The 144,179-nt window shown below is 39.1% G+C and overlaps 1 protein-coding gene across 1 annotated transcript; it reads left to right on the forward strand.

Annotated features, from left to right (window-relative positions):
• The first annotated feature begins 19,750 nt into the window (after positions 1–19,750).
• On the forward strand, positions 19,751–115,911 carry FSHR (follicle stimulating hormone receptor). The gene is made up of 10 exons (XM_058164984.1): positions 19,751–19,905; positions 69,125–69,196; positions 82,214–82,288; positions 83,213–83,287; positions 92,359–92,430; positions 94,523–94,600; positions 100,163–100,231; positions 101,537–101,611; positions 107,570–107,755; positions 112,608–115,911. The coding sequence occupies exons 1-10, from the start codon at positions 19,751–19,753 to the stop codon at positions 113,773–113,775; spliced, it is 2,025 nt and encodes a 674-aa protein (XP_058020967.1). The 3' UTR covers positions 113,776–115,911.
• Positions 115,912–144,179: the final 28,268 nt, after the last annotated feature.

Below are 144,179 nucleotides of genomic sequence, written 5' to 3' on the forward strand. Positions count from 1 at the left end.
GCCTAGGTGGGATAAGAACTGAGATATCTTTGCAAGATATATCAAATTGCTACCAACCTGCCTTCCATTGAGGACCTGTATACTGCACAAGTCAAAAAGAGGGCTGTGAAAATATTTACAGATCCCTCACATCCTGGACATAAACTGTTTCAACTCCTACCCTCAAAACGACGCTACAGAGCACTGCACACCAGAACAACTAGACACAAGAACAGTTTCTTCCCGAACACCATCACTCTGCTAAACAAATAATTCCCTCAACACTGTCAAACTATTTAATAAATCTGCACTACTATTAATCTCATCATTCCCACCACCCATCTCCTTCCACTTATGACTGTATGACTGTAACTTTGTTGCTTGTATCCTTACAATTATATTGATATTGACTGTTTCCTGATTGCTTATTTGTACCCTATGACTATCATTAAGTATGTACCTAAGAATTCTTGATGAACATATCTTTTCTTTTATGTAGACTGAGAGCATATGCACCAAGAAAAATTCTTTGTGTGTCCAATCACACTTGGCCAATAAAAAAAAAATCTATTCTAAGTGATATTGCTTTTCTCCTCTAGTTTCTCTTTTTTTTCTAATCATTATTCAGGAACAATAACTTAAGATAAAGCAAGATGCTCAAAAACAATAGATTTCCTAAATTTTCAGCTTTGCATTCTGTAAAATATGTTCCCATTCAACCTGCAGGAATAGAAGGTCAAATAGTCCACTGGTGATAGACTTGATAATGACATTGACAATGAGCGACCTTGGTGCATTTGCACAGACTAGTTACTAAAATATAAAGGGTATTTAAAAAGTCAGGAAAAGGAGAAACATTTGCCGTTATAAAGAGAAATGCAAAACTGACTAGTAGCCACTAAATTAGTGGAGGAAGCTGGCTTTTTCGATTTTGCTCCCATTATTGACAATTTTTCATTGCATGGCTGTTGGTGAGGAGGACAAATTCAATACCTTTGAGTCATTGTTGACTCCTGAAGACTACCATGACATTCCCTGCAGTTTTCTTGGCAAGGTTTTTCAGAAGTGTTTGCCATTGCCTGCTACACAGGGCTAAGAAAGAGGGACTGGTCCAAGGTCTCCCAAGTGGGACTAGAACTCACAGTGTCCCAGTTTCTAGCTTGATGCCTGAACCTCTACTCCAAACTGGCTCTCATTATATGTACCTGATATCAAATAATAATAACAATGAATTATATTGGGGATCATCTGAATTCGTATCATTTGTACATTCTGTATGGATATCTAGGGAGGGTGGCCTATTGAAAAACTGCTTCCAGCAAGAGGAAAAAAAGACATTGGTCTTCTGTGTGATGATTTCCACTTTTACAGAATATGAGGCTCCCTGAAGGACTCAGGGGCTCTAAATTGACATTCGACATGGTTTTTTAAAAATTAGCTTTATACAGCAATTAATGCCTATTAATGTTTTCAATTAATTTTTTATTATTTACTTTTACAATTCAGAGAAACAATTTTAACTGTTTTACAGATGGCTACTGCTCTGGGTCTTATGAATAGGCTATATAAAAATCTTGCTAATAAAACAACAGAAACAATTATGGCATAGAATTCTGGCTTTCAGACTTCTTTCCTTCAGGACATCTTACCCATAGGGATCTTTAAACTGGGAAACATGACAGGGATAATCACAGTAGATGATTACATTCTGACCCACACATTAGGCCAAGAAGGGTAGATGAGGCCAATTCATATTGGAATTCGTGAAGATTGATTTCTCAAGAGCTCTAAGACTAATTGGGCTTTTTTCTCATTTTAAATTCTGTGTAAAATGTCCTAGAAAAGAAATGTTGGATGTGGATCCTAATCTGATTAGCAAAACTGTGAATTTTTTTTTAAAGAAATAAAGATGGGCAATATTTAGAGTTTCCAGTGAAACTATATAATGTTATGAAAAACAAGAAGATAAACATCAATCAATACCACTTCCATTCTTTTTTGTTTTACCTCCAGTCATGTAAACAAGACCCGATTATAACCAGGCCAATTAAAAGATCATTTGAAGAAGCCAAGCTGCAGTAAGAAATAGTTTCCTATATAATCTAAATCAGGGGTCTTCAAATTTAGCAACTTTAAGACCTGTGGACTTCAACTCCCAGAATTCCTCAGCCAGCTTTTCTGGCTGAGGAATTCTGGGAGTTAATCCTGAATCTTAAAGTTGCCAAGGTTGAAGACCCCTGATCTAAATTATGTTTTGCATCAGGTTAAACTAAATTAAACCACAAATCCAAATCAAATGTCGGTTCAAGAAGATTCCTATGCTCTGTTGGAAAATTACGATGGATAATTTCCAGTTTAGTTTGCACCTAGCACACTCCCAGCCAATCTCTGTATCCAGAATAAAGAAAGCTACCACACTACTCAATTAAACCAGCAAAAATGTATAGCTTAATGTTTATCAATTAAACATCAACAAACATCAAAAATAAATATTTGGCAAAAATGAGATAAAAGGCAGCCAAAAGCAAAGAGAGTGAGAGAGATTCTACAGGCAAGGATTTTTTCTACATATCTATATATTTATAGGCCAAATAGCAAAGAACTTTCCAGAGCCACATGAAACAATTTTCTGGATAATTAGTATGGGAAGTCCCGAAAGGAATGGCCTTTGGTTATTCCAGCCTCAACCTTTTAATTCTGCTGCTGTTATGCAGCAGAAAAGACATGGAAAGTAAGACACCAGGTGATCTCTTCTCTATTCTGCACCACGAAAGAGGCAATTGACTGGATGGGGAGAATGTATCCAATAAATTGGCAACAATTTTTGGAATAACACTAACGATAAAAACCTGAACAAGAAAACAAAACTGAAACTGAAAAACAATAACCAAAATCAAGTAACAAATCAAGTCCCTAGATGGCAGAAGTTCATGGCACAAAAGCTCTTTGGAAAAGCCACGTCTCCAATGCCTTTCTAATATGGACACTCCCAGAGGGGATTGTTCTGAACTCAGCTGAGAGGCTGTTCCAAAGAGTAGATGCTGCCAATGAAAAGAAGAGACTTTGTACCTCAATAGCCCTCAATTTGTGAATGTGGACTACCAACAACAGCTACTATTGGTATGTTCAAGTCAGCTAGATTGATTCTGGGAATATAGTCTGGAGTTATCTAATCCTAAACCATAAAGGACTAAATAAACCAAAAACAACACTTTGAATTGCACTCAGATATCCACTGGAAACCTAGGGAGAGTCTGCAACATAGGTGATATGAACTAATTAATAAGTGAGCCACTGAAATTTGAACAACCTGCAACTTCTTGATGGTCTTCAGTGGCAGCCCTTATATTGCAGTAATCCAAACAGATGGTGATGACAGGATGAATTACTGTGACTGAATTGTTTTGCTTCTTTTAGGACCACAATGTTGTGACCCAGACCCGAGCAGGTAGCAACAAATGCAGTCCTTTATTCAAACAGCTGGGAATTGATTCATTCCCAGCGCCGGGTAACTCAAAACAAAACAAAAGCTTCACCAACAAACAAACATTCTTCAGTTATCACAAACCTGAGTTCAGTTTGGATAACTGCCAAGGTCCTTTCTGATAAATGTCCAGAGCAGAGAACAGAGCAAACTGAGACATCGGTGCTGGTCTCCTTTTAAACCTTATGGGAGGGGCCAATCATCTCTTGGCCCTACTCCTGAGGTGACCTCTCTGCTTGAGCTGCTCCTGCCTCCTGGCAGCTCTTCTCCTGTGGGCATTAGGAACAGGCTCATCGCAGTCCAACTCCATCGACAGCGCCGTAGGCTGCTGATGGATCACAACACTATCTCCACTGCAGGTCCCTTCCCCCGGAGCTGACGATCCGGATGTGGCCAGGACGGGAATTGGTCATGGAAGGCGTTCACTACGGCAGGTGCATGCACGGACGTTGCATCCTCCCAGGTGATATTTTCATGCCCAAATCCCTTCCATGTCACGAGATGCTGGAACTGTCCTTTGAGCCTCTGGAAGTCCCGAATGCTGGCAACCTCATACACGGGTGGTTCATCTCCATCATGTGGTGCCAGTTGGGGATGGTCAGGTTGGCGGAGTGGACAGGCGGGCTGCTGTGCTTCCCATGTCAGAGCCTGTAAATCCACTGGTTCCTGACCCGCGGAGACAGGTTCTATGGGCAACACTGTCCGGAGCAGAAGCAGGTCTTTGATGTGGGGGTACCCCGGTTTACTCAAGAGTGCATCCGCCCTTTGATTGCGACCACTGGGGCAGTTGTATGGCCGGTGCAGGGGCAATTGGTCTGCTTCCTTCTCGCCGGAAACATCTGCACAATCCTCGAAGTCGGAATGCAAGGACACCCTGGTTGGATCCTGCAGCTGGTCGGCACAGACTTGGTAGATGTGGTCTACACATTGCAGGCTCAGAAAAGCAAGGAAGTTCTGGGTCCATCAGATCTGCGGGTCATGTGTCCAGAGCCAAGCAAAGCCCAAAACCACTGGAAAATGCAGGCCGGAGGTAATGTAAAACTGAATAGCCTCCTCATGAGATCTGATGGTCATGCGCAAGGGTTGCGTGGTTGCCGTAATAGTGCCCAGCCATCAATGGTTTCCACGAGGATGGGTGGGTCCACCGGACACTGAGGGATTAAATACTTGGCTGCAAACACCGCGTCCATAAAGTTAGTGTTAGCTCTGGAATCCACCAAGACGTGAGCCAGAATCCCCTGCTGATTATTAGGCAAGAAGACCTTTGCCACCAAAATCAGGTGTGAGGGGGGTCCGGCCTCCACGTCTGCTGGGCGTTCCTTGGTCTTGGTACACGCCCGGTCCAGAGTCTCCCCTAGATTGGTCTTAGGGCGTTTTCTCGACAAAGTTTTCTGTGACTTTGGGGCAGGCACCAGAACTGGCTCCCCTCATTGCTTCTGTGGGCAATAGGCGGTCATGTGCCCAGGTTCCTCACAATACAAGCACAACCCTCCTGAACGTCACCTAGTTTTCTCAGCCACTGACAGACGGTGTCTGGCTGTGCCTAATTCCATGGGCTTCACCCGTGGAGCCAGGGACTCCCGCCTGACTGGAACTACATGGGTCTCCTGGCGGGCACATCAACTGGTCCGTCTCTGCAATCAGGCGTCGATCCAGAGGGACAAATTTACCAGCGCATTGAGGGTTGGAGGGATATCTGCCGGAGACAGCTCATCCTGCAACTCCTCCAATAAGCCATCCTTGAATGCATCCATAAGGGCTGCCTCATTCCAAGCTGAATCCTGGCTAAGCAGCCGGAACTCATTGATATACTCCTGCAGCGGGTTCCGGCCCTGCTTCAGGGTCTTCAGTCATCTGGTGGCAGTCTGCATGTGGATGGGTCCTCGTAAATCAGCCGGAGATGATCACAAAACCCCCTGTAATCATCCAACAGAGGACTGTCCTGCACTATCAGGGGCGTGGCCCAGTGAGCTGCAGAGCCTGAACAAAGAATTCATACTGATCAATCTGGTTTTATAAAAGGGAGGCAGATGAGGAATAATGTTAGACAGATTATTAATATATTGGAATATTTGGAAAAGAAGAATACTTCAGCGGCACTTATTTTTGGATGCAGAGAAAGCCTTTGATCGATTGCATTGGGATTTTTTATTTAAATTAATAGAGAAAATGCAATTTGGAGACTGTTTTATTAGAATAATTAAAGCGATTTATGGAGAGCAAACAGCACAGATTATAGTAAATGGTAGTTTGACAGAAGTTATTAAGATTGCGAAAGGAACAAGACAGGGATGTCCCTTATCACCATTATTGTTTGTTTTGACTCTGGAACCATTATTAGATAAAATACGAGAATTAATGAAAATAGAGGGAATTAAGATTAGACAATATGAGTACAAAGTTAGAGCTTTTGCAGATGATGTAGTGGTTACGTTAATGAATCCTATAAATTCAAGTAGATTTTTGTTGGAAGTAATTGATAAATATGGAAAGGTATCAGGATTTAAAATAAATCAGAAAAAAACAAAAGTGATAATTAAAAATATGTCTATACAACAGAAACAAAAACTAGAGGAAATGACAGGATTTGAGGTAGTAAAAAAGGTTAAATATTTAGGGGTCTATATTAGCTCATCGAACAAGAAACTTTATAAGAATGGAGACGACTTCCGGTATCCGGCGGCAACGGACATCTGGAGGTGCCTCTCCTGCCTCCAGTGTCCGAATCCGGCCGCCTCCGAGGCCCTTAGGGGCCAGGTGTTCCGAAAAGGACACCTGCCGCACGGACGGCTCGCCAGGGGTCTCCCAGCCGACATACAGGACTGGGGGGACCGATGCTGGCGCGTCCTAGGCTCGGAGGGGTTCGGAGGCCTCAGGCCGCGGCCATTATTTTGGTCGTCGCCTGGGCCGCTGTGCCCGGTGACACCGGGGCTTTGGATTTATAATTGCAGCAGCCTGGTGGCGAACAGGGAACGGAGAAGAATTGAGGAAGGGAGAAGGGAAGGAGATATCGGCAAATGTGAGTGGAGTGCTCCGGAGTGCGGGGGGGTTTCTCTCCCCTGCGACTGGAAGGAGCACGAATCACTTTGGAGAGAGGAGAACTTAAAATAACAAGATTACCGGTTTTGTGGAGCTCTGGAGAGAAGAGGTGATGGAGAAATTTAGGAGGGAGGGTTTGAGGCCCCCCCTCCCTCTGGGGAACAATGGTGGCGTCCAGCTTCCGCCTTCACTATGAGAATCTTGATGACATCACTTCCCTTCGGCTTCCTGGTTGACTAACTGTACTCTGGACTCGTTGCTCCTGTGAGTGCCCCCTGGTGGATCCGGAGGAAATTACAAGGATACTGTGCTTGCCTGAGGATTTTAAAAAATTTTTTTAAATGGCAAAAGGTCAGAGACCAACTGCTGGAGAAATGGAGAATTTTGGAAAAGTTATCTAATATGGACAAGAAACTGGATGAAATAAGAGCAGAAATTGTGACTATCCAAAAGGATTTAAAGGACACTCAACAAGTCTCAGCAGAAAACAAGCAGAAAGTGGAAGGTCTGGAGGAGAGATGCGGGCAGTGCAGAAAAGAGAGGAGTCGACAGGCAATGCTGTGCTTGGACTACAGATGGATAAAATGTCTTATTTCCTTAGGTTTCAAAATCTGGAAGAAGTGGACCAAGAAGACTTGAGAGATGTTGTGACTAAACTGTTGGGAGAATTTCTTGGGAGAGGTGTTGACTTTATGAATTGGGATGTGGATCGAGCTTATAGAGTTAATTCAAAATATGCACGCACGCATGCAGTTCCTAGAGAGGTTCATGTCAAATTTGTGAGAAGAGAGACGAGAGATGAAATTCTTAGAAAACATAGGAGTGGGGCACTGACTTATAGGGGCAGGAGATAGCCATTCTGAGGCAGATTCCCAGACAGGTACGTGAAATGAGAAAGAAATATTACTTTTGTCAAGCAAATTGTACCAGAAGGAGTAGGCTTCAGATGGCTGATGCCAGAGGGATTGATGATTTTCCGGGAGGGCATTACGAAAAAATTAGTACAATTGAGGCTGCGCCTCGTGGAGGAACACAAAGCCCTCCTGGAATTAGATGACCCAGGAGTTGAAGAAGGAGGTTATAGACCATGGGGAGGAGGCGGCTGCCGCTGTTGCGGCCCTGGAGTTGGGTCAGGCTGAACCCAGAGTTCTGAGATCCAAAACTAGGAAGTGACAATGATATTTGGTATTGTGTTGGTTTTCCTTATTCTCCTTTGTATGATATTCTGATTATTCTTGACCCTTCTTTATTGCGTATGTAAGATTGATAAACTTAGCTACTTCGTATCACCTGCTTGCCATATGGCTGTTGTATGTGTTTAAAATTTTGAGTAAAATTCTTATCTTGTATAAGAAAAATGAAAATTTACCATACCTGATATGTATTTGTATAAACCTTTTTTGACCAATAAAAACTTTTTGGATAAAAAAAAAAAAAAAAAAAAAAAAGAAACTTTATAAGAATAATTATGACTTGCTATGGCAAAAAGTTCAGAATGATATGAATGGCTGGAAGAAATTGCAGTTATCCCTATTGGGAAGGATTGCGGCTATTAAAATGAATGTGTTACCTAGATTTTTGTTTCTGTTCCAGATGATACCTATAATTAAAAAGGATAAAAATTTGGAAGATTGGCAGAGTGGGATTAATAAATTTATATGGCAGGGTAAAAAGGCGAGGGTTAAAATGAAAATAATACAGGATTCACGGGAAAGAGGTGGTTTAAGAATGCCTAATTTTAAACTATATTATGAAGCAGTAACCCTCTCAGTAATAAGTGACTGGTTTAACTTAACAGAGGAAAGAATTTTGAATATAGAAGGTTATGACTTGTTATATGGATGGCATGCGTACTTATTTTATGGAAAAAGTGGATAGGGCTTTTAAGAATCATGTGTTGAGAAGTGCTCTTTTGGTCTGGAATAAATATTCCTATAAATTAGATTATAAGATTCCTATATGGGCGAGCCCTAGACATGCAATAGAGAATATAAATATAGAACAGAAACAGGAAATGATTACATATAAAGAACTTTTGTATGCTGAAGGAGGTAGATTGCAATTAAAATCATTACAGGTATTAAATGAAGAAGGGAGGAATTATACTTGGTTTCAATATGGGCAAATAAGTGCTAGATGGAAAGAAGATCAAAAAATTGGTATAATGCAAAGGGAGGAAAATTTAATAAAGCAAATTAGAAATCAGACCCAGGAGCATATAAAGAGATTGTATAATGTGTTGCTTGAAATAGATTCGGAAAAGGATTTGGTAAAGGATTGTATGATAAAATGGGCACAGAATATTCAGGAACCAATAATGTTGGAAACATGGGAGAAAATTTGGGTTAGAAATGTTAAGTTTACACAAGCACAGAATTTAAGGGAAAATTTTTATAAGATGTTTTATAGATGGCATTTAGATCCCAAAAAATTATCATGTATGTATCCTAATATCCAAGCGAAATGTTGGAGGTGTGATTGTGATGATGCTACATATTTTCATATTTGGTGGACTTGCAAGAAAATTAAGGTCTTTTGGATAAGAATTTGGTGGATTATTCAAAATGTACTGAAGAAGAAGATAAAGTTCCTGCCACAATTTTTCCTTTTGGGAATTATAATGGATTGTACAGGGATTGAGACTAAACTGATTTTGAACTTAATAACAGCAGCAAGACTGTTGATTGGACAATACTGGAAGAAAGAAGAGATACCTACAATAGAAGAATGGATATTGAAAGTTATTAACTTGGCTGAGATGGCTAAAATCTCAGCGTTTTAAAAGACAATACGCAGGAAAGATATTTAATTGAATGGAAAAAATGGATTGATTATCTACAAAACAGATATCAGATTAAGAAATATCAGATTGCCTTTGAATAATTAGAAAGTTATTTTATGTAATGGGGAGGGGGTTGGGAGACGAAAAGCTTTGGATGTGGTTATTTGGATTGGACTTTACCTTGTGATTGACCCGGGAAGCCGGGGGTGGGGGAGGGAGGGGGATGTTTTTTTTTTTTTTTTTTTTGGGAGGGGGGGGGAAAAAAGGGGGAAAATGTTTTTGTTTTTTTTAAAACTCTTTCAATAAAAAAAAAAAAAAAAAAAAAAAAAAAAAGAAATGTTGGATGTGGATCCTAATCTGATTAGCAAAACTGTGAATTTTTTTTTAAAGAAATAAAGATGGGCAATATTTAGAGTTTCCAGTGAAACTATATAATGTTATGAAAAACAAGAAGATAAACATCAATCAATACCACTTCCATTCTTTTTTGTTTTACCTCCAGTCATGTAAACAAGACCCGATTATAACCAGGCCAATTAAAAGATCATTTGAAGAAGCCAAGCTGCAGTAAGAAATAGTTTCCTATATAATCTAAATCAGGGGTCTTCAAATTTAGCAACTTTAAGACCTGTGGACTTCAACTCCCAGAATTCCTCAGCCAGCTTTTCTGGCTGAGGAATTCTGGGAGTTGAAGTCCACAGATCTTAAAGTTGCCAAGGTTGAAGACCCCTGATCTAAATTATGTTTTGCATCAGGTTAAACTAAATTAAACCACAAATCCAAATCAAATGTCGGTTCAAGAAGATTCCTATGCTCTGTTGGAAAATTACGATGGATAATTTCCAGTTTAGTTTGCACCTAGCACACTCCCAGCTAAGCTCATGTTTGCATAATGACTCTTGCATTCCTTCTTCAAGGCCATCTCAAGTGGTCTAAGTCCCTCAGTTGCTGTTCTTGTTTGAATTTTCCTATCAAACTAATTATCAGATGATTGGTGGCACAAACTTGAAGCTCCACTACTAAATTTAAAAGATGCCTACACAAAGATACCTTGGCTCTTAAACTATCCAAGAGATAATACTATCTTCGTTTTCTAGGACATCACTCTGTTGGCTAAAAACATTAGGTTTACAGTTATATGGGGTTAGTATAAAGTTAGTTAGTTTGTAGTCAATGCAATCTTCCTTACTGGATTAGTCTATGGACCAATCCAGTCTGGCATTTTCCATTATACAGTGGGCACCTGGATAACTTGGGAAATTCAGAAGCGTGCACAGAAGATTGAATATATTCTTATCACATTTAATTCAAGATTTATCTTACTCATCTGACATTTTCTCTCACAGATGTTTAGAAAAAAAAATGCAATGCCCATCTTAAATGTATAAATACTCAAAATAAAAACAAAAAAAAATCCCAAATAACATAGCCTACATCTTAATGACCATCAACTGATATTTCCATTTTTCCATTAAGCTTCCATAAGCCAAGTATTTTCTCACAATGGGTAGCATCTGATTGTGGGTCTAAGTTTTGTTGTTGTTGTTTTATTTCCCATTTCAGCCAACAATGAAGCATGCTACTTCAATTGCCCTCACTAACATTTTCCCATACTTGCCAAATAATTATGCTTCTTTCACTGCCTTCTGTCAATAGAAATAGTCTTCAATAATGCCGCAACACTTTCATTGTTCTTTTTCAGCAACCAGCAACTGGGATTCCTAATTTACATAGTTTTGAGGAGAATGTAACAAATTTTAATTTGCCATTTCTTTTATTAAGCTTCAAAGGAAGATATAATTGAGGGGAATCTGTCTGGGTCTCCTTCACTATCAGATTTTCCCTGTCTTTAATAAACAGTATATATTTAAAGTTCAAAATATGATACAAACTGGAGAAAGATCAGGTATGGCAAAGAATTTTACAAGTCATAGTGAAGAGGTAGGTGAGTGATTAGCCTGATTTTTTCCCTCCCCATAAATAGGTAGAGATGGCATGTTTTGATCATATCACATTCAGAAAAGCCCTATTAGATCAAAAGCCTAACTACTAAATGGATTTCTCAATAAACAGCTAGACATCTCAAAGAACTAGACATGAGAGCAATAATCTTCCCTGTTCTTGATCCATGTCAGAAACAGGCATTCATTCTATGGTCGAAGGACAGCAAGTGACCCTTACTAAAGATTACAAAGATTCATTCTTTCCAAGAAAGAAAATATGTAGCATTATCAAATAGAATAACAATACATTTAGAATACATGAGGTAACTGGGATATGTTGGGGTGGGGGGGTAGGTTCAGGGATGGTATTCACTTACCTTTGCTAGCGGTTTGCAAATGTGAGCGTGCATGCCTCCACGCATGCGCAGGGCCTTCCGCGCATGCACAGATCATAAAAAATGGGACATGATGATGTCTGGACGGGTGGGTGGAGCCTCCCACAGCCACCATTACCGGTTTGCCCGAGCCAGGTAGAACCAGCTGAACACCACCACTGTGTAGGTTGCTTATACTAACACTGGATTCTTTGAGAATAAGAAGCTATATGAATGGTCATATAGTATCTCAGGAAGTTCTGAGGAAGAAAAACTCTAACCTTTTTTTAAATACATTTTAATTAGGTTATAAAGTATTATAAAATGCAAAATGCAAAAGCAAATAAGAGGACAGGGAGAGGGAAGGGGAAAGGGCAAAGAAAAGTGAGGAAGGATAGGGAAGGAAAAAGAAGCATTGACTTCTGGCTCTATCTGTTACAGTAGAATAAGGCATTAACAACAAATCACAACTTTTTGTTTTACCATAATAATATGAACCAGTCATTTCTACAAAAGTCTATCAGTATAATCTGTAAAAACCAGAATCAAAGTTTCATTCTTTTCCACCATCAGAAGCATTTTCCATGTGGAAACAAAAGTACTTATGTTCTTTTCTTTGAGCAGAGTAGTCAATTTTGCCATTTCAGCCAACTCCATCAGCTTCTGCAACCATTCTTCTATAGTAAGAATCGAAGTGTCCTTCCATTTTTGTGCATACAATAATCTTGCTGCTGTCAACATATATAGTAACAAAGTTCCAAACTTTTTCTCCAGTTTTTTTTCCATTAGACCCAAGAGGAAAAGTTCTGGTTTCATGTTTATCTCCATTTTCTGTATTAAGATATGGATCATAGTCCAAAAAAATTTGCTTTGTCACATGTCCACTATAGATGGTAAAAAATTCCTTCTTTGTTTTTACATTTCCAACATACATTTGACATCCCTTTTCACATCTTAGATAACTTCTCTGGTGTTAAATACCAATGGTGCTAAATCTCTAATCTTGAAGGAGTCCCATGTTGTTGTGAGCATGTCAAACTTTTTAACATTTAGGCAGTGATAGAGGAAACAAATGTGCCACCCAGGTCTTGAGTTAGGTTGGATGGAGCCCCACTTTCTCCTGTATTGCATTTTTACTGCTTCTTATATTGTGACCTATCAATTCAGTCTGGAGGCAGGTGGCACCTAAACTGAATGAAATAAATAAACTAAATAAGTGTTAAGTTCTGGAAGTAACGAGGCTGGAGACCAGGGTAGTGACAACAGCTCTTTAATATAGGGTGAACCCAGCAACAGGCTGGGGGAAAAACCTCTCCTTTTATACAGTTCTGCTGGAGGCTTCGTCCAATCAGCAACGTGCTGATTTCCCGCTCAAATATTTAAAGGTACAAACAAGAATACATAACACTCCTCCCCTCCCAGAAAACACTTTGCCTCTATTTACATATTTATTTACATGTTATTTTTCGACGTAGTCACGCAAATAACCTGGGCGTCTCCTAGTTCTTTCTGACCTGCGCGGTTCAGTTCTGGGTGGTGTATTGAGCTGGTCGGAGGGGCTGTTTTCTCCTCCCAGCTCTTTCTCTGAGCCAACGGGCTCTGGATTATGGGCTGACTCTTTTTCTTGGCCATCCGGCCTTGGATTACTTCTGAAACTTTCCCAGCTGTTTCCCTCGGGAACCTGATGGCGTCGCTGGAACTCTGGGACCTCAGCTAAGTCTTGCGCCTCCCCCGGGTCATTGTCAGCTGTGAATTCAAATTGGTATTGGTCATGATTTGTTTCATTTGGTTCGGTTTGATCAGTTATTCGTTTCCTTAACTGATCTATGTGGCGCCTCCACACTCGGTTGTCTGGTAGCTCTACCACGTACGATTTTGGCCCGGTTATCTTTATTATTTGTCCTGCGAACCAACTAGGGCCGTCCCCATAGTTTCGGGCCCACACCCGGTCGCCTATGCTCATTTCCCTTGTCTTTTCTAGTTCCCCCTTGTAACCCTCTGGTGTGTAATGGGGATTCAAACGGTCAAGTGGGCACCGGAGTTTCCGTCCCATTAGTAATTCGGCTGGGCTTTTCCCGGTGGCCGTGCTTGGGGTTCTGTGCTGGACGGCTAGGAAAAAGTCTATCTTTGTTTGCCAGTCACCTGGCTTGAGCCTGGACAATGCCTCCTTAGCGCCCCGGACGGAACGCCCTGCAAGGCCATTCGACGCAGGGTGGAAAGGCGCAGAGAGGGCATGTCGGATGCCCTCCTCTGCCAGGTATTCTTCAAACTGGGCTGCCGTGAATTGAGGCCCATTGTCGGACACCAGAGTGCCCGGCAACCCGTGAGTTGCGAATAGGTGGCGCAGGGTTGCGATTACTGCTTCGGCCGTAGTGGATTTCATGAGTATGATCTCCAACCATTTAGAGAATGCATCAACCACCACTAGGAACGTTTGGCCGTGGAAAGGGCCAGCAAAATCAATGTGGATTCTTGACCAGGGCCCTTGGGGCTTTTCCCATTCCCTGACTGGGGCCGTTGGGGGTAGAGGTCTGGACTCTTGGCAAGCCTGGCATTTCCCTACCCTCTCAGCAATCTCTGCGTCCATGAGTGGCCACCACACATAGCTTCTAGCTAACCCCTTCATCCTTACGATCCCTGGGTGACCTTCGTGGAGGAGGTCCAATACCTTTCCCCTTAATTTATCAGGAATTATTACACGATCACCCCATAACAGGCACCCCCCTTGAGCCGAGAGCTCATCTCGTTTTTTAACAAATTCTTTGAACCGTTCGCCGCGCAGCGGCCACCCTCTCTGTACCCAACCGAGTACAGTCCTTAACACAATGTCCCGCATGATGCCCGAGCCACTTCCTTAGATGTGACTGGGCCAGAGTCCAAAGAGTCAATAAGTAGGATGGGCGCCCCGGAGTGGGGTCTTCGGTCGCCCCTGGTAGTGGGCATCGGCTTAACGCGCCTGCATGCCCCACTTCTTTCCTGGTCGATGCTGCAGCTTGTACGAGTAAGCTGCCAAGAATATAGTCCATCGGGTCAAGCGTGGCGAAAGTGCCACAGGCGTTGGCGGTCGCCAGCCAGTATCCCTAGTAGCGGTCTGTGGTCAGTCACGATTTCAAAATTCCGCCCAAAGACATACTCGTGGAATTTTTAACCCCTGACACAATGGCTAGTGCTTCTTTGTCTAATTGGCTGTAGTTCCTCTCTGGGAGGACATCGTTCTAGAGTAAAAAGCTATAGGGGCTTCTGTGCCGTTTGGAAGTCTATGGCTGAGTACAGCCCCACCCCATAAGGGAGGCATCGCAAACCAGCACTAGGGGTAATGAGTTGTGATATTGGATGAGCAGGCTATCACTTGAGAGCAGGTTCTTTACTGCTTCAAAAGCCCTATTTTCTGACTTTCCCAAGACCAAACAGTATTTTTCCTAAGAGCCTATGCAGCGGTTCCAACGGTTGCTTTGTTCTTTAAAAGACCGCGTAAAATTCAACCAATCCCAGGAATGCCTGCAGCTCTGCTTTGTTTTTGGGCGCTGGAGCCTTCCTAATTGCCTTGACCTTGCTCTCAGTAGGGTGAATTCCTTTCTTGTCTATCCGTAGCCCAAGAAATCGACGGATTCGACCCCTATCTGGCATTTGTTTGTCTTGACTTTAATCCGCTGTCCGGAAAATGCCCAAAACCTTTCTTAAACGCCTCCCAATTCCTCCATGTTTTCCCTGAAATTAGGACATCATCAAGTAGGGAACTACCCTGGGAGCCCTGCAGTAGTCGTTCCATTAGGTTTTGGAACAACCCTGGTGCCACACTGACCCCAAATTGCAATCGGTGCACTTGAATGCCCCCTGTGCGTTACAATCGTTTGGGCTTGGCTGTGCGGGCGTCTACGGGCAGTTGTTGGTAGGCTTGGGCCAAGTCTAACTTTGCAAAGACTTGCCCTTGCCCCAAAGAGTGCAATAAGTGTTGCACCACGGAACCGGTAAGCGCTTTTCTGTAAGGCTTTGTTAAGCCGCCTTGTAGTCAGCGCAAATTCTAATTGACCCGTCCGACTTTATTGGGTGACGATTGGCGCCTCCCACTTTGCGTGATCGACTGGCACCAAAATCCCTGATTTATGAGCTTGTCCAGCTCCTTATCGATTTTTGGTTTTAGGGCAAAAGGGACTCTCCTCGCCTTAAGCCTAATGGGGCTACCTGGGGTCTAAGTTGAAGGAAATAGGGGTCCCTTGTACTTGCCCAGGCAGTCCTTGAAGACATCTTCAACTCGTTAAAGAGAATGTCTTTCAGGTTACAGTCACTTCTGTAGATGCCAGTCACTCCCATGCCCAGGGCACGAAACCAGTCTAGTCCCAACAGACTGGGCAGAGTTCCTTCGACGATCGTGATGGGCAGGGTCTTCTTGTGTGGACCGTACTCGACTCGGACGGAGGTGGTCCTCGAACAGGGATGCGATTCCCTGGTAGTCGTGGACTCGTAGCCGTTGTGCTTGCAGGTGGCGCTCGCGACGGACGGCAGCGACTTCGCCAAAGTGTCCCAGGACATGATGGTGATCGCTGATCCCGTGTCTACTTCAAGCCGGCACCGCACTCTATTTTTGGCTTGGTGAAGATCTTCTTCTCCACTTTGGTCGAGGCGCGCCTATGACCACAGTTGTTTGGTTGAATCCGCCTTTTTGTTTGAGCCAATCGCGGGTCGCCTTGCCGATTCCGCTCTGATTGGCCGATTTGAATTTTCGGCGGAAGGTTGGGCCGCTCGACAAACTTGAGCTAGGTGCCCTTTCTTCCCACACCGACATGTCGCGTCTTTAAACTTGCAGCGTTGGCGCTGGTGTTGACCCCGCAGCTTCCGCATTCGCCTCGGTCCCCTTTGTCGCGTTTCTCGGTGCGGCAGACCCTTCCTCATCTTCACCGCCGGATTCGGTCTGAACCTCCTCCTGGTGCACCGGAGTTGCCTTCGCGCCGCCTTTTGTGGGACCGGCTTCTGCAGTGTCTCTGCCGCTTGGGATGACATTTCATGTGCTCTGGCTTCGCCCAGAGCGTTGGCTAGCGTTAGGTTGCTCTTTGCTAGCAGCCGCCGCCGCAAACGGATGTCTTTGACCTCGGATGAGTTGCTCGAGGAGCACCTCGCCCAGGTCACGGTATCCGCAGTCCTTGGACGCCTTCTTAGGGCGGCCATGTAGTCACCGATGGACTCGCCTCCATCTGCCTTCGCCTCCGAATTCAAACCGCCGCACGTATTTGGACGGCGTTGGTGCGGTGGTTTTTAATAAAGTCTGTAAAGTTGGCCACGACACCGACTGCAACGGCGTTGGCTCTGCCAGGGCTTCCGCGATGTCGATGACCTCCGGACCGCAGTGGCTTAAGAAATAAGCCCTTTTCGGTTGTCTGAACTCCGTGCAGTTCGTTGGCTTTAGAAGCTTTCAAACGGGTCATATACGCCCCATTTCTCCTTAGCCGGGTCAACGGTGCGGGCGGAGTGTAACTGGCCATCTCCGCTTTTCTGCCCTGGATTTGCTGGGTTCGGCCCATCGTGCTTCAGCTCGGTTCTGGTTCTCCTCAGCCTCGAGATCCCACCTTCGTCGCCAATGTTAAGTTCTGGAAGTAACGAGGCTGGAGACCAGGGTAGTGACAACAGCTCTTTAATATAGGGTGAACCCAGCAACAGGCTGGGGGAAAAACCTCTCCTTTTATACAGTTCTGCTGGAGGCTTCGTCCAATCAGCAACGTGCTGATTTCCCGCTCAAATATTTAAAGGTACAAACAAGAATACATAACAATAAGCATATATTTTAAAAGTAAATGCGACTTTCATCTGACATCCCACACACACAGAGAGACACAATTTGATCTCATAACCTTTCACAGCTTTTAATTTAAACTTTGCAATTATTATTATTTGTTTGTTTGTTTAAATTATATCCCACCCATCTCAGTTTTCAAAGTGAGTCTTAAATCAATGGCTCAAAAACCTGTTTTTGATTTAAAAAGAGTGTACCTTCCCTGTTCCATTACCCCAGCTTCTAATATATGCCTATAGCCTATCTATCATTCAACCTCCAAGTGATTTAACTAGAAACATTGCAGAATCTAAATTGCTCCCTGTCTGAATAAAAAATAAGAATCTTAAAGGTCCAAGATGACCTTCAAACTTATGACCATGATTACATTTCAACCCTGAAAAAATATTTCCTGATTTAATATCTGTTAGTCACAGTTGCATCATAACTCCACTCTCTCTCTCTCTCTTCAGCCTCAAGTTTCTTTGAATACCACTATGGATTAAATCTTAACTAAACAATCCTTCTTAGCATTTAAGCAACATGAAAGTACTTTTGCCAAGAGTGTACTTTCTTTGTCTAAAAGCAACTAGACCACTTTCAGGTCAGAGAGAAAGAAGGAGTTTATTATGTGCTTACAAATTGTATGTTTATACACATTATCAAAATACTTGGCAAACTTTGAAATGAATGGCAAACCACATTGTGTCAAAGAATATTTATGGAGCATTTTTCAATAAGTATGATCTGAAAGCTTCTGAACCTCAACAAGGGACTTCCCACAAATGAAGCATGAGATGATAAACTAGTATGATTTGGACTGAATGAATTAGATATAAGGGCAGGTGATAAAGAGATGCTTCACATATTTCAGTGTTAACTTATCATAATTTTTAAAAGAATAGATTCCAAGGTGATGAGTTTCAACCTAGCCCTCTCCTTAACATACTAGTTTTCTACTCCAGTGAATGTTTATTTAATTTCCTTGTTTGGCTCAGGAAAAAAAAACATTCAGTCACAACAGCTCCAAAGTGGAACAATCACTAAACTAATTCCCTATCTTAGCAGGTTTATCAGAGGTCTAAAGAAATAAGGCCCTCTGGTTTAGATATTTACAGAATAACAGAGTTGGAAGGGACCTTGGAGGTCTTGTAGTCCAACATCCTGCCCAAGCCCACCGGCTATACCAAGCTATACCATTTTGCACAAACGGCTGTCCAATCTCTTAAAAATCTCCAGTAATGGAGCACCCTCAATTTCTGAAGGCAAGCTGCTCCTTGGTTTAAAAAAAAATCTGTCTCCTGATAAAAAGTTTTTTTTAAAATGGTGACAAGAAAAAATTCTGCATTGGAGGTGGGAGCTTCTACAAATTATAAAATATTGAATAAATCAGCCTCCCTCAACCTTCCAGATGAATTGGATTACAACTTGCATGATTCCTAGATGGATAGGACTAAATATGTGTAAGGAAGCTTAATAAATTTATATGAAAATTGGTTGTTCTTTGTTATTTTCCTTCTTCTGTGGTTTTGCTTTGCTTTCTCTTTCACTGTGCTTCTGAGTCCATCGTCTGTGTTATTGTGACCATAAAAAAATTTTAGGCTCTCTTTTATTTTCTCTCCTGACATTCATTTTCTTTTGTAGATTTTAAAAACATGAGAAAAACAGAGCTGCTTCCATATTCCTTTACAGGACAGAAATCTGACAGCTCACAATAACCTGGTCAGGAAATATGGTGCTCCCATAAAGCAGAAGAGTTCATGCTGGGATCCTAGGGCAACATGTGGCCCCCATGATGGCTTGGATGCTCCAAACTATGAGCATCATCAAAGGTTCCTACTGAATTTTAATTGGTAATGTGACAGCAGGATTCTATATTTAACTCCATGGGGAATAATCAAATGTACTGCAATTAATTATTTGTGGATTTAAATTTAATCAAATTTAATTTTTAGAAAGACCCTACTGACCTTGGAGAGTGTACTTATGGCAATTCACTTGGCTTAAAAATTGTTTCCTAGTCCTGCCATAAAGAAAGTCAGTCTATACTGGATTATAGGGAACAAGTACAAATGAATGTCAGCAAACAAAACAACTCTGAATATTGCAGTGTGCTAAGTTCTCTCACTGATGCCAAACACCCAGATCTAGAGTGCAAAAAGTACATGATGAGCCCATGAAGCACAGGCAGACACATCGTAACTCCACCTTTCCTGAAACCCTGATAGACTGGAAACCCTGATACACAGAGATGTTCTTCCTTGAGCATCACATGACTCACCACAAAACTTGAAGGCGGATCCTCAGGGAAGAGAGTGATGGTGGGAGGCAGGAGGAGCTTATTTTCCAGTTGCTGAGGGAGGCATGGGCAACGTAGAAGCAAGCATGGCTCTGTCTTTCCTCAGCCTGTGGCTCCTTTTGGGGGCTTGCTTTGGGTGCCAGCATCCCCTCTGTCAGTGCTCGGACAGAATGGCATTCATCTGTCAGGAGAGTGAGGTGACCTATGTACCACGGGACATCCCCAGGAATTCCACTGAACTGTGAGTAAAAAAAGAGAAGCAGGCAAAAAACAGCCAAGTCAACAGCAGCTTTTGTTCTTGTCTTTCTGGGTCAGCTTCTCGTTTGATAGATCCGGTGAACATTTTCAATGTGTTTGTGTGGGGTGGAAGTTTTTGGGGATTGATGATTCTTCCAGAGCACTGCAGCCCTTGAAGTTCATTCCCATGGTATTTGCAGCTGCAGAGCAAAGATAAGCTACCTCAGACAGAAGTTTAAAACAAAGTTTCTTTTGATAGTAGTGGATGCTTTCAAAATAATTTATATTAAAACACCCAGTACTTCCTCTCTAAGGTTGAATTTTAGCGCATTTGAAACTGAACAGACCATATCTGCTTGCTAAAAAGCTAGAAATCTGGCAATGGTCATTTCTTCAGAAAGAAGGTATGGGTTTCTTGGCATAAACTTGGTGGTTTGTGTTAGGATCACACAGTACTTTGCTGAGTTTTGTAAAGAGGCAGGGTGACTCTTAAGAAAGTCAGTGGAGCAAATGGTCCTTGTGAAGAACAGCTAATGAGAATAAATGAGACAGTTTCTCCAGCAGAAGAGTTTCTTAAAGTTTTCATTCATTTTCTACAGACCTGAAGCAATTTACAAATTGCTCCCACCCTCTCCTGGAGCACCAATGCTGTGTTGTTACTACATTAAAAACAATGGTATTTTTTCTATCTCAAAAATAAAACAGTTTCTCTGTCTGCCCGCTAAAGATGCAAAGTACAAAAATGTGCCCATATCTGTGAAGATACAAAAAGCGTTCATAGCATTAAATCTTGCTTGATACAGTTGAAGCCTTTAGATGTCTCAAAGTTCAGTGGAGTTTAGTGTCCCAATAAAGTGGGTCTAATGTGACAGTCTTAACGAACCTCATGACATAGCTGTAACTGCAGAAGAGCTGCCTTATATCAGTAAAGTTTTACAGGATTATTGGGATCTTTACAAAGAAGAGACTTTGTAAGTGAAATTGCAGTTTCTTTTTCTGGGCAAAGATCGATGCAACCATGTATCAAAAGCGAGAATGTACAAAATTTAGATATGAAGATTTATTCTCTAAATAAAGATGTAATTTAAAAAATATTATATTTCCATGCAAGTAATAGCAAAAAAGTAAATAGCCTGAGAGAGAACTGAAGGTGATTGGGTAGTGAGTTCATCTACTAGTAAATTTGTGTCTGGCTGCACTACTTTAGTGTGTATGTTGGACTCACCCCTCAAAATGAAAATCCATTTTTATAAAAGTAGTATATCAAGGCAAAGGGTGCTATCTGTCATATACATATATATATCTTTCTATGTAATGAAATAGCATTAATGTGATACTGGGCAGCTCAAATACACTTTCAGGGTCTTTCCTCACTTCTTCATAACCATGGCACAAACACTTCCCAGCAACTTTTGTTTCTATTGCGTCCTCATAATATTGCCTTTATCTTATCCCACTCTCCATTCTTCATAACTGACACAGCTCAGAGTCGAACATTTATTTTTTTTAATTGTCAAATTTATATGGCTGCCCATCTCACACAAAAGTAGCAAAGAATAAAATCACCAGTTAAAACATTCTACAAAAGCAGTTAGAAATAATAAACACATATAAGATCAGGTGAGGGAATGCATCATTGGAGACCCTCCATAGTTAAGCAGAGTCCAAAACAAACCCATCAGGCAGCTAATATGGACAAGCTCTCCTTTAAAGCAGCATTGACTTTTGTAGGGACTGTGAAAAAAAGCAAAAGAGTGGTTAGACTATCCTGAGGAAAGGGCAGGGCTCATGAGTTGATTAACAAAAGTTCCCCAGATTTCAGTGTTTCGTTTCAGACCATTTGTATCCATTAACATTTATTTTCTTTTTATGTCACTCTCTCAGAGAGTTAGGCAGGAACATTGAAAAAATATCATGGAGGAAGGCACTGCCAAATTCCTTGCACTACTGCCAAACTGCATAGTTGTGTTCATGTAAACACTAGGATTCAAACTTGACTCAAGAGCATCTTTAATATAATAATATAATATAACAACAGAGTTGGAAGGGACCTTGGAGGCCTTCTAGTCCAACCCCTGCCCAGGAAGGAAACCCTACACCATCTCAGTCAGATGGTTATCCAACATTTTCTTAAAAATTTCCAGTGTTGGAGCATTCACAACTTCTGCAGGCAAGTCGTTCCACTTATTAATTGTTCTAACTGTCAGGAAATTTCTCCTTAGTTCTAAGTTGCTTCTTTCCTTGATCAGTTTCCACCCATTGCTTCTTGTTCTACCCTCAAGTGCTTTGGAGAACAGCCCGACTCCCTCTTCTTTGTGGCAACCCCTGAGATATTGGAACACTGCTATCATGTCTCCCCTAGTCCTTCTTTTTATTAAACTAGACATACCCAGTTCCTGCAACCATTCTTCATATGTTTTAGCCTCCAGTCCCCTAATCATCTTTGTTGCTCTTCTCTGCACTCTTTCTAGAGTCTCAACATCTTTTTTACATCGTGGCGACCAAAACTGGATGCAATATTCCAAGTGTGGCCTTTTACCTTTTTACCTTTTCATTTTTTGGCAGTAAACCAATGTTCTGGTTCTATCTCTTAAAAAGTATGTATGTATGTATGCATGCAAAAATTCATATTCTGCTTGATAGAAAATCTTAGTCATATTGTAGAAATGGGCAAAAAAACTACCCATTTCTATCCTTGTAGAAATTATGCTATCAATTCCATTTTTAGTCTTCCTGCATCTTTTTACCTGAGGAATAATCACAACTCTGCTTTAGATTTTGTTTGAGGCTAAATTTCAACAGCAGTGTGCAGTCTGTCTCTTTTGTAACATTTATTCTTCTCAGCTGTTCCTCTCAGCTGTTCTTATGCGAAAGTATTCACTCAACAATCCAAATTTGGAAGAAAAGCAGATGGATGAAAGAAAAAGATAAAAAGTGTCCATTAATCAAACACTTAATAGGTGTTGGACCAAATATTGATTCAATGTTATCTTTTGAGAGTTTAAGAACATTGTGAAAAGTCATACCGGCAATGCCTAGATGAGCATGTTAGGCCCTAGGGATTTAATAGAAAGATAGGCCATATTCAATATAAAATCAAGAGGCTCAACAGAATTATTTAATTCAATCAATCCCCACTCAGTGCAGGAATCAAATAATCATGCAGGGAGGTAGTAGGATTTCTTTCTCTCTTTTCTCTTGAATCACAGAAAATGTTCCCCATAAACATTTTCTAGTTGGGCTCTTTAGGTTCTTGAGCCGAGTCAGATAGTCAGGATGGGCTACAGGAGGCCCCTTTTCTATTTTCAATAATTGTTCCTTTTGTGCATGAATATCGAAGAAAGCAATTCTTTCCCTGGATTTGTATGATGTGATTAATTATACCATTGAAAGATCTAGCTGGTCCTTTTGTACAACATACTAAGCTTGGTTAGTTGCAATTGAGGTTTTGGTATTGTGTGTGTGTGTGTGTGTGTGTGTGTGTATGTGTGTGCTTTATAAAATGGGTTCATTTACTAAACAACTGCATTAACCAAATTAAGCAAGTCCAATCATTATATATAGGCCTGCACAGATTTACCTTGGAAAAAATCCCACTAAAGGCAACATTTAAATTAGAATTCACACACTGCCTTACTCTTCCAAGTGTTTAGGTATTCACAGAATAATGTGGAAATGTAGCAAAAATCTCCAATCCCCCATTTTACTCTGATTATTAAATAAGACTTTACTTCTATTAAAGATCAATATGGAGATACTGCTCAAAATATGTATTTCACAAATGCTATAAATAAAGCAGTTTGTGCAGTAACTTTGTGCAGAGAATAACAGAAAAGGGGAGTAGATTATTATAAAATGAGTAGATTAATTTATAGAATACTACCATCTCTTTTAGTGACTTGAGTTTATACATTTGCTAAAATGTAATATGGTCTCATTTTGGCTTACAGTTCTGCAATATTCAGATACATCTATGCTCTGATGTGCTTTTATAGATCTCATAACTTGGGGATTCAGATAAAGGAATAATTTCTAATACCAGTACAGAAACAAGCTCATTTGAAATCATTGCAGCTCGCTGCTATCTAGCATGCTATAAAGTAAAATTTAGATGACCTAGCATTATTATTGCAAAGATATTGCTTGAGAATATCCACAAGTACAGTATGCTGTAAATATGATAGTGTATGCATACAAGAGAGAGAATATAGTCAATATAATAGAGTAATATAATGATAGCATGCCAGATGTTGAATATTAGATATTCAGAAATGCCTTCCGAGCCAAGGAGCTTCCTAGATAATCTAAATGAGGCACTATTCCTACTATAGTGAGGATAAAATGAAAACGGAGATCAAAAGAACATGGGAATATCTCAGGGTTTCCTTGCAAGAAAAAATGGGTGAAAAATAAGTAGTGAGAGAAAATAAATAATATAGTAAATCTCCCCAACAAACTGTCCTACAAAGGTTCAAGGGTGTAGAATTCCCCAGCCAGCAAATTTTAGTCTTTCATGCAGTCCCCAGAAATGTTTCGTACCTTTCTGGCTGCTCCCCCACACCTCCAATATCATTAGCTTGTTTTCATTGCTAATAACAAGCACATATGTTAGAACCTTGCTTTTTGACTAAGATTTACATGACAGCCTGAGCTAAGTACATTGTTTTCACACTGGAAACAATAACGATAGAGATTACAGAAGTTTCCTGCCCTCACTAGTTTGAAATATTCCTATGAATTTTGTAAGCAATCAAGGTTGCAGAAGATTGTTGATGCTCTTTGTCTGCTAACTATTGAGTCTAGACAGGGATGATGAGGAGCCTAAACAAAAAGTTGGAATATAGACATCCAACGCTGATTTGCTCACTCAGTTTTACCTTTGAGAAACAATTCTTTTAAAAATTACTGTCTTTCTGATGTCACGTCCTTAAAGTAGATTGCACACTGAAAGATCTGAATTTATCTGCCAGGAATTTTCAATCATTTCTGCTGTCTGCTCTATGAAATATAAAAACAGGGCTGTGGTATATTTAATGTAATTACATTCATCAATAGACTTCTCTACCAACCAAAGGCTTGTAATGCATTGCAGATATCAATAGAAAAACCTTCAGATTAAACAAATGCATGTAGTTTTGAACCCGGAACATTCTATAAATACATTTACTTAAGAGGTCAGCTCCCAAGTCTGCTCCTTGAAATAGCAGTGTTTGGAAGTCATTTATAAGGAGATTTATTCCTGGAAAGTTGTACCAACTGTCTCTATTAAGTTCAGGTTGGTACATTTTCTTCCAAAAGACTGAACCTATGAGGAACCCAGCACTTCTTTGGTGACAGGTGGAAGACTGTCTCGAGTTCTGCTTCAAAAAACACCATGTCCTGATTTTTTTTCCCTCCACACTGGTGGCCATTGATAATTATGCTTGGTCTTACAACATCTGCATTGCATTATTTCTAAAATTCACCCTTTATCTTTACTTAATGGTAGAGGATAATTTATGGAGAAAACTAGTTTGCCACTCATTTAGCACCTGCTTTCTATTATTCACTTCAAAACAGAGCAACATATCTGCTAAAATGCATTGCCTAAGGCAGGGGTGTCAAACTCACATTGTCATGTCATCACTAAACCGGGGTGGGCGTGGCTTGTGAGCGACACATCCGGCACACAGGCCACATATTTGACACCCGTGGTCTAAGCCAACTGCCTCTCTGTCCAGCTTCTTAATCAGAACTAGTCCATTAGCACTAGGTCAGTCATTCCAGATTATCAGGTATTTTTTTATTATTGAATTTATAAGCCACTTCTCTGTGTATTCCAACATCCAAGTGAGTTTGCAATAGTAAAAAAACTGAAGTTTCTTTCTCACATACCTAATAGTCTAACTTCTAAGAGCCAAATCTTTAGAAAGATCTTTTCTGTTGACTGATAGTGGGCAGGATTATAGCAGGTGAAGTAACCCTGCAGATTACCAGAGTCTAAGACATTGGGGGCTTTAAACTGTGCGGGCAGCTATTATAACTTAGTGGTTGCAGCTTTTTTGCTTAGGTAAAGATAGTGAAAATAAGGTGCAACTAACTGTTGGTAACTTTAGCCAGCTCAGGTAGTCACTTTTGGCACAATAGCAATAGTATTTTGGGAAAATGCAACCCAAACCTGAGCAAATTTCACCTCAGCCCCAAAATTCATTTTTCCCTAACTCATAGAGCCTCTATTTTATCTGTATTGGGTTTCAGCTTGTTCTCCCTCTCCCAGCTCATGTTCAAGTAGGCAACATTCAAGTTTACTAAAAAGCTGGGTATCATCAGCATTCTGACTGTATCCAAAACCAAACTCCAAATGACTCCTGGTTTTTTATATATGTTAAACAGCATAAGAAATAACACAGAGCTTTGTGGAAGGGCATGAAATCTTGAGTGATTCTGGATTAGTTAGCCTCAGAATGGACTTTAAACTCCTCCAAAAAGTCTAAGACTTAATACTATGGAAAAGAAGAATAGTACACTAAATAGTATTCCTATATTTTTTTTTTGTTTACATTTATATCCCGCCCTTCTCCGAAGACTCAGGGCGGCTTACAGTGTATAAGGCAATAGTCTCATTCTATTTGTATATTTACAAAGTCAACTTATTGCCCCCCCAACAATCTGGGTCCTCATTTTACCTACCTTATAAAGGATGGAAGGCTGAGTCAACCTTGGACCTGGTGGTACTAGAACCTGCAGTAATTGCAGGCAGCTGTGTTTTAATAACAGGCTTCTTACAGCCTGAGCCACACCGCGGCCCTGATCACCCAAATGCAGCAGCATTCAAATTTGGCCAGCTAATGGATGGCAATCCTGTATAGTCTTACCACCTCTCTAGGTATAGAGAGGTGGTAAGACTATACAATCCTGTATAATCTTACCACCTTTCATATGCATTTTCTCTGACATATTTTTGGCATCACCTGGCAGGACAAAGTTCCAAATAGCGCAGTCTTAGAATGTGCTGGAATTTCTAGCATGTATACACTACTGAAACAGTGCCATCTATGCTGGCTTGGGCATGTCATGAGAATGGCTGATGGTTGGATTCTGAAAGATCTCCTGTAGGGAGAATTAGTGCAGGGAAAGTGCCTCAGAGGGAGACCACAGCTGCGATATAAGGATATCTGCAAAAGGGACCTAAAGGCCCTGGGAATAACAACTGGGAAAACTTGACCTCCAATCGTTCAGCTTGGAGGCTAAAGATGCAGCTGGCCTTCTCCAATTTAAAGAGACATTTGTTTGGCAGGCTGAGGCAAAGAGGCAGTCCCAGAAGCAGTGAAATCTGGGGGCTGGGCAGGGGACAGAATGCATCTGCCCTCAGTGTGGAAGGGATTGCCACTCTCGAATTGGCCTTTTCAGTCACACTAGATGCTGTTTTAGGATCTCTTTCCAGAGCATGATACCATAGTCTTTTGAGATTGAAGGATGCCAATGAGGTTAAAGTTGCAGTATACCCAAGGAAGCTAGATGAAAGATAAGTTAGACCGCCGATTTTAATTTCTGCTTTTTAATGCTACATCAGTTGTTTTAACCATTCAGCCATTTCTGACTCTTAGTTCCTAGTCAAGCACAGCTTCTTTCAATTGTTGGATGTTCATCTTTGTATCAGTTTTGATGTTATCAGGTCAACATGTACTGTGCTTGCCCCTTCTTGTTCCCCTAACCATTCCTAGCATCACTGACTTCTCCAATGAAGTTGCATGCGTGACATGGCCAAAGTAAATCAGACATAGTCTTGTGATTTTGGCTTCAAATTTTGTGTCTGGTTTTATATGATTCAGCATTTCTGTTTGTTGCTCTGGCAGTCCATGGCATGCATAATAATTTATGCCAGCACCACAGTTCAAAGGCGTCAATTCTTCTTCGATCAGCCATTCTTAGTGTCCAATTCTCATACCCATACATCATTGTAGGGAAGACTATTCTCTAACTAACCTGCTTTTTATATTTATATCAATATCTCTGCTTTTCCAGACCTTATACATATTAACCATTGCAGTGCAGCCTTAGGTTAGCCTGCATTTGACTTCAGGAGCAGAAGTACCATTGTGAACAATTTTTGATCCAAGGAAAATAAATTCTTGAACTAATTCAATTTCTTCTTCATTGATTTTAAACATCACATGTCTATGTGCACCTGTTGTCATTATCTTTGTTTTCCTTATGTTAAAACACAAACATTTAAATCTTAAATCTTAAATAATCAAATATTTCTATTATCAAGCATTTAATCCTAAATGAAATTGCTAATCTAGTAACTATCACAGGGAAAGAAAGAACCAGCTTCTTCCAGTTCTTCTACCAGGATATTCTGTAATACATCAGGCTAGGGACTGAGAATGAAGAAGTAGCCAAATTGCAGCTTCCCATTATATTCCCATTTTGACTTGCTATTTTAATCTTTGACCTCTAGCATTTAATATTCCTGGCCTTGGCTGCAATAAATATAATGATGCATGTTTGTTCATTCAACTGCTTTTCCCACCATTTCCCCAATACATTTAATAATGCCAAACAAAAATCAAATAACAAAAAAAGCAGCTCCTCCTGTATTAGAATCTCAAGACACTAGATATGTAGATGAACATGTTGATTCCACTCAGGGAGCTCTTATCCCCTTTGATGATGACACCATCAGCAGGGAGTGAGGTCTTGTTTAGCCTAAGGAGCAAGCTGACAAAATCTTTAGGCAGGAAAGGTCCTTATCAGGAGTTCTTCAACACCATAATTCTTCAAAGAAAACTGAAATCAGGAAATAGCTGTTCCCTTCTGCAGAGTCTCCCCCAGTGTCTGCTGGAGTGGGACTTCCCAAGGAAAGAAAGTTACCTGCTATTAGTGGTTCTTAACCTTGCTGCCTAAGGTAGCTTTTCACTACGTTGGTCCTTTGGTAAATTAGTCCTTTGCTAAAGGTTGCCAGGAGACAAACCTCAAAACATTTTTTGTGGCTTGAATGGTCAGAATGGTCAAAGGAGGAGAACAGTTTATGGGAAGAGGAAGATTTCAAGTGAAGTCCATAAAACCTGAGAACACATTGAATGCAAGAATCTCACTGCAGTCACCCCATTCTCATTTTTCTCATCTCTCCTTATCATCTTTTTCATATGAAAGGCCACAGAATGATTCAAAGTCTATTATTGAACATTAGAAATGAGATCTACTTCCCAAGGCAGTTGTTAGGTAAAGGTAAAGGAAAAGGTTCCCCTCACATATACATGCTAGTCGTTGCCAACTCTAGGGGGCGGTGCTCATCTCCGTTTCAAAGCCGAAGAGCCAGCACTGTCCAAAGACATCTCCGTGGTCATGTGGCCGGCATGACTCAACGCCAAAGGTGCACGGAACGCTGTTACCTTCCCACCAAAGGTGGACCCTATTTTTTCTACTTGCATTTTTATGTGCTTTCGAAACTGCTAGGTTGGCAAAAGCTGGGACTAGTAATGGGAGCTCACCGTGTTACATGGCAGCACTAGGGTTTCGAACCGCTGAACTGCCGACCTTTTGATCAACAAGCTCAGCTGTCTTAGCCCCTGAGCCACTGTGTCCCTTTACAGGCAGTTGTTATCACTGGGTAAAGCCATCAAAAAGGTTTTACTGCCAGCATATCCCTGAGGAATATAGAAGATTTACTGCTATTCCTAGAGAAATTTGGTAAGATGTTTTGCCAGGTAAATAACTTGCCAGAGAAATAATTTCAAGAGGTCATTTGTGCACAGCTTTAATAAACCTTATATAAGCTAGAAGTCATTACCACTATGCAGATGATTTATTGCTTATATCCCATTCTCTGATAGGCTTGTACAGACAGTTAAGAGCTTTAGATAGCTATTGCTCCTTAAATTATCTAACTGAATGCAGAAAAATCAAAGGAGTTTCTTCCCCTCCATCCCCCTCCATCCCTCCCCATCTGGAAAAAAGGAAAAGATACAAATGGAGAATTGGGAAACATAAAAGTAAAGCAAGTTTTCACTTGCGTTAGCACTGTCCACAAGAGTTATTATCACTTGCATTAGTGGCAATCATAATACTTACACATTAAGGGGGGGGGATTTTTTTTGTTTATTGTGAGTCTATAATTTTACTTGTAAGGCAGGTTTAATGTGAAAGTGTATTCCAATACAGTGAATTATACTATTCAACTTTAGCAACTCCTGAAATAGCACAATTCCATTCTACAATTGCTCTTATCACAATGAAACACAGGGCTTCTTGAGTTAGTGTCTCTCATGGGTAAGCAAACAAGGACTCTGTGTACTTCTTGAAATTCCTTGAAAGAAATACTTAAGACAAATGGCAAAAGTGGGGAACAAATTGTTATTAAAACACTGATAAAAATGCCTCTACAAACAAAAGTCTGCTTTCATTCTCAGGAATGAAGGGCTATGTTTATTTATTTACACAGTTCACATGAACATTGTTATTTAACATCTTTGCTAAATAATTAAAACCAGGGATCTGGAGATTCGAAAATGTTTTGGCACTTGGTTGTTGGTTCAGTAAGTCAGCCATGTTTTCCTTCATTATAAGCTGGACTATGCCTCTCCAGTCATTTTCAGAACTCTCCCATAAAAATATTTCTTGGATTTCTCCACTGATTTTATTGATTTATTCAAAGCATTTTATGACCACGCAAATCAGACAACTTGGTAATGGATTTTGATAGGCAATAAATTATTTCAACTTCATTGATTCATTCTATGAATCAAGAATTTACACATCCAGACGATAAGTGGCTCTTTGTTTACTTTAAACATGTCACATAATAAGCAAACTTATTATATGATCAAAAAATTGTTCTCTTTCTAGAGAGAGAGAAAAAAAGATATTGTCTGCGCATGCGCAGATATGGCGGAAGTGGGGGCTCGGATCGTGTTAAGGGGGTGCGCGCTCGATGCTTGCAGGCGATCGTGCGCCCCGAGCCCTAAGACTCTTCCCGTTCCCCGGATGGTCAAGACCCTCAGAGCCCGGGCCTTCGGCTGATGTTGTGCAATGCACAGTCCGTGGCCAATAAGGCCCCCCTAATCTATGATCTTATTCAGGGGGGTGCCGCGGACTTTATAGGCATTACGGAGACCTGGTTGGGCGCAGAAGGGGGCGTGCCCCTGGTGCAAATGTGCCCACCGGGTTTCTGAGCATTCCATCAACCGAGGGCCCAGGGTAGGGGTGGAGGGGTGGCGGTTGTGATTAGAGAGAGTCTAGAGCCGAGGGAGACCACTGTACCTCAGATTGCCGGGTGTGAATCCCTCTTTGTGAGATGGGGTCATAGATGTCAGATGGGCTTGCTGGTCGCGTACCTGGCTCCTTGCTGCATGACAGCTGCCCTGCCCGAGCTCCTGGAGGTGCTTGCTGGGGTGGCGGTTGAGACCCCCAGACTCTTAGTCATGGGGGACTTTAACTTGCCATCTTCCGGCTCGTCGTCGACAGCAGCTCGGGAGTTCACGGCTTCCATGACGGCCTTGGACCTGACTCAAGTAGTTGATGGCCCTACTCACACTGGGGGTGGCACACTGGACTTGATTTTTATCTCTGGTCAGTGGTCGAGAGATCTGGACTTGAAGGAAATAGTCATTGAACCTTTGTCATGGTCAGATCACTCTCTCCTTCGCCTGGACTTTCTGACCGCCATCCAACACCGCAGGGAGACGGAACCAATGCGTTGGTTCCGTCCCAGGCACCTGATGGACCCGGAGAGGGTCCGGACGGAGTTTGGGCCACTTCCTGAGGGTCTGGCTCACGGCACGTCTGAGGAACTTGTTGCAGCCTGGGAACGGGCCGCAGCGGGGGCCTTAGACCGTGTCGTGCCTTTGCGGCCTCTGACCCGGCGCAGGTCCCAACCGGCTCCTTGGTTTTCCGAGGAGTTGAGGGGGATGAAGCGCCGGAGAAGACGCCTAGAGAGTTCCTGGAGGTCTAGCCGTTCAGAGGCTGATCGGACACTAGTGAAGTCCTATAATAGAGCTTACCTAGTGGCATTGAGGGAAGCAAGGCGTTGCTACGCCTCCTCCCTCATTGCGTCGGCAGATAACCGCCCAGCCGCCCTGTTTCGGGTGACTCGTTCCCTCCTTCACCAGGGGGAGCGGGATGACCCATTGCAGGGATGTGCTGAGGAGTTTAACGGTTATCTATACGATAAAATCATTCAGCTTCGGGACGGTTTGGACCAAAATTGCGGTGACTCAGGTGAGACGTCTGAGGGTGGTCTTGGTGATATTGTTTGGATGAGTTTGACCCTGTGGCTCCTGAGGACATGGACAGGTTGTTGGGTAGGTTGAATGCCACCACGTGTTTACTGGACCCGTGCCCCTCCTGGCTGGTGCTGGCCACTCAGGAGGTGACACGAGGCTGGCTCCAGGTGATTACGAGTGCTTCTTTGGTGGAGGGTGTCTTTCCGGCCGCCTTGAAAGAGGCGGTGGTGAGGCCCCTCCTCAAGAAGCCTTCCTGACCCGCTGTTTTAGGTAATTATCGTCAGTCTCCAACCCGCCGGCGAAGGTTGTAGAGAGTATGGTGGCATATCAGTTTCCCTTACACCTGGATGAAACTCTATCTAGACCCGTTCCAGTCCGGTTTCCGGCCCGGTTACAGCACCGAGACGGCTTTGGTCGCGTTGGTGGATGATCTCTGGAGGGCCAGGGATAGGGGTTGTTCCTCTGCCCTGGTCCTATTAGACCTCTCAGCGGCTTTCGATACCATCGACCATGGTATCCTGCTGTGCCGGTTGGAGGGATTGGGAGTGGGAGGCACTGTTTATCGGTGGTTCTCCTCCTATCTCTCCGATCGATCGCAGACGGTGTTGACAGGGGGGCAGAGGTCGGCTCCGAGGCGCCTCACTTGTGGGGTGCCGCAGGGGTCGATTCTCTCGCCCCTTCTGTTCAACATCTATATGAAGCCGCTGGGTGAGATCATCAGTGGCTTCGGTGTGAGGTACCAGCTGTACGCGGATGACACCCAGCTGTACTTTTCCACACCGGGCCACCCCAACGAAGCTATCGAAGTGCTGTCCCGGTGTCTGGAAGCCGTACGGGTCTGGATGGGGAGAAACAGGCTCAAGCTCAATCCCTCCAAGACAGAGTGGCTGTGGATGCCGACATCCCGGTACAGTCAGCTGAGTCCACGGCTGACTGTTGGAGGCGAGTCATTGGCCCCGATGGAGAGGGTGCGCAACTTGGGCGTCCTCCTGGACGAACGGCTGTCTCTGGAAGATCATTTGATGGCCGTCTCCAGGAGAGCGTTCTAGCAGGTTCGCCTGGTGCGCCAGTTGCGCCCCTTTCTAGACCGGGATGCCCTATGCACGGTCACTCACGCCCTCGTGACGTCTCGCCTGGATTACTGCAATGCTCTCTACATGGGGCTCCCCTTGAAGGGCATCCGGAGGCTGCAGTTAGTCCAGAATGCGGCTGCGCGGGTGATAGAGGGAGCCCCTCGTGGCTCCCGTATGACACCTATCCTGCGCAGACTGCACTGGCTACCTGTGGCCTTCCGGGTGCGCTTCAAGGTCTTGGTAACCACCTTCAAAGCGCTCCATGGCATAGGGCCGGGTTATTTACGGGACCGCCTACTGCTACCGAATACCTCTCACCGACCCGTGCGCTCTCACAGAGAGGGACTCCTCAGGGTACCGTCAGTGAGGCAGTGTCGTCTGGCGACGCCCAGGGGAAGGGCCTTCTCTGTGGGGGCTCCCACCCTCTGGAACGAACTACCCCCAGGACTTCATCAACTTCCGGACCTCCGAACCTTCCGTCGCGAGCTTAAAACACACTTATTCATCTGCGCAGGACTGGATTAGATTTTAAATTTATTGGTTTTAAATGGGTTTTATTTTTTTTATATTGTTTTTAAACATTCGGCCTTTTAGAATAAGTTTTTTAATTGTTATTTTAATCTGTATTTATGTGTTTTTATTTGCCTGTGAACCGCCCTGAGTCCTTCGGGAGATAGGGCGGTATATAAATACGATTAATAAATAAATAAATAAATAAATTGAGAAAGAGACTGATACATATTCCTATATATTTCTTTGCCTCTCCTTCATCAATTCCCTGCTCCATCTTTCTGTAATTGTTTGGGTCTCCCTAGAACCTTTCATTTTTCTATTTTCTATTCCATTTTTTATTGTGGCTCTCAGCATTCTTCTCCATTTGTCAGGGCATAGATGATATGAATGTTGCTGATTTGGCAATTTAAACCCAGAGACTGAAGATCAGAAATAGAATACAAAGAAAAGTTCCCATTTTATATCCCCTCAGAATGCTGTGAATTATCTCTGCCCCTCATTCCATTTTGGGTTTAATTAGAAAAAATCTGGAATTAGCTTCAGGATTAAAATTAATCCCATCCTGAATTTATTATGCTTCCATTGAAACATGAAAATGTTTACTTTTGTGTAGCCTGTATATGATTTTGCTGGTAATTTGTAGCAGCTTTTAGAGACTTCATTATGTATGTATGTATGTATGTATGTATGTATGTATGTATGTATGTATACGACCCAAGGTGAAGACCAGAGGCAAAGAGGCTTCAGAAGCACATGTGTAACACAGGCAGGAGCAACAGACACTGAATGGCACAATAAAATATCTGACATTGTGTAAAGGAACATCTGTACAGTATTTATTTATTTATTTATTTATTTATTTATTTATTAATCGAACTTATATACCGCACCATCTCCCGTAGGACTCAGGGCGGTTCACAGGCATATTAAAACAGTACAATAAATAAACATTAAAACCCAATTAAAACTAGATAATATCATGGCCTGATCACTAAAAAATAAAAAACCTATAAAAACCCCATTAAGATATGCTAAAACCTTTTATCTTAGGCTAGTCCTGCACGCTGAAACAATAGCGTCTTCAGTTCCCGTCTGAAGGTCCGGAGGTCGGGTAGTTGTCGTAATCCTGGAGGGAGCTCGTTCCACAGGGCTGGTGCCGCCACAGAGAAGGCCCTCCCCCTGGGGGCCGCCAACCTACACTGTTTGGTCGACGGCACCCTGAGGAGGCCCACTCTGTGGGAGCGCACAGGTCGTTGGGAGGCAATCGGCGGCAGAAGGCGGTCTCGAAGGTATCCCGGTCCTAAGCCATGGAGCGCTTTAAAGGTGGTCACCAAAACCTTGAATTGCACCCGAAAGACTACCGGTAGCCAGTGCAGGCCGCGCAGGATAGGTGTTCCTAGTATGGTTAGTATGGTTAGTATGGTTCCTAGACCTTCCCAAGTCCAGATGAGGGATCCTAAGAACATCAGGGGTTATAAGAGGGCTAAGATATTATGGGACTTTCAGATCCAGGCAGGAAGGCAATTACTTGCCAAGTAACCAGTTATTGTAATAGTAGACAAGGATCAGAGGACAGCAGTGGTGATAGATGTAGTAGTGCCAAGTGATAGCAACATCAAGAAGGAGTATGAGAAGTTAGAGAAATATCAGAGCGAGAAGGAGAGGATATGGAAAGTAAAGGCCAAAGTGGCCTTAGTGGTGGTAGGAGCACTGGGGGCTGTGGCTCCAGTTGATCCCAGAAAGAACATTAGACCTCCCTGTCCAAAAGAGTGCAGTGTTAGGAACTGCTAAGATACAGTGCAAAACCCTCAAATTCTCAGGCCTTTAATAAAAGAACTGAGATTAAGAAAAACACACACCACCCATAGCGGTAAGAAGGTTTGTTGTTGTTGTTGTTGCAAAAGAGCAACTTTCCTTCATATAATCACACTGAGTTTCTTCATATTATATGCATAACCACATCAAGATAATACAAGATAATGCTCATATACATCGGGAATATATATAGTGACAAAGCATAAGATGTTCCTGGTATCTTGGTCTATAATTGATCATATCAATTATAGTGCAGTGTCATTCACTTACACAAAACCATATGCATATCAATAAAACATAGGAGAAGGAAATCTTAATGAAGCATTGTATCTGATTTCATAAAACTGTGATCAAGAGGATCCTTTGTGAAAAGGAAAATGCAAATGAGTGAAGAACTCTCTGCACAACATTTAGATATAAAAGAAAAAATATGAGGGGCTTTCTAATGCATTATGTGATTATTCTTCAAAAATAAAATCAAGTAATTTGGAACATAAAATGTGAATTATTAATTATAGGATAAGAGCATTCATTGGGATAGCTTCCAGAAACAAAGGGGGAAGCTAAGTTGTATTCTTTTTCATTTCTTTAATACCAGAATCAGGGCACTGTTTAATTTCCTTCCCAGACCAAGCTCACATTAACATCAGCTCTTTGGCTTTGAAACAGAGATGAGTACTGCCTCCTAGAGTCGGCAACGACTAGCATGTATATGCAAGGGGAACCTTTACCTTTACCTTTTAGATCAGAGGTAAGCACTGTTTGAAGAAGTGAGAGAGAGTTGCAACATAAACTTCTAATCTTCTGGAAGGCTATAGCACAGGGCTGTCAAACTCCCGACCAGCAGGCCAGATGTGTCACACGTTGGCCATGCCCATACCCAGTTTACCAAAGGGGGAAAAAGTCCCGATACGTCACGTGATGACACCATGATGATGTGACTTTGACACCCCTGCTACAGGACATCACCAGCAAGAACATGAACTATTGGGAGGGGGATTTTAAAAAAAATTATTAGAAGAATTAAGAGTAGTTAGAAATAGGAAGCCCACCAATATTAAATCACTTGCCTTCTCAACTATCCAGAGAACAGGAAGAAGCAACAATTTTGAAATTTGGCCATTTTCTACCAGATGTCAATAGTATAATCTTGAATTGCTAGGGATGCTGTTTACTTTCTACTATTTGCTATCTTTGAGCTCCACCAACTGTAAATTAGATCCATAGTAGAAAGGAAAACAATATATAAGCAATTATACGAAACAAAACAGCAGTTTGAAAGTATAATCATAGTTGGATAGAAATGAATAGCATCTAATTCCAACAAACAAAAGTCCTTTACTGAATTCATAATCTGCGAATTAAATTCTACTGCTATGTGAGGGAATGATAGTCACTGGTTTAGATGGCTTTAAAAAGGAATAAATGGAGGTCTACAAAAAGCTATTAGCTAGCTAAATAAATGGTTCACCTCCTGAATGCAATTACATATTAATTGATGCAGGGCAAAAAGGCATTTGCTTGGTCACAATTAGACCCAGGAATAAAGAATTAAATAAGGACAGGATTATATCCCATGGATAGAAATTGCAAGACGGTATATTTCAGGTAACCTTTTGGGGAAACTTCTTAATGATAAGAATGGAAATAGGGTTTCTTGAGAAATGATAGTAATATTTCATTTATATATGAGTATAAACCCAACTTGTTATTCTCTTTTGGGATAAGCAATGTTGCACAAAATCAAAAGTACTGACAAATAAAAAATATAGTTAAATGTGGTTACAGCAACACCAGTCTTCATAACACTCCATATTTTTCTACTCTTCTTTTAAAAACTTCTCCCTTCTATCTTTTTTGAGGATCCCATTAACTTCATCCAATCTTGACTTTCTTGCGCACTCCCTTCTTCTGGAGCTATACATCCTTCATATATGTATGACTATTAAATAATATTTGAATATTTTTGTTATGTGGTCCTCATTCATAATCTCTGTAGGAGAAAACCAACTCAATGTGCTGATTTTTATACTGGATATATATACTGGATATATTTATACTGGATTTTTATACTGAATATATATATTCAGTCCATATATATTCATTCAGCACTGAGTTATTCTTTATTTTATTGCTTTTTATTTTACCATACACAACATTTCCTTCATTCAAGCTATTTTTATGTTTCTCCTGAAATACCCATCTTTCGTTTCCATACAGTATAACAAAATGGGTAAAAGCCCTCTCTTATTCACAGCCATTTTTGCTTCTCTCAGGAAACATTCATTAGTCCCAAAACAGTACATACAGTAACTGCCCAGTACCACTCTACTGGTATTTGCATGTCCTAAAATTTGTCCTTCCATTTCTCATCTTTAATGAACATAATATGAAGGTACACAAATATATCTATGTCTTCAGGTTTTTTTTTTACTATTTAACTTGCAATTATTCATTCCATGTTCATTGTCAAACATAGCTGTTTTGGACTTTGGTACATTTCTTTTCAGATCTGTACTTCTTATTACGTCACACATTCAATCTAACATTTCACTGTAAAGCAGTTGCATATTCAGCCAACAATACATACATACTGTGTTTTCCCCCCAAATAAGACACCCCCTGATAATAAGTCCAATCGGGCTTTTGAGCACATGGCAATAAGGCCAAGTGCTTATTTCAGGATTCGAAAAAATGTAAGACAGGTCTTATTTTCAGGAAAACATGGTACATACATACACACACACACATACATACACATGCTTTACTTTCATTATATAGCATTATTATTGCATTCATGAACCGTCAATTCCATTTTCCATATTCCCTTCTGCTAGGGATATCTATCACTTATTAGCCAAATCTGCCCCTATCCAGATAGTGCCAACTTTAATGTTTCCTGATCACATTATACAGTGACAAGAAATTCTGGACTCAATAAATCAATAAGCTTTAATCTCCATTATTTAACTAAGGTCCCTTTCACCCTTTTACCCCACATTGAAGCCTTTCCTCCATTTTCTATCCTTTAACCTAAATTATCTAAAACTTCTAATTTTCTGTTCTGTCTCTTTCTACATACCTTTCGTCTACTAGCTCTTGGTGCTCTGTTAAGAGAATTTCACATCCATACCACCAACAGCAAATTCAAAGATGGGTGAGGACATTTGTTTTTGTTTGCTTGCTTTGGTTTTGTATACCTGAATTTGTGTTAAATTTACTGCAGTCTGTGGGGACTGCGCAAACTGCATACTCATTTTAAACTTACAGCAGCAGATGGGAGACGCTTCATGTACTAGTATTTCTTGTCCCTCCTTTGCTGTTTCAAAGCAAAATGGGCCTCTACAAATGTATTTCCAGATTTCAATCTCACAAAAGGGAGTGAACTGGAATTCTACAATGATTTGTACCAAGTGCTTTTCTTCTTCTTCTTCTCTGAAGAAATGTAATTAATTTCCTAAAGCCAGAAGCAAGATTTTCTTTTCCATAATGTCTCTAAAGTGCTAGAGAAGCTGGGGTCCTTTTTTATTATTATTCAATTGTTACTAACATTTCCATGCCACTATGGCTAGAACAGTGCATTTGAAAAAAAACCCAGAGGATTAAAAGCAACAGGACATTAATAAATAATATACATTCCACTGATGTTGACCAACAGGGCGGAACATTGAACATTCCCAAAATCATCTCTCCCAGACTCATGAATTTATTTTTTGTAGAAATTCATTAGGAAGAAAGTAGTCTTTAAATATGGAAACCATCTATTCTGTAAAAAGGATATCACCATTGAGCAGGTCCTGCTATGAAGTACCTGTAGATGGAATTCTTTCAGAAATGGACTCCCAGCATCCCCCCCTCACTCTCCCCCTCTCCCTCTCCCTCTCCCTCCCTTCCCCTCTCCCTCCCTCTCTTTCTTTCTCTCTCAGATCTTATTGGATGAGGAGTTTCACTTCAGAGTCTTGGAGATAAATCTTATGGATGCCGAGCATCTTTTCTTTTGGGAAGGATCTTTTGCCTCTCCTCTCTTCCCCTTTTTTATTCTTCATTATATAACAAATACCGAAATGTGGTGATTAGATGAGGGGCAGTGAATGAATTTTTGTCACTGTGTTGAGCTTTGCACTTTGGTCTCCTAGACACAAACCAAACATTCTAACTAACGCATCACAGTGATTTTCCCCTTCCTGGATCCACCACTGGCCTGTGGAGGAGGAATTTCTTTCTCAATGCTGCTAATCAGTGGCTTAGGGCAAGGCATGGGTTGGATTTTGTTTTTGCTTTTCTCACTAAATTGCTAAGTTTGATGCTTTTCAGAGAGTCTCTGTGAAACGAGGGTACTTGGATTTGAATAAAAATATGCTTTCTGTTGATAACATTTTAAGAATAGTTTTGGATAATGAGACTGGAAGCTTTTTTTATTTTTTTTATTTTTGTTTTAACATAAAGAATCAGTAAACAAAATTTACAGCAAAGAAATGAATTTCAGAGAACTGGGGTTGTTGATTCCTGTCTTTTTCCTGTAAAATCATATACTCTCATTTACAAACCTGGTTTCCCAACAAGAACTATATGAATGAAAGTGATCTATTTTTCCTTCTTTGAAGGAAAAGCTTGGAAAAGCTTAAGGTTAAAAAAAAAAGGAAATGCTTTATGAACCTTACATGCTGTGTCTCCTTCCCTCCCTGCTTTTAAACACACACATTTGCTAATTATATACAATTTGAAATAAAATATATTTGTATTTGCTTTTCTTTGTGAAATATTCAGAGTATCTAGATGGAGAAAAATAAGAATGCCGAATTTAAAATAAACTTCTCCAAATAGGAAGACTGATCTTTTTGTCCCTCTAAAAATTTGTGCAAACTCTTTGCAGGATTTGAAATAAACCCTGGCTTGATTCCTTATTTTTGCTGATAGTGATAACCCAGGTGGCTGAATTCTTCCAGCCTGGAGGACATCAAGCAGCCAAATCTCTCCCTCAAATGAAGGCTGAAGGAATGGCATCATCCTGCAGCTGGAGAAAGGGGGATGGAAAGAAGTCAAGGGGAGAGAGCTCCCAAAACCTTGAACTAAGTCTGCAAAGAAACAACTATTCATCTAGAGATATAATTGATCCAATCATTTAAGAAAGAACAGATTTGAAAAGCATGCTCCCCTCCCTTCACTTGGTTTTGCCAAACATTAAAAAACTGGCAGGCCTTGGGATCTGCCCTTGAATAAAGCTTGTACTTCCTATGCAGAGACAGAGCAGAGGCATTGCTAGTATAAACACCTCCATTTGGTGTTTATTAATATGGTTGCACAAAGTCTTTTCTGTTGCTAGCATCAGGGCTTATCCAGGGTGGTGGTGGTGGTGGTGGTGCTTCTGCTTCTGCCTCTGCTCTGGTTGTTCTAGTGTTGTCCAACATGCTTATCTGATGTTCAAGAAAGTTATGTAAACTTTGTAAATATTAATATTCATTTTCATTAATTGTAGCTTACTCTGGAACTATTTTTAATTATAAAAATAGGATAGAAATTTGATAAATAAATTTGTGCTTTTGAGAAAAATATTACTAACAATAAAGTAATTAACCACAGACAATTGGTTTGCATGATATGGAACATTACAGCTCTGTGTGACTTTATATACAGGCATTCATCCATCCACCTGTTTTAATATTTTTCTTTCTTTAGAAATGTATTGAATAATACTGCACTCCTTGAATGAAATGTTTGAGGAACAACCCACCCACTGTGTAAAAGGGTACAGTTTCTATCCAGATGATTCAGTTCTTATCTACCATAATGATAGCCCTCTCTGGCAAATGCACATTTTCTTTAATAATGGCAACTACCTGGTTTACATTTGTCTCCATTCAAAAAACATCTGAAAAAGTTGGAAGGATTGGCAGTTCTATTTACTATTCTCCCCTTCTCCGGCACAAAGAATTCCCTTTTATGCCTGAAATAGAAGCCAACCCACCCCTTCAATTTCAAATTGGTGATCCTTGTAAAGGTAGAGAAATTTGGGGCTTTGATTTATTTCTAAATCAGAACCTGTAAAAGCACATAGAAGATCAGAAACTGAAAATTAATGTATAATAATCTATTAATGTTATTTAAAAAGCTACTTCAGCTACTGATTGGTTGATTGATTGACTGTGATTATGACTATTGACTATTGATTATGTGCCATCAAGTTGTTGTTGACTTCTAATGACCACATAAATAGATTTGTTCCATGATCAGTCTTCGAGTATAATTGGAAAAAACAGAACATACAAACCACGAGAAGTGTTAGTTCTATCCTATTCTATATTTGTCAAGTTGCACCTGTACTTTTTGTTTCTATTAAGTTCAACACTCCGGAAGGAAGAAAAGCCAGAACGACTGATTCAAATAACCTTCCGTTTATTGTTAACTGCGAACGAACAGCAAAACTATAACTGCTCTCCAACTGAGCTGAACTCAAAAACTGTTCCCTGACAGATCTTCTCCAACACATGTGTAGCTGTCAGGGCGCAAAACCAATAGGAGCTCTTCCGGCTTCCTGCTCTTGCTGGTGCGGCACTTCAGCCACTCAGATTGGTTGATAGTCACCCTAGCTGTGGCCGGTTGTAAAGGCGAGGACACAACAGTTTCGAAGGCGCTCCCTTCGATATCGGAGAGGAGGAGGACGTTTTGGCCGCCTTTTTGGCCTGGTTTGGCCTGGCTCCCTAATAGCGGCGATGTCGGACGCGCCCCCCGCTTCCCCCGTTTGTTGGGGGCTTTGGGACGTATAACATCTTTTGGGCACCTTGTGATCTCTTTGGGAGCTGTTGTTGGGCTATATTAGAGTCAGACTGGAGTTCTGGGAGCTGCTGGGAGCTGTTGGGAGTTCCATCTGGAGACAGCGATGGACTCGGAAGGCGGCTTGGATGGCAGCTATGGAGCGCCTTTCCCTCCCCCCCCTCTTTTTGGGACCCGGATGTTTTTCTGGACAGATTGTGCTACCTAAGTCCTGGACTATTAGCTTTGGATTATGGACTTACCAGGACTGTACCATGGGTCTGATGGTTAGAATATATTTTACATCTTATATGTCATATGCTACATCTTATATCACATTTGTACCATGGAGATTGACTGTCCATTTTTACATCTTACGTCACCTTATATCTGGATCCTAATTAGAGAGCTATCTCAGGAGAACATCTCTGTTAACATCTCTGTTAGTCTGGGACGATCTATTTTCTGCTGACTTTTATTGTTTATTGCATGTGCTATTCTAGATCCGAACTCTTGCGCCTGCGAGGTGCCCCCGCCTCGTGGGAACGGCCTGTTACCTTACCGAAGGCCAGCCTCAATGACGGGTCTTGGGACCCACAGAGGTGGCATGCGAAGAAGAAGAGCCTTTGGGGGTTTTTAGATAGGGCATTTTTAAGGGGTGGGAGGGTAAGGGCGGGCGTTGGGGGAAACCCATCAGGAGGGGGTCCAGTTCCTGTGTGTGCTCGCGGCGGTAAGTTAATAGGTTCGAAGGTCACGGGGGGGTTTTGTGTTCCGCCTGTTGAGGGTGGTTTTATTTGTACGGTAAGTGGGAGGGGCAGATATGGCGGAAGTGGGGGCTCATATCGTTCTATGGGGGCGCGCACTCGATCTTTGCAGGTGGTCGCGCGCCCCGAGCCCTCAGACTTCCCCCGTTCCCCGGATGGTCAAGACCCTCAGGGCTCGGGCCTTCGGCTGATGTTTTGCAACGCACGGTCCATGGCCAATAAGGCCCCCCTAATTTATGATCTTATCCAGGGGGGTGCCGTGGACCTTATGGGCGTTACGGAGACCTGGTTGGGCGCAGAAGGGGGCGTGCCCCTTGTCCAAATGTGCCCGACGGTCTGGACCAAAATTGGGTAGATCCGGGTGAGATGTCTGAGAGCCGTCTTGTTGAGGTTGTTTGGGATGAGTTTGACCCTGTGGCTCCCGAGGACATGGATAGGTTGCTGGGTAGGCTGAATGCCACCACATGTTTACTGGACCCGTGTCCCTCCTGGTTGGTGCTGGCCGCACAGGATGTGACACGAGGCTGGCTCCAGGGGCTTACAAATGCTTCTTTGTTGGAGGGGGTCTTTCCGGCCACCTTGAAAGAGGCGGTGGTGAGGCCTCTCCTCAAGAAGCCTTCCCTGGACCCAGCTGTGTTAGGTAATTATCGTCCGGTCTCCAACCTTCGCTTTGCGGCAAAGGTTGTAGAGAGTGTGGTGGCATGTCAGCTCCCCCGGTACCTGGAGGAAACCGTCTATCTGGACCCGTTCCAGTCCGGTTTCCGGCCCGGTTACAGCACCGAGACGGCTTTGGTCGCATTGGTGGATGATCTCTGGAGGGCCAGGGATAGGGGTTATTCCTCTGCCTTGGTCCTATTAGACCTCTCAGCGGCTTTTGATACCATCGACCATGGTATCCTGCTGCACCGGTTGGAGGGAGTGGGAGTGGGAGGCACCGTTTATCGGTGGTTCTCCTCCTATCTCTCCGATCGGTCGTAGACGGTGTTGACGGGGGGGCAGAGGTCGGCCCCGAGACGCCTCACTTGTGGGGTGCCTCAGGGGTCGATTCTCTCGCCCCTTCTGTTCAACATCTATATGAAGCCGCTGGGTGAGATCATCAGTGGTTTCGGTGTGAGGTACCAGCTGTACGCTGACGACACTCAGCTGTACTTTTCCACACCGGACCACCCCAATGAAGCTATCGAGGTGTTGTCCCAGTGTCTGGAAGCCGTACGGGTCTGGATGGGGAGAAACAGGCTCAAGCTCAATCCCTCCAAGACGGAGTGGCTGTGGATGCCGGCATCCCGGTACAGTCAGCTGCAGCCTCGGCTGACTGTTGGGGGCGAGTCATTGGCCCCAATGGAGAGGGTACGCAACTAGGGCGTTCTCCTGGATGGACGGCTGTCTTTTGAAGATCACTTGATGGCCGTCTCCAGGAGAGCCTTTCACCAGGTCCGCCTGGTCCGCCAGTTGCGTCCCTTTCTGGACCGGGATGCCTTATGCACGGTCACTCATGCTCTCGTGACATCTCGCCTGGACTACTGCAATTCTCTCTACATGGGGCTCCCCTTGAGGAGCACCCGGAGACTCCAGGTAGTCCAGAATGCGGCTGCGCGGGTGATAGAGGGGGCCCCTCGTGGCTCCCATGTAACACCCTCCGCGCAGACGGCACTGGCCCCCTGTGGTTTTCCGGGTGCGCTTCAAGGTTTTGGTAATTATCTTCAAAGCGCTCCATGGCATAGGTCCGGGTTACTTACGGGACCGTCTACTGCCACCGAATGCCTCCCACCGGCCCGTGCGCTCTCACAGGGAGGGACTCCTCAGGGTGCCGTCGGCCAGGCAGTGCCGACTGGCGACGCCCAGGGGAAGGGCCTTTTCTGTGGGGGCTCCCACCCTCTGGAACGAGCTTCCCCCAGGACTTCGTCAACTTCCTGACCTTCGGACCTTCCGCCGCGAGCTCAAGACACATCTATTTATTTGCGCAGGACTGGACTAGATTTTTTAAAATTTTTAAAAAATTTTAAATGTCTAAATTTTAGATTTGGTTTTAAATTGGGTTTTATTGTTTATATGTCTATTTTAAATTTTGGCCTATATAATAAGTTTTTTAAATGAATGTTTTACTTTGTATATTTATATGTTTTTATATGGCTGTACACCGCCCTGAGTCCCTAGGGAGATAGGGCGGTATAAAAGTACGAATAAATAAATAAATAAATAAATAAATTTCTAGTTGTCACATTTTAAGGATATTGACAAAAGTCCACTTTTCTGAATCTTGTGATATAGTTTGCAGCTCAAAATAAAAATGTGCATTGATTATTTAATATGGAAAATAAGAGAGTGGGGGGGGAGGGATCAGTGCTAATCATAATTCCCCATTTCAGGAAAAAGTAATTTTCAACATTATTTCAACTGCAGCCCTCCATCCTCCACTGGCAATAGTTTAAACATTTGTAGCTAGGCTGGACTTGCTATGCATTTCAAACTCTGTACTATTATTATAACACTTTGGGGAAATTTTAAAAGCCTCTATCCATTTAAGATTCTGTGATCTATTTTCATTTGTCCTGCTCTTTTAATAAGGGTGGAATGTTTTGTAATTCAGTTCTTCATGTTGTTATGAACATTGTCCAAGTCAAGGGGGCAAAGGCTTCACGTCCTCTGTTTTTTATCTTTTTTTTTCAAAATCTTGCTTTGGAAGATAACTGTCAAGATAAACTGCTGATATGCATTCCAACTAATTAACCTTTATTTGTTGCATTTTATGAAGTTCTCCAAATAATTTGAAATTTTAATATAGCTTATATAATCATGTCATATGTGGACATCTTTGTGTCCTCAAGATTTTTAGAATGTCTACTAATTTGTATGGAATTCATATGAATTGGAACCAGAAATGTGGAGAAGGAGCAGTTCATGTGCTAAAACATGGACTGAAAAAAAAATGCTGCATAAAACATGGACTGAAAAAAAAATGCTGCATAAAACATGGACTGAAAACAAATGCTGCATTGTCTAGTTCTAGCAAGGATATAAGGATGGGAGAGAATCTGGTACTCTTTGTAAAGGGAACTGATCTCCTAGATCAAAATTTGGATTAAATGTTAAATATCTTTCGGTCAATTCACTTTGAATTTTGTAGTGTGATTTCCAAATAGTTTGAAATCATACACAAACATGTATAATGAAAACGATGTGGAAAAGGCACATTTTAGGGGAATAAATGAAAATAAATGTATCTTCATGTTTGTGTGTGTGTGTGTTTGTGTGTGTGTGTGTGTGTGTGTGTGTGTGTGTGTGTGTGTGTGTGTGTGTAAATGGGTGCATGCATGCATATGTGTACATCTATTTGACTAGTGCAGAGAATGAAACTTATCCGTGTGTTCAGTTTAAATGAATTATACTTGCCTGCTACTGAGCCAATCAGCTCTTCTGGGCTGAAATTAAATTCCCTTTTTATGTTCTGTGTGAATTATTGAATTGATATTTTAACCAAGATACCGTATGAGATTTCTATCAATGGAAACTGTTGCATTTCTATTGATTGGGATATTAGCTTTCCCTTGGGACATTAAAGGACATACTCCAAAATCCATGAAGTGAACAAAAATTTCTGTTAGAGTAATCTCTGTCTCTCAAAGGTTCAATGCTGTGTTCTTGAAATTAAGCCCAGGGCAGGGAGGCAGGAGAGCAACGCTTGCTAGAAACAAAAAGATAAAGACAATCTGTTGAAATGAAGGCTGTTCTCTCCCCCTTACCTTGCCTGTTTATCTATTTTTCAGCCACAACACTGATAATAACACTTGTGTACTATAAGCAATACGGGCCAGTAATTTCTAAGCTCTATTTGACAAGCATTTACCGAGAGAAATCCATTGATTTAATAATAAGTGGCTCCAGTGAGTCCAGGTTATGCAAATGTGTATATGTAGACTAAATGTCCCATACCGCAGGATTTCTTATATAACCTGTCTTCAATATGCACTGGGCTAACCTACTCTTAAGACTAGTGTTGTTCAAACTTTGCAGCTTTATGATGTGTGGTCTCAGAATTCCCCAGCCACCACGCATTAAAAAAAATCAGGAAGTGGGTTTAGACCACGGCTGTCAAACTCAAGGCCTGTAGGCTGGCTGTGTCATGTACTAGCCTCGCCCACGCCCGGTTTCGCAAAGGGGAAAAAAGTGAATTTGATACCCCTAGTTTAGACTATTCTTTAATAACAGCAAATGAATAGGTATTTGTTTTATTGTAATTAAATATTACTGATATATTTATATCAGCAAAAATATTTTTATACTTTTTCTTCATAGGGAGAAACCCTGGCTTGATTTTCTTCTATCAGTTAACAAAAATAAAAGGGCCAATATTGATTACTATGTATTTGGATTTCAGGACTAATATAAATGGTCTACACCAGAGGTTCTTGGCCCGATGTAATTTTCCAATGGCTTTAAGGACTATTCTACTTAAATATTATCACATGATGTTTTGTGCAGCCTTCGAAATTTAAAGATGATTTATACAATTGGCGCAATCATTTCTAGAGGCTTCTTTTAGTTTATTGGAAAATTTGTAGCTCTAAAGCAGTGGGAACATAGAGGTAATATCAGGGGATGATTTGTTACAAAGTCAGCTAGTGGGAATTCCAGGAGTTGTAATTCAACACACATAACTTGAGGAAACATAGTTGGGGATGTCAATTGTAGAGAGGAAGGTGGGGCTTTGCTTCCCAATGATGGCCAAAGTACTTAATTGAGTTTGACCATTTGCTAATGGTACGAGACTGATCAAGGGTTATAACACAAGCTGATTAATCTTTAATAGCCAGAAAAACTATAGTTCTGAGCATGCTTCACTATTGGTCATGATAACTAGAGTTAGGAGTTATAGAAAAGCAAGCAGGTGTCCCATTATTGCCCTAAAAGGATAGTACAATGTGGCAGAATTGTTCAGATTGTTTGTTTGATTATGTGCCACCAAGTAGTGGTGTAGTACTGACCATCAATTGTGTTGTAAATGTTGTACCTTGATGAACGTATCCTTTCTTTTATGTACACTGAGAGCATATGCACCAAGACAAATTCCTTGTGTGTCCAATCACACTTGGCCAATAAAATTCTATTCTATTCTATTCTATTCTATTCTATTCTATTCTATTCTATTCTATTCTATTCTATTCTAGTTTTCAACTCCTAGTGACCACATAGATACATTTTCTCCATGACAATTTATTTCTAACCTGTTTTCTCAGAACTCCCAATGGTGCACCCATCATCACTGTAACTCAGACCATCCATCAGGTGTTGATCATCCTCTTCTTTACTTTTCTTCTACCTTCCCAACATTAGAGCCTTGTTCAGAGAACTAGGTATTTACATTATGTGTCTAAAGAAGAATCATTTGAGCCTGGTCCTGTGGGCTTTAGGTGAGAACTCTGGATGGATTTGTTGAATGATCCATTGTTTTGTGTGTGTCTGCTACAATATTTTCACTAATCTTCTTTCCAACACCAAAGTTCAAGGCATCAATACTGTTCTTATTTTGCTTCTTCAAAGTCCACCATTTGCTTCCATAGAGTGTCACGTGGCCTGAACAATTCTGGGTTTTGTGGTAGAGACACACCACAGCATTTGACTATCTTTTCCAAGGCCTTCACTGCTACTTGGAGTGAAGTGCAATGCTATGGCATATAGTATTTCCTGATTCCTTTACTGTCGATGGTTGATCCTAAAATGCAAAAACTATCCGTATTTCAAAACTTTCATTGTCAAATCTCTGGCTGAGTCTTCTACCTATTCTCATTAGTTTGTTCTTTATATTTAATTTTACTCCCATTTTTTCACTGTGCTTCTTAACTTTTAGTATTAGGGAGGGTTTCAAATTCTTTGAATTTTTAGCTATCAGGGTAGTGTCAGCACAGCACAGATTATTGATGTTTCTTCCTCCAATTTTAAAAACACATTCATCTTCTTCCAATATAACTTTCCTTAAATGTATTTGGCATATAGACTGAATAAATAAGAAGAGAGTATACATACCCTTGTTGCATTACTTCATTAATCCAAAGCATCCTGAATTCAAGAGGACCAGTGAGTTAAAGGCCAACTGGTTGTCAGTTTTGAAAGATACACGGGAAAGTAAAAGACTGATAATCTGCCTGACAAGTGAGTGTGTCTAGTGAGGAATAGCTAACTTGAATATGAGGACATGATAGATGTAAAGCCATAGGTATCCCTATTAAGTATGAGGACAGATCAGTACTAAAATTGGAAGCTGGGAGACTTAAACAGGACGATTAAAAAAAGAACCTTATAAAACCAACAGTCCATCTAGTCTTCATTAAACTGTAAGTTATACATTAATTTATCTGACATCTCACACAGAAATGAAATGGCCATATCTTACAAGAAACGTTGGGAAGATAACCTCCAGCTCAATGCTGGGGTTCTACTAACTGGAAATATGACAACAACAACAACAACAACAACAACAACAACAACAACAACAACAACAACAACAACAATAATAATAATAATAATAATAATAATAATAATAATATTTTAATTTGTATACTGCCCTTCTCCCGAAGGACTCATGATTTATCAACAATTGGAGGATCCCTGCTATAAATACTGAAGAGTGATGAAACTGAACAGATAATTTTTGAAGAATGATAGACTGAAGGGAGGGTGTATAAAACCATTAAGTTGCTGAAAAAGTTTTTTTAGGGTAGATTTTTCTAACTGTGCAGTGTAGCATTTCCTGGCAATATTTTCTGCTCCTCATTGTTAGAAAATAAGCTTCGATATTGAAAACATATAATTAATCTCCAGTTCTAATTCTTAATATAATGAAGCTAAGCTCCTAGAAATATTGTATTTGAGGAGAAGCAGATTATTAACTTTTCTAGTAATCATTTGTCCTGAGGTGTTTTTTGTTTTGTTTTGTTTTGTTTTTGCTAATATTCTACATCTTGGAAAAAAAGACAGAATGTAAGTATTTCATTGGGACAGGAAAAATCTGGTTTCAACTACAATGCACTTCTTCCGAGTTTGGGAAAAGTGAAGATTTTTCAACCACCTAAAAAGAAGGCTGCTGAGCTGGAAATACTGATATTCTCATTAATGGTATTTTCCTTGATAGGCTCAGCAAGGGATATTGAAAAGAAACTCAGTATAAAAATACCCCACTGAAATAAAACCAAATCTACTAGTAGTTTTTAGAACCTCCTTTTCTCAGCATGGAATGGATTTGTTTTGTTATCTCATTACATCACTGGGATCATGGAGTGACAGCAGATGGATCTCAAGAAGATGAAAGATCACTTGCCAAGGTCAATTATCAAGAAAAAAATTCTAGCCTCAAACACCCTGAATCTCTAAAATACAGCCAAGAAGGAGGTTTTATTGCTTGTTGCTTGTTAATAAAGAGGTGTACTGGATATCAGGTTTAATGTACCAATCAGTGTATGGCTATGGGTCTAGGAGGTCTGCCACAGGTTTGAGTACCTAGATGACCTTAGCATGTATTAAAAAACTAAGCAGGCTCAAATGCAGTTAGTACTTGATAGATTACTTTAAAAAACCCTCTAAGCTAAGTTAGAGATTGAAAATAAAATCTTGCAAAATGACAAACATCAAGGAAACTAAGTTAAACTACTCTGGAAAAAGCTGGGAGTATTTTATCCTATCCAAGAGGAACTTGTGTGTGTGTTTGTGTGTGTGTGTTGTTTGTTTATCAAATTTATATAACTGCGCCTATCTCACCAAAGCAATCTTTTGTTGTCGTTGTCATTATCCTCAGCCTGAATAAATCCATTGCAGAATGAAGGCCTTTTCACAAGAAATTGTGGACAGTATTCCACAGTGCTGGCCCAATGTAGGTTGGTAGAGCAGTGGTGCCGCAGTACCTATAATGAGGAGTTCAATTCTGAACAGCTCAAGGTTGACTCAGCCTTCCATTCTTCCAAGGTCCCTTTTCAAGGCTGGCCCTATCCTGGCTGTCACCAGAGGTGAAATCCAGCAGGTTCTAACAAGTTCTAGAGAACCGGTAGCGGAAATTTTGAGTAGTTCAGAGAACTGGCAAATGCCACCTCTGGCTGACCCCAGAATGAAGTGGGAATGGAGATTATGCCCTGGAATGGGGAGGGAATTGAGATTTTGCAGTATCCTTCCCCTTCCATGCCCACCAAGCCAGACCCACCAAGCCACACCATACCAACCAAGCCACGCCCACAGAACTGGTAGTAAAAAAAATTGAATTTCATCACTGCCTGTCACTACATAGTAATACAGCGGAACAACAAGACATTCAGTGCCACTGTTGTTAAAGGACATTGTGCTAAAGCTGGGAAAGTGCAAAATCTCAATAGGTACATTTTCAAGAGTTTCAAAAAAAATTTTTCCAGATATGACGATCCAATAGCTTAAGAATTATTTAAAATTAGTCTATGTATTAGCCCTTAATTTTTTTCAGTCTCCTTTCTTTTCCTTGAGGGAGATTGAAAACAAATTATTTATTGCAGAAGTTAAATTGTGATTGTGGTGCATGAAAAAGTATTTCCATCTTCATTTTTAATGGCTTGCAATTGCAGCCTTGAGCACAGAGTTGCATAGATGAAATAGTTCTGCATGGTGAATGATTAAAACAAACATTGAATTCTTTGTCCTGATAACTCTTTTTTAGGGTATCAGTGTTGAGACTGAGAGCATCATGTTTTCATGACTAAATCTACTTGCTGAAGGGCAAGTTTCTGAATTATTTTGTGATGTCCCAGATTTTAGCAGAAGTACCAATACAATATTCTGTTTTTATCTGGTTTCCTCTTTCTTTCACATTAATTAATTATTTAACAAATTTTAGTGATGAATAGAATGTATATGAAAAGCGATTTTGTACATTAGAGTGCATATATACTTTTGTGCAGGCAATCTGTAGACAGAGAAACTCTCTGTACTGTCCCTGTTCCCAAGATCCTTTTTTTAAAATCAGACTTGATAACCCAGAATAGATTTCTATACTCACTGCAAGAAGCATTTTTCTTTTCCCATTCTTGTTTTTGAAGGAAAAGTAAAATGGGGCACTTGAGTAATATGTTTACTGTAGCCTAGGTAGATTCTTTTGGTGGAAGCTGTAATTGGTCCTATATATTTAATATAGGAATTGATTTTGAATCCTCCCATTTGTTCACCATTTATATACCATTTTATTTCCACCATGTGTGTAAAACTATAAAACTCTTAAACTTGTGAAAACTTTTTTCAGTAATGTCTCCCAAATACACACTGGAACAGGTATAATGTGTGTGTGTGTGTGAAAATAAAAATTCCTTTCTCACCTCTATGTTTAGTGTCTTCTTCAATCTCAAATCCTCTACCAGAGATGACTGGAAGTTTGAGGGTTCTGTGCACTATTTTAACTGTTCCTAGCCCTGCACTCTTACAGAGGACTCTGATGTTGTTCCTGGGATCTGCTGGAGCCACTCTCCTAACTTTGGAGTCACAGCCAGATACCACAATGTCTGACTGATTGGCCACTACCTGGCTATCCATCTGGATCTGGAAGTCCCACAGTATCTTAGCCCTGTTATTCTCCATAATCTTCCGATCTGGATTTAGGAGAATCTAGCCTATACGCTGTGCAGATATGCCCATACACAATGCTAGCGACTTGGTTGTCCCATTCAGTATATGCTGTTCCTGCTTGCATCTTGTACCTGGCCACTACGCATTGTCTCTGAGACTTCTATATAGTCTGCACCTCATATCCTGCCTAGTGTGATAGATCCCTGCTTCTACTGAGCTGGTGCTTAGTCCCTCTTCTTGTGCTGTTATGATCAGTGTGTCAGTGCTACAATTAGTCCACCCTTTTCCAGCCACAATATTGGGAAATCCAGCAGGATTTCCCAATATTTGCCACCTCTGCATCTGTCAATTATATTCCATGCAGGGTCTTCTCTTGCCATGGCACATCTTTTGCTTGATCTTTCTCCCATGTCTGCTGCTGCCTCATGCATTCTTTCAGCAACTCATCTTTGGGTGCCATCTTACTAATGTACTTCTAAATCCCCTGAGTCTCAGCCAGGATAGTGGCTTTGAACTCAGTAGACTCCACCAGCCCTTTTGTCTGGTGTACAGTCTCTGGGTGTTGGACCTGGGGTGGAGATGTCTATATATTGTGGGGAGCTTTTGAGTCTTTATATTGGCAGCTTCCATGTCCTTTATTGGCCAGCTCACCATAGGTAAAGGTAAAGGTTCCCCTCGCACATACGTGCTAGCTGTTGCCGACTCTAGGGGGCGGTGCTCATCTCCGTTTCAAAGCCGAAGAGCCAGCGCTGTCCAAAGACATCTCCGTGGTCATGTGGCCAGCATGACTCAATGCCAAAGGCGCACGGGACGCTGTTACCTTCCCACCAAAGGTGGTCCCTATTTTTTCTACTTGCATTTTTACGTGCTTTCGAAACTGCTAGGTTGGCAGAAGCTGGGACTAGTAATGGGAACTCACCCCATTACACGGCAGCACTAGGGATTCGAACCGCCGAACTGCTGACCTTTCGATCGACAAGCTCAGCTGTCTTAGCCCCTGAGCCACCGTGTCCCCTGAGCTCACCATACCAATGGAATATCTGATAACTGGTAAAGCATATATGTTGATGGCATGAATTTGCTCTTCCCGCTGAGTTGGCTCTTCAGAATCTGACTGATCCTTTGGTACTACTTCCAAGTTACTACCTCCTCATTGTGCTTCCCATGTGTCTATGGGATACCAAGGTACTTGTAACTGGTCTGCATGCCTACTATGCAATCCACTGGTAGTTTCACCCCATCAATCTTTACTACTTTTCCTCTCTTGACTACCATTTGGCCTCACTTCTCCAGTCTGAATGACATCTCAAAATCATGCACTCTTTGTAATAAATAAGTGTAAATTAAGTAATAACATTTTTCAGTTTGTATAGAACTCTTGCTGTGAATTACCACAAATGTTATAAAAAGTAACCAGTAATATAAAATATTATTTCTTTCATGGGAAATGAACACTGCATACATATTAAAAATGTGTTTGACGATCAAAAATAGTTTGGGGAATCCCAGTCCTATCAAAAGGTTATAAATTGGACAAAGGGAAAAAAACTCAACCTGGCACTGATCAGAACCTTCCCCTTACATGGATGGATATCTTTTTCTTGGATTAGATTGCTACTCAACATTTGCCACTATATGAAGCAGAACAGCTGGGAGGAAAGATGGGGAAGGTGACAGAAAGCAGTAGGCAGTGGAAAGATTAACTATACACCCATCTGCCTTTCTGGCCAAGTATTTCACTACACGGTATCCTCATGAATAGCTCAGTGCTATTCTATTTATATGAATTAATCTTAGCTTTCTGTCCAAAGGCTGTTCATGATATGTCTGAATCTTTGATTTTAATAGACAAATTGCCCTTTAACCACTACTGATTCAAAATTCAGAACCTTTTTCATTGACTTCAGAGGCAGCCTTCCCATGTTTTAATGAGTATATTTCCATGTCGTGTTGTTATTTCTGTTGTATTAATACTAGGGCAAAGCTCCACATTTCATTTGTATCATACCTAGATGAAGGTACTTTTATTTTGGAATGGCAGATAATGCTGGGGCATGCAAAAGGACTGACTGACTAAGGAAATCTTAGATCTTTTAAAAAATCAATTATGTGTTGGCAGGAATTGTATTTTAGCCCCTTGCTTTCAAAACAACAGTTATTTCTCAGCACACTCCCTGATTGCTCTCTGTATTGGCAGAAAGCAGTAATATACTTCTTTGATCTCAGTGCAACCAGTCTGCCTGAAATCACAGTTTGCTTGGAATCAGTCAAAGGTCCCTGGGCCACTAAGCACACAGAAACAGCTAAGTGACTGATTTTGCAAAACTAAGTAAGATCAGACCTGGGAAGCAGTTGCACAGGAAACCTCTGGGGAATATCAAGCTAAACTAAGATGAAAAAAATATCTTCCCTGAAAAAAGGAAGGGCCAACAGCATTTGTACTGCTGCCAGGAAAATTATGCAGAGATGTTAATGAAGTCTCCAGAAATGAGGGTGGGATCAGAGTACTCTTTACCTAACTAGCGAAGGGATCAAAATTTACCTTCCTCCTGTGAGCCTGTTTTTGGTTTTGTTCTTAAGTGAGGAGATTGGTTTAAATTCCTGCAAAGAACCAAAGAAACTAGTTACCACTGAGTGACAACTTGGGGTTAAACTATCCCACACATTAGGACTAAATCAAAATCTCATCTTTTCCTGCTGATCCAGATTGGGAAGAAAACTCCCGAGATACCTGGCAAGTGTTGGACTTTGCATGCCCAAGCCAGAGCCCCGATTCTTACAGGATGCCCCTCCTCCCCAAGGAAAAATATGAACTGATGTCTTAACTCACACACTGTGATGTGTCACACACTGGCCGTGCCCATGCCTGGTTTAGCGAAGGGGGGGGAACATCCCAATACATCACGTGACACTGCCGTGACGATGTGAGTTTGACACCCTGTTATAGATGAAAAAGACTTCCAATTACTATGTCTATTTAGCTCAGCAGGACATTGAGCACAAAATTGTTATCACACCATTCCATTCCAAGTAGAAATGGGAGCAGTGAATTTAGGCCTGAAACTCATACTTCTTAGTTAATGCCTTTAAAATTGTTTTAATTATCTGTGTTCTACATCAGCAGTATTTTGAATGGCTAACAATTGAAAAGACAGTGGAAAAAATTAAAGGCAAAGAGCTCCTTTTAAGCACCCATATTCTTCCAATATCTACACTCTAGAGCAGGGGTCTCCAACCTTGGCAACTTTAAGCCTGGTGGACTTCAACTCCCAGAATCCCCCAGCCAGCAAAGCTTAGTTTTAGGATTTTTGATTTTCGATTTAGTTTTAGATTCTTTGAGTAAAGCAGCGAGAACCAACTTTTCTATCATTTTATTATCAGCAAATGCTATCCAGCTCAAGGGGAATTCTTTATATGGAAGAATTTTACATTTCAAAATCACTGCATTTTTCAACAGTTCCAAATTAACTTTAGTTAAATCTGATTATTTAGAATAGATGCCTGCATTTATGATCCCATGGTGATAAGAAGGGACATTTATATTAAAATTTATGAGTTATACGCCATTGCAAAGTTTGAGAACCCATTTTGTTGGCATTATTGGGACCTACCTCCCCCAACTTTCGTTTGTCCAGTTAGATGACACTGATGTATATTCAGAGATAGTGAAAAATGATTTTATGTTCTCATCTTCACTTAATTTGCAGATTTTTATATCCCTAACACAGGGACCTACAACCCCACCTACACTAGAAGTACCGCTAGACAAATCTGGAGGTTTTTGTCCAGTGGCTTCTGTGTATATGAGAAGGGAAAATAGCTTAATAAAATCCATTCTTTACGCTTCTCTCTCTTCCTTTTCCCCTTTAGAATTCTCTGTGTCCAGCCTCCTGTCATTTCTTTTCTTTTTCTTAAGAGATATGCATCCTTTTAAGATCCTATTCTTGTCACCACTTGTGAGGGTTCTTTACTTTCCAAGGACTGGACACACCACAGCATAGCAGATTTGTACACAATGCTTCATAGCCTTCCCCAGCAACAGGCTATTGCTCTCTATCCTGCTAGGACTTGCAAAATAATGTCCAAACAAACTCTCAAAGTCTGTAAAGTGACATAGAATCTTTGTCTCATACCAAAAGTTCTTACGCGTTGGGATGAAGTGCTGCCTCAGTGTGGCTATTTCTTTCCTAGTTACTCCCAAGCTCCAAGCAGGAATCCCATCATTGCTTGTGGTCCTGGTAGTCCTCTTGTCAACTTGTAATAGCTGCCAACCTCCAGACATTGCCTCTACTTCCCCCTCTGCTTTTCCCCTCACACCTATACACTCTGTCTTAGCATTTGCTTTTGTAAGCTAAGGGTCTGGAAGCTACCTCTGGACTTTAGTGTCCTTGAAATGCAGCGTGTAGCTCAATTAGCCAGGCAGCTGGAAGGCTGGTGTGGATACTTATGAGTAAATTTGTGAGTGGGTGAGCGAGCAAGTGAGTGAATGAATGAATGCATCAGCCCTCAGATTTCTGGGTTATAAACTTTTACAGCCTATAAAACAAGAGCAGTGCTAGGCTTTAAGAAAGTAGAGTGGGAACTCTTTCTATTGGCTACAGCTGCTTTTCCCAAGCACAGACAACAATACCAATTTCATTTCATCACTGAACCCTCTCTATCTATCTATCTATCTATCTATCTATCTATCTATCTGATTTTTTAAAAAAAATTCAAAAATGAAGTTATACAGCTTTTAACAAACCCATGCTGGCTACTAGTTATAACTTTATTTGTTTCTATATGTTCACAGATCTGTTTTTTTATTATTATTATTTCTTCCAGTATCTTCCCATATATTGATTTTAGGCTGATTGATATGTAGTTTCCTGAGTCTGTTTTTTCCCTTTTCTAAAGATGCTCCAGGATTTTTTAAAGATATGGTACAATGGTTCTGAGATAACATCTGCCAACTCCTTCAGAACTCTGGGATGTAATCCATTAGGTCCTGGTGATTTATATTCAAATTTGACTGTACATTACAAAAAGAACTGGGAGATTTTGTGTCATCTTGAAGGCCTTGTTCTCCTCCTCCCCCAACATACATTTGGCCCAATGTTGCACATTTAGGCCAGTAAGATCTGTCTTGCTCCGCAGGCCTTAGGGTTAGGATGAATAGAGTCCCCATTTTGAGGAGTTAGAATGTACTTCACCCTCAATTAATTTTTTCTTGTTTAATAATTTTCAATGATACATTTTTTTGTATTTGACAGCTTTTTTTTTTTTTACTTTCTTATTTTATGTACCCAAAGTTACATTTTGGTTTACTCACTAAATAGCAAAATCTATTATTACAGAGCTCATTACAGGAAACTTCAAGCTTAACTCAACAGTTTCCTTTTAATAATAAATATTCTTGGGGATATTATTTCATTTAATGTGGATTGCAAAAGCACAAGTATATGACATGTAGATGTACAATCTCCAGTCATCAGGACATGCTTCAGAAGAATATGCCACTGCTGCAGAGCTATGAATTTTGGCTCTGAGGCTGCAGGCATGATCAGTAACATTATGCAGCAGATAGAATCAAGTCAAGAGTCACTCACCCTATCCAGGGCTAAGTGAGAAATGGATGGAGTAGAAAAAGAAAAAAAAATTAAAACAATATTGCAAAGAAAATTTGATTTACAGTTGCTGTTAGAAAAGAAATCTGTGCTCTGAAGAGATAAAAGCGAAGATGCATCTATCAAAGCAAGATTGCTGAGGCAAGAACTGCAGTAATTCAAGAAACAATTAGCTGTCACTCCTAAGGGGAAACAGACTGTGAAAAGTAGTTAGCCGATGATATCATCTTTATATTATGAGTGGCTCCAGAGGAGAATTCTCACTTCTAGGAACAAAAAATGATAGTGAAACCTGAAGAAGTGGTCTAATCACTGGCTATTTACAGTTGTCAGAATCAACTTGTTTAATTTTAAAGCCTGTCTGTTTCATTCAATCTGCCATAATCAATGGCTGGGTTCACTTATTATATTAAGGTATTAGAATATAAGAACAGACGTGTTGGATCAGCGAAAGCCCATCCCAGTTTGGGGTTTTAGTTGTATAGTAACCATGTAGATGCCTCTCGGGTGCTTGTGTAGCAGGAAACAGAGACATATTTCTCACAAAGTTATCTGGAGACACACCACCCCCAACCCCAAGACAACGATCTAGCAGCCCATAATAGATTTGTCCAGCCATGAATTTATCCAATTCTTCTTTAAAGTCATCCAAGGTGGTGTCCAGCACCATATTTTGGACAGGTTAATTATGTGCTATGTGAAGAAAAGCTTGCTTGTGTCTGTACTAAATCTTCTTTCAATCAGTTTGACTGGATGACTGCCAGTCTTAATGTTTGAGAAAGGGAAGGAACTTCTTCCTATCTATCTTCTCCATGTTGTGAATGAGTTCATCCACCTCACTCGTGTCCTTTCTCACACATCTTTTTTTTTCCAAGTTAAAGAATTACAAATATCATAGCTAATTTCTTTACCAGCCAAGTTAATAGAGGCAGATATTCACGGAAGATATATTGCTATTGAACTTACAATAGAAACAAAAAGGACTCTCTTGTTTGGTATATATGCACCCAATCAGCAACAAGAAAAATTTTATAGAATGTTATATGATAAGTTGATTCTATGGGATTATAAATTATATATAATTATATTGGGAGATTGGAATGGAGTAATAGATACACGAAAGGACAAGAGAATTTCTTCCAAGAAGATACCTGCACATGCAAAGCTGCCTAAATCCTTTTTTGATATGATAGAAGATTTCGAGTTAAGAGATGTATGGAGACTGCGGAATTTGGAGGAAAGAGACTATACTTTTTTCTCTGATAGGCATCAATCCTTCTCACGTATTGATTTTATTTTAATTTCTAATGATTTGCTTTTTAGGGTGAAGAAAACTAAGATATTTCCAAGATGTTTGTCTGATCATAGTCCTGTTTGGATGGAATTGCAATATGGAAAAGAGGGTAGAAGAACTTGGAGATTAAATGAAAATTTGTTTAGATATCAGGATAATGTAAATCAATGTAAAAAGCAGATGAAAGAATTTTTTGATTATAATTTGAATAATGAAACATCGATAGAAATGGTTTGGGACGCCAGTAAAGCTTTTATGAGAGGTGTATTAATATATCTTAATAATAGACAGAAATAAGCAACAAAGACAGCGTAGGTATCTAGAAGAGGAAATTTATAAGAAACAACAATTATTAATACATAATCCACATGATCAAAAACTTAAAGATGCAATAAAGTTACTACAGAATCAATTTAATATGATAATGGCTGATCAGGTGGCAACAAATATACAATATGCCAAACATAATACTTTTTGTAACGCAAATAGACCTGGTAGGTGGTTAGCATACACCTTAAGGAAAAGACAAAAACAATGTACTATAGAAAAAATAGAATACAAAGGCAAAGAGAGATATCAACAGGATAAAATTAAAAAAGCTTTTTTAGAATATTATACAAATTTATATCTTAAAGATAATATATTGAATAGGGATATTGATAATTATTTGAAGGAATATAAGGTTAAAAATTTAACTTTAGAACAAACGGATGAACTGAATCGGCCTATAACCTCTGAAGAAATTATTTTGGTAATTAAACAATTAAAAATGGGGAAAACTCCTGGTACGGATGGGCTCACAGTTAGTTATTATAGGAATTTACAGGATGAGATGTTAGGTCCACTTAAGGAATTATTTAATCAGATACAACTAGGAGGGGGAATTCCCCCCTCATGGAGAACCTCTTTTATTTCATTGATACCAAAAGAGGAACAGGATTGTTCTAAACCTGGGAACTATAGGCCAATCTCACTTTTAAATAATGATTATAAGATTTTTGTTAAAATAATAGCTAATAGATTAATGTTGATTCTGCAGCGAAGAATTCATAATGATCAATCTGGATTTATAAAAGGGAGACAGATGAGGAATAATGTTAGGCAGATTGTTAATTTACTGGAGTATTTAGAAAAGAAAATTTTTATTCCAGCAGTATTTATTTTTCTCGATGCAGAGAAAGCTTTTGATCGATTGCATTGGGATTTTTTATTTAAATTAATAGAAAAGATGCAATTTGGAGATGGTTTTTTAAGAATAATTAGGGCAATTTATGGAGAGCAAACAGCACAGATTATAATCAATGGTAGCTTAACAGAACCTTTTAAGATTGCGAAAGGAACAAGACAGGGATGTCCTTTATCACCATTATTGTTTATTTTAACTCTAGAACCATTATTGGATAAAATACGAGAAGTAAAGGAGATAGAGGGAATTAGAGTTAGACAATATGAATATAAACTAAGAGCTTCTGCAGATGATTTGGTGATTACTTTAACAAACCCTATAAATTCTAGTAAATCTTTGTTGGAAATAATTGATCAATATGGGAATGTTTCAGGGTTTAAGGTAAATCAGAAAAAGACAAAAGCGATAATAAAAAATATGGCCAGACAACAGAAAGAAAAACTAGAGGAAATAACAGGATTTGAAATTGTAAAGAAGGTTAAGTACTTAGGGGTTTATATTACATCGTCAAATGTGAAATTGTATAAGAATAACTATGAGGTTTTATGGCAAAAAGTTCAGAAGGAGTTAATTGTTTGGAAAAAATTGCAATTATCTTTGCTGGGGAGAATTGCTGCTATTAAAATGAATGTTTTTTATTTTATTTTATTTTTATTTATTTTATTTATTTGATTTTTATACCGCCCTTCTCCCGAAGGACTCAGGGCGGTGTACAGGCAACAATAAAATACAAAACACCACAATATACAATTTAAAATACGAATTAAAAAACTTATTATAATTAGCCTAGAACCTTAAAATTTATAAAACCAAACCCCATTTAAAATTAGTAGAAAATTTAAAATCAATAAAATTTATGTAATTTAAAATTTAAAATTTAAAATTTAAAATATAAAATTTAAAAATTAGGCCAGCCCCGCGCGAATAAAAAGGTATGTCTTCAGTTCGCGGCGGAAAGTCCGAAGGTCAGGTATTTGACGTAAACCTGGGGGAAGCTCGTTCCAAAGTGTGGGAGCCCCCACAGAGAAGGCCCTTCCTCTGGGGGCCGCCAGCCGACATTGTTTGGCGGACGGCACCCTGAGAAGTCCCTCTCTGTGAGAGCGTACGGGTCGGTGGGAGGCATATGGTAACAGCAGGCGGTCCCGTAAGTACCCAGGCCCTAAGCCATGGAGCGCTTTAAAGGTCGTAACCAACACCTTAAAGTGCACTCGGAAGGCCACAGGTAGCCAGTGCAGTCTGCGCAGGAGCAGTGTTACGTGGGAGCTACACGAAGCTCCCTCTATCACCCGCCCAGCTGCATTCTGGACTAACTGAAGCCTCCGAGTGCACTTCAGGGGAGCCCCATGTAGAGAGCATTACAATAATCCAAGCGAGAGGTAACGAGCGCGTGAGTGACTGTGCACAAGGCATCCCGATCAAGGAAGGGGCGCAACTGCCGAACCAGGCGGACCTGGTGGAAGGCCCTCCTGGAGACGGCCGTCAAATGATCTTCAAACGACAGCCGGTCATCCAGGAGGACACCTAAGTTGCGCACCCTATCCTTTGGGGCCAATAATTCACCTCCAACAGTCAACCGTGGCTGCAGTTGACTGAATCGGGATGCCGGCATCCACAGCCACTCCGTCTTGGAGGGATTAAGCTTGAGCCTGTTTCTCCCCATCCAGACCCGTACGGCTTCCAGACACCGGGACAGCACTTCAACAACTTCATTGGGGTGGCCCGGGGTGGAAAAGTACAGCTGGGTGTCATCAGCGTACTGTTGGTATCTCACCCCGAAGCCACTGATTATCTCACCCAGCGGCTTCATATAGATGTTGAACAGCAGGGGCGAGAGATTCGACCCCTGCGGGACCCCACAAGTGAGGCACCTCGCGGCCGACCTCTGCCCCCCTGTCAACACCGTCTGCGACCGGTCGGAGAGATAGGAGGAGAACCACCGATACACGGTGCCTCCCACTCCCAATCCCCCCAACCGGCGCAGCAAGATACCATGGTCGATGGTATCAAAAGCCGCTGAGAGATCTAATAGGACCAGGGCAGAGGAGTACCCCCTGTCCCTGGCCCGCCAGAGATCGTCCACCAATGCGACCAAAGCTGTTTCCGTGCTGTATCCGGGTCGAAAGCCGGACTGGAACGGGTCTAGATAGACGGCTTCATCCAGGTATTGGGGTAGCTGTCGCGCCACAGCACTCTCTACAACCTTCGCAACAAAGCGAAGGTTGGAGACTGGACGATAGTTACCCAAAATAGCTGGGTCCAGGGAAGGCTTCTTGAGGAGGGGTCTCACCACCGCCTCTTTCAAGGCGGCAGGGAAAACCCCTTCCAACAAAGAAGCGTTGATAATCCTCTGGAGCCAGCCTCGTGTCACCTCCTGAGTGGCCAGTACCAGCCAGGAAGGACACGGGTCCAGTAAACATGTCGTGGTGTGAAGCCTCCCCAACAACCTGTCCACGTCCTCGGGAGCCACAGGGACAAACTCATCCCAAACCGGTTCAACAAGACGTGTTTCCTCCCTCTCGCTTGGATCATCCCAATTTCGGTCCAGACCGTCCTGGAGCTGAGTGATTTTATTGTATAGATAACCACTAAACTCCTCGGCACGTCCCTGCAAAGGGTCATCCCGCACCTCCTGATGAAGGAGGGAGCGGGTCATCCGAAACAGGGCGGCCAGGCGGTTATCTGCCGACGCAATGAGGGTGGAGGCGTAGGAACGCCTCGCCTCCCTCATTGCCACCAGGTAGGTCCTAGAATAGGACCTAACTAGTGTCCGATCAGCTTCGGAACGACTGGACCTCCAAGTGCTTTCTAGGCGTCTTCTCCGGCGTTTCATCTCCCTCAGCCCCTCAGAGAACCAAGGGGCCGGACGAGATCTGCGCCGGGTCAGAGGCCGCAAAGGCCCGACACGGTCCAGGGCCCCAGCCGCGGCCTGTTCCCAGGCCGCGACTAGTTCCTCAGTCGTGCCGCGGGCCAGATCCTCAGGGAATGGCCCAAGCTCCGTCAGGAACCTCTCAGGGTCCATCAGGCGCCTGGGACGGAACCAACGATAGGCTCCGCCTCCCGCGGTGGTGAGTGGCGGTCCGAAGTCTAGGCGAAGGAGAAAATGATCAGACCATGACATAGGTTCTGTCACTAAATCACCTAACTCCAGATCATTTAGCCACTGTCCAGAGATATAAATCAGATCCAGCGTGCCTCCCCCCATGTGTGTAGGGCCATCATTTACTCGAATCAGGTCCAAGGCCGTCATGGAAGCCTGGAACTCCCGAGCTGCAGTCGATAACAAGCCGGCTGATGGTAGGTTGAAATCCCCCATGACTATAAGTCTGGGGGTCTCAACCGCCACCGCGGCAAGTACCTCCAACAGCTTGGGCAGGGCTGTGGTCACGCAGCAAGGAGCCAGGTACGCGATCAACAAGCCCAACTGATTCCTATGGCCCCACCTCACATAGAGGGATTCACAGCCGGCAATCTGAGGAACAGTGACCTCCCTCGGCTCTAGATCTTCCTTAATGACAACCGCCACCCCCCCCACCCCTACCTTGGACCCTCGGCTGATGAAATGCTCGGAAACCTGGAGGGCAAAGCTCAACAAGGAGAACCCCCCCCCTCTGAGCCCAACCAGGTCTCCGTAATGCCCATAAGGTCCACGGACTCCCCCTGAATAAGATCGCAGATCGGGGAGCTTTATTAGCCACGGACCGGGCATTACATAACATCAGCCGAAGATCCAAGCTCTGAGGATCATGGCCACCTGAGGAACGGGTAGGAACTGAGGGGCCGGAGCACGTGATCGCCTTCAGACATCGAGCACGTGCTCCCAACTCTCGATACGGCCCCCCCCTCCGCCATATCTGCCTTTCCCACTAACCACACAGATGGGACCACACTTATCGTCAGGAACTTCACCCTCCCCCGAAACCTTCGGACCTATTAAAACCCCGCCGCAAACACGCGCAGTGACTGGCCCCTCCCTCGGCGGGCTACCCCCAGCACCCGCCCTTACCCTCCCCCCCTTTAAAAATTCCCTATCTAAAAATCCCCACAAGTTCTTTCTACGCGCATGCCACCTCTGTGGATCCCAAGACCCGTCATTGAGGCCGGCCCTTGGTAACGTAGAGGGCCATTCCTGCGAGGCGGGGGCACCTCGCAGGCGCAAGAGTTCAATTGAGGAATATCGCATAATAAAATCGGCGAAAAAACTAGCTCCATTTCGGAATTGGCTAAGATGATGATATAAAATTAGTCCTCAGTTAAGGACGGACTATAATAGTCCGGTCAATGGACAGTCATGATGAACCTCCTGGTCTGTATCCAGGACCCAGATCTTAGTTTGGTCCAATAAATATAAGTTCTTAAATCCAGGATAGGTAGTCCAAAGCCAAAGTCCTAAACATGAGAAAAAAGAGTGGGGTTGGTGTTTCGTGTCCGCTCTCGATGAAATTTGCTGATCCCGGACAAGTCTCCTCTCAGTTCAGTTCCTGATAACCCATAAAGACATGGTATATGGCCATAAGGATCGCAAAAGGCCAGGGAACTGTCGATGATATCCCAGTATCAGGGAGAAGAACAAGCCAGGAAACAGGCCATGATACCTCCATTGTCTCACTCTCTGCCGGCCTCAGGCAATCCTCCAATAACCGGCTCCAGACCCATCCAGTCCATGCCCACCAGGGGTTACTCCATCTCCACCACCAACACCCCTGGGATGTCCAGGTCCGGATCGCTCCAGAAGCCAGGTCTCTCCAGGTCTCTCCAAAATCCCTCCAAGAGGCCTCACAAAAAGGCAATGCCTCCCCCAAGGGGCCGAAGGACGAGGAGGAAACAAGGACGCCCAGATGAAAATAAAGGCCGCAACAGCCCATAGCAGGCCGCAAAAGGCCCCCAGGATGAAAAAAGGCCGCAGAGAAATGAGTCAATAAAGCCTTCATGGCCAAAGCCACGTAGGGAAGCGACAGCAGCGAAGATGGAAAAAAAGGCAGAAGCTATCCAAACGCCAAATAAAAACCGCAGATTACCTAGATTTTTATTCCTCTTTCAGATGATACCAATAATTAAGAAAGATAAGAATCTTGAGGAATGGCAGAAGGGAATTAACAAATTCATATGGGAAGGTAAAAAAGCTAGGGTTAAAATGAAAATAATTCAAGATTCTCGGGAAAGGGGAGGTTTAAAAATGCCTAATTTTAAATTATATTATGAAGCAGCTGCTCTCTCTGCAATAAGTGATTGGTTTAACTTAACAGAGGACAGAATTTTGAATATAGAAGGTTATGATTTGCTATATGGATGGCATGCATATTTAATTTATGACAAAAAAGTGGATAAGGCCTTTAAAAATCATGTGCTAAGAAATGCCCTTCTGTGTGTTTGGAAAAAATACTCTTATAAACTAAATTATAAGGTTCCTATATGGGCAAGTCCTAGACATATAATAGAAAATATAAACATAGAACAGAATCAGGAAATGATTACATATAAAGATCTTTTGTATACTGAAAGAGATAATTTGCAGTTAAAATCTCTGCAAGTATTAAGAGAGGAAGGGAAAAATTATACTTGGTTTCAATATGAGCAACTACGTGCTAGATGGAAGGGAGATCAGAAAATTGGAATAGAGCAGAACGAGGGAAATTTGGTAAAGCAAATTAGAAATCAGTCTCAGGAGCATATAAAGAGATTGTATAATGTGTTACTTGAAATAGATTCTGAAAGGGACTTGGTAAAGGATTGTATGATAAAGTGGGCACAAAATTTTCAGGAGCCAATATTATTGGAAACTTGGGAAAAAATTTGGGTTAGAAATGTTAAATTCACGCAGGCACAGAATCTGAGGGAAAATTTTTATAAAATGTTTTATAGATGGCATCTAGATCCTAAAATTTATCGTGTATGTATCCAGATATGCAAGCAAAATGTTGGAGATGTAATTGTGATGACGCTACATATTTTCACATTTGGTGGACTTGTAAGGACATAAAGGCCTTTTGGATAAAAATTTGGTGGATTTTACAAAATGTTTTCAAAAAGAAGATAAAGTTCCTGCCGCAATTTTTCTTGTTGGGAATTATTACGGATTGTACAGTAATTGAGACTAAATTGATTTTAAACCTAATAACAGCAGCAAGATTACTAATAGGACAATACTGGAAGAAAAAAGAAGTACCTACAATAGAAGAATGGATATTGAAGGTTGCCAATTTGGCTGAGATGGCGAAGATATCAGCCTTTTTGAAAGACAATACGCAAGAAAGATACTTAAAGGAATGGAAAAAATGGATTGACTATATTCAACGAGAGTTATCAGACTAAGAGTTATCAGACTGTTTTTGAATGATTATGATGTATTATTCTTGATTGTTTTTGGGGGAAGTTAGGAATTGATGATTGTAGGGGTATAATTAAGTTGGGATGAAAATTTTTTAGCATATGTTTGTTTTATTTTTAACTATACCTTGTGCCCGTTCCGGGAAGTCGGGGGGGGAGGAGGGTTGTGAAGGGAGGGGAGAGGAGGGGGGGAAAGGGGGAAAAAATTTTGTAAAACTTTTTGAATAAAAAAAAAAAAAAGAATTACAAATATCATAGCTAATTTCTTGCCAAGACAATTTTCAAACTCCCCTAATAATTTTGGTTTTTCTCAGCAGCACTTTTTCCACTTTTATTTTTTTTCCTTTTTCAAGCATAGTGACCTGAAATATAGACCGTTCTTCAGTTTCAGACGTACTATATTGTAAATTTGTATAAGGATATTACAGTGGTAGCATTTTCCATCCCTTTTAACTGTGATCGTCACAATATTCTGATTCATACATATTTGAGCCCTGTTTTTCAACGTTATATAGGTCAGGGTCTCTTTATTTCAATACACCAAAATGAAGCAAAGCACATTACTAATTTAGTAAATCTAGCTGTTGCACTATTAAACATCCTTAAAAACCATAAAATTAGTAAAAAAAATTAGTAAATTTTTAACAAATTTAAAATTAACTAAAGCAAAAAAGAAAATGGTAAAATCTAAGTTTTATGCAAATAAAACTAAACCCATATTTTGAGATGGATAAACTGTGTTTTAAAACATTTCTTTGATCCATATTCTGAAAATTAAGTTAGCGAACAATAAACATGATAGTAGTATATTAGTATCACCTTATGAATGAATTATTTTGATGAATCAGACAAAAATGTCATCTTATTCATCAGTCTATTTCAAGGAATTAAATTAATTCCCCCTGAGAGTGGCTTTGGAAAGGCCATTTAATAGTGTTCCCCTAGATCAGGGATCTCCAACCTTGTCAACTTTAAGACTTGTGGACTTCAACTCCCAGGCTGGCTGAGGGATTCTGGGAGTTGAAGTCCACAAGTCTTAAAGTTGACAAGGTTGGAGACCCCTGCCCTAGATCATGTGATATAAATATAATGTATTTAAAGGATTATGATTTATTATGGCTGGAATCATTAAAAATCCCATCTTCCATTTAGTTGCCTAAAAATGTTTTAGAATTAATCATTAAAATTTAAATTGACCTTGGATGTTTGTTATCTATTTTGGTTTTGGTTTTTTGTTATTGTTCACTTGTTGTTTTATTTATAGAACACCCAAAATCTCTAAACTGAGCAATGTTCATGGTCTCTAATGTGGCCTAGTAGATTTACCTAGGAGACTAAACTCAAAACAAGCAACCGATATGCCTTTTTACAAATAAATATAAGCATCTGGCACAAAGCCAATCAGATTTTTAACTTTTAGTTCTGCATGCTGCTGTTGAATTTTTGGGAATTGTGTATCCTGGTTAACTCTTGCACATCCTTCAGATGATAAGTATATTCCAGCCTGTCTGTTTGCAGTTTCTGCTTCTAAGCCATCACAAAAGCATCTAAAACAATACCCTGTGAATTTTGCTTGCTAATTACTGTATTCATTTTATACAAAATATTTTCTTTTGCTTATGTTTTTTTGTAAAGGACTCTCATAACGTTGCTATATTATTAACTTGCTAAGTATTTCATTTTTATTATGGTTTATTATGTTTCTATCCCGCCTATTCTCTCATCTTCATGGTTGAGCAAAGTCTTTTATTCATGTCTTTGCATTTCTTCTGAATTCTGCATTCTGACAGCTACATCTCACTGGAGCCATGGTCTACTAGCTATATTTCTTCTGCCTATGATTCATTTAACCCACTCTGTTTCTATTACTGAGGTTAAAAAAAAAGGTGCACATTTTTCAGAATCTCACTATCAGATTTAGGAGAAAGCCCAAACTGAATAAATTTTATAGCATCTCAATAACTTAGTATATTTTGGCATGTAATCCTAGTTGCTTTTTAGTCAAAAAGTGAATCAAAATTAAATATTATGCAGTACTTAATAAAATATGCATCTTCTTGTGCTTTTGGGATATTTTATTATGCAGTACTTAATAAATAAAATATGCATCTTCTTGTGCTTTCAGGATATTTTTCCTCACCAAAATAAGAATCATCCCCAAAGGAGCTTTCTCGGGATTTGGAGAAGTGGAAAAAATGTATGTATTTTCAAATATATTCTGTATGTCTAGTTTATATATCTTCGTGCCTTGGTCCCTTGTATGCCTTCTCTCCCCTGACCCACAATGTTTTAATTGAACCAGCCTAGAGCAACTTCATGCCTTCTAGATATGCTCAACATCAGTTCCTATTATTCCCAGCTAATATACAGAGCAGACACGTATAAGAGTGACAATCCAATTATAAGAGCCATCAAATTGGTACAGATTGAATTAAACTGGAATACTGATGTGGATTTAGTGAATGATCTGCAGAGAGCAAAACAGAAGTAGGCTTCCAAAGCAGTGTTATCTAGCAACTCGAGAGATAGAGAGAGAAAGAGAGAGAGAGAGAGAGAGGGAGAGAGAGGGAGAGGGAGGGAGGGAGGAAAGGAGGGAGGGAGGGAGAGGGAGAGAGATACACACACACATATATGGGGTTTGATATTCCTTTGGCCACCAATTGAAAGTTGCTTCTCAGTAAATAACCTTAAATCCTGATTCCTGGAACAACAGCACACATGGGAAATATGTAAATTGCAGTGTGAAGGTCATATCCAGCAAGCAATTTGATAAGAGCCCATATTTATTATTTAATTCTGTAGCAGAGAAAGAAATACCCAGACTCTCTCATGATCCCAACTCAGCAAAGCTCGATCATCTATTTCAGAGAATACACTTATTCAAGGGCTTAATGCTTCTCCTAAGACACCTGTCCACCAGGCTCTTCATTCCAACATGCATTTTCACTACCAGCAGAGACTTTGGAGGGATTGGCCTGAATCCAGTGGAAATTCATTTTCCTTGTGAAACCTCTTCTTACTGGAAAAATTTAGTACATTGAAATTTTCATACTCATTTTCTACAGATAGGGCCTGAGAGAGAGCCTATTTGAAGCCATCCTTTCCTCTGAAAGGATGGATGAATTTTTAATTCATGAAATTTCTGTGGAAAATATATATATTTATTGTGAGATTTATTTATTTATTTAAACAGATCGGCAGGTTGCTAGCATGCCATATGTGTATTGAAGTATCTAATTTGTATACCGCAGACGAACTGAATTTTATCACATAGAAGCATTACATTATTAATAGTTGCTTCCTTCAAACAGCATACTATTCATTTTAATATTGGTGCCCATGTGTGTGCACCTAAACAACCATGATGTTATAGAGGGGGAGGAAGAAGCTCACACAAGGAGTTTCTTGTTCTAGGTGCACATATATCACTTCATTATTTAGTTTGTGTCCAACAATTATTGTGACTACTGCGATAAATGTTTTAAGGCTTATATGTTTGATTTGTGAGCTATTTCATATTTCATTGCTACTTCTCATCTGCAGATGCTGCTGATGCTGATTGCTCTCATTTGCATATTCATTACACACCCCTGTTTTCAGAGCAATTTCCCCACAGAGTTGCCATAGCACATTGGTGTATTTTCAAAAGAAAGTCACTCTTTAGCATTTAGAGTTTTGTCTTTTGATTAACAGTATCTGTCCCTTGTATCACCTCCTCAATCAACTCTCTTTCACATATTATACAAGGTGGGCAGCTCGTTTCCAGGTAATGAAAGATGATATAAACATTTTACAGATATATTCATCTGTTGCCCATACTCTCTAAAGAATCTTGGTAATTTGCATAAACTGCCCACTCCAAGTAAGCTCACATAGAGCCTGCCTTATTTTCTGCCTTAGTTCCCCCTCAAGACTCAGAAGAAACACCAAGTGGGAGAATTGCAATCTCCCAAGAAATCATTATTTAGCCAACTGCAAAACTCTCTACACAGGGTTGCCCAGGAAGAGCATTTGGAAATTTAATCAGTGCAGAACGTGGCTGTGCAGATAGTAAATGGTGCCAGATATATATGGCGCATATGACACCACTTTTGCGTGACCTGCATTGGTTCCATGTGCTTCTGGGTGAAATTCATGGGGCTGGTTGTTAAAGCTCAGGTTGCTTGAAGGATTCCCTTTTTCCAAGAGTTTCTATTCATCTACCCATTCAATGTGATCTAGTAGATCAGCCAAAGAATGTGAGTTGGCAGGGACTAGAAAACATGCTTTTTCTGTAGAGGCCTCTGGTCTATGAAACATTATCTCTTTGGAGATTACAATGGCCCCATTCCAGTCAGTCTTTCATGAGGTCCTATAAACCTGGCTAGGTTTACAAGATGGGGATACTGAATGTGTCAAGGGCCCCATTTGCTGGCTTTATTACTACCTGGTCAGGTAACTCAGGTGCTATGAATATTTATTTTGGATGTTTTTACTGTTTTAAAATGTTTTAGTGTTTTAATTGTAATATACAGTATGTTTTAAACTGTAAGCTACCCAGAATCATTGACTGAAATAAACATCTATAGAAATTGAAAAAATAAATAAGTAAATCAACACACACACACACACACACACACACACACATCTTGATTTTCCAGACTACAAGATACCACTTTATTGACTGTTTAAACTCAAAACATTTCAATAACACATAGAAGTGAACAACTCCAAAGAAACGTTTTGAAGGCTTCAAAACATGTTTTTGCAGCATGGGATTCTCTTAAATCTTACACTTACTTGGAGAAATGGGGAAATCACTTCAAAGACTCTAGCAATTAGAAGTTTTACTTTTTTTAATTTTATTTTAACATAAACATATTCACACTTAACAAAAATTATCAGTCCACAGCACTAGACTATTGTATTATTCCTTACAAATCCAAAATCAAATCTGGAACATACAGCTTGCAAAAAAAATATTTTTAGAACTTAATTACTCTATGAATAATAACAAAAATGAAACAGACCGTAACTTAGAATTAGACAGGCTAGGGAAGCAAATTCTTCATTTCATTCCAAGAGTGAAAGAGTGGACATGTTATGCAAGAGCTACAAGACCACTAAGCAAGTGAGCAGCTGGCTCCATGGCATTATGTGTTTGTCCAGAAGGAAAGAGCCATGAAGTTGCTTTGGTGTTGGGGGGCGGGTGTTGGTATTGGCTGGGAATCAGGAATGGGCAAATCTTGTAATTACAACCTAGGATGTCAGTCTAAAGCAAACCTTGTTTGGTGAAAATTACAATCTTTTCAGATTCTTTGGTAGGTTCCACTGCATGGAACACTAGGCTGTTCGGTTTGCACTTACAAACCTTTTCAGAACTGGGAAAACAGGTTCTAGCCCCATGGCGTCTGTACTTCCATCAGTTGCTATTAAGTATTGCTCTGAACCCATTAACTTTTTTTTATTTTGTCACAACAGTATACGCAAACATCAACATAAAACAACAACACATCATAAAAGATATATATAAGTAAAAGTATGCAATAACTATATTAATTTGATATAATGAAAGGGAACAATAGGACAGGAACGGTAGGCACTTTTGTGCTCTTATGCACGCCCCTTATAGTCCTCTTAGGAATGGGGTGAGGTCAATAGTAGACAGTTTTTGGTTGAAGTTTTTGGGATTTTGAGTAGAGACTATAGAGTCAGGTAGTGAGTTCCAAGCGTTAACAACTCTGTTACAGAAGTCATATTTTCTGCAATCAAGTTTGAAGCAGTTGACATTAAGTTTGAATCTATTGTTTGCTCTTGTATTATTGCGATTGAAGCTGAAGTAGTCTTTTACAGGAAGGATATTGCAATAGATGATTCCGTGTGTTAAACACAGGTCATGTCGGAGTCGGCAGAGTTCTAAGTTTTCTAACTTTAACAGGGTGGGGATCATCTGTAAGGTAATGTCCATCAAGCTTGTACTTATTGTTGGGGTTCTTTTTTCCAATATGTAAGACTGAGCATTTGCTGGTTGAGATTTGGAGTTGCCAAGTTTTAGACCAATCGGATACAAAGTCAAGGTCCTTTTGAACGGTAGAAGTATTGTTAGTGGTGTTAAATAGTTTGACACCGTCAGCAAAGAGAACACAATGACTTGAGATAAGGTCACAGAGATCGTTTATGTATAGTATGAAGAGCGTTGGTCCAAGAATGCTGCCTTGGGGAATGCCACTTTTGACAGGAACATTTGATAGAGCGTTGCCAATTTTGACCACTTGTTGTCTGTTTGACAGGAAGGCATTTATCCAATTTTGAAGAGGTCCTGAAATGCCGTAGAATTTTAGTTCATGTACTACTGAGTCAAAAGCTTTGCAGAAGTCTATGTAGATTGCATCTATTGCTTTTCCTTGATCAGTGTTAGTAGTCCATATGTTTTTGCAGTGGAGAAGTTGTAAGTTACATGATAATTTTTTTCTGAAACCAAATTGTTTATTAGAGAGTAGGTTGTTTGTTTCAAGATAGATTGGTTTATGATAGATTCCATTACTTTGCATGAGACACAACATAGAGAGATAGGTCTGTAATTTTCAACTAGGCTGGGATCTCCTTTTTTGAAGATAGGGATGACTGTGGCTAGAGACGAGTTTGGGAAGGGAACTAGTCGTGAAAGCTTTATTAAAGATTATGCTTAGGGGTTCTGCTATATTAATTGAAAGTTTTTTTAAGAAGTATGCACATAGTCCATCAGGTCCAATAGATAATGATGGTTTCAAGTTGTGAAGAGCTTTTTCAACATTATCTTCTGTGAAGTCTATATGTGTTAAGTCGTTGTTAACATTTTTAGTATGATTGGGGAATGTCGGATATGACCCATCGCTGTTTACAAAGACTGAGCCAAAGAATGTGTTAAAGAGGTTTGCTTCTACCTCTAAGTTACCAGACACTTCAAAAAGTGAGTTTACAGAAGATGTGATAAATGTAAATTAGAAGAAAGGTCCTGTTCTCCACAGATTTATACAATCAAGGGACTTTGGAATAATGGGAAGACAGGCAACAAAAAACGACCTCAATGATAACATTCAAAACCCACCAGGAGAAAATTAAAAGACATTCTCAAGTACTCTGGGGAAAGGATTGCAAAGCTAAAGCCTCCCCTATTTGCCAAATGTGGAGGCAGATTTTTGAAACATTTTTTAACATTATTTCAGCTATTTGGTTGGTTTTAAAAAGATCTTTCAGGTATCTTAATTAAATTACAATTCATAAAATGCTTCCTCTTGAATAGCATCTATATGAGTTAAATATCAAAATGCACAGTGAAGTGCATGTAGATTAGGTGGTCTGTACTCTCCAGGGTACACTCTCAGTGAGCAACAATGTAGCTGTTATGCATAATCTCTACTAATGTAAATTAAGAGTGTTTAACTCCCTCTTTGTCCTAAGGCCAATGTGCACACTGCTGAATTTTCATAATCATATGCATTTCTTCTCAAGCACTGGAGAATAGCCTTTAATAGGCTTTTCTTATTCTTAAAAAATTGGCATGTGGAAAAAAAAACCCGTTTGAATGCCAGAAACGAGATAAAATATGCCACAAATAGTTTGGATGTTCAACCAGTAGTTTGTGGATAATATTTCATCACTGAAGTACTTTTAGTTGAGCCTGAAGGACTTTTATGGTATGTGTTTATTCTATTGCCTACTGAGGATCCAGCAGCAAAACTGCACATACCTCTTCCCGACATAGATTATTGCTTAGAAGAAGGATGTGCGATCCTCTCAACCCAGGGGCCACAACCAAATAGCTGACTATAAAAGATAAAATCAGTTATTTGCCGCTGAATATCTGCAACCTCCAAAACACAGGCTGATCACAATATAGATACTCGGCAGCAAATAACTGATCTTTAGCAATGTGATTTGGGAGTTAAAATAAAGTGGCAATTATCAAATCTATTTTCCATTTCAATCATCCACCTAAAATAGCCCAAAAGGCAAAAAATATGTTGAGTTCCTTACTCTAACAACTCCCTTTTATGCAGTGGTGAAATTCAATTTTTTGTACTACCAGTTCTGTGGACATGGCTTGGTGGGTGTGGTGTGGCTTGGTGGGCGTGGCTTTTTAGGCATGGCAGGGGAAGGATACTGCAAAATCTCCATTCCCGCCCCACTCCTGGGGAAGGATACTGAAAAATCTCCATTCCCACCACACTCTGGGGCCAGCCAGAGGTGGTATTTGTTGGTTCTCTGAACTGCTCAAAATTTCTGCTACCAGTTCTCCAGAACCTGTCAGAACCCTGCTTTTATGACTTGTTTTGCTCTATCCACCTAACTAGGAGAGCACCTGACAGACTGTTATTTACCATCAAAGCCTATCAGTCTGAGTGACCTTGACCACTATGTTATGTTTTCAGTTTCTTGAAGAAGTAGCAAAAAAGAGTTGATCGTTTATATTATTCCTGCTAATAACCTACTACTACTGGCTATCAAAGACCAGGTCTTTTCCTAGATATATTTTTAAATGTTTGGAATCAATGAGCCAAGAGCAATACTGCATAAAACCAGAGTTTATGGGACAATCAGAGTGCTAAATATTTATAAGCTCAGGCTATATACCTAGGTCAACCTTTATATATACATACCTGGTTATACATGAACCATTATATGGGGAAAATGGTGCACAGAGGAAAAGTGATATTTCCTTCTCAGCTGGGTACCAAATTGTAGCTATTGACTTATCTGCAGAACTCAATGGGGCTATTTGCAACCTGCACAATGCTTTCTCAAAAATTCCTGAAGCCTTGCAACAAGGCCACTGCAAAGAGTTGGCTCAAAATGATGGCATTGATTTCAGCAATCCTAATTTAGTTTACAATGCAGAGAAAGAATGATAAAGTTCTGCACTTTTTAAGTGCGTGCAACATATTTTGCCCATTTATGTAGCAATTACATTCTGTTGTACATTATTATGTTTTGCTTTATTTCTCTACAGTAAAAGATGTGTATGCTTTTGCATTTTAATTTGCATTTTAATTTATAGCAACCTCCTGTGCCAAAACTTTAAAACATAGATGAGTTTAGAACTTTGCTTCTTAATTGGCGATCTGCAGCTATTCTGCCATTTCTGTATAATCAGAAAATACAAAAAGAAATATTTAAATGCACTGATTTTAAAGTTGTGGGATAATGTGTAACAGGAGAAGCTCTGGACATTTAAAAAAATCATATTCATGCCTAAGAAGAAAAACAAAATGAAGTCTGTTCCTTAATTCTGTTATTCTTTGTCACCACTTTTTAAGAAAATCCATAGTATTTTATTTGAAGCTGACCTTACTTAATCATACCGATTGTGAGAAGCTGAAGGCTAATTAGAAGACAAGTTGCTACAGTAATTTCTGGGTCATGAACCAAAAGAAAGAATATTTGGTAGTTTTACCCATAATTGTTTATAGAGAGTAGCTGAGGCTTTCAAAATTAAAGATAATTCATTCAAATCAATTCTGGAACACAAGTGAGTTTGTGACCTATCACAAGGAATATTTTGCTGCTGTTTATTTTCTTTTCACAATTTCTAAGTTATATGCCACTTTAAAATCAGTTATTTAAGAAATAATAGTGTCCATGAGTGCACGTACAAGTAGATTCATAGATAGATGGATGAAAGATAGAACTCTGTCTGGATATTAACAATGGAGCCATTTCTAAAACCTGATTTTGATCTTCATAATTAACTTGGATCAGAAAGGACAGCATAAGGAACTTTAAGAGTAACATCTGGGGTCATGGCACTTTACAAAACATAAAATTTGCAGAGCCTTCCCAAAGAGATTTGCAAAATATAAGAGGGGAACACAGAATATGACAAAGTGGAGAAAAAAATATAAACAAGAGATCAACTTGTAACAATTACATTCCTTGGGAGGCATGCTAAATATGGTTGTTTTGGTCAAGACAGCTCTCAGTTGGTTAATTCTACTGGAAATTTCCATTCAAGATAGAATAAGATAGCAAGAAAATCCAGGAATTAAGGAACTGCAGTATTGGAGCCATTTGGAGATGAACTAGTTAAACTGAAGGTTTAGAGAAATAGCCAGGGAAAAAACTACCGTATTTTTCAGTGTATAAGATGCACCTTTTTATCCCCAAAAAGAGGGTGAAAATTTGGGTGCATCTTATATGCCAAATATAGCCCCATCCACACGCCGCCCCCCCACTCTTCGGAGGTTGTCGGCCTAAAATCCCCACTGCTGCGTTTTCCTGAGGACATGCGGCTTTGCGGATTGCATCAGGGAGGAAAACGCGATGCATGGAGGCAATGCTCTTGCGAAGCAGGGACTTCTGCACGAGAGGTGTAAGGCTAGGTGGCTCGCCACCTTGACTGCCCCTTCTCCAGACGACCCAGGCTGAGGGCAGTCAGCTTCTGCTCCTGGCCCAGAAGGCGGATCTGGCCAGGAGGAAAGAGAAAGTGAGACTGTGGAAAAGGAGGAAGAGGAGGGTGCATGGCTCTGCAAATTGTTTCGGGGAATTGAGGAGGAAAATGCCGGAAAATGCAATGCATGGAGGCAACACTCTTTTTCCTCCCTGATTGCCCAAAGAAATTCGCAAAGCCGCATGCCCTCCTCCTCCTTTTCTACAGTCTCACTTTCTCTTTCCTCCTAACCAGATCTGCCTCCTGGGCCAGGAGCAGAAGCCGACTGCAGAAAAGGAGGAGGAGGGCATGTGGCTTTGCAAATTGCTTTGGGCAATTGGGGAGGAAAAAGAGCGTTGCCTCCCTGCATGGTGTCTTCTGGCGTTTTTTTCCTCAATTCTCCGAAGCAATTTGCAAAGCCGTGCGCCCTTCTCCTCTTCCTTTTCCACAGTCTCACTTTCTCTTTCCTCCTGGCTAGATCTGCCTCCTGGGCCAGGAGCAGAAGCTAACTGCCCTCAGACTGGGTCATCTGGAGAAGGGGCAGGCCAGATGGCAAGCTACTTAGCCTTACACCTCTCGCACAGAAGTGCCCACCGCAAGAGGATCACCTCCATGCATCGTGTTTTCCTACCCAATGCAATTTGCACAGCTGCGCATCCTCATGAAAACGGTCTTGCATCTTCAAGGAACTGGTGGCTTGCTGGGTGCTGCGCAGGAGGTGTAAGGCAAGACGCTGCTACCCGAAAACTATTGCCGCAATCTCTGCTGCCTGGAACCGCCCAAAAACGCGATGCTCTTTCTTTGCCTCTGCACACCCCATTTTTGGAACTGGGGAGGCGGTGGAGATCACGGCAACAGTGTTTTGGGTGGCAGCACCTTGCCTTTTGCCCCCTGCGCAGTGCCTGTTTCGCCAAGCAAGTCCCGACCTCCGTGCTTCCCCAGGCCATTCCGGTTATCAAAATCTGAATGGAAGTGAGGACGCCGCTGATCCTGATGCTGCTAGGCAGAGGCAGAATTCTTTTTTTCTTGTTCTCCCCCCCCCCCAAAAAAAAGAATTAAGATGCGTCTTATACTCCGGTGCACCGGAGTATACACCGAAAAATATGGTAGGCAAAGGAGTAGAAGGCTAGCAAGATCTAAATAGAGACCAGATATTAGCATGATTAATTTAGGTCTTCCTGAGACTCAAACCTATCTGACTAATTGTCTGCCAGAACATGAGAGGAGGAAGAGGAAGAGAAGGAAGCGACAGCGAAAAAGCTTAAAATTTAAGCAGCATAAGCCTAACTATTGTTTTTCCTTGGCTCACTTCTGAATTGCTAGACCTGCCAAAATAGTAACTTCCTTTCTGTTCCTTTCTGCATGCATAAATTAGAAGGTAAATATTACAATTATTTTAAGCATAGTATGTTCTCAAATAAAAAACAATCCCTTTGAGAGGGAGCTAGTATTCACGGAGGTAGAAGCTGCATCTAGTTGTTCAGCTTGGCTGAATTGCAAGAGACAGCTCATAAACCTAAAAGACACATTTTTATAGAAGATGGGTTGGTTTGTTTAATTCAGAATTTGATTTTTTTAAGTGAAATATACAGTGTCACTGTAAAGCACCTGCTGTTCCCAGCTTCATCATAATGTGTAATGTAGTGGAATTAGCAATAGAAATGCAATTAATCGCATTTCTCATTATGAGTGGATAATTTATATAAGGGTGGAAATAAATTTTGGTGTTTGCATTTTCTAAGTTGTTTATAAGGTTAATTAAATATATTCTTTCTCTACTGTCTCCCTCCTGGGAGAGAAAAATAACACTTACCAGCCCAATTTATTCTAAGAACTTTGTCAAATGCCCTAAGTGGATGCAAAGAAGGTGTGAAGAAAGGAAGATATTAACATTTATAGTACATATCTCAGCTTCAGCCTCCAAAAGTTCACCTGAAAACCTGAACTGACTCCCCATATTTACATATTGTATTTCTGAACCTGTCCAGTCTGCCTTTAATATACACTGATTGTCAATCAGATCAGTAGAAAATTGGCTTTTCTGTGAAGATTTCATGTTTAATGGAAATCTTTTCTCATGGGAGATATATCTGGAATCATCAATCAACCTTTTAAGCAGACCTTAAAAGGTCATCCATTTTGAATTGTTTTTCACAAACTGGCTAGGGGGGTTTTGTAAAAAAATTCTTCATTCATAAAGCTGATGGTTTTAAATTCTATTAATTGTTCAATATGCTATTTATGAGTGTATTTCTAGTCAATGAAGCCTTCAAATAGCTAAGTCCTGTGTGATATTACAAATTTCCCACTCTCCACTTTTAAGTGCTAGACCCATTAAGGCAGGTCTTTCCTGTTTCTTTCATTGACTATTAAACAATTGTGGGTTCCTGCCTCTTTTGTCTGTTGGTTTTCTAAGCGAGATATTGCTTCTCTCTTTCCTCAGGCATTGTCTATGCATTCCATTACATCATGTTAGACATGCTACATTGAGAATATGGATTAGGTACAAATCCAGGTTGTGCTCAAAAACACCTTTGTGGCTCTCAGCACAAGAAGCATTTTAAAGGCAGAAATAATAGGCAAATACAAAGGGTTAACATTTTGTGAGATACTAGAACTTTGTCACAAGGAATACAAAATAGTCAGGAGAAGAACTGGTAGCAAAAGAACATAGTTGTCAATAACTTCTTTACAGTTATTAGAAAGATTGAAAGGAGACAAAAGAGTTTATGGTTCTGAAGATTGTAAGACTGAGTTTGGAATGAATTTATTTATTGATTTATTTAGTGCATTTATACACTGTCGCTTCACTATTGAAGTGAATCTTGGCTTTCAGATTAAAAAGATCTATAAAACCCAAAAAAATCAAAAGACTACATTAAAAAGATAGAGTTAATGGCCTAAGTCACACTACCCCAGATTGCATATTGCCCTTAGATCCCCATACCAGTTGACAGACCCAAGTTTTAATACTCATGCAGAAGGCCAAAAAGGTGGGGGCCAGCCTCACCTTAGGGGGCAGGATGTTCCATCAGGTAGAGGCAGTAGCAAAGAAGGATCCCTTCCTTGACACTGCCAGTCAAAATTCTCTAGCTGACAAGATCCATGATATGCCTTTTCTCCCTGACCAGATGAGATGGTACCTCAGGTAACAATGCCATGAGCCCACACCAAGAATTAAACATCATTATGTACAAATTAGGAGCATGTAATTCTTAAAATGTGTATTTACTGAAATTTGAAATAGAGGAAGAACCAGGTTAAAGAATATATGATAAATTGGACAAAAATTTGGGGCTATAATATATAGATGAAAAAAAATGAGAAAATAAATGGTTGAAAGGACTGAAATTTACACTGTTATAATCTTCAAAAGAACTTTTTTTAAAAAAAAAGAAATGATGTATTACTCATATATATCTATACCATATAGAGTCACCCCAAATAGCAAGATGGGTGGTATAAATTTAATAATAAATAAAATGTCACCAGAGAAACTATCTAGGATATATAAAGTCATTGGAAATGTAAACAACAAGAAAAGATATATTATCATGCTTAGTGGATATGTTTAAAAGCTAGAAAATTTGGAAAGAATGGAACTCCAAAATAAAATTTTCATGATTGATCTGGAGTCTGTTCAACGGAAGTACAAAAAAACCCCTGGGTTTTACTTTATGTAGATATATACATACATACATACATACATACATACATACATACATACATAGCCATCATTCTGTACCTTTTCAAGGTAAATACATTATGCAGAGCACAGAAAAGAGCAAATAATAGTAATCCAAATAAATTAAAGGCATAACATTCAAGAAAAAACCTTATATATGAGGAAAAGTAGAAGGTTGTAGGTTATCTTTATGTTTAATTAGGTGTTCATTATTTAATCTTATTTCTATTAGTTTATATATATTAAACTGTTTTATGATGTCAGCCTTGAAAATCATGATTACATTTTTGGGAAGAAAAAGAAATGATAAATGATTCCTTATTTTTATTTCCCTTTAACACAGGAAGATCTCTAAAGTTAATCCCACTATTGTCAAACCCACATTGAGTCCAGTTAGACCAACACCTATATGTATGTGGACAGAGTTAATTCATCATATCGATTGAGGAAAATATTTGTAGCTCATGATTAGAAGAAAACAACCAAGCTTAGAGAGCATCAAAAAACCCCTCATTAATACATCATGCTAAGAAATACTGCAGCCTGGTTTGCTTGACAGCAGTTTGTGTATCTATGGCTATATATTTATATTGGATAAACATACCCAACCTATGTTACTCAACCAACCATGATTAAATAAACATGTTTATTGCTGTGATATTGCACATTCTTTCAAGTTGTTACTTATGACATACATAAGTATGTCATAATGAACAAGCGAATATGAACAAGCGAAATTACATGGACAGCAGAATGACCTGTATTATTGTGTTTCTAGGCAATCATGCCAATAAAAGTGATGAAGGTTTAAACAAACTACTGAAAATCAAGAAGAAAGTTTTTAAGCAATTCTCTTGCTGATGGTTGATCACAAGTACAGTACTATATCTGAAAGGAAAACTAGGTTCTTTCTCCTAAACATTAACCTTTTAAATTAAGAAGATTATGTCTCATTATGGAGAACAGTTCGGTGCTAAAAAAAATTCTTAGAGATATGATTTTAAAAGCAATAGCTTGCTTAATGGACTCCAGTTTACAGCTATTTAATTCTTGAAAATTATCAAATTTTTGAATGATTTGTTTTCATACATACAGTATTGGCCCTATTAACATTTCCAGTCATTTTATTTCCACTTCCTTAACAGAGAGATCTCTCAAAATGAGGCACTGGAAACGATAGAATCAGATGTTTTCTCCCACCTACCCAAGCTTTATGAAATGTAAGTAATAAATGGAATTAAAAATAGAAAATTTCATTAAAAATGTAATGAATTAATTGATGAAATTATATAAATGTTAGTTATATTTATCAAAAGAAAAGGGGGCAAAAGTCTATCCCACCATTGGTAACTACCATGATCTCTTTTCCTTGCAGCCTGAAAAAATGTACTATTATTTTTATTTTAAAAAATAGAAATTAGCCCTTGGCTGCCATTTCTTCACTTCTAGACTGAGTAAAATCATTATAAGGCATCATCCACCTACATTCTCATGGAGAGTATTGTGAAGATGTGGTACCATCACTGAAAAGATTGCCTCTTTTTTCCTGCTTGCCTAATATTGAAAATGGTGGCACTTGGGAGAAGCGTCATATAATAATCTAAGACAATAAACATTTCAAAAGGGAAATATTGAAGCACTGACTTACTCAATGAGTTGTAAGGAATGATGTATTTGGAGTAAAGGAAGGAATTGCCAGATGGATTATAATCCTTGGTAAATTTTCAAGATAAACTCTGGCCAAAATCAAATCTATCAAATCAATTTATGATTAACTTATCATGTTATAAGTTAGTCCTTTGTTAAGAACAGATCAATAGAAAGATACTGTGATAATAAACATCTAATAGTTGATTTACAAAAAGCTTGTACTTGGGCTACAGTTATCATATGTTGATGTACACAGTGATTACACTGACATCAGAAAAGTGTTTTCTGTAGGGTAATGGTCCTCAGGAAATGGTGGTGACTTTCCTAGTGTTACTTTCTGTAAACATATAACTTGATATCAAGGTTATAGTGAAATTTTATATTTGACAGCTTGGTAGGTAAATATTGCTTATCCATTCTGTTCACTCTCAAAGAGCAAGATTTGAATCTTTACAATACATATTCTTATGGACATTTTTCTTTTTTCCCTACAGAAGGATTGAAAAAGCAAACAATCTTGTGTATATTGATAGACATGCATTCCAGAATCTTCCCAGCCTCAGATATTTGTAAGTTTATGATTTATGGAACTGTTTCAACTCAAGTTATTTTTACATAAGTATTCTTTTTATTTTGATTTCTCTACACAATAACCATCCATGTAAATTTCTTTCATGTAATTAACCCAACTGCTCCCGTTGTGAAAGCTGTTCATATTCTCAGTTCAAAAAGATCTAAAAGATCTTTTAGATCTTTTAGATCTTTTAGACCTCTAAAAGATCCTGATGGCAATGAATACAATGCTGAAGAATCTAGAGCAAACCTCTTTAATAAATTCTTTGCATCAGTTTTTGTCAACAGTGATGGCACTCATCCAACATTCCAAATTTGTACAATCAATGAGCATGACAACTTAACAATTGTTGATTTTACAGAAGAAAATGTTGGTAAAGCTCTAAGTAAATTGAAGCCATCTCTATCCATTGGACCTGATGGTCTTTGTGCTTACTTTTTAAAAAAACTCTCTAGTAATCTAGCAGAACCCCTAAGTATAATCTTTAATATAGCCTTTAGAACCAGTTCCCTTCCCAGTCTCTGGTCGCTAGCCACAGTCATTCCAGTTTTCAAAAAAGGCGACCCCAGCTTAGTTGATAATTATAGACCTATCTCCCTATGTTGCGTCGCCTGCAAGGTTATGGAATCCATCATCAACCAATCCATTACCTTACACTTAGAAATGCACAACCTTCTCTCAAATAAACAATTTGGCTTCAGGAAAAATTATCATGCAATCTACAACTTCTCTACTGTAAAAACCTATGGACTACTAATCTTGATCTAGGTAAATCAATAGATGCAATATACATAGACTTCTGCAAAGCTTTTGACTCAGTAGTACATGATAAACTTCTCCTAAAATTAAAATCCTATGGCATTTCAGGACCCTTACACCACTGGATATCTGCTTTTTTGTCAAACAGACAACAAATAGTTAAAATTGGTAATGCTCTTTCAAATCCTGTTCCTGTCAAGAGTGGTGTTCCTCAAGGCAGCGTTCTTGGACCTACTCTCTTTATAATATATATAAATGATCTTTGTATTGATATTTCAAGTAACTGTGTTCTCTTTGCTGATGATGTCAAACTTTTCAACACCACTGACAATGCATCCACAATTCAAAAGGACCTTGATCATCTATCTGCCTGGTCTAAAATTTGGCAACTACAAATTTCAACCAGTAAATGCTCAGTCTTGCACATTGGAAGAAAGAACCCAATCACAAAGTACATGCTTGATGGACATTGCCTCGCAGATGACCCCACCCTGTCAAAGACCTTGAGTTTTTACATCTAACGATTTAAGTTCCAAAGCCCACTGCAACTACATAGCTAAGAAGGCTCTAAGAGTTGTCAACTTAATTTTACGTAGCTTCTTTTCAAAAAACACCATGCTACTGACCAGAGCATATAAAACATTTGTTAGGCCAATTCTTGATTACTGCTCTCCTGTCTGGAACCCTTACCATATATCTGACATCAACACAGTTGAGCGTGTCCAAAGGTATTTTACGAGAAGAATTCTCCATTCCTCTGAAACTAATAAAATACCTTATTCCACCAGACTTGATATCTTGGGTCTAGAAAACTTGGAACTTCGGCGCCTTCGACTGGATCTGGGTTTAGCATATAAAATCATCCGTTGTAATGTCCTTCCTTTCAATGACTTTTTTAGTTTCAATAACAATATCACAAGAGCTACAAACAGATTCAAACTCAATGTCAACCGTTCCAGTTTAGATTGCAGAAAACACGATTTCTGTAACAGAATTGTATATACTTGGAATGCATTACCTGACTCTGTGGTTTCTTCTCATAACCCCAAAGGTTTCACTCAAAAACTGTCCACGGTTGACCTCACCACTTTCCTAAGAGGACTCTAAAGGGGCGTGCATAAGAGCACAAACGTGCCTACCGTTCCTGTCCTACTGTTTCTTTCCCTATGTATATACACGTTTTTAGTACCTCATTTCTCCTCATATATACGTTCATATATTTATAACCTTTTATGTAACGCTTGTATATATTGTTATGACAAATAAATAAATAAATAAATAAATAAATAATAAAAATAAATAAAAATGAAAGTTTTGATGATAGTAATATTATTTTATTTCAGGTTCTGTAGCTTATGCATTTACTGCTATATTTTTTAGTGTTTTTAGAATGTAACTGTGGGGATTGTTTCTTGATAAGTGTGGCAGCTTCTTTCTTTTCCCATTTCCATATATGAAACATGTTGTGAGCTCCTAAAGCCTTTTGGGAAAAAGTAAACTGTATAATTCTAAGAACTGCAAGTCACTATCAGAAATATATTTCTAATTCTGTTATGTTTCAGGAGCAAAGGGCAATTCTGCTCTTCCCTTTGCTGCCATAATGATCCACATAATGATCCAGAAGAGCATTCTGGTTCTAAAAGAGTTTGTTTTTAATATACTCCATTGACTTAATTGAAACCATAGTGCTCTTCTGTTTAGGATAGATATTTGCAGTGAAGGGATAGTCAACAGGAAAAAGTCTACTAGCCCCTCCCTTTACTATCTTCTAACCACTCTGTGGTTGCCATCAGATATAGGAATAGGGATTAGCACTTTCCATGTGCATCAAACATTCATTCATGCAGTTCTGCCTACAACAGATGTTCTCTTTTTCCCAAGTAGCTCATATATTCTTTGAATGTATGTATATTGTATTAAAGTTGGAAGCAGGCAAATGTTAATGTTTACATCCTTATGGTTGAAGAAACAAAGTCTACAGTTTAAAAAGTAAGGTTTTACATTTAGGCAAAAAAAAAACAAAATTCACAGGTACCGTATATGTGGTACCTTGCTCAATAGTAGTACCTGTGAAAGGGATCTTGGAGTCCTAGTGGACAACCATTTAGATATGAGCCAGCAGTGTGCAGCAGCTGCTAAAAAAGCCAACACAGTTCTGGGCTGCATAAACAGAGGAATAGAATCAAGATCACGTGAAGTATTAGTGCCATTTTATAATGCCTTGGTAAGGCCACACTTGGAATACTGTATTCAGTTTTGGTTGCCGCAATGTAAAAAAGATGCTGAGACTCTAGAAAGAGAGCAGAGAAGAGCAACAAAGATGATTAGGGGACCGGAGGCTAAAACATATAAAGAATGGTTGCAGGAACTGGGTATGTCTAGTTTAATGAAAAGAAGGACTAGGGGAGACATGATAGCAGTGTTCCAATATCTCAGGGGTTACCACAAAGAAGAGGGAGTCAGGCTGTTCTCCAAAGTACCTGAGGGTAGAAAAAGAAGCAATGGGTGGAAACTGATCAAGGAAAGAAGCAACTTACAACTAAGGAGAAATTTCCTGACAGTTAGAACAATTAATAAGTGGAACGACTTGCCTGCAGAAGTTGTGAATGCTCCAACACTGGAAATTTTAAAGAAAAAGTTGGATAACCATCTGTCTGAGATGGTGTAGGGTTTCCTGCCTGGGCAGGGGGTTGGACTAGAAGGCCTCCAAGGTCTCTTCCAACTCTGTTGTTGTTGTTGTTGTTGTTGTTGTTGTTGTTGTTGTTATATATAAGGATATAATGGCCTTTTTTGCTTTTATTGTTTCACTTTTCACAACCAAAGGCCTTTTTTTTTAACCGCTGCTTTAATTTGTGATGGAGATACAAGAAGTCAGGCTCAGTTTGATTTGGGGAATTGTGACCCATTCAATACTATGCTGTCATTCCTTATTTGAATTCATAAAAACTGTGGTCAACACCTGAGGCGAATTCTACAATTTGTATTGTTGTTGTTGTTTTAATTATTTTTGGCACTGCAATGTATTCACAAATGCTATGCCAGACCAGTTCCTTCCCAGTTTTATTTTACACTGATCAGTTGATGAGATATAATGGAAAGGCAAAAGAACCTCAGCATTTCATCACAGCATTACACACTCCACTGAGAAAACTTGAGTGGCTTTTTAAAAACTTAATGAATAAAGAAAAGGGACAGAGCAGCAGATACCAGTGTACATTTAATTTTCCATTTCTTTCAGGCACCACATTATTTATTATAACTATACCATATCTTCAGACTTTTATGTTAGGAGGAAAGGTGCTAAAAAGGGGGATTATTTGCTTATTATTTCTTGCAGAGTCATACAATAGCCTTCTCTTACAGGACCACAATTGGGATTGGAATTTCAGCTGCTAAGTGATACGGTCATTAAACTGGATCTGATTTTTATGAACATTTTCACTGCAGTCATTAAGCAAATCTCATGGTCATTAAGTGACTCACGTAGTCATAAGCAAACCCGGTTCCCTTACCGGCTTTGCCTTTTGGAATCTTGTGATCATATGACCACAAGACACTGCAGCGGTCGTAAATGCAAGTCATCTGTACAGTGATCTCATAACTGTGGGGGTGGTGAGTCTTAACTTCGAGGTCAGACCGGTAATGGGATTCAGCCAGTTCGCACCACTTCGGGAGAACCGGTTGTTAACTTTCTGAGCAGTTTAGCAAACTGGTTGTTGGAAGAATTCATTAGGGCAGAGAACCGGTTGTTAAATTACTTGAATCCCACCACTGGGTCAGACCATAAGTCATTTTTGCCCATGCCATTGCAACTCTGAATCTTTGTTAATGAAATGGTTGTAATAGTAACATCCTGCCTTCTTGGTACTGATAAATCATAACCAGCTTTATATTCAGGTAGTCCTCAGCTTACCACAATTCATTTGGTGACTGTTCAAAGTTACAACAGCACTAAAAAAAAGTGACTTATATTTATTAGAGTTGATTGGTTTGAAACTAAAGCAGCATATAAACCTGAACAAGCAAGCAAGCAAGCAAGCAAATAAATAAATACAATCTGCCTATATCAAATCATGTTTTTCACACTTATGACCTTTGCAACATCTCCAGGGTCACGTGATTAAAATTCAAACATTTGACATATTTAGGCTCATATTTAGGATGGTTGCAGTGTCCCAGGGTCAACGGATCACCTTTTGTGACCTTCTGATGAGCAAAGTCAGCGGGAAAGCCAGATTCACTTAACAATCGTGTTACTAAATTAACAATTGCACTGATTCACTTAGCAACTGACTCACTTAAGCAATACAAATGTTGGGTTGAATTGTGGTTGTAAGTCAAGGACTACCTGTACTGAGTCATATGCAATTAGGAAACTAGGTTTACCCTGCCAGATGGCATGATTTTGGGGCAAATAATATTATTGACATCTCTCATTTAGAAAAGAAGCCCTGTACTTTTATATACGTCTCTGAACTACAGGAGTAACTTCTGGAGTAAGCATAGACAGAATGTAGCTTCACATTACATTTGATTTCTATTAATATATGTTTCAATCGGGAAAAAGAAATTGCAATTACTTGGTGTCTCTCTTCCACATGTTAATTTTTAAACTTGCTACTTAATTTTAAAATCTTAGTCAGGCATCCATATAGATTAATAAAGTAATTCAAACTAAAATGCTGGTCAATAACTACTTTATGCATTCATTGTTGAGGTGTAAAAGATAATTAACATGATTAGGGCCCAATTAAGTTGGTTAAGGACTCTTTCAGCCATTCTTTCTCCATCTCTCTCCCTTTTTTTTTAAAGAAAGTGTGCCCTTGACTTGCTTCCAAAGATTTTTTCATACAGAGCATAAAATTGTTAATTGCTTCTTTCCAGCAGGCCAAATGGACAATCTGTTTCCAAAATGGTAACTTGTTGCCTTTTTCAATACTATAGATATAAACCTGAACAAGCAAGCAAATAAATAAATAAATACAATCAGCCTATATCAAATCATGTTTTTCACACTTATGACCTTTGCAACATCTCCAGGGTCACGTGATTAAAATTCAAACATTTGACATATTTAGGCTCATATTTAGGACGGTTGCAGTGTCCCAGGGTCAACGGATCACCTTTTGTGACCTTCTGATGAGCAAAGTCAGCGGGAAAGCCAGATTCACTTAACAATCGTGTTACTAAATTAACAATTGCACTGATTCACTTAGCAACTGACTCACTTAAGCAATACAAATGTTGGGTTGAATTGTGGTTGTAAGTCAAGGACTACCTGTACTGAGTCATACGCAATTAGGAAACTAGGTTTATCCTGCCAGATGGCATGATTTTGGGGCAAATAATATTATTGACATCTCTCATTTAGAAAAGAAGCCCTGTACTTTTATATACGTCTCTGAACTACAGGAGTAACTTCTGGAGTAAGCATAGACAGAATGTAGCTTCACATTAAATTTGATTTCTATTAATATATGTTTTAATCGGGAAAAAGAAATTGCAATTACTTGGTGTCTCTCTTCCACATGTTAATTTTTAAACTTGCTACTTAATTTTAAAATCTTAATCAGGCATCCATATAGATTAATAAAGTAATTCAAACTAAAATGCTGGTCAATAACTACTTTATGCATTCATTGTTGAGTTGTAAAAGATAATTAACATGATTAGGGCCCAATTAAGTTGGTTAAGGACTCTTTCAGCCATTCTTTCTCCATCTTTCTCCCTTTTTTTTTAAGGAAAGTGTGCCCTTGACTTGCTTCCAAAGATTTTTTCATACAGAACATAAAATTGTTAATTGCTTCTTTCCAGCAGGCCAAATGGACAATCTGTTTCCAAAATGGTAACTTGTTGCCTTTTTCAATACTATAGATATAAACTTTATTAAAAGGAAAAAGTAAGGGGAATCATTATCTGTATGATAGTGTTTTGGATTTTTAAATTGCACCATTGGGTTCTTTTTGTTGCTTTATATTTATAATCTGGATTCTGGAATACTGTGTCATTTCAAGGGATGGGAAAGAAATCCATCATAAATTCCTTTGTCAGGTCCATGAGACACCAACATGGAATCTTCCAGAACAGATGAAAACACAATGTGTTGAGTTGGCTAGCTTATGTCTGAATGTTTCTTCACTGGAATGAACATTTGGGAAAGCTGCATGAAGAAAAGCATATCTTGGATAGCTTTAAAATGCGTATGAGTGTATGTACAAAAAGTATATATTGTGGAAAGTGGTATACAAAAGTATGTTTACTACGAAAATATTGATGGAAAATTGATGAAACAATTCAGGAGGTGATTTTAAAATATTTACAGGACATATTTTTACAGAGCAGTACTTGAAAATGTCACATTGGACATAGACTGTATTTATGTATTTATTTGCTTGCTTGTTTGTTCAGGCTTATATGCTGCTTTAATTGCAAACCAACCAACTCTGATGACTATAATCCCTTCATACATTTTTACTTTTAACAAATTTGATGGTTCCTCTCCTAACCTACATATAGTTCAAATTTGAAAGGGAATGGGTTTTCCCTGCACTGAGATCCATGTTGGGTTTGGTTTATAACTGTACATCCTTAGGGGCTGAAAAGGTGACAGGGGTTCAAACCTGACAATTCACACTGCAGTAAAAGTGTTTCTTTTGTTCCGCTTCATAAACATCCCCTTGTTGCAACATGGCCATATTTCACAGTGTTACACAAAAATACAGTTACATCTCTGAAACATGTAAACCAGAGAACCATATTCCTGGAGAAAATCTATGTGCTTGCCAAGAATTTTATTTTGAATTGTTTACTTTACAAATAAATATAATCTAGTCACTTTCATAAAACATTACAGGTAGTCCTCAACTTACGATCACAATTGAGCCGAAAATTTAGGTTGCTAAGTGAGAAACTTGTCAAGTGAGTTTTGTCCCATTTTACGACTTTCCTTGCCAGTTTGTTAAGCAAATCACTGCAGTTGTTAAATTAGTAACACCATTGTTAAGTAAATCCGACTTCCCCATTGACTTTGCTTGTCAGAAGGTCACAAAAGGGGAAATATGAACCAGTTGCCATGCATCCAAATTTTGATCACCTGACCATGGAGATGGTGCAATGGTCATAAATGTGAAAAATTCTCATTAGTCATTTTTTTCAGTGTCGTTGTAACTTTGAACAGTCATTACATGAACTGTTGTAAGTTGAGGACTATCTGTAGTCATTCAGTCCAGGGCTCTCCAACCTTGGCAACTTTAAAACTTGTGGTTGCTGGCTGAGGAATTCTGGGAGTTGAAATCCACAAGTCTTAAAGTTGCTAAGGTTGGAGACCGCTGATTCAGTCCATAGATGTAATAACTATATATGAAATAGGGAGAGCTGAAAAACCTAAAAGAAACACAAGCAACTTCACCATTGGATAGATTTTCTCAGGAAGTCATTCAGCCTGGCCACATTCTGGCATACTGGAATAAGGACAAGGACAGATTTGCCACCCCTCCTTCTGAGATGCAAAGAGCAGAATGTCATCAGTATTCATAGGCTCTTGGCTGTAGTGCTTAAAAGCCTTCCTTTGCATGCTGTTTGCTCTCAAGCAAATGCTGTGAGGATGTGAAACAAGTCAGATAATAAACCGTTATTAGACTGTGAATGGCAAGAATGATGGAAACAGTGCAGAACATTATGATACTGATTTGAAGGTTGGCTTTGGAATGGAACTAGTTGTTCCTTATGTTGGATATGTGACTTACTGCCACATACAGTAACAGTAACAGAGATGGATTGGAGGTCATGTAGTCCAACTCCCTGCTCACGCAGGAAACCTATACTAGGGATTCGAACTGCCAATCTTTCTGCCACTGTCTTAGCCACTGAGCCACCTAGGGAGCCGCCTATACTCACTAGTACCTCTACGACACAAGTTCTTTGTTGTTTCTTTTCATATTTCAGAATCCCTTCAGAACCCTCATACGTGTGTGGACAAAACTTGTTTTTCCCTTTTTATTGTCACATATTGTAGCTGAGAACTATGCAGCATATCTGTATAAAGTTGTTTACCGGAGTCAGAAATAATGTCAGTGACAAGATCACAAGAACATCCTGGGACAGCATTCTCCAGTCTAGTATTCTCTGATTCTGTGGGATTATAAATTACATTAACTATTTTGCTATCCTCCAAATATATTGAATCAACAGTGAACATCCTGACTTACAGTAATACACCTAGAGGACATTCATGTTGAGAAGGCATTTCCCATGAGTCCCTCCTTCCTCCCATACCTAATTATGACTATATATTTTCTCTTCTTTTAGGTTAATATCGAACACTGCCATCAGATTTTTGCCTGTTGTTAACCAAGTACACGCTTTGCACAAAGTTGTGTTGTAAGTTTTTCCTGGATAGTTTTCCAGTTTTAATTTTAGGAATATATATTATGTATGTGCATGTGTGTGTGTGTGTGAGAGAGAGAGAGAGAATGGAGGTGGAGAGTAAAGCAAAGAGAAATAGATTTCTAAGGAGATTCTCAGTCATCCTGGTGATAGTTGTCCCAAAAGTGCTTTTTCAAGAGGCAACTGGACTTCCGTGTTTTTCTTTGAAGATGTTTCACTGGAAATATCACTGGAAGCTTTCAATAAGAGACTGGACTGCCATCTGTCAGAAATGGTGTAGGTCTCCTGCTTGGGCGGAGGGTTGGACTAGATGACCTACAAGGTTCCTTCCAACTCTATTATTCTGTCCTGTACTTCTCATCCAAGAAGCTTCTTCAGCTCTGACTGAATGGTGGGTGGGAGGATGGAAGGATTTATACTCCTATTATACTCAAGGAGTATAAATCCTTCCATTTCCCCACCCTCTAGTCAGAGCTGAAGAAGCTTCTTGGATGAAAAGTGAAACGTCTTCAAAGAAAAACAAGAAAGTTCAGTTGCCTCTTGAAAAAGCACCTTTGGGAAAGAGAAATAGGAGACATAAATTAAAATGGATTCCATCCAGATTACAGTTTAGCTCATACAAATCTTCAACAGGGTAAAATCTCAGATTTTAAACTTGCAACACAAAGATGAAAATAGAAATTGATAGGGATAATAAATATTTTATTTCTGGAAACTCTTGAGTGCTGTACATCCATATGGTGGATAATTCCAAAAGTTTAAAAGTGAATATACCTTCAGAATTGAACAATAGATCAAATTGGCCATGTAAAATTCTTTCTAGTAAGATGCAGTTATCAACATCATGTGAACATACTTCCAGTTATGCAGAGACTTCCCCTCCATCTCTTTCACATGTACCTACATGCCTGTTGGGACCCAGACCCAAGTAGGTAGCAACAAACTCAGTCCGTGATAAAATAAACTTTGTTCGAATAGCTGGGAATTACTTCATTCCCAGCATCGTGTAACTCAAAATAAAACAAAGGCCTCACAAACACACATTCTTGGGTTATCACGAACTTGAGTCCAATTAGGCAAACTGCCAAAGGCCCTTCCTGATACATGTCCAGAAGTCAGAGCAGAGAACGGAGCAAAGAACGCAGCTACAACACTGTTTTCCGACAGACTGAAACACTGATCTTGTTGGTGGTCTTGCTGGTCTTGTTTTAAGCCTTATGGGAGAGGCCAATCATCTCTTGGCCCTACTCCTGAGTTGTCCTCTCTGCCTGAGCTGCTCTTGCCTTCTGGCAGCTCTTCTCATGCGTGCATTAGGAACAGGCTCCTCCTGTTCCTCTTCCTCACTAATATCAGACTCTGGGGGCTCTGGAGTCCACACCTCAGTCTCATCGCTGTCCGATTCCGTTGCCAGCTCCATAGGTTGCTGACAGACCACAACAATGCCCTTCCCCAGATCTGCTTCAGAGAGCTCCTAGCCTTCTCCAGAACAAGCACTGGGACAAGATAAAAAGCTGCAGAGAGAAGGAGCAATTCATTCTCCTTATATCTGTTGTAGCAGTGAATACACACCACTGGAATTCATTGGTAAAATACTTCTGAAGACAACAAAGCCATTTTGTAGGAAACCTCCTAACACTGGCATTTACACAAGAATAGGTTCCCAGAAGAAAATAGGATTTGCCTTCAAACTCTCTCTTTAAAAATCAGACTTTGACCTTTTCTTGTGAATTTCAAATTCTGTTATGCTGATAGTGATTCACAGCAGAGAGAGCATTATGTGTGGTGATTGCTGGTTGGAGGTTCAGCCACCATAAAAAAGAACTTTGGTACATACCAGAATTTGGTCCTCAATAAAGTATTATTAGTTCTCATGTAAAGTACTTATTAAATATTTGCATGTTTATATGATTGTAATTATGCATTTTTACTTTGGTATCTACTACTATAAAATCTTACACACACACACCAAAAAAAACCTGCTAAAGTTTAAAGAATGAGAAAAAAAGAGGTGCTGACTTGTATTTCAACAACACAATACAAAAATCCATGTTTGTATCCTTTCCCTTGTCTTTTCTTTTAATCTCAGAGATATTCAAGACAACATAAATATTCGCAGAATTGAAAAAAATTCATTTCTGGGCCTAAGTTCTGATCCTGTTGATATGTAAGTTAACATCTGATTTTATACATATACATATCATTTATTTTTTGCCTATTTGCATGTATGTCAATCTTTCATTATCTCAGAATTTAAAAAATCGAGATTTATGAACCGTTATTCTAATGTATTATACTAAAATAGTGCTGTCTTTTAAAAAAAGGAAACAAGAAAATGCAAATTTCCTTGACAAATAAGGACAGCAATAAAAATCACCTTGGTTTCTATTGTTGCTGATTTATCCAACTCAATCTCTTTTCTCACAGCATTTCCAGTTTCTGCTTACAGCATATCCTATATAGTGCTCCCTTTTCCATGTCCTCATTTTCTCAAGTTTATACTGCTTAACCTACATTTTTTTAAAAATGCAGATGCTATAGTGGGCTTTGAATTTACTACAGCTTTCCAAGTGATTAAATTTCATGGATGTGAAAACAGGTTTCAGTTCTGACAGAATTGAATTGCTTTACTCCTTTTGCATTCAGTGCCCCTCCCCCCCGCTCTTTTTCTCAATATGAAGCACATTTAAAAATTAATGAGGCTCCATTCCTTCCCCCTTTCACATGCCAAGACACTCTCATGTCATTCAAGTGCCACTCAAAGTCAGCGGGATGGCTTTTTATTTCCTGTCAGCTCCCAACATTCCCTTCCTTCATGAAACGATGGGGAGAGCAGCTGATTATTTGATACACTTGTGCATAATGTTAATATATCATTACTGGCTACTTCACGGGACAGTGTCAAGCTGTCTGCTTGGAACCTTTTGCATTGTACAGGAACAATCATATCTTTTAGTAAATCAGCATGCAGCCTTGACACTTCTGTCTGTTGGACATAACTGAAAATAAATAAATACATACATACATACATACATACATACATACATACATACATACATACATACATATATATGATGCCTGCTTTCTCTCACAATCATTATGAAAACGGCCAACATTTGCTTGTGCCACTTCCAGAAGCTTCATTCGGACATGCTTTCTGACCAAGGTCAAGTTAAATAGAGTTCAATCTGGGCAGTTTGGGAACGGCTCTGTCCCTCTTTTCCAACATATTACATGTTCCTATCTCTGTTTTATATCCACTTGCATAAAACAGTGGGTGGGGGGAGGATTCCTTATGGCTGTTCTTTAAGCTACTAAAATAATGGATCCTTCTGAGTTGGTCGGGATGACCTTCTGCAAGATCCTGTCCGGTTCTGTACTACTGAACTCTAAGATTCTGGTAAGGTATTGCTGTGAGCGGTGCTTCTAAAACTAGGCAAAAGGGAGCTGATTGCAGACAAACTTCAAGTGTGTGGTCTAATAAGGTGCACATGATGAGCAGTGATAAATCTTCCATTTTCCTTACTGAAAAGAAGGAAATTCTTTTCAGTAAGATTAAGAAAGGCCCATGTGTGTAGTAAGTTAATTTGCATTGCAACCGGTTCTAAAAACAAGCCTTAACAATTTACCTGGCTCACTGCAAGAAATCCTATGACACCGTAGATTTCTGGAAATCTTGTAAGAGGCGTGAATCAAGTGTTAATGCTGGAACTCAGCTTCCATCTTAATTGGTTCCTTCATGTATTTATTCATTTTATATACTGTCTTCCTGCTCTTTGAACACTCAGTAGATTTAACAATATAGAAACACAAGATGGAAATAATGTAATCGTACGGCAATTAAAACAGCAAGTGCTAAAATCGTTTACATTTGATGGGCTATGCTAAAGAGATATATTTTTATTGCTCTTTTAAAGGTGAAAAATGTGCTTCAAATGCAATTCCTGAAATCCATCACAAGCAGCACCCCAGGCAAAGGTCTTCTCCCATGTGCTCACAATATCTTCCTGGGCACCATCCACCTCTCTGCTCTACCTAAATATTTTTAAAGTTATTTTAATTAAACAAAATTAAATGCATGCCATAAACAGTCTTAGAAAATAAAAATAATGGATGGCTGCAGCTGAGCGTAAGCAGGACCTCTTGTTCAGGAAATGAAAAAAATAAACCAAAAACCTAAGTGAAACATAAAGCAATAAAGAGCATCCTGGGAACTAGAGGGAATGGTTCGTCTTATTTTAGAACCTCATCTTTGAAGATCCCAGACAGCCATCAATATGATCTCAAAATTTCATACTTGCCTACTAACATTGGAAAGGCAGTATAGTGCAATCTAAATCCATGTTCATATTTTTAGCTATCATACTGCAGACTAAATGAGGATCTTCTGTATTCTTTCATCCATATTATTTATAAAGATGTTAAGCAAGAAGGCCCAGGAGAAAACAGATCTTTTTTCCCTGATCTCTAACCTAATGCAGAGCTGCCAATGAGCATTATTCTTGCCTTCCAAGAGCCTCCTGTCAGGAAATAATTATCTGTTGGATGACTTCTCAATCTGAATTTTCCCTCAAAAAACAGGAGTCTGTTGTTTGGAGGTCCACCTCATGATTAGGTCTTCTCTCCACTGCCACAAGAGCTTATGTCAGGGCACCTGACAGTGAAGCTCTTTCTCTCTGGTTTGTCACCTCCAAAGGCATAATGGAAGGTTTTTTTGGTAAGCTGTGATAGGTTCTGACATGTATTGAAGATGTGACACCAAAGGGCGTGTGCCTTTCACTGTCAAAAGGGTAATCTCCCATACCAAGAACATAATTGATTTCCACATCAATCTTCACACTCCCTCTCGGACCTTAGATAAGTATATCGCTTGAATGGGCAGGTTTCGCTCTGGATTAGAAACCAAGTGTGAAGGATTTCTGACAGTTTAATTAAATGATTCATTGTTAACCCATCACTCAGGCCTGCCACTTTGGGTTAAGAGTGAATGAGCCTTTCCAAGTCACAATAAGAGCAGAGTAGAAAGCAAATTATGTGGGAGGAATGATAAATATAGCCAACTGTAGATTATTTGGGTCTAAGCAAGGAGCAAAGAGAGGGAAAGGCATATTAACTTCATTGAATCCTGAGGAACAAATTCTCAGCAGGCTTTGAGATTCCATGGGCAGGCTCCTCAGGTTTTATTATCATTCCATCATTTTACTAGCACATTCAATATTCAAAGAAATTGTATATTCTAACATATTAAATGTTTGGATAGAGGAGTGGTTGCAGAAGGAGAACTGAGATTGTAAAATGGTACGTTCAGATGACCAAGACCTAGCTTGAATAGCAAGGGCTGAGAAGAGGACTCACTAAACTAGCTTAGTTTAATTATCTTTAAATGCCCTTATTGGGGATGGTGTAACTGAAATATAAAGAGAACATATCCCTATTCCAATATGTTTACAATCTAAAATTTGCCCAGGAAAGGGAGATGAAAACAGGAATAAACAGGTGAACAATGCATGTCCATTCATTTATACCTATTCATACTGTATCTGTAATACATATTATGGTCCTAGCTTCCTATTCTACTATAAGGAAGTGCAAGTAGGTATGAATTATTTAAAACATTCTACCTCTATTTATCCCTTTTTCCATTTGTTTCTCCCATCTTTGTGACAATGTGAGGACAGTTCTGGCAAACAACTAACCTTTTTATATTATGTGATACATGTTAGTGGATGGTGATGACTGTGCTAAACAGAACACAGACATTTGATATTTGAAAAAATTGTAAGGTCTATATAATCAAATTTTACTGTAGGATAAATCAGAAAATTTTAAGTTAGTATTCTTAGTGGTGAATTGCAAGTTAATTATTTTTTTTTTATTTGCATTTATATCCCGCCCTTCTCCGAAGACTCAGGGCGTCTTACACTATGTCAAGCAATAGTCTTCATCCATTTGTATATTATATACAAAGTCAACTTATTGCCCCCAACAATCTGGGTCCTCATTTTACCTACCTTATAAAGGATGGAAGGCTGAGTCAACCTTGGGCCTGGTGGGACTTGAACCTGCAGTAATTGCAAGCAGCTGCTGTTAATAACAGACTGTCTTAGCAGTCTGAGCCACTAATTAATTAATAAAACAGGTTACATTGAGAAAACCAAACAAATCCAACAATACAAGCAGAAAAAATTAACTTAAAACATAATTTGAAGTAGGAATAAATAGCAAATAGTTAAGAATCTCTTAAGAATCAACAGACAGAGGAAGCATCCTACATCCTTTTAACCAGAACATGGAGATATCCCACAAAAAGTTTAGACTAGACTAGACTAGACTAGACTAGACTAGACTAGACTAGAATAGAATAGAATAGAATAGAATAGAATAGAATAGAATAGAATAGAATAGAATAGAATAGGATTTTTTATTGGCCAAGTGCGATTGGACACACAAGGAATTTGTCTTGGTGCATATGCTCTCAGTGTACATAAAAGAAAAGATATGTTCATCAAGAATCATAAGGTACAACACTTAATGATAGTCACAGGGTCTAGTCACAATCAGGAAACAATCAATATCTATATCTATATATCTATATCTATCTATCTATCTATCTATATAGATATATAGATATATATAAAAGATACATCCTCATGATTTGCTTTTATTTCATCTTTAATCTGCCACATAGGGTTAAAGTCACATTTAACTGTTTCAGTTTAAACTAGCATTGACATCCTCTTTTGTCATGATTTTTTAATTTTTTATTTATACCCACCTTTATTATTCTTTTATAAAGAACACAAGGCATCAAACAATCTAATACTTCTCCTTCCTCCTATTTTCTTCACAACTACAACACTGTGAGGTGGATTGGGTTGAGAGAGAGAGCACCCATATATAGTTGATGATATGGGTGCTGAAGACATGCCCTCTCCCCTTCATCACTGGGCATTGGTCTCCATGGCCACTTTCCATGAGCTGCTGGAAAAAATTAGATACCTAATTTCTGCAGTAGCATCTGCCATAGCAACCAATTGGTGCTTCAGAAAGTGCCAACTAGACACTTTGTGGACTTCTTGAATTCATGGGTTCGATGTTTGTTTTTAAGAAAGGGGGACCTGTTTTTTTAAAATGTGAGTTTAATGCTCTTTTGAAAGAGCAATAACTTTTGTTTAAAAATAAGGTCTAGAACAGGGCTATAAAACTTGCAGCCCATGGGACGGAAGCGTTATGCGCTGACCACGCCCGTGCCTGGTTTAGCAAGGGTGGGGAAAGCTGCAATATGTCATGTGATGATGTTGTGACAACGCACTGACAACCCTGGTCTAGAGTATAGACATTTAAATTAGAAGAACGCTAGACCTCTGTTCATGAATAGCCTGATTGAAAGACACAAAGAAGTACAAATTTGCCTGTTACTTGACACTCAGGAGACTTTAAGGGCAGCTACATTCTTTGCCCCAGGCATCCATCTGCACTCTTAAGTGCTTTAACACACACTAAAGAGAGTGGTTGATCCTTGTTTTCCAGGTAGCGTTCACTGGGAAAGTCCCAGAATTCCCCCAATCTTTTTCTTGAACTTTTTCCTCATTAAGAACAGGGAGGAAAAGCAGGGGGACTGGAAGAATACATCAAGTTGATGCAAATATGTTTGAAAAAAATGTAGTTTGAACAACCGTTTGTACTAAAAGTCTTTTAGAGATTAAAAAACAACTTTTTTTTCTTGCAGAAGACTGAATAAAAATGGAATATGTGAAATTGAAAACCATGCCTTCAATGGGACTATCTTGTCTGAGTTGTGCGTATATTTGTATTGTATTGTATTGTGTTGTGTTGTGTTGTGTTGTGTTGTGTTGTATTGTATTGTCACGTTATGTTATGTTATGTAATGTTTATATGGAATTATTTAAAGATTTCCTATGAAATAGTTACTGCAGCAAAAACTTTCATTTCACTTTCTCACTGTTTAAAAATATAGTATGTTCTCTAAACTATGGTTACATTAGCACTGTGTGGGGAAATACTTTTGTCCTATGTCAGTGGCATAAGGGAGAGGAAGAATGAATTTTACCAAAGCTTTGTACTTTATATATATATATATATATCTCCTCTCTGCTCAATATCTGGAATAGAACTTATATACTTCCTTAAAGGACTGTCATGTTAATTTGTTGCACCAAAGCTTGTGCCAGGCTTTCTAAATCTAGGGCTCTATCAAAAGGTATTTAGAAGGCACCAATAACTATGAATAAATAAATTACTTAAAAGTAATATTCTTTTGAACAGAGAGTGTTAAGTAAGTTAAATACCAAGGACAAAATCTCAAAGTTCTTAATTTTTGAAATATTCCACAAGAATTCAAATCCCTTCTACATACCTGAATATTGGAATCAATTGGCTATATTCCAAACAGGAAGTCATTCTTGGTTTTCAGAATGGAACTGTAGACTGTAGAATAACCTTTGACTTAAAAGAACATTCTCCAAGAGGGCATCTTCAGTTGTATGGGAACTGCCATACCAGATTTCCCAGTGAACATGACCAAGACAAATCTAAATTATATGAAATCGTTTAAGCAATGCAGTTAGCTGAATGAAGGGATGAAATTAAATCAGAACTTTCCAAACATGTAAACCAGGATTCTCAGACCTTTCTGAAACCATATATTGCTGACATGGAATGGCTCTCATGATGAAACTGTCATGAAATTAAGGTCCTGAAATGGTCAGACCCAAAATAGTCATTTACCAAATGCAACTGGTAAAGATCTGCCCCTTTTTTTCTAGCTTTCCCAGGATACATGCCAGCATAGTTCTCTCTATTATAGGGATTGACGGATACATTTCCAAGTGACACACAGCATTGCAGCAATATTTATTTTCTGAAGAAAGCCTGTGAACTTGCATGAAGCTCATTTTTTTTCTTGGGAAAAAATGTTGTTGGATGGCTTTTTGTTTTTCAGAAGTTTTTCATCATAAAGCAACCTTGTCAAATGTCACAGGGAGTCTATGAGCAATTAGAGAGGTCTCTAAAGATACATGAATATGTAGATACCTTCTTGAAGTACCTAGCTTTAAACAATTGTTTTTTGTGTGTCTAACAGAAATCTGAGTGATAATTATAACCTAGAAAAGTTACCTGATGAAGTTTTCCAAGGGGCCCATGGACCAGGTTATTTGTAAGTAATACTTCTTGTTATATGCTTACCATTGCTGATGCTTATATAATCTCAGATAAGTAGATGTTAAGATACCATCATGGCTCACATTAAAAAAAATGCCTGTGGCTTTATGAAATTTAAGAAGCATTTAAATTTCATCACTGCATGAATCTCTTTGCTCCACACTGTATATTTACTTTTGATTCTTTGCTCCCCTAAAGAGCACAAAATAATTAACACATAATTCCCAATTTATGATTCATTTAAGGAGCTTTGGGTATATAAAAAACTAAGGGATGTATTTCCTCATGAACTGGCAATGGATTCCAATTTAGATAAGCTAAAAGGGAGTGAGGAAAAATTCATAGTCAATCAAGTTACAGATTGTAGGGATTAAAAGGAATCTTAGAAATCATCTAGTCCAAACTCGTACTCATTTCAAGAATCCAGCAGAATCTCCATTGCTGATAGCTATTCAACATCCTTTCAAAAGTATCCACCAAGACAGAGTCCCATTTTTCTAAGCAGACTGTTTCACTACTTAATTCATCCTAATATTCCGCCTGAATTGTCTTCTTTTAGTTTTCAACCATTGATTCTCTCTTGATCTGACAGACTTATAGGCATTTGTTGTATGTTGCTACATCTGCTTTTTTATTTAGTTTTATAAACCTTTATAAACCTTATAAACCAGCGACACTGCCTCGCTGACGGCACCCTGAGGAGTCCCTCTCTGTGAGAGCGCACGGGTCGGTGAGAGGTATTCGGTAGCAGTAGGCGGTCCCGTAAATAACCCGGCCCTATGCCATGGAGTGCTTTAAAGGTAGTAACCAAGACCTTGAAGCGCACCCGGAAGGCCACAGGAAGCCAGTGCAGTCTGCGCAGGAGAGGTGTCACATAGGAGCCACGAGGGGCTCCCTCTATCACCCGCGCAGCCGCATTCTGAACTAACTGAAGCCTCCGGATGCCCCTCAAGGGGAGCCCCATGTAGAGAGCATTGCAGTAATCCAGACGAGACGTCACGAGGGCGTGAGTGACCGTGCATAGGCCATCCCGGTCTAGAAAGGGGCGCCCTTTTAATCTTTCTTCCCAGGCAGGAGGGCCACTTAATCCCTCTATAGTTTTTGTATTTAGTGTATCATTCACTTATGTAGGGGAATAGTAACAGATTCTTCCAATTGGCCAAGCATAAATACACAGGTTTAATATACTGTACAGCCAATTCATATGAAAACCACATAATTAGTTTTAACATTTCTCTATTTACACCATCAGTATCAGCAATTTTACAATGTTTCCATATTCTCATGTATTTATTATTTGCTTTTCATCATTGGGTGGGTGTTAAATTGGATAGCATTTGCTTCAAATTCATTCTTCAACCTATGAATTTTAATTCCCATGCAAATCTCTAAAATACACTTTCTATCATTCCTTCACTTCAATTTCACCCCAAATCATTTCATCATTTTTATTTTTAATTCCTTTCACTCTCCTGCAGGCAACTTTTTATTCATCTCCACCTATTTCCAAAATAATGATATTTCAGTCAAAATTGCTCTACATTTTCTCTGTCTCTTTTAATCTTAACTATGCCTTGTTTTTACTTTTTATAAGCAGTATACAATATTTTTCTCTCATCTTTTTTTGCAGCACTAATTCTTTTACATGCATTTTTATCCACGTGTACATTTCATCATTCTCCAAAAATCCTTCTTAGTTCTTACTTACTTTATATACAGCATTTTAATTGCTATTTGAATGAGAATTCGGAATTCAAGACTTAAGAGAGTCAACCATGCTTAAATAAATAATAAATAATAAAAGATTATTCATTATGCTGGAAAAAAGAACAAGAGCAAAAACATTGATTTATCTGGCAATTCTGTTTTTGCCAAGCAAAAATGTTACTTCAAGCCAATCGCTCTTGTAATTGAAAATATATTTAGTGTAAGGTGACAGATGTCTAGAAGAACACTGTTCCATGAAGTTGGCCAGGATCAAAAAAGGCAATTCATCATCTATGATACAATGGTAATAAAACAAAATAATTCTCATAAAAATAACTCAATGTTTGAATTTAAACAATTGGATGAAACTGAACTGCAGTGAAATCAATTTGATAATCCTTTAGTACATATTTGTATTCGGCTCCTGCTTACAAAGGTATTGCATTAACATTGTCCGAAAGGAAATATATAACCTACTCCACACACGCACGCACGCACACACACACACACACACACTTATCCCATGTCTCATCCCACGTCTCATCCCCAGAGAAAGATTTATTGTTTAAATGGAGCTCTAGTAACTGTATATCCAAAAGTGAAATGCATACTATAAAGTAGAATTGACATACTTTACAGAAAATAGAATAGAATAGAATTCTTTATTGGCCAAGTGTGATTGGACACACAAGGAATTTGTCTTTGGTGTATATGCTCTCAGTGTACATAAGGAGAATAAAATGCATTCATCGAGAATAAAAAGAATAAAAAGAAAATAACATCTAAGGGTTTTCCAAAGAGGTAAATGAGGATACATTTGGAAATTTGAGGATCATATGAGGCTAATAGTGTTATGACAAGCAGACGAGCTTTTACCATGAACAGTAAAAAAAACTCTAACAAAAATAAAACTATTCTTCACTGCATAATTAGATTTAATTGTCCAGGTATAAATAGCATATTTAAACAAGAGGCTGAGAAATCACTTATTTGAATTATTTTCCATATAACAACAAAATGGAACCCTTAATAGATGTGGAATTTCATACAAATTTTATATGGCTAATAGTGTTTTATCAAAAAAGGGTCTAATTTTCCAAAGAAAAAGTGATGCAACACCTACCTTTGGAGTTACAAACCTCCTGATGAACAGAGAAATTATTCAGCTTCATGCTGCACGCAGATAGAGCCTTAAATGCTGGAAACTCTGCAGCTGGCTCTTATCAATTCTGATAAGTCAAGATGTTGTCCCATGCAACTTATTCTTGCCTTCTAGCTTCCGTCTTCCCTCTAGGCATGATATTGAGAAACTGGTGCAGGTTCTAAGTTTGCAGAGGGAGAGTCTGAAGTAAGGGAATTTAATTCTGCCCCAGCACCAGGGCTAGGACCTGCTACCTCAACAGGAAGTTTGTCTGGTGTTGTGTCCTGTTTCTTTGTTCTCTCATCAATGGCTTACATGCCAGGGGCATGATAAAGGATCCTTCCAATGATGGGAATCACAGCAGACCACAAAGCTTTCAATCTGTCAAAATTTGTATCCATTCCAGCATATTTCCTACATTATTATGATATGTTTTCTATTTTCACAAAGCATCTTATTAGACAATTGGAAAAGAATTTCTCTACGGAGAAAATCAAAATGATAAAACTACTATTACTACCTGTGTTAAAAATCCAATGGTACATTTAACTACTATCTTAAAATCTACTTCCACGGTTACTTACCTACAGATAGAATCATCCCTATCAACCAACCAGTTAGACATGGGATCAAATCTCCTCCTTCAAAGATTTAAGATAGATTTCAAAAAAATTGGTTTTAAACAGTCACAGACTGAGTTTAAATTAGAACTGTGTAAAAATAATGAACATGTAATTGCTAAAATGTAAATTTTTACATTTAAATTTTCAATAAAACTTTAATTGAAATTTGAAACAAAAGAAGTATGTGAAAGATTATATCAAAGTGGGATAAAAATTTTGGTCACAATATACATGATACAGTAGGAGAACATATGGTTAAAAGGATTGAAATTTACATTGTATTAAAAACTTAAAGCAACTTTTTAATAAAATGATGCATCTTGTCACCAGAAAAATTGTCTAAAATGCATAAATGTATTTCAAGTTTATGTTAGAAACATGAACAAAATGGAGGGACATTTTATCATGCTTGGTGGAACTTAAAAAGGCAAAAAGTTTTGGATTCAATAATTCAGAAGATTTTAAAGATTAATATACAATTGAAACCAAAGATTTTTCTTTTGGAACTTATCAATAAACAATTAGGGGGAAAGTCATGGAACTTTATTTTTATATATGAAAAGTGCAGCAAGATTATTACACGAACAAAAAAACATAAGATTTATGGATTTAATGATTAAAAAAAAGATTATTAAAAAGTGAGGGAGACATTGTAGCAGATAAATTTATACTTATAACTGCTGTAAAGAAAATCAGAAGTGATTTCTTTATATTTTTTCTTTTCTTTTTTTCTGCATTTTTGGCTTTTTTTTTTCTTCTTGCTGTCTTCTGCCTTAATATTAGTTTCTATTAGTTTTTACCTTTTTTTAATTTTAATAAAATTATGTGGATAAAAACCCTCTTCCTTCGAACCAATTAGTTGAGCTCTTGGCCTTTCAATAAGAGCAACTTCTATCTTTGTTGTTGTTATTGTGAAGTCATGTCTGACCCATCGCGACCCCATGGACAACGTTCCTCTAGACCTACCTGTCCTCTATCATCCTCTGGAGTCCCTTTAAGCTCACGCTTACTGCTTCAGTGATTCCATCCAGCCACCTCATTCTCTGTCATCCCCTTCCTCTTTCGCCCTCAGTCGTTCCCAGCATTAGGCTCTTTTCCTTCTATCTAATTGCCTTCCAATTTGGATGTGTTTGTGCACTCAGAACCATAAACAAATAAAATAATAATGCCAGGATGAAAGCTTCTTTTTCAGCAATAGGTATTGCTGATGACAAACTACGTTTTTCTTAAAAAAAATTTTTAGATAATTAGCACCAACTTGGCCCAACTTCTTCAAAACAACTATGTTGTGAGCCAGAAATGGCTTTCTTGATTCTCGGCAGGACCCCGTAGTCATTTTTTTTTCCTCTTAGTGATCATATTGATTTTGTCCTAATTGTCAATTTTCTGCATGAACACAAAACTATTCCCTCCAATCCCTTTTCAGCCACAGCTTCTCCCTTCAATCAGTTTTTCTCACTTCATCACTTTTCTGTTATCATCCAATCCTCTCTCTTTTGGGTTTCTTTTCTCCTTTAGGCCACTGATGTAAAATGAAAAGAATTCTGCCCCAACTGCTAATCCTGCAGGATATTTTCCTCTCCTAGTGATTTAGATCTACCTATTTTCATCTTTCAACTGTACTGATTCATTCTGAAACATGCACACAGAACTTCTTCATCAATCCCAGATTGCCATTCCTGAAAAAAATTCTCTTTTTCTATGATAGACCTCAAAGAGATTGCTTGCTCTTGGTACCCTTATTTATTTACAAGCTTCTCTTGAAAACTAAAAGTTAACTATTTTATACTTCTGCAGCTAATTTCTACTTCAAATGCTAATCTGTAATAATAAAGGAGGGTCATGAACATTCTAATTTCTCAAGAAAATGTGTCAGCTCAAGCAGAACTTTGGCAAACCCTGTGAATTCTGAGAAGGCAAGAGAAGAAGGAAAAATAAGCCATGATCTAAAATCAAAAGAGGCAAAGTGTCAAAGTATCAGGGGAAAAAATAGCCAATAAGTAAATGGGTTTAAGAGACACTCCATCCTGAGGGTGGGGGGGGGGACGGGGGGGGGGACTGCCAATGACAGTAAGATTATAATTAGAGCAGGCTAAGGAAATTTCAGTGCCTGTTCCTTTAACAACTGTGTGACAAAATTAATTTTGTAATTAAAGTGAAAAAACTGCTCATGATGAAATCCCATCTTCATAAAAAATAATAAAAGTATGAAGTCTTTTGGGTATTTTAGTCCAAAGCTTACACTTTTAAAGAGAAAGTAGGCATTCAGCTCAAGTGCAGTATGTCTACCGCAGGTAAGACCCAGTCATTTCACAGGAAAGTGCTTCCAATTTTTGCATAGGATTATACAACCTATACTATTTCATTTCTTTATCAGAAATAAAATGGCTAACAAAGCTGATGTTGAAGTATTTCCAATATTCCAGAGAAATCATTAATGGAACTGTGTAATATCTGAAATTCTCATGATCTTTTCTTACAGGGATATTTCTGAGACAAAGATCAGTCAACTACCAAACATTGGTCTAGAGCACATTAGCAAGTTGGTAGCAAAATCTACATACAACTTAAAAAAGCTTCCTCCATTGGACAAGTTCCATGCTTTGATTGAGGCAAACCTCACATATCCAAGCCACTGCTGTGCATTTGAAAATCGGACTAAACAAAAGTGAGTAGCTTATTTGTTTTCCATGTAGGGTTTTGATGCATTTGTGACTGCCACAGTCTGCTTTGACTTTCATGACCAGCCTGAGTAACATGCAATTTGTTTAATCTGCCAGGCAGGAGAGAAAAAAAAATCATGCAGTCAGCCCTTAGGTTTCTCAGCCCAGCAAAAAAATATAACTATTATAAACTTTCCTTCTCTCAACAAGTTGGATACTGATTCTAGTGGCTTCCTGACTAACCAGTCACCAGAGATGGATATGTGGCCCTCCAAAATATGGTTACATTCTACTTTTAATAGTCCTAATTAGAGGACAATAACATCTGGAAGAGAATAGACTATTTACTTATACATTAGATCTCGTAAATAAGAGGAAGATGGGGATTAAAAGAAACTCTGCTCCTTTCTGGCTTTTGGGGATGTAACAGGGTGTTCAAATGGTGGCTATATCAACAAGGATTTTTTGTAAGAATTAATTAAGATTGGGATAAATATTTTATTTATGAAACTTATATAGTATCCATCTAATTAAAAAATGATTTTGCATGGTGTACAAGACTATAAAACAGCTAACATATACAAAATGATTAGTATTTGTTTAAAAAAAAACTAACTCTGAGGTTCATTGGGCTAAAATAACATTTCTTCCTTAGAATGAGTTTTTCCTTTCAAATGTGTAGAAAGGACTGGATGGCAAAGGCCAAATATATCTCATGGTATTTAAAACAGATATTTTATTGACTCTAACATTGAATATTTTGTATACAGCTCTAAATAACTCTTAAGCTTATTAAAAATGTAATAAAAAAGCCCTCTAGATTTGAATAAAATTGGTTTCTTGGTCATATTTGTGCCTAATAGCTAGTAGCTCCTCCACATATTCCCATCAGGAGCTCAAAAACATAATTGGACTATTAGAATAGAATTCTTTATTGGCCAAATTCCACACAAGGAATTTGTTTTGGTGCATACGCTCTCGTCAAGAATCATAAGGTACGACACTTAATGATAGACATAGGGAAACAGTCAATATAAATCTTAAGGATACCAGCAACAAGGTTACAGTCATACAGTCATAAGTGGGAAGAGATGGGTGGTAGGAACGATGAGAAGATTAATAGCAATGCAGACTTAGTAACTAGTTTGACAGTGTTGAGAGAATTATTTGTTTAGCAGAGTGATGGCATTTGGAAAAAAAACTGTTCTTTAATTTGACTGTCACCAGGAAAGATCAAAGAGTCTTCCATTTTTGACAGTAGCTTAAAGACAAACAGGAAGCATTTTACATGAAGAGATGAATATAATTTTAAAGCTAACATTCTCTGTTTGTATGCCTACCTGCCCCTCCTGAATTCAGCAGCTATGTAAAGAATTCCCTTTCTACCCAAAGTATCATCAGCTCTAGCCCTCTTCTCAAAAGAATGGATCCTGTAAAAAAATATTTCTGCAACTTTCCCTCATTTAGAAACACAAGAAGAATAAAGCAGGCCTTGGCATTTGGACGGCCTTGGGGCAGAAAAAAAAATGAAAACAGTGAAATAGATATCACCACTGTGTTCATTTTAATAACTTGAGTTTTCAGATATAATCATTAGCACAACCCCCCATGGAGTTTCACTGGTGCTAATCGTCAGGTCTTCTCAGCATCTTAAATCAGACTTCCTTCATGTTGATTTGCCATCCCTGTAAAACTTAGGCCTTCAAGCATCAAGAGACCTCCTCATTTATTTCTGTCTTTTCAAGTATTCTTTGAGATGTGCACAATGACCGGTTTAATTAACCCTTAAGCTCTTTCAGTTGCTTTGCTGATTATGTTTCTAACTCTTCCACAAATGTATGTTTCACATCAGAAGTGGGCTATTCTCAGTCTTTGATATTTTAGCTTTCTTTGAAATAATACCTGTCTTCAGCATTTGATATTTGTTAACCAGTACTCCATACATATGGATGTCTTGAAGACTGCAGCAGGGCTATACAATCTTTTCAAGCCAACATTCATATTTGAATACTATGAGAAAAGTCCACTCCAAAAGTAGGTAGGGACAGATAAATGATTATATTGATTTGATTTGATTTAAATACTTGAATAGTTTATATGATCATAACCTATATATTTAATAATTTTGATAATTTTCACTATAGAATAGAATTATAGGGGTGGAAGGGAGCTTAAAGGTCTTCTAGTTTAATTCTCTGCCCAAGGCAGGAATCCTTATACCGCCTTAGGCAAATGGTTATCCATTTGTTCTTGAAAACATCCAGCAATGGAGCATCCACAACTCCGTGAGGCAAGCTGTTCCATTGATTAATCCTTTTCACTGTTAGAAAATTTCTCCTTGTTTCTAAATTGGGTCTGCTTCCGATGAGCTTCCAGCCCTGCTTCTTGTAAAATATTTTGCAAGACCATGTTTTAATTTAACTTTAAACAATTTTACCATAGTTTTAAAAATTACCATTTGCTGAAAATTTTTGAAAGGCCTTTGTGGGAACTTATAAAAGAGTTTCTGAAAATATATACAACATAAACTACTGATCCTCTCATCATTGGCATGATTATGTTAGAAGCAAAAGTTTATTTTTTCTCAGCAAAAAATAATTATTGCTTTCTCCTACATGTTCATAATCTTTGTGGTACTAAAACTCTTCTCATTCATGCCCCATCCACAACAGCTAGTGAGATGTCACTACATATATGGTTATTTTATCATTTAGGATAAATTAACCTCCAGAATCATGTGAAGGTTACAGAGGTATTATACATAAATAAGACAGCAAGTAATATATTTACAGACTATATGGAAGGTAATCAAGGGCATGTCCACACCAGTGTTTTGCCTTAGATTTCACAGATATAACCACAGTTTGTCTTGGGAAACTGAGTTCAGTTATTGGGGAATTCTGCTATAGTTTGTCTGAAACAGTGGCAATGTTGGTATTTTCGTCTGGATTGCTACCAACCTTGTAGAAGGTTTGTCTTCTCATTGGCAGACCTAAAGCCTCAACCTCCCTTGCATTCCTATCATGAAGTTAGTTATTACTGTTTCCACACCATCACCATAGGAGCTTGGTGTTCTGTCTCTGAAACTTAACTCTTCCAGTACATATTCTTAAGAATTTATTTCCTCTCTCCCCCATTCCAGCCACATGCAATCATGATGGACTTAAATATCAACATTCTCCAAACGTTACATCATTTTTACCATTTGTAAGGGCTTTTAGACAAAACTGAGTAATCAATTGCAAGGCAGCATTTGGGGGATGCTTTTGCTTTTTATTTTTTAAAGTTAAACTTCCTTTGCAATATAACTGGGCTGCAAGGATTCTGGACAACCACTATGTATATGGTAGCAAATAGCATTCTCTGCCACTCTTTACTGTGACCTAGAAGCCATCCAGACTTTTGCAGCCTAGATATATTACTCCTAATCATAACACCACTCAGTTTTGTATTTGTGTGTATGTGTAATTACAAAGTGATGGAACTGTCTTCTTTTTTTAAAGTGCAGACTGAAAACACAAATAAATTTCAGGGGGGGGGGAGGTGGCTTACCATATGACCAGTTATAGCTCAAGCAAGTAGCTGCTGGTATATGGTTTTTTTTCAGCCTGGCATGCAAATAAGTTTTTTAATCCAATCCGTACTGCATGCCCTCCCGACTTCTTTCTTATCAAACTAAACATAACATATCAAACTTTAAAAACAAGGTGGGGATTTTTGTTTTATTTCACTGACTAGCACTACAGAACATTTGAATTCAATCCAAGTTTCCCATTCACCCACTTTAACCTCAAGGGAAAAAAAGAGCAGAGGTCAAGTTTATTCATGATGATGATGATGATAATGCCTCTATATCCTTCTGGTCCTACATGGCCCCAGTAAAAGCCACGATAGAAAAGTGGCATAGAATAAAGGGGAGGGGAGGGAGTATCCGCTGCCACTGCTGCCCCTCCACCTCCTTCCTTTGCTGCCACTCCTGAATTAGCCTCAATCACCAGCAGCACATTCAGCACTCCTTCCACTTATGACTGTAACATTGTTGCTTGTATCCTTATGATTTATACTTATATTGTTTCCTGATCACTTAATTGTAGCCTATGACTATCATTAAGTATTGTATCATTAAGTGTTAAATTTGTACCCTATGACTATCATTAAGTGTTGTAAGTGTTGTACCTTGATGAAGATATCTTTTCTTTTATGTACACCGAGAGCATATGCACCAAGACAAATTCCTTGTGTGTCCAATCACACTTGGCCAATAAAAAATTCTATTCTATTCTATTCTATTCTATTCTATTCTATTCTATTCTATTCTATTCTATTCTATTCTATTCTATTCTATTCTATCAGAGTCCTCTCCCTCCTCCCTTCAGCTGGCAAAGGGATGCTTTGCAATGACAGAGAAGGTGAGTGTGTACTGTAGCCATGTGACTTTTATTTTCCCTTTTCCCCACATATTTTAAATATCTGCAGCCTGAGTAGGCTAGGTATTTCACTCTCACCATTGACAGCCTCTTCTCTGGCCTTGCGGAGCAGAGGACACTTAATGATGCTCCTGGAGACTGCAAATTCCATCTCTGTTTTTCTTACCTCTGTTAGCCATCACTCTTTGTTTTAAATATTGGCTACTGCTGAAGGAATTACCTGCTTAGGCTTCCCCACAACTTAAAGAAAAACATCTGCCAGATGTCCTCCAAACATGGTAGCCAGTTATGATGTCTCCCTGAAGTAATCTACTTTAAAAAAAAATTGTTGACATTGTTAGTATTTTCCCAGATTTCATATATTAGTATTTCTGTTAATATTGGCACTATATATCCCAGGTTCTGACTATACTATTTTCATCTTTTTCAGTTCTGTGGTGCACCCTTTATGCAATAAAACTGCAATTTCAGAAGAGTCTGATGAGTTCAGTTTTGAGCTGGATGACAATGATTACTATCAGGCTCTATGTAGAGAAGAGTTTAAAGTGGCTTGCTTCCCAGAGCCTGATGCCTTCAACCCATGTGAAGACATAATGGGCCATATAGTTCTCCGAGTTCTCATATGGTTCATCAATATCTTGGCCATCGTGGGGAACCTTGTTGTGTTCATCATTTTAGTTAGCAGCCAATACAAGCTCACTGTTCCTCGATTCCTTATGTGTAATCTTGCATTTGCTGATCTTTGCACAGGTATTTATTTACTATTGATTGCCATCAAAGACATGCAGAGTAGAACTCAGTATTATAACTATGCTATAGACTGGCAAACTGGGGCTGGTTGCAATACAGCCGGTTTTTTCACTGTATTTGCAAGTGAACTCTCCGTATACACTTTAACCGTCATCACATTAGAACGATGGCATACCATCACCTACGCCATGGAACTAGATCGCAAAGTCCGCTTCCGGCATGCAGTGATAATTATGTTGGTAGGATGGGTCTTTGCCTTCACAGTGGCCCTCCTTCCCATATTTGAAGTCAGCAGCTACATGAAAGTTAGCATCTGCCTACCTATGGATATTGAAACTGTGCTTGCCCAGACCTACATCATGTTTTTGCTGATATTAAATATTCTGGCGTTTGTTATCATCTGCTCCTGCTACATCAGCATCTACTTCACAGTGAGGAATCCCAATGTTTTCTCATCCAACAGTGACACCAAGATTGCCAAACGCATGGCCATACTGATCTTTACAGATTTCCTTTGCATGGCACCAATCTCTTTTTTTGCCATTTCAGCATCACTCAAGCTCCCTCTGATCACTGTGTCCAATTCAAAGATCCTCCTTGTTTTGTTCTACCCCATTAATTCATGTGCCAATCCATTTCTTTATGCTATCTTCACCAAGACGTTTCGCAGGGATTTCTTCATCCTACTAAGTAAGTTTGGCTGCTGTGAAACTTACGCTCAGATTTATAGAACGGAAACCTCCTCTTCGGTTCATACCTCCCATATGAAGAATGGGCATTGTACACCAGCTTCTAAAACCAGCGATGGAACAATTTATTCATTAGTGCCTCTGAATCATGTGAACTGAAGCAGAATGGCTGTAAATTTATGTCAAAGGTTATCAAACGGTGATCCTTGCTTCCCTGGGAAGTTGAAGGCAATTACAAGAGATGACAAATGTTTTCCATAATCTTAAATTGCTATTTAGCTGTTTAGTTCTCAGGCATACCAAACCATTATAAAATTAACTGATAGGGTTAAATGTTCGGTAGTTACTAACATCTGAATTGCTGAATTGCATCAGATATTGCTGAAATATCTTGATTTAGCCAACTTGATAAAGCACACAGTGTCAGCTGCAAACTTAGCTATATTTAAAATAGATTTATTCAGATCAATGAGAATTATGTTCATCATCAGTAACTTTAAAAAGTTCTCTACTTAGTATGACTAGCTCTGGATCTAAGCTATTTGTGAATATACTCTCCAAACAAAACTGTTTTGTTTTTTTTTCATGATAGAGATCAAAGTAATAATATATTTTTGCTTACTACAGACTTCTTTATTGAGCAGATAAAACAAATTTACACCAAACTGATACTGGTATAATCCAGATCAGAACTATCTGCTACAACTGACATTTCCAAAATCTTGGGCAAGTTCATTTCCCAGTAATTTTCCTATCTGAAATCTCATTAAAAAATCTAAAAGGCCAGAAGCCAAACCTTTATATATAAACCGCATACTGTGTCACTCTTTTAGTAAGGTCTTCCTACATTTATCTTAGTAATAAATGTCAAATGCTCTGAGACTTCATAAAATTAAGTGATCAAAAAGTGTACATTGTTGGAACCATAGATCCTTGCTTCCCAAAAACCATGAAAGCTATCCAATCCATATAATGCAAAGGTCAGGAATCTCCCATTCAAAAGCAGAACTCTCAGTCCAGATCTTTGTGAATTGTCAAAAATATATCCCCTTTATAGTCCACTCTAAATTACTTATTCTGATCTAAATTACTTATTCTTGATTACAAAGCTGATGGAAGAAATTTCTATAAATTATGAAAGGGATTCCTGGCTACAGATGGTTTGTTTGCTGTTGTTGGGTACTAAATAAAAGATTTGTCAAATCCTTGTTTGCCTGCAAGAATAGCAAAGTATATGTTTGCTAAGTATATGTTTCCCCACACGACAGACCAAGGTAGGGAAGAGGAGAGATTACAGTTAGAAAAATGATATAATAAGTTATCTTCCCCCTCCCTTCACAGTTAAATGATGGATTCAGTAAACATGATAATATTACGTATTGCTAGGACAAAATGTTAAATCATTTGTTAATGCTTAACTAAATTACTATAGCTTATAATTTTGCCTTAATGTGATCATAGTTCTCATAATAAATGTAGATAATGGTTGGTAGCTGGAGAAGGCTCCTGCATATTCCTGGGACAGCAAAGATGACTGGCAAGCAAATGCTGGAATGCATAATATCAGACATGTCACTAGAAGGCAAAATCACAAAACTGCATCTTATTTACTTTGGCCATGACATGTGGAGGAATTCATTGGAGAAAGCATTTATGTTTGGAAGTGTTAGCAGTAAAAGGAAACCAGGCCATCAAAGAACAAGGTGGCTGGACACCATCAAAGCTGATACCAAGCAGAGCATAGAAAAACTCAAAGAACTAGTGCAAGATCAGAAGATGTGGAGACACCTGGCCCACAGAATTGCCAAGTGTCAAATTTGACTGAATGGATAACATCATCATTGTCAAGAAAGCAGAACCTCTTAACTCCTATTTTGCACACTTCTTCTCAGAATGGAAATGGATTATAGTTAAGATATTAGAGAAAGAATGGGTGGCCAAGGGCAGTTGTGATAGCATGGACTTTTTTTCTTGCCCCAGACTGAAGGACCAGAACCAGTGAATTAAAGCTACAAGGAAAGAGTAGAAAAGACTTTTGAAGTGATGACCTGTCTTTCTTTGGAGTTGCTTAGACAGAAGTTGGAAAGCTATCTGGCAGAGATGCTATAATGGATACTACAATGGATTGGACTAGATCATTATTTCTCAACCTCAGCAACTTTAAGATGTTCAACAGAATTGTGGGCTAGACAATGTTAAGGTCCCTTACAATCCTATGATTTAGGAAACTAGTTTTTTTTTATTGTGGACAGTCAGCATGGATTCCATATTTTTAAACAGACTGTTTTTGATATTTCCTGCTCACAAGAGTAAGACAGAAATCATTCTTCTTTGCAATAATAATAAAAATTCCAAAAATGTTGTTAAGTCTCCATTTTGTATCATTTTTGAATGATAAAGAACAGGAATTAAATTTATGAAGTAAGAAGCTCTTGCTCAACACCCTTATCCATTTGAACAAAAACGTATTAATCCAACACCATTTGTAGATAATACAAAAAGCATTCAGTAAGATCTGGATAAAATATAGCACAACAAGAACATAGCATAACAAGAAAAATCAAATAACCAAATATAGTCTGAAGACTAATGAAGGAAAAACACTTTCAGTAAAGATTTAGGGGTTATGATAAATAATCGATTGAGTAGAACAGTACAGATTGTTTTTAAATTCTTTCTCCTAAATTATTTTTGCATTTGGAGTTCCAAATTATCTTGTTTCCCTCTTGAACCAACTATATAATTAGGTCTGAGCTAAACTTTCTCAAATCATTTAAGAGGAGGGGGAAAACTTTTCCTTTCTCTTCACTTGATAGATATAAAAATTTTAGTAGGTATTCAGTATACACTGGACTCCCTCGTCCAGTTTTTTCTCTACAATAGTCCAATGAAGTAGGTTGATCTGAATGTAAATGACTAGCCCAAGTCATCCAGTAAATTCCCAAACCTATTTTATCCTATATCAAGAAAAAGAAAACAGGGCCATTGTATTTAAATGTAAAAGAGTGGCTAGCTTACTAACACAGCTGTGGCTGCTAACAGTAACACAGGCAAATAAAGTTAAGGGAATGTGGAAGAAAGAGGGAATGGGGGGGGGAGATGCTATAAATCAGAGGTGTCAAACATCGTCGTGTCATCATCATGTGATGTATCGGGACATTTTTCCCCTTTGCTAAACCGGGGATGGATGTGGCCAGTGCATGACACATCCAGCCCGTGGACCATGAGCTTGATACTCCTGCTATAAATCATTGCTGGAGTTATGCCCTTGCCCTAAGAATCTGTTGGGAAAATTCTCCTTTCTCTGGAGAAATTGTGATGGAAGAGTTTGCAGTTTTCTTACTAGATGAGGGTTAAGTTATCCTTACAGCAGGATACACCACTAATACATTTAGTAAAAAAAAAATAGTTGTGAAACTTCCACCTGTGTATTACTCTCTATAACCCTAACAACTGAGAGGGTGGAACAGACCTAGACGTGGACAGTGTGTGCTGGAAAACACATTTGAAGCTTTAGTAACCATTAGACTTGGCTTGACTCAGGTATATTTCATGGTATAATAACTCTGAAAGGCAAGGTGCTGTTATAATCACTGTATGTCAGGTAAGCTATGCCAAGGCAATGCAAATTCTAGAGGTCTGGTTACAGTAAAGCTTATTCTGAAAGATGATCAGAGACTTCTTAGTCTCCAGTCTCACTTTAGGAGGTTCTCAGTCATTTGAATATCTGCCCCATTTAAGGCACATATTTTGCCCTTTAAAATCTCTCCCCAGCCTCCCCACCCAAAGTACATCCAAAAGACCCTAAATTTTTGACCCACCAATAAGGGAGGAGCCCTTGCCTGGAAAGAATGCAAGCATCTACACTTTTTGCACTCCGTATAACATTGCAATGCAATGCCCTATTCACCTTAAAAATAATTTTCCCCCTTTTCTGTATTTGTTAGTTGAAGCCAATGGAGAAGTCTTTGTGTCAACAGGAGATGTTTCACTAAGTGAGAGCATTCCTCCCACCTTCCAAGTTCAAGAAGTTTTTTTCCTCCTTCAGCCCACCTGCAACATTAGACAAAGTTGAACATTACCTTCTCATTTAGATGGAATGTTGGCTCGGTCAGAGAAAATTCTAACCCAAAACTTTCATTCAGAGAAATAAAATGTACCCACATATCTTCTCTGTAGCCGCTGATGGCAGTGACAAATTATCTCCACAGCACTATCAGAAGCCTTATTGATGCCTTTCAATTATACCATGTTCATACAGTCCCAATTTGTTACTGCCCAAACTAATAATAGAGAAATAATAAATAACCTCACAGGACAAGAATGGGAGGAATTTGTTAGTGAAGTCCCGAATAAGTGTTATCCTTATCTGCAGCTCCAGTTATCTGACCCACAGTCTACAACCAAGGTTGAAGTGACCTTTAGGTAGAACTGGCCCACAGCAAACCGAAAAGAGCAAATAAAAAACAGTCACTGAAAATTCAGAAGGATATAACGGAAGTATGCAACTGAGAAAACAAAGTTAATGAACCTTTCTGTTCACATGAAATAAGAAATGAGAATTAAAAAAATAATAATTTTCAGGAGGAGAAATAAAAAGTCATCTTAATCTTTCTCACTAACCCATTTTAGATGGTTGGTTTGGATGCAGCATATTGCATTACCTATATGAGTTTCAGTGTTATAGATGTGAACATTTTCTATTATCAGGCTTGCATATTCTTTTTTTAAAAATAGTTTTTGGCCTATGAAAAGTTTGAGAGTCCCTAGTATAGAGCATCAGCCTGCCATTATTCCAGAGAGCAGCATTTGAAGTTGGGGGTGGGGTGTGTAAGAGGTATGTTTGAATATTTTCTCCTGTTTAAAAACAATTAAGTAAAGTTCCCTGACACACAAAACTAGTATTCTTCCACATTTTTAGACATACAAATGTGGGTGAAATCTTAGAGAATCTTCCTTCTCTAGAGAGTAAGCATTCTTCTACTTGAAGCACTTCCCCACAGACATTTGCACTGATCCCAAATAGGAGGAGCAACACGGAAATAACCGAACCCCTCTTTCCATCTTTTCCCATCATATTTTAAGAGTTTCAGTTCTTTGTACAGTCCAACTTTTTTCCAAAAAGCATTTCTGTGTTTCATTAGAAATTATTTTTGTTTTCTACTGCCTTGGCTTTTCTTTGTTTAGAGTTTCTCTGCTCAAAGTTGATTTTGGGAGGAGGTGGTATTCTGAGGCACACATGGATTGAGTTTGACATTGGAATACTGCTACAAACCTCAATGATAATTAACAAAATAACAGAATAACAGGGTTGGAAGGTGTCTTGGAGATCTTCTAGTCCACCCTCCTGTTCAAGCAGGAAACCCTATAACATTTCAGACAAATGATTGTCCAATCATTTCTTAAAAACCTCCAGTGTTGGAACATCCACAACTTCTGGAGGCAAATAATTGCACTGATTATCCCGGTAAGAATTGAAAATAAGAAAGATCAGTGAAGTTGTCCAAGTCCCTTCTTCTAAGGGCCTCTGTGGCTCAAACTGGTAAGACAGTCTGTTATTAACAGCAGCTGCTTGCAATTACTGCAGGTTCAAGCCCCACTAGGCCCAAGGTTGACTCAGCCTTCCATCCTTTATAAGGTAGGTAAAATGAGGACCCAGATTGTTGGGGGCAATAAGTTGACTTTGTATATAATATACAAATGGATGAAGACTATTGCTTGACATAGTGTAAGCCGCCCTGAGTCTTCGGAGAAGGGCGGGATATAAATGCAAAAAAAAAAAAGTCAGAATGGACCCAAAGCTAGGAAACATCATAGGGTGGATTGGTGTTTTTTAGATAAAGAGCCTGAGAGCATTGACATTTAGCTTTCAACAATAAATATTTTCTCTGTTCTCAGATCAGCCATGTGATCCAAACCATTATGACAGTTAGGTAGTTAGGTAATTTCCAACTGAATTGCAGTGTACAAGAATCACACTGGCTTCATTTTTGTAATAGAAGCACTGGAACACCACTGTCCCCATTATCTAAACTTTTACCTCACATCCTCAGGTTCCTGGCTCTCCTTTTTCCTATAAAGGCTAAGCTCCCATACTTTTCTGCTGTGATATCAACTTCTTCTTGTTGTTGTTGTTAGTTGAGAAGTTGTGTCTGACCCATCACGACCCCATGGCAATGTTCCTCCAGGCCTTCCTGTTCTCTACCATCCTCTGGAGTCGTTTAAGCTCATGCCTACTGCTTCAGTGACTCCATCCAGCCACCTCATTCTTTATCGTCCCTTTCTTCTTTTGCCCTCAGTAATTCCCAGCACTAGGTTCTTCTCCAGTGAGTCCTTCCTTCTCATTAGGTAGCCAAAGTATTTGAGTTTCATCTTCAGGATCTGGCCTTCTAAAGAGCAGTCAGGGTTGATCTCCTCTAGAACTGACCGGTTTGATCGCCTTGCACTCCAAGGGATTGGCAGGAGTCTCCTCCAGCACCATAGTTCAAAGTCCTCAATTCTTTGGTACTCAGCCTTTCTTATGGTCCAACTTTCACAGCCATACATTGCAACTGGGAAAACCATAGCCTTGACTATACCCACTTTTGTTGGCAGGATGATGTCTCTGGTTTTTAGTATGCTCTCTAGATTTGCCTTAGCTTTCCTCCCCAGGAGCAAGCATCTTTTAATTTCTTGGCTGCAGTCCCCATCTGTGGTGATCTTGGAGCCCAGGAAAATAAAATCTGTCACTACCTCCATTTCTTCCCCATCTATTTGCCAGGAATTGAGTTGAGTTTCAAGCCAACTTTTGCACTCTCCTTCTTCACCCACATCAGAAGGCTCTTTAGTTGTTCTTCACTTTCTGCCATTAGAGTGGTATCACCTGCATATCTGAGGTTGTTGATATTTCTCCCGGCAATCTTAATTCCAACTTTTGATTCATCTAGCCCCGCCTTTCTCATGATATGCTCTGCATGTAAGTTAAATGGGCAGGGCAACAGTATACAGCCTTGCTGGACTCCTTTCCCAATTTTGAACCAATCAGTGGTTCCATGTCCAGTTCTCACTGTTGTTTCTTGACCCACATATAGGTTTCTCAAGAGACAAATAAGATGGTCTGGTACTCCCATATCTTTAAGAACTTGCCACAATTTGTTGTGATCCACACAATCAAAGGCTTTAACATAGTCAATGAAGCAGAATTAGCAAATAACTGATAACTTGTTTCTCCTAGAGCATGATCACCTGCTCATAAACAGCTTCAGATGGATCCACATCACTGATTGAAAAAGGAGCTCTAAATAATGTTCATCATGAGGCCTCTTAATCAGGATCATTCCTCACCTTTAAGAAGGATAATTTTTAACAGAAGTCATGTTTCCACATGATAAAATTGTAATAACAAGAAAAATGCAGTTTACTGAATGTGAAAGAAAAAGGTGAAGTTTTTCAACTTCAGCAACTTTAAGATGTGTGGATTTCATATCCGAGCATGCTGGTACCGGAATGCTGGGAATAGAATTGATGTCTATGCATCTTAAAGTTGTTGAGGTTGGTTTAGACTCAGAAAGAGGTTAAGTAAAAAGGAAGGTTGGGGTATTAGATTTTTAAAGTTTGGTGTAATTTATTGCTTTTTTTTGTTAAATTCCTGCCTTTTAATTTGCATAAACATTCAGAGCAGTTTAATAATTTTTGCTTGTCATATACTTATATTGAAACTCCACCAAGTTGCAGCAAGAAAAGCAGAAAAAAATCTGAGCCACACCATTTTTCTCCAAAGCAATTTTTAGCATCTCTTCTTGGCCTGTTTTTATTCCTGCTGGTTCTTATAACCATCTCATAAACTAAAGGTTAAGCCTAGGTTGCTCATTTTTCCATCCTATCTTCCAAGCTTTTCCTTTTATTTGTGCCTTTTACATTTAGAAATGCTGGAGTTGCTTTGCCCAGCACTAGTGGACTGTAGAAATCAAGATAACCTCTTGATGGCAGCCAGAATTAGAGGGTGGTGGTTTGCTAAAGTTTTGCAGCCCAGATCTGATAACTCTAGCAGTTACCAACCAAATATTGCAGTAGAATGGATTGTCTGAAAGAGAAAACCAGACTTAGCTAGCTAGTGGTCATTGTTGTGTTTTTAATGTAGATAAGGAATCCAGTATCTTGGGCTTTGTCTATGTGTATGCATAATTGCTTAGCTTTTCAGACAGTCCCAGTAGAAGTGTTGTCTGCTTCTGAGAATCCCCTTGGCATTTGTTATTTACAAAGGATTCAATTGATTGGTCACCCCAAGCAAGACCAAAGACATAAACCTGTGCTGAACAAGAGAGAGAGCACCCATTTCTGGTATGTGAGATATGTTGCCAGGCACTTCTTTCCCACCTTTGACTCCCCTGCTGAGCAAACATCTGTGTTATATGTTTTCTCAGATGAAAACCTCTTTTCCTTGAATACAACATATGCAGTTTTCTCAGCAGTGTTGTTCCCTGACAATCCAGAGGGAATGAAACAGTGCTGCCAGACAATTTTCTCCCACACACAGCTGCAGAATCAGTTGAGTTGCATTTAGCAATGTAGGAGTAAGAACTGCATATAGAACAAAGGTGCTTTTTCAAGAGGCAGCTAGACTTTCTGGGGGTTTTTTGAAGGCATTTTGCTTCTTGTCCAAGAAGCTTCTTCAGCTCTGAAGAAGCTTCTTGGATGAGAAGCGAAACGTCTTCAAAGAAAAACCAGAAAGTCCAGGGGCCTCTTGAAAAAGCATCTTTGGGACAACCATGACCTGGATGACTGAGAATCTCCATAGACATTTACATACAGGACAGTTTGAACAATATCCATGTACATGGAGGTACTGGATAAGAGGAAATCATGTTATTAATGTATGGATTGTTTCCTGTGAAACAGAATAAAATTACACAGATTCTCAATTATTTACTGGCAAGTACGTAAAAAAGTCCATGCTATTTTCTCGGCACTCATTACCAAAGTGGTTTACACCGTTGGAAGGGACCTTGGAGGTCTTCTAGTCCAATCCCCTGCTCAAGCAAGAAACCCTTTACCATTTCAGACAAATGGTTATCCAAATTCTTCTTAAAAACTTCCAGTGTTGGAGCACCCACAACTACTGGAAGCAAGGTGTCCCACTGATTAATTGTTCTAACTGTCAGGAAATTTCTCCTTAGTTCTAAGCTACTTCTCTCCTTCAGTAGTTTCCATCCATTGCTTCTTGCCCTGCCTTTAGGTGCTTTGGAGAATAGACTGACTCCCTCTTCTTTGTGGCAACCCCTGAGAGATTGGAATACTGCTATCATGTCCTTCTTTTCATTAAACTAGACATACCCCGTTCTAGCAACCATTCTTCATATGTTTTAACTTCCAGCCCCTAATAATCTTTATTCCTTTTCTCTGCAGTATTTCTAGAGCTAGGTTGTCAAATGCACAGCTCATGGGCCGGATGCGTCATGTGATGACCATGCCCATGCCCAGTTTAGCAAAGGGGGGGAGTCGCAAAACATCACCTGGCGCCGCCATAACAACATGAGTTTGAATCTGTTCTAGAGTCTCAACTTATTTTTTACATCAGATATTTCTCCAACTTAATGTAGTCTATCACCCTGGTTGTCTGCCATCCAAGTACTGACTAGGTTTGATTCAGGTCAGTCAAGGTTGTTAAGGTGCTGCCACACCAACTGTGACTTGTTTGACTCATTTACGTAATGTTTCTTATGATCTGCATCTTCCAAACAGCTGTATGTGATGGTATATCTTCAGCTTCTTTACATTACCTAGGGGAAACTGAGGCAGAAAATGCTGAAAGGACATAATATCAAGTGTATCTTTTCAAAATGGAATATAATAAAGATGAAAACTATAAAGTTCAATGAAAGAATAAAAATAAAATTAACAATAAAAACAGATATATCAGCAGTACAACAGCATCTCATAGAGACCCCACTCAGATGTAACTATACTGGTATGTGTGTGCAAGCAGTTAAGGTACACATAAATAATTTCCTGAAACCATAGGGATAGAGGAAAGTAAAGAATTTTAGAAATAGAAAGCCATATAGACCCATCAGCCTGACCTCAATACCAGGAAAGATTCTGGAAAAGATAATCAAGCAACGAATCACCGAACACCTAGAAGCAAACCAAGTAATAACCAAAAGCCAACATGGATTTGTCAAAAACAGATCATGCCAGACTAATCTTATTGCATTTTTTGACAAAGTGACAAAATTAGTGGATCAAAGGAATGCTGTCGATATAATTTACTTGGACTTCAGTAAGGCACTTGACATAAACTACTACTTGATAAAATAGAAAAATGTGGATTAAACAGCATCACCACCAGATGGATTTGTAACTGACTGACCAACCACACTCAAGGTGTAGTCCTCAATGGACCTGCATCTACATGGAGTGGGGTATGCAGTGGTGTACCCCAGGGCTCTGTTTTAGGCCCAGTACTCTTCAACATCTTCATCAATGACTTGGACAAGGGGATAGATGGGGAACTCATCAAATTTGCAGATGTCACCAAGCTAGTAGGAATAGTCAACACTCCAGAAGATAGGCTTAAGATTCAGAAGAAACTTGGCAGACTTGGACATGGGACGCTATCTAACAAAATGAAATTCAATGGTGAAAAAAGTGAGGTTCTACATTTAGGCAAGGTTTACCCAGCCTTCCATCCTTCCGAAGTGGGTAAAATGAGGACCCAGATTATTGGGGGCAATATGCTGACTCTGTAAAACCGCTTAGAGAGGGCTGTAAAGCACTATAAAGTGGTATATAAGTAAGTGCTATTGCTATTGCTAAGAAAAACAAAATGCACAGGTACAGTATGTGTGATACCTTGCTCAATAGTGGTGACTGTAAGAGGGATCTTGAAGTTCTAGTGGACAATCACTTAAATATGAGCCAGCAGTGTGCAGCAGCTGCCAAAAAAGCCAACATAGTTTTATGTTGGATAAACAGAGAGATAGAATCCAGATCACATGAACTGTTAATACCACTTTATAATGCCTTGGCAAAGCCACACTTGGAATACTGCATCCAATTTTGGTTGCCAAGATGTAAAAAAGATGTTGAGACTTTAGAAAGAGAGCAGAGAAGAGCAACAAAGTTGATTAGGGGACTCGAAGATAAAACATATAAAGAAGAGTTGCTGGAACTGGATATGTCTAGTCTTATGAAAAAAAGGACTAGGGGAAACATGATAGCAGTGTTCCAATATCTCAGGGGTTGCCACAAAGAAGAGAGAGTCAAGCTATTCTCCAAAGCACCTGAAGGCAGGACAAAAAGTAGATCGAGGAGAGAAGCAACCTAGAACTAAGGAGAAATTTCCTGACAGTTAGAACAATTAATCAATGGAACAACTTGCCTCCAGAAGTTGTAAATGCTCCAACACTGGGAGTTTTTGAGAAGAGTTTAGATAACCATATGTCTGAAGTGGTGTAGGTCTTCCTGCAAAGCAGGGAGTTGGACTAGAAGACCTCCAAGGTCCCTTCCAACTCTTATTATTCTATTTCTTTCAATTCAAATCCAGCCCATTTTATACATTTTTTCTGGTTTTTCTTGTCCCACCAAATTTGGTTCTGTTCTATCCTGTTGTCTTATCAAGAGAGTTATTGATGGACAGATAGATTGAAAGTCCTAGGCCATTTTTATTTATTTATTTTTATTTATTTATTAATCATATTTCTATACCGCCTTATTCCCGAAGGACTCAGGGTGGTTTACAGCCATATTAAAACCATTTCTACAAACATTAAAATAAGATAAAATAAAATATTTAAATTTGGCCGACAGTGTAAAACCCATCTAAAACTCCCAATTAAAACTCCCAATTAAAACTATCAGGCCAGTCCTGCTCGATGAAACAGCCATATTTTCAGCTCATGTCGAAAAGTCCGGAGATCGAGAAGTTGGCGCATGCCTGATGGTAGTTCATTCCAGAGGGTTGGAGCCCCCACAGAGAAGGTCCTCCCCCTGGGAGTCGCCAGCCGGCATTGTCTAGCCAACGGCACCCGGAGGAGGCCCACCCTATGGGAGCGCACTGGTCGCTGGGAGGCCGTCGGTTGCAGTAGGCGGTCCCGTAAGTAATCAGGTCCCATGCCATGAAGCGCTTTGAAGATGGTGACCAGTACCTTGAATTGCGCCCGGAAGATCACCAGAAGCCAGTGCAGCCTATGCAGGAGTGGTGTTATATGGGAGCCTCGATCTACTCCCTCTATCACCCACGCGGCCACATTCTGGACCAGCTGAAGCCTTCGGGTGCTCTTCAAGGGAAGCCCCATGTAGAAAGCGTTACAGTAGTCCAGACAGGAAGTGACAAGGGCATGGGTGACCATGCATAGGGCATCCCGGTCTAAGAAGGGACGCAACTGGAAATTTACATAATTTCTTTCAAAATTTCATGGAGATGAAAAGAATAAAAAGGGAACAAAAGAGGGAATGTGTTGTACTTAAATTCTCTTCCCCCACCCCATCCCACCCGCCCCTTTTCTGAGAACTGTGTAGATTTTATCAGACTACTAATATTTTCATCACAGACGAATGAGTTTAGTTCTTGATGTCACCTCTTTGGGCCAAAATAGGATAATATAGTGGCAGCCTTATATTTAAATTCACAGGTATAAATCACATTCAAATCTGATAGTGATGGGGAATGACCCTTTCAAATTGTTCTTTGTTTCTCCTACATTTAGCTCTAATGGTTTTTGTAACAATAGCAGCATCCAAGTGCATTCCAATGGCACTTTAAAGTCAATAATTCTTAAAACAACTCCACCAGGTTAAGTCAATATTATTATCTTTCATATTTTAGATTGGGAGATTGAAGGTGGGAGAAAGTGGTTTGCCTAAGGCCATCTAATGAATATATGGCAGAAATAGGACTCAAACCAGGGATTTTCTGATTTGTAGCTCAGTCATAATGCTTCACCTACACCCAGTGAAGAATAAAAAAAATGTGTTCACTCTAGCAAGGCAACCACGGAAAAAAATTCCGGGTCTGTCTATGGGTGTGGGTATGTATGGGTGTGGGTGTGTGCATGCATACATCATACAGCAAATGCAGAAAACATACAGATCAACAGGAGGAAAACGCCATCTTATTTTTACAGTGACTGATGATAAAAGTATATCTCTTTTGACTCTTTCTAGTGAGAAATCTTAGAGCAGCAATCTTTATAAATTATTACCTAGGAGTGAAGGGCACCATACTGTAGAACCCAGAATGATGCTGGATAACTGGATTTTCTACCAAAGAGATGAACTGTGATGATAAAATGTGCAGTTGGCCCAGGATAACTGAGCAATTATCTGCGGATGCTGACAGCCAGAGAAGTCAACCTTCCGAAAAGGGTTATTGAAATGCATAAATAACCATTTACAGGTGGTCGTTGTTATTTTGTTTAGCTACATTTCCATGTCATCTCTTTCTGTGATTGTAGATAACATTACTGGTACTTAAAGTTGCTTAATGACTACAATTGTGATTGACAATTCTGTTGCTAAATAATATGGTCGTTAAGTAAGAGATTACATGATCACAATGGATTTATGACCTCCCTCTGTCCACAGTTATTAAGTAAATCATCATAGGTTGCAAGCAACTCATCATGTGACCACAACTTGTAATTTTACCACCAGCTTTTCCATTGATTCTATGTGACAGAAACCAGCTTTGAAGCATGCAAGTTGTGGTCACGTGATCTCTCACTGCAGTGATCATATGACTGAAGAATGCTGCAACTATCATAAACATCTGCCCATTTCAAAGTATCCAAATCTTAACTAGGTGTGCTTTGATAGTCATAACTGCCAGAACTGGTCATAAATTAATTTTTCAGCACAGTTGTCATTTCAAACAGTTATTAAATAGGCAGTCACTAAGCAACAACTACCTGTATTCCAATATTTGTTGTCTATCAAATAACTGCCAAGCCTGTGAAGAAATATCATTTTGGATTAAAGTTAATTAGGAAAATTAACAGCTATTCACTGTCCAGAGTCACAACTTTGAGATGGGCAGTCATAAAAATTGAAATAAATAAGAACAGAAGAAAACAATTAAATATTCCATTCCCGAAGCTCATGTTTATGAGGTAGCCTGTTCTGTCCCTACCCATCCCTGACCCATTGTGCCTACTATTAAATTTTGTTAAATGTAGCATCAGGTTAACTCTGAATCAGTTTCATTCATAAAAGAAGTTATAGGTTCTGCATGTATATAGAATAATCATGTCTTGATCCAATTTTTAGTAAACCTAAATGGAAATCTAGGATACAGTCCTGTATTCACTTAACTGCAAATGATCTCCATTGAACTGAATGGGATTTTGAATAAACAGATCTAATCATACCAATAATAAACAAAAATTTTAATAAGAGAATAGATTCTAGTCCCTAGATGAACATTAATTTTTGTGCAAAACAAAGATTAGAGAGAGTAGAATTTCTCAGGTGCATTTGAACTCCAATTATACATAACAATATTATACAATGTGTCTTTACTCATAGTGAGTTACAATGAGTTCAGTATAATTTCATCAGATTGGTAGTAGTATTTTTAAGATTGTTCCTTAACAAGTTGAGGGAGGCTTTGAAATCAGCTCTTTCACTAATTATTCCTTTTGCTAGCCATTCCCAAGCTACTTTAAAGCCAACTTATAACTTCCACCCTTGTCCTTACTACATATTGATCTCCTACTACATGTAGGTCTCAAAACACTTTCACTTTGTTTTAGTCTCTATACTTATGAGCAATGAGTATTGCTGAGAGTCCTTTCAGCACTGGATCAGGCAAACCAGTAGTGGCAGCAGCAGGAGGATCCGCCCACCTGTCCAGACACTTCTGTGCATGGGCAGACGTGCCGTGCGCACAGAAGAGCGTGTGTGCACCCACAAGTGAACCACTAACAATGGGATTTGGAACCCGCCCCTGACTTTCATCCAATCATTACTCAGCCCAAGTTTGAGCTTGTCCCAAAAAATAGCAAATATGTTTCTAGCATTTCTTCTTCACATACATACAATCTATGTCTTTCTCTACATGTATTTGCATAAATTTGTCTAGTGATTTTCCAAACATTCATCACTATAGAATATTATGGAGGAGATTACAGAGGAAGTTTGCTTTTTGAAACTATTGACAAATGCACTGAGAAGCATTAAGAGCCTTTTATTTGCTATGGTTCTAGATCTATAATGTTAGGCATGCCCTGGGGTGGGTATTAACTCAACAGTTCCTAACTGTTGCACATCAGCAAATCCTATGAAAGTAACTAGGTAACAAAATTGCTTGAATGAAATGGTAACTATGAGCTGCGATGTAGAGGTATGCAGGCACTTCCTCCAATTGGAAAACAATCCCAGAGACACAAAATGAATTTGTTGGGATGTGAGTTTTATCTGTCTCTGCGACAAACAACTGCAAAAAATGCAAGCACATTTTCTGAAGGCAGCGAGGAGCTACCCACTTGAAAATATAAATTTGTATCAATGCACTTCTTTGCAAACAACAATGGACAATGGTGTAAGTAACCAAAGAGATGAAGAAAAATCAGCATGTGCCTCAGAAAACAAATCCAGATCAGATTCCCATTCTAGTCACATAGCCAGCTTTGTAACTAGTTATTTCAAAAACAAAGCACCAACATTGGAAGTCTGTTCAGAAAAGCTTCAGGGCAGGAATTGGTCAGGAAAAGAAGAGCGTTTTTTACCAATCATCCAAAAGTTCTTTATGCCCTCCAACCCAACCTGAACCTGTGAGAATTCTAAATATACTCCCTTTCTTTACTCAGAAAAAGAAATCACTTCCCCAAAACTTAGGAAAGCCAGGAAGAGGAACAAGTAACTCCCTTTTCTTTTTCCTGCTGGCCTCTTGTCTAAGTGGTCTACCAGGGAGTGCCTCTGCCTGACTGCTTGGGGACCTTGTTTACCTAATGTGTAAGTGCTACTAAAAGTTTGCAGGACAGAGGAACAAGCTGCTTGTTCTTTCATAGCATTTTTAAGCCTTCATGACACATAAAAATCATGGAAGCTGCAAATAATTAGAATTCAAAACAGATCAAATATGATAGCCTAGTTATCAAAAAAAGCTGAGCCCCTGTTGAATTATTATTATTTCATCCGAACGAGAAAGGATGGGGGAAATACAGTTTCAGATTGATTGCAGGCAAATGAGCTGCCTGCTTCAGAAACGCCAGAAAGGAGATGCTGACAAACCTTATTGTGGCAGCCACTGCCATAAAAACTCTCCACTGCTGTTCTCCCTAAAAGAAAGACATTTAAAGTCTGGTGCTATCTTTGCCCAGGAGTTATATCACTGTTTAAAAAACTGGGCAGTTTCTCTTTGTAAGGCACAAAATGTTATTGCAGTGACCCCAAAATTTGGACCAGTCCAGTAAGATAAGTGGTGAGGCTGGAGTGAAGACGTACTGTCTGTTCACAATCACGACAACAAAACAGCCATTGTTTGCTCCTAGGAAGGGGGTGGGTGGGTATAAATCCTCTTACTGCAATCTTGGGGAAATAAATCCTGCAGGAGGATGCGCTAAGGAAAGGGAGCATTAATTATTCATTAGCAGACCAAAGGATGCTGTTTTTCTCGGGACACACAGCTCTCTCTTGGTTTTGAGCATTAAAGCAGCTGCAGGAGCCTTATGCTGCCTCTGAGGGGTTATGTAAGGATTCGTTTTCTTAGTTGCTTCAAATATGGATTTAAAAGTATTAAATGCCATTCTGGTTCTTATTATTTGCAATTATCTCCAAAGAGGGAAAACTGTGGGATTAACTGGAGGAGTTTCTTGGGTGGGGGGACCAGATTGTTTTGTGACTTTCAAAATTTGAAAGAATTACGTCACGCACCCACACAGACACGCACAGACACACAAAGAATTAGTGGCAATGTACATTTGTATGTGTCTGCAGGCTGCCGCTCCTAGTTAAAAAGAAAACAAAAACTGAAAGCTTCTATTTAACAATAGCATCATTTTGGACAAAAGATTATCCAAAAGCATATAAGAAGTTAAAAAAAAAATCAAATGCAAAGAACACAGCCATATACTATATTCTTGGCACTTCCAAAAGATTGTAAGTTCCATGGCAACATTATTGAGTCCAGTTTCCTTTAAATAAAACAGCATGGGAAATGTCTAGACTCTTGTTTTATTTATAAATATGCAAGTATAAGAGCAAAATAGCAGCTCTTCAACAAACAGTGAAAAACAAAGGATAAGAGGGAATTTAATTCACAGGCATTTCAACAAGAATGTTTCATGGACACAATTTTCCATTTTTAAAAATATTTTTAAAAGAAAGCTTGGCACATTCCAATATCAACTTACATGTCAAAGGCGTAGCTAAACAAAACATGTTAATTATCAGCATGAAGTTATGACAAGGAGGAATTGCTTAGCCTTACTTAGTAGATTACTGTAAATCTAGAGTCACTTTTTTAAAAAGTCCTCTCTTTCATCCCTGATGGTGGTTCAATGGGGGGCATTTTCTAAAACACATGAAGATCAGTTTCAGGAATTGGGTTTGTCTAGTCTAGTGAAAAGAAGAACTAGCCGTGACATGATAGCAGTGTTCTAATATCTGACAGGCTGCCACAAAGAAGAGGAGGTCAACCTATTTTTCAAAGTACCTGAACAAGAAGCAACAGATGGAAACTAAACAAATGAAATTTCCTAACAGTGAGAACAATTAACCAGTGGAATGACTTGCCTTCAAAAGTTGTGAATGCTCCATCACTGGAGGCTTTTAAGTAGAGATGGTATAGGGTCTCCTGCCTGTGCAGGGGGCTGGACCAGAAGACCTCTAAGATCCCTTCCAACTCTGTTATTGTGTTATTTCCATGTAACCATACCACAAATATGAGACTATTGCCTTATACACTGTAAGCCGCCCTGAATCTTCGGAGAAGGGCGGGATATAAATGTAAACAAAAAAAATATATATGCTCCAATTATACCATGGAAACAACATCTCCCATGTTGTTTCATTCTATCACCACCCAAGGAGAATTCAGGTTTCAGGTTTTCCTTACTTAGTACCTCCTTACTTAAATTGATAAGCATTCTGTAATGCTTCAGCCTCATTGCATTAGAAGAAAAGTCAGGTGACAAATAATAACTAGGATCAGATAGGTACCTGGTAGCCATTTCAAGCTGATGGAAGCATACTTCCCTTCCCTTAGTTCCCAGTTTAGTTCATATGTCACCATTCTGTTACTGTCTTCTTGAAAATTTTCACACAGTAGTACATGAAATACAAAGAAAGCTACATACATAAAACTGAAATGAGCCTCTCCCTCCCAGTATTATCTTCTAAACAAATATGGAGAAATATAGAAACTGACTTTTCTTGCTTATATAAAAAAGGAGAGAAATCCAAAATAAGGATTGCTCATGATGAAGCTTCATTTTTAATCAACTTGGGTTATGACAAAATAGGCTGTAGGAGGAAGAACATGGTATTGAACCCTGCAATCAGATCTATTCCACTCTTGTTGCAGTGCACATTCTACTCCAGAAAACTTGGTTGATGGATACATGTATATGCCATGTTACCATTACTCCCACCATGCACTAGTCATTAGCCAAGATCTAAAGCTTACCAAAGGATGAAATAGAAACAATTGTTGGATTTCCAGAATTTGGAAGCTAAAACAAGTTAATAAAATTATTAACCAGCTCTAGGGTGTTAGCATGTCATGTGAACTTAGCTACTGGCCCAATTGTTAGATAGATGATATTTAGGTAGTTCCCGACTTATAACAGTTCATTTAGTGACCGTTCAAAATTACAACGGCACTGAAAAATGTGACTTATGACTAGTTTTCACACTTACAACCATTGTAGCATCCCCGTGGTCATGTGATCAAAATTCAGATGCTTGGCAATTGACTTATATTTATGAGAGTTACAGTGTCTCAGGGTCATGGGATTCCCTTTTGCAACCTTCTGACAAGCAAAGTCATTGGGGAAGCCAGATTCAATTAACCAACCATGTTAGTAACTTAACAACTGCAGTGATTCACTTAACAATTGTGGGAAGAAAATTCATAAAATGGGGAACACTCACTTAACAAATATTTTACTTAGCAACAGAAATGTTGGGCTCAATTGTGGTCTAAGCTGAGGTTTACCTGTAGTTTATTCAGGCAGTTGGTGGGAAACTTTGGCAATTTTATAACTTGTGGACTTCAACTCTCAGAATTTCTGAGATAGCAACCAAAAAGAGCTTTGGAGGCTAAAGGAGGTTGGGATAAACTGGATCATGAATTCAAGAAAATGCGCAAAGCCAGGTGTATCATTTTGGCATACTTCAATCTGGATTTGTTCTTCTTTCTATTACTTGTTATTTATTTATGTCCCAAAGCACATACATACATTCTGGAAATGAGCAGTGTGAAGAAATACTCATTTCTGAGTAATAGGCAGCTTTAGAAGACATTCTGATTTTTAAAATGATGAAAATGATGAAAATTTAACAGCTGCATCTCTACTGAAAGTGGATAATTTTAAACGATCAAAGAGGACTTTCATATTCATTATTTAAAGAATATGCTCTTTATTAGTAACACATTCATATAGGGGAAACGCGTAGCTGTGGTGAATAGCATGCAGAGAAATTCCCAAGTTGGTTAGTTGTCTTAACATGGCACAATAAAGTCATTGCCATTGTCATGGGCTGATGTATCTTCAGAATGCCTTTCTACTTGCTACCTGTCATAATGGAGAAATGACAAGTGCAGGACAATTCTTGAAATGGAAATGTTGTTTCTCAAATTCTATTTCAATTCTTTCCTGAAGTGAAGGTGAGGGAAAATAGGACAACTGGCAGTCTGCTTTTATCCATCCTCCGCTGCTACATTTCTATCAGATATTACAAGCACAAAAAGCTTCTACAGCTAGGTTGATTTGTTAGATAGGGAAGAAAAATCCATAGTGGCATAACATGTTTATTACAATCAATCAGAACACATAACGGCATTTTTTGAAAGAAAAGAAAAAGGACATTAAGCAAACTGACTCATTCGGATTTCAGGCATCATCTCATATTGTATCAGGACTTCCATTCATACAAAAGGACCTTCCCTCCCACTCCTTCCCATACATTTCTCTGCAAACTGCAAATCTGTTCTTGAATCTCTGAAACAGACTTTATGAGTGCAAGGGAGAGGAATGAGGAAGGAAAAAAAATGCCTATACCCGTGTCATCCATTGAATTTACCTTAAGGATCCATCAGACAGAATTATATAGCTGCTGTTTTTGTTACTAAATGTATGCCTTCTCTTTTTGCACTCCAAGAACATACATGAGCACATTAACAGGATTCGAATTTAACAACCCTTCCATTATTTATTTTCATTATCTGGTTAGCGCAAGATCTGTTGCTGCTGAATAGGCAGGTTCCATTTACTAATGATTTTTAATAATTTTAATGGGCTTATCCTCTATGGATCTGCTAATGACCTTTTAAAGCTGTCTTAGCAAGTTGCCAGCTCAATAACTGAAGGCAATAGATCTCATCAGCTAATTATGCATTGTGCTATGAAGGACTTTTTTTCTTTCTTTCTTTCTTTCTTTCTTTCTTTCTTTCTTTCTTTCTTTCCTTCCTTCCTTCCTTCCTTCCTTCCTTCTTCCTGGGTTGTTCTAAATCTACTGGCATTCCATTTCATTGGTCCATTCACTTTTAGTTTTGAAAAAGGATAACAGTGAATCTGCCAGCCATATCTCTTTTGTGGAGACCTTGGGTAAAGGCAGGGATGAAATGTTCCCAGTTCTGACCGGATCTTGCAATCCGGTAGTGATCGCCAAAGCACCAGTGACACCCACTGCCTGGGTGTCATTACTTCCTGGTTTTAACCAGGAAGTAATGTGTTTTTTACCTTTTGCACATGCACAGAAGGTTTTGCGCATGCGAAGATCTGTGCATGCGTGTGACGTGCGTGCACAGCGTGTGGACTTCCGAGCCAGTTAGGAAGGTAAGTAGATCTCACCCCTGGATAAAAGAATGGCTGTTTACCACAGACAGAATGGCTGTTTACCACAGACAGCACAATCCCAGGCTACGGGTCACTAGGAAATGTCCTCTCTGTGAGTAGTGAGTACAAAAAGCCGTTTGACCATTTTGGCTCCATGGTAAATTCTATGTAAGCATGAAGGAGGCGAGAAAGGAGGAAAAGACATGAACTTCTTTTGCAGAAGAATATTGTGAAACACAGCGGATCATTTGTTTCAGTAGGCACGGAAATAAAGTTGCATATGGGAGAAAGCAAAATAATTACCTTTGGAATTAACCATGCATAATTAAAAAGGATGAAACTAGGTGTCAATACACACAGCTTCATAAAGTGCTGAGGGAGTGGGGTCAGGAATGGCTTGCAAATACATGGCCACCAGGACAAATATGAGGTTGCCCCAGGAGATCAGAGCCCAACGCATGCAGGAAACCATGTGTTATATCTTATCTTTACCTGAGAGCATTTGGGTCAGGTTTAACAGAAGATAATGTTTCCACCAGGACTTTTGATTTTTGTTTTTTTATTATAGTCAGATCACTTCCTGGTCACTTTATGAGTGCTGAACTCTAGTGAGTCCTGATGTGGGCAAGGGAGACCAAATAAAAAGGCCTGCCTTAACACCTTATGAATTCAATTAATTTTCTGCAGCTTCTTGGGAATTTTCTTAAGGAGTTCACATATTATGTGTACTCTGTATGTATGAAAATACAGAGTTATCTCATAAGATTTTAATAATAATATTAGTAGTAGTAGTAGCAGCAGCAGTAGTGGTGGTGGTGTTAAATCCTGGAATCCCACCGAATGACATTGCATATGCTATGTAATATCTACAGGCATCCCCATCCATCAATCCTCTCCAAGGTTTAGTTCCTTACCAAAACTTTTTTTTAATGTACAAAGTGTAAGTGTGAAGGATGGAGGCACAATACCCATGACAACCTCCCCCAATTATGCAATAATTGAATAACAATATAACATATGTAATGAGCACCCTGTCTCTCTGGTTCCAGTAACTATTTCACAAGATTATCTCAAAATATACTGCCAGCAAAGGTTACAATAGCAAGTGGGATCAGAATTGCGATCACTAAGAGACACACTTGTAACGCATGACATCATGTGAACACATTACTTAGCAATAGGAATTCTGGCATCCCTGGTTGCTGTCATTAAGCAAGGACCCTGCAGGTTGTTAAGCAGGGACCTCATGTGATTGCAACTTCCAATTTCTTGCCTGCTTCTCCATTGATTTTGCTTCTGGGGAGCCAGCAGGGAACATTGGAAATTGCACTTATGTAATTACAGCTTGCTGCAACAGCTGGAACTCTGAGGACCAGTTCTAGATGCCATTTGTTCAGTATTGTTGTAACTGAATAATCACTGAACAAATGGTTGTAGCCTGAGGACTACTTGTATTTGAAAATACTCAGGTGAAAACAAACTAAACTGAATATTGCAAACAGATAAGATTATCAGGGCGCATCCCTCTAGTGAGGGTTGCCTTCAATGTCTGTGTTCACACAATAGGCTAAATTCTAATGAACAAGACACAATTATGTAGCACAGGACAGTTTATCATGACAAACAGATTCCCTAAGGATGAACATAAACTCCCACCTCTATTAAACTAGCACGTTCTGAAAGCCCCAGCCAGTTTGAAAACATATTCCATGGGAAATGCCCTTTCCTATTTATTGATGTGTTCATGTCTTTGAGGGGGAACCTTTCTCCAAGCACTGAGAAAATTGAAGACCCTCTTTTCAGGCAGATAAAATGCAGCATTTTCTTATCTGAAGGGTCAGCCTATTTATTCCAGAGGTCTTTAATAAGTGGTGCATAGGTTTATTCGCTGCCTTTGATGAATAACACAAGCTACTTAACAGTTACACGTATCTCCCTGAACAAATGCTCACCAAATCCGCAGGTAATGCGGTAAGCTTATCGCCATGCAGGCTTTTCCCAGTCCTCCAGTTGGGGGATACATTATTATGATAGCTTGGCTAACTTTCCCCTGAAGGAGAAATAAAACCCGGATGATGAGTAGAGTTGTCACCATGGCAACAAACAATTTCCAATTGAGGTAGGGAGAAAAAGACGGACTCCCACTGAGTAATACTGCATGGTGCACTGTTCCTCTTGCTGAGTCCTTGACACTTATGAGTCTATTTATAAAAAGACATAATCACAGACAAAGCACAGGTGGAACATGCCATGTTTTTGAAAACAGATTCTGGTGAGACGGAGGAATTCTTGCAGCATTGCTTTCCCAGTGTACTGTAGAAATAGAAATGCACTGAATATTATCCTGTTTCATATTTGGGGCGAGGGTGGAATAATGCTTAGAAAGAACACTGCTAACTGTAAAATACTAAAATGTTTTTTCCCCAATTCTGTTTGCATTCCCTTTTTCTTTAAACTTGCTGGCTGATTCCATATCCCATTTTTTTATTTTGGATTGTACAAACATCCTTTCCTTTTTCTGTGGTAGGTCCAACATAACTTGATTATCTGTTGATATCATGGAAGATCTGTGGAGATCACAATGGATAACAACATATATCAACTAAAAAATGAATAAATTACATCCTATCCCAAAAAAAGAGAATAGAATCTGGTGCTTTGATTTATGACCATTATGACTTACAACAACAAAAATCCAGGCTTCATTGTGGCTTTAAGTCAAGGACTACTTATATAGACATAGACATATGATTGTGTATTGTTACAAATTTTGTTGCTACAACATTTACTAGCTCATGTTTGAATATTTTATATTTTTCTCTTCATTTATCTTATCCTGATAAAGAAAAATTAATTCAATCTGAGCACTTTGCATAGAAGTATGTCTCACGTACTTACTTTCGCAAAACAGAGGGAAAATTATGTTCGCAAAAACAGAAATGTAGCATGCAAACACCATATTTACCAAAAAATTAACTCAATGTTCTAAATTTTTATCTTGAAAAAGACACAAAATGGCATTGTGGTTTTATGAAATAATTAATCAGTAAAAACTATTTTTCAGCATGCCTGATCCATTAAAAAACTGAACAAACATTATTTATAAGTGACTTTGGCAGCATTAATTTGGTCAAAAGCCACCAGTTTCAGAGTTAGTTAAAAGCACTATAATATCACAATTATAAAGCAACCGCTAAGTGACAGGAAGGGTTTAAATGATGAAAGTTTAACACACACATACACAGACTGATCTTTAAGATTCAGTTATAAAAAAAAATTGAATCAGAAATTATGTCTTCTTTTCATCTGACATCATTTGCTACAGGGACTCATTTGGTGGATTTTAGACACATCTTTTTTTCCAGCTAAAATGAAAATTCTTGAATGTAAAAATTAATCAGTTTTGTCTGGATAAGATATTTTAAAATAGAGCTAGTTTTCTTAGCATCATTTCTGGAGGGAAGGGGAAATTTTTTCCCCACACATTAGAAGAATCTGCTCTTTGGTGGCTAAATGGGGAAATGAAGTAAATATACTGTCAGTAGGATACAGCTATTTTTAATTTGTTTTGATAATCAAACAACCAGTTCAGTGCACTAAATCTAACGCTAATGATAATTTTATTGCTTTTGCATCATTAAAGATGTCTTAAATATGGTTTTTCATTTTCTCATGCTCATATGGATTGTCCCAGCATGAAGATCACCTCAGCAGACACCATTATAGGTATGATTGCTCTTTTGAATAGGTGCCATAAGATTCCTTTTTTCCACCAAGGTGTGAAGGGAAGTTGGATGTTAATCTAGCCTCAGGTCAAGCTTAGCCCTCTGACCTGTTCATAAATTCCATCTACATGCAACAGCATCTACCTGATCTCTAAGCAGATGCTTCAGCAATAGTAACTGCACTTAATACGGTGAAGCACTCAGATGTGTGTCTCCGTAAACCCAAAAATTCTTGACTGAAGCATCTCTACTTTATTTATTTATTTATTTATTTAAATTTATATTTGCACATATTTGCACGTGGTGACTCAAGGCGGCTTACAGTAACATAAAAACATAATATATAAAAAATAAAACTAATAAAATATAATAAAATAATAGCACACGCACACACCAGTGACAACACATCACACAAGCCATTTAATTGTTCTTCGCTATGAACTCTTCAACGCAAAAATCATCACAAGAGCCAAATCATGTTTTTTTTTTCTTCAAAGAGTACTCCAGGAGAAGTTGAGCACTGGGGATAATAGAGCTTTGGTAAACCTCATTCACTTGGAGCCATGTATCCACTGATGCCTTCTTGCAATTAGCAAGTTATGTAGGGGTTTTTGTTTTGGGCAGCAGTAGAAAAGTGGTTTGCCATTGCCCTCTTCTGGGATATTTGTTAAATTTCCCGGTCTAGCTGATAACCTGGGATTTGCATTCAAATACTAATCAGATTTGATCTTTTGCTTTTTTGAGATTAGACAAAGTTAGGCAGATACTTCCAGCTGAGTCCTCAACTGATACCCAGTTTTAAAATAAATCAATGTGGGTGGGGGAGGCAAAACTCCAAAGGTTATTTCAGAAGGCTCAGGAAATTACATATAAGGTCAATGTGGATAGGCATCAGAATCTATGGATACATCATGATATGAACTATGCTTCATGATATGGACAATGCTGAATGGAAGTGAACAATGGCCTGAGTCAGCATAAAGCTGTTCTCTAAATTTTGGGATGTGTTTGGAAATTTGACTGACTGAAAAGCCCCTCCTTCAGCATATATATCCAATGAGTGCTACAATGATCTTACACCAAACAACACTATATCCTATTCAGAACAGACAAAAGAAGACAAAATTTCCAAGAATATAGGCATCAGTCCAAACAGGTTTTGGCCACGTCAAGCTGTCATGTGAGATTTCCAGTACAGATTGGCATGAAATCCAAAGTGATGCTTATCTATTGCTTTCCACTCCATTGGCAATTGTCTGGGAGTCATGGATGTCAACATCCCACACCTACAATCTGTAGCTTAATGTGATTTGACAGACAAGCCAACCACAGCATGCTCTCTCAAATCTTGGAAACTGGCAACTCACATTAGCAAATAAAGTTATAATTTCTTTTATGTGAGATATATTGGTTCTGCAGGGGCTTTTCAGTCCCCATCATAGCCTTTTTATCTATAGATTGGTGGATGTACATTGGTATAGTTATGATCATGTAGAGCAAGAATTTTCAAGGTTTTTCAGGGCACAGAATCTGCTAATTAAAAAAACTATATCTTGAAAGCCCTGATCAAGAAGCAAAGGCCTAGTTGGCTGCTTATGAGTGATTTAGAGGGTATAGAGGATTTAAAGCAAAACCATTTTTGGGAGTGGGGGATGTTGTATCTATAGATGATGTCTTACCTATAGTTAACCATTTGTGGAAAGGGAATATTTAAAAGCTTCTTCTTATTCAAATTTGCTGGCTTCAAAAATCCATCAGTCAAATTGGCTTGCGAGAGTTCTAATTTCTTACTGAATGAAGGAAATTGAACGTCATTAGTGCAGCCATAAGCCATGATTTACAAACCACTGCAGCCAAAGCCAAAATAAACCACATTATAATTCAGTGAAAAATGAGAACCCACCCATTTTTAAAATTGCACATACAGGAATTCACTCAAAATGGTTTATGGTCCCTGATAGGAAGATTCTTGAGCAATTCCGAGATTTGCTGCAATGATTAAATCACGCTGTGTTTATGACCCTGATAAAGTATGTGATTTTTGAGATGAAGAGTCCTGAAGCAATCCTGCTCCAACCACAAAAAGCAACAAATGATCGATAGATAAAAGAGAGAGAGATGAGAGGGGGAAGAGGAAGAAAGAGAGGAGGGGGAGGGAGGGACAGAAAGGGAGATTCCAGAGCCTACAAATGTATTTTGATACCATTTATTCCATATTTCAAATAATAAGTTTGCCTAATATATATCAGTACCTGCCTCTTTGCCCCAAATCACTTTTATTTCAATCAGATTTTGAATTGTGCATTGTGAACAGGTGACAATTATGCAAAACATTAAATATCTTTTTAAAAATGAACTCAACGGACACCTTCATCTTGCATCAGGAAGACCTAGAATTTATGCAGTCCATTTTCAAATCCCAATGACAGCATTTTGTGCTGTCACCTAACATGAAACATTCAAGCTCTTGCTTCTAGCAAACAAGTCAGGTAGAAAGAAAGATATTCCCCACCCACCTATGGCAAGATGCCATAGGCAGGAATTGAAAAAGCAGCCACAATGAGAAGGGCATTGGTGTTCTTTGGCCCTAAGATGAATCTGATCATCTTGCTAGGAAATGTCTGGACTTGCTAATCCTGGCATTTTCATTCTGACAGGCAGAAAAATGGCTCCCCTGAGGGGGCAGGAGAACTTTCGGAGACTGAAAGACATCTTAAAAGTGCAAATTACACCATCATTTACTCTTTCCCCTTCTCTCTAGTGAGAAGCCTGTCTTCTTTCATTCTTTCATTCTTTCTTTTATATATAAAGATGTATACACAGTCTCCTTCATTCCTCCATTGTTAGGCTTCAATGGTCAATTTCCTGAGAAGAAGAAGAATAGAATTTATTGGCCAAGTGTGATTGGACACACAAGGAATTTGTTTTGGTGCATATGCTCTCAGTGTACATAAAAGGAAAAAAAATACCTTCATCAAAGGTACAACATTTACAACACAAATGATGGTCATAGGTTGCAATTTAACCCTTAATGATAGCAACAAAAAGTTACAGTCATACAGTCATAAGTGGAAAGAGATTGGTGATAATGGGTTGAGACTCAATTTCTGATATCTCCAGCAGCTTTAGATTCATTTTAGTTTTGGTCGCCACGATGTAAAAGAGATGTTGAGACTCTAGAAAGAGTGCAGAAAAGAGCAACAAAGATGATTAGGGGACTGGAGGCTAAAACATATGAAAAACGGTTGCAGGAATTCGGTATGTCTAGTTTAATAAAAAGAAGGACTAGGGGAGACATGATAGCAGTGTTCCAATATCTCAGAGGTTGCCACAAAGAAGAGGGAGTCAGGCTGTTCTCCAAAGCACCTGAGGGTAGAACAAGAAGCAATGGATGGAAACTGATCAAAGAAAGAAGCAACTTAGAACTAAGGAGAAATTTCCTGACAGTTAGAACAATTAATAAGTGGAACGACTTGCCTGCAGAAGTTGTGAATGCTCCAACACTGGAAATTTTTAAGAAAATATTGGATAACCATCTGACTGAGATGGTGTAGGGTTTCCTGCCTGGGCAGGGGGTTGGACTAGAAGGCCTCCAAGGTCCCTTCCAACTCTGTTGTTATATTATATTATATTATATTTGTTTCTTTGCATTTTGTTTGTTTGTTTGTTTTGGGAGTTTGTTCAGTCATTTCCATTTTGCATTACTTCTCTCATTTATATAATTAAATCAGTTGATGGCTACAATCTCTTTGTCTTTTTTAACAAATTTATTAAAGGATGCAATTTCAACAACAAAAACTAAAGCAAAAAAATTATAAAAGAAAAAGAAAGAAAAGAAAAGGAAGGAAGAAAAAATTGAAATAGAAAAGAAAAAATAAGAATATAGTAAAGAAAAAGAAATGCATAAATAAGTTATTTCCCCTTCATCACAAGCATAAACAATTTTATTAATTTATCACTTTCTCTTAAAATACAACAAATAATATTTTCCTCCCATACTCCATTCCTTATCTATAAAACCTCATCATTTCAGTCATCAGCAAAAGCCCATTAAGAGTTATCAGCGATAACAACGTATCTATTTTAATCATAATCAAATAAATCAATTTTTTATTCCTTTCTTTTACTTAATAATAATAACAACAACAGAGTTGGAAGGGACCTTGGAGGCCGTCTAGTCCAACCCCCTGCCCAGGCAGAAAACCCTACACCATCTCAGACAAATGGTTATCCAATATTTTCTTAAAAATTTCCAGTGTTGGAGCATTCACAACTTCTGCAGGCAAGTTGTTCCATTTATTAATTGTTCTAACTGTCAGGAAATTTCTCCTTAGTTGTAAGTTGCTTCTTTCCTTGATCAGTTTCCACCCATTGCTTCTTGTTCTACCCTCAGGTACTTTGGAGAACAGCCCGACTCCCTCTTCTTTGTGGCAACCCCTTCTAACAAACTTAATCTTTAGCCCCATCAAATAATGTCCTAGAATTTGATTTGGGGTTTTTTTGTTTTGTTTTGTTTTTGGTTCCTTCTTATAAAATTATTCAGAGTTTAACTAGCCTCTTTTATACATCCATTGTAGGAAAATTATCCCAGTCACTCTCTTGGATTGCTATTTGTATATCCTTTTTAATTATTAACACATTACTGGGTTACTTTTGTATGTCAAAGTAACATCTTTTTCCATGTCATATTTTTACCCTGTCATTTTTAAATTCATTTTTAAATCAGTCTCAGTCATGTCTAGTAATACTTATTTCTCTTCCATAGCGTTTTTAAACATAGTCTATCTATAGAAGCAAACATTAAAATTAGCTTCTAGATTCATTGCTCATTGTTCCTTCAATATGTCAAGTAACAATTTATAATTGTAAATTGTGTTTGAATATTCTTTTCCTTTAATTATTATCTTTAGTTTCCTCTATTTCTATCTAATAACCAACTTTTAAAGTCTTATTTTAATAACATTATTTTAAAGAATTCAAAACAAAAGCATTTTACCATAGGAAAGTTTCTTTATAATTAATTCCAAACTCTTATTTCAATTTTCTCTGGATCTGTCTAAAATCAAAATTTTAGTCACCCTTTTGCTATTTATTTAAAAAGTTAGTTCTTAAACTTATAGTTAAAACTTCTTTTGCTAAAATTTCAAAGAAGTTCACCTGGTGCCCTAAAATATCTTCATCCAAAGGCTCCTAATAGCTGAAAAGCAGTTAACAAGCAATCTACAAAAGTGATTAGAAAAGGAAATATGCAGACTTAATGCCCTTTCAAAAGTGCAGATCATGATTTGAGCAAGATGGCTATTCTCTCTTTTGCCAGAGCTCTAAATCTTTCCAAAGCCACGGTCTTTCAATCTCCTTATGAGGAGCAGCTGTCTGGAGCATTTGTGGGCAGTCTCAAGTCTTTTGCTTATCCAAAGTGGAATTATCAAAGAGGAAAAATTTAAAAGAAGAATCAGAAAGGAATTACCAATGAAATCTCTGGCTTTTCATTCCTCTGCATATTTTGCAAAGGCTTCAGTCTATCATTCAATCACTGTATGACTGTAACTTTGTTGCTGGCAATCCTTATGATTTATATTGATATATTGACCATCATTTCTGTTGTAAATGTTGTACCTTGATGAACATATCTTTTCTTTTATGTACACTGAGAGCATATGCACCAAGACAAATTCCTTCTGCGTCCAATCATACTTGGCCAATAAAAAATTCTATTCTATTCTATTCTATTCTATTCTATTCATTTCTTCCCTAGAAGTCCCTTCTTCTCTAGAATCAAGACATAAGAAAGCTCTTTATTGTTTTATTACAAACTCAAAAATTTAGCTCACACATCCAGGTAATATGCTCTGTATTGAGA

Source organism: Ahaetulla prasina, chromosome 1 (assembly GCF_028640845.1).
Source record: "Ahaetulla prasina isolate Xishuangbanna chromosome 1, ASM2864084v1, whole genome shotgun sequence".
Taxonomy (NCBI): domain Eukaryota; kingdom Metazoa; phylum Chordata; class Lepidosauria; order Squamata; family Colubridae; genus Ahaetulla; species Ahaetulla prasina.

What these genes read in the sequence shown, in the direction of transcription:
- FSHR (XM_058164984.1), top strand. Translation starts at nt 19,751, where the DNA reads ATGGCTCTGTCTTTCCTCAGCCTGTGGCTCCTTTTGGGGGCTTGCTTT. An exon ending in CTACCCAAGCTTTATGAAAT is followed by an intron (nt 82,289 to 83,212) that starts GTAAGTAATAAA and finishes TTTTCCCTACAG; the next exon opens with AAGGATTGAAAAAGCAAACA. An exon ending in GGGACTATCTTGTCTGAGTT is followed by an intron (nt 100,232 to 101,536) that starts GTGCGTATATTT and finishes TGTGTCTAACAG; the next exon opens with AAATCTGAGTGATAATTATA.